At 48.8% G+C, this 140,730-nt stretch overlaps 4 protein-coding genes across 5 annotated transcripts; 1 reads left to right on the forward strand and 3 right to left on the reverse strand.

Annotated features, from left to right (window-relative positions):
- Positions 1 to 439: 439 nt before the first annotated feature.
- Positions 440 to 45,671, reverse strand: LMX1A (LIM homeobox transcription factor 1 alpha). Its single transcript, XM_086462852.1, has 10 exons — positions 45,311 to 45,671; positions 44,780 to 44,972; positions 44,352 to 44,467; positions 43,566 to 43,752; positions 6,602 to 6,834; positions 1,549 to 1,718; positions 1,319 to 1,396; positions 1,138 to 1,207; positions 832 to 1,002; positions 440 to 600 (listed from the first exon to the last, which is right to left on the reverse strand). The coding sequence occupies exons 3-10, from the start codon at positions 44,425 to 44,427 to the stop codon at positions 440 to 442; spliced, it is 1,146 nt and encodes a 381-aa protein (XP_086318978.1). The 5' UTR covers positions 44,428 to 44,467; positions 44,780 to 44,972; positions 45,311 to 45,671.
- A 7,244-nt stretch (positions 45,672 to 52,915) lies between these two features.
- RXRG (retinoid X receptor gamma) lies at positions 52,916 to 93,481 on the reverse strand. 2 transcript variants are annotated; one of them, XM_086462454.1, is made up of 10 exons: positions 93,385 to 93,481; positions 64,347 to 64,606; positions 61,019 to 61,163; positions 60,150 to 60,329; positions 56,742 to 56,902; positions 55,872 to 56,001; positions 55,081 to 55,213; positions 54,221 to 54,312; positions 53,872 to 53,977; positions 52,916 to 53,063 (listed from the first exon to the last, which is right to left on the reverse strand). In XM_086462454.1, exons 1-10 carry the CDS (start codon positions 93,479 to 93,481, stop codon positions 52,916 to 52,918), a joined length of 1,452 nt encoding a protein of 483 aa, XP_086318580.1. The 2 variants fall into 2 exon arrangements, with proteins under 2 accessions (XP_086318580.1, XP_009948275.1); XM_009949973.2 differs by lacking the exon at positions 93,385 to 93,481 and adding an exon at positions 74,410 to 74,458.
- Positions 93,482 to 107,199: 13,718 nt separating this feature from the next.
- SELE (selectin E) lies at positions 107,200 to 114,122 on the reverse strand. The gene is made up of 12 exons (XM_086462455.1): positions 114,064 to 114,122; positions 113,251 to 113,637; positions 112,354 to 112,461; positions 111,546 to 111,731; positions 110,711 to 110,896; positions 110,418 to 110,603; positions 109,663 to 109,848; positions 109,370 to 109,555; positions 108,915 to 109,100; positions 107,856 to 107,963; positions 107,368 to 107,389; positions 107,200 to 107,257 (listed from the first exon to the last, which is right to left on the reverse strand). Exons 1-12 carry the CDS (start codon positions 114,098 to 114,100, stop codon positions 107,200 to 107,202), a joined length of 1,836 nt encoding a protein of 611 aa, XP_086318581.1. The 5' UTR covers positions 114,101 to 114,122.
- A 20,018-nt stretch (positions 114,123 to 134,140) lies between these two features.
- On the forward strand, positions 134,141 to 137,684 carry LOC104341936 (14 kDa phosphohistidine phosphatase). The gene is made up of 3 exons (XM_086463245.1): positions 134,141 to 134,270; positions 135,049 to 135,173; positions 137,553 to 137,684. Exons 1-3 carry the CDS (start codon positions 134,141 to 134,143, stop codon positions 137,643 to 137,645), a joined length of 348 nt encoding a protein of 115 aa, XP_086319371.1. The 3' UTR covers positions 137,646 to 137,684.
- Positions 137,685 to 140,730: the final 3,046 nt, after the last annotated feature.

Below are 140,730 nucleotides of genomic sequence, written 5' to 3' on the forward strand. Positions count from 1 at the left end.
CATTGTCAGCTTTTCAAATTTCAAAGCCTGGCTAATGCTGCAGGCTCCCCCCATGAAGATCAGCAGTTTGCTCCTTCTGCCACTCCGACCGAAGGCGGTGTGGAGGGGATATGGCACCAGGATGCTCCCATGGGAAGGGTTTCCCCCTCCCCCTGCTTGTCCCCCTGCCAAAACAAGAAATTTGGTTCCCTGTTTGAAATTTGAAAATCCACCAGCCAGCTGCAAAAACCACTCCTGTCCCTAATCCTAGGCTCCTAAGAGAAACATGAAACTATGCAACCCATAACTTAACTCGCTCCTTGGGAATCCCAAGCTACAATATATTGTTTGACAGCATCCCAGCAGTGTCGCCTCCCCCTCCCTCCCAACCCCGGGGGCTCTGCAGCCCCTCCTGGGGCAGCATGGCGGCAGCTGCCCCGTGCTGGGGACCATGCCGTGCTCAGGAGGTGAAGTAGGAATTCTGCATGGAGTAGAGGTGGTCGATGGGGTTCCCCACTCGTGCCTGGAGTGGTCCCGCGTCCGCCGTGGCGAGGAAGCAGTCACCCAAGTTGCTCAGTGAGGTATCGTCACTGTCCATGTCGTGGAAGAGGGGCTCAGCACCTTGGGAAGCAGGGAGGGAGCAGAAAGGCTTCAGAGCCTGCTTCCTCCTCCGGCACCTTGACAGTGCCCAATACCCTCAGCTTTTGTAGCGTAAGGACTTAGGGGGGAGGGGACCGCCATCTTCCCAGAAATCGCTGCATCCCCAACGCATGCCCCTGCTACACAGCCCCCCACCACAGCCCAGCATCTCTTTGAAAGAGAGAAGGCAAGAGGCAAACCCCAGAGACTTACCATAGGGGTGCATGTGGTCTCCAGGCATTTGTGGTGGGGTGAGCCCTTGCCGGAAGTGGTCGGAGCCGTAGACGCTTTGCTCCATGCCCAGCAGCTGCTGGGGTGGAGGCAGAGTGGTGTAGGGGTTCAGCATCCCCTCCAGCCCTGTGCTACCAGCACTGTTCGCCTGGGCTGGAAGATAAGAGCAAGCTGTCGGCACAGTCAGGCTGCTGCTTTTTGGTGACCCCAGCTCCCTTGGGAAGCCTGGAGAAGGCTGGAAAACTGGGAGACCCTGAGCACGGGAAGAGCTGGGTGTGAGGGGGGTACCTGAGCTCAGGCGCTGTGTGTTTTGCTGATCCTGCTGCTGCTGCTGCTGCCTCCTGGCGAGCTTCTTCATCTGGCCAAGAAGAAGGGGAAAAAAGGGGAAAAAAATCATTATGCAGCCAAAGCGAGGAGGTAGGGGAGCCTAGGCACTGGACGTTGGTGGAAGACTACCCCTTCTACCCACCTTTGCTCGCTGGTTCTGGAACCAGACCTGCACCACGCGAACACTCAGCCCCGTCTCAGCTGCCAGCGTCTCCCGCACCTTGGAGAGAAGAATGACAGTGGCATCTCAGCCCGCTCAGCTTTTCAGGCGGACTTTAGGAGGGAACAAAGCAGCTGTGGCAAGTCCTTGCCCAGCATCCAGGACATCCCTGGGGGCCGGAGGTCACTACGCATGGTCCCTTCTCCTCATACCTTCCTGCAGGGCTTGGAGGAGACCTCAAAGGATGCCTTGAACGCCCTTCGCTGCTGCGTGGTCAGGATCGTCCGGGGTCTCTTGGGCCGCTTGTGATCCTTCCCATCCTCAGCGCCCTTCCCTGAGCCTTGGCCCATTTTGCAGATGCTGTCCTCATCATCACTTTTGCCTAAGGGGTATAAGAAAAAGCAGGTCCTTTACAGACAATGGACAGTGCACATTGTTTTCCAGCATGTCCAAAAATAATCTGGGGCACTTAAAACAAGCTGGTCTTGGTGGGGATCTTCTTGTGAATGTGTGTGAGAAGCCGAGGTTTGGGGCTGGCTGCCCCATGGCAGCTTAGAGAGGGGGAGAGCTGGTGTGGCTCATAGTTTGGGGTCACTCAGCCAGCAGATGTGCTTTTTGGTTCTTCTTTTCCCAACAGTCTGAGCAGCTGCAATGTAAAACCCTGGGACACCTGATTTTCCCTCCATCAGACCCAAATCACTGCTTGCCCCACAGGGATTTCATGCCAGGCCACAGCTGGAGACACATCTGGACAAAGACACACAGGTTTCATCCATGCCAGGGCACAGCAGCCATCAAGCACCACTGTGTCCCTGGGGCACAGCCCAGCTGGTGACCAGGCATCTGGTCTCTGCCCAGACAGCCCAGGCTGGGAGAGGTCAGGGTGCAGGGTGGGCAGAGGTGCTCAGAGAAGGTAACATGTTAGCCAAGACCTTACAAACCCCTCCTGATTTGCCCTACCATGGAGGTCAACTCCATTTAAAGCACAGACTTTTAACCACAAATATAAGGGGCATCTTTTTGCCAATATTTCCCCCCTTCCGTGGAGTTTTAAATCTCCTTGGTCAGAAGCCCAGGCTGCTTCAGGCTTCACCCCTCAGGTACTTGCTGCAATGTGCTGCTCCTGGGCGCTGTGTTCCCAGGCACTGGTGTGTATCTCCCTGCTGCTCTCCGCCACTCAGGGCCACAGGGCCTTCAGGCAAGAGCTGCTCCGGGAAAGCAGGCAGTGCTGCCCTGCCTCTTTCCAGCCCTCCTCATTTACTGCATCACCACCGTGTCGATGACCTTGCTTGCTCAGCTGGTGTGGGAGGGCTGTAATGCAGGTTTGACAGCACAGGTCCTTCCCTCTCATGAGCCGTAAATCACAGCCTTTTCCAGAAAGCTCCTCCACTGCCTGTTTGGGAATTGGTAATGGAGCCAAGGTGCTGGTTTGATGCAGACGCAGGTTGCAAGGCTGTGCCTGGCCCAAGTCTCATCCCAGGGCTGCTATGTCTCTGGGAGACGGGGAAGCACCAGGGGGTTGTGAGCCTGTCTCAGAGTAATTCATGGCGAAAGCAGGTCAGGTCAAACCCCATGGCAAGAGCTAATCACGGATCACGCACATCAGAAAAGCGTAAACCTAACAGCAGTCTAGTTGGGAATCGGGAAAGACAGGAGCAGATCCCCAGGGAGAGGGGAGGCAATGATCCCAGCAGAGGAGCAAGGGTGTTCTCAGGTACCAGTTACCTCTTCCCTCCACACTGCTGGGCTCTCTCCTGGGCTCACCAGCTGATACAGAGACCTTCCCTCTGGTGAAGGCTGGAAGGGCTGGGACAAAGAGAGATCTTCATGCTGGCAGTCCCCAAACAGCCTGGAGCTGGGTACTGGCCCCTGGGAGCCAGAGCCTTGCCGCTGCTGCGAGCTCCCTGCTCGCTCCTGGCACATCCACGGCATGCTCACGGCAGCAGTGGCAATGGGAAAGACAAACTGCTGTTTTCTTGCATGTCCCAACACGAGGGACATAGTAACACAGTAAGTCTGAGAGCCCCAGAGCTGGGGACCCCAGGGTGTGGAGTCTCTGATGGCTAAGGGTGATGAGCAGCAGCTGCTGCTGCCTCCTTCTCAGTGCCTGCACAAGCAGGGTCTCTGCTCTGTCATGCTGCTTGCTTTACTGAAACCTGAAAGAGTTTAGTTCTGATGGAAGGGTAGAGAATTTTACAAATATTGGGAGGAGGAATGTCAACAAATGGAGACATTTCAGTGTCTGAACCCATTTGGTGAACGCCCCAATCCCCTCCAGTCTGAGAGGGGCACTGGCCAGCATAGGGGAGACAGAGGCTCATGGACTCCATGAAGCAAATGATGCTCAAAACCCATGCCAAGAGGGAAAATCCACTCAGATAAGCCCCCCCGAGACCTTCCCCCCCAACACCTGCTCCCCAAATCCCTCCCAGTGTCAAAGGGAAAGAAGGAAAAGCGAAGCTGGATTTGGCGGGGTATTACTTTTAATTAACTCTCCCTTTCAAGCCTTTCCCCACTGAGGAGGGGGGAGAAATTAATGAGTGTCTGGGGCTGCCCCTGACGTCACCTGGGAAGGGGCTGGGGCGATGGATATTGTGCGGCGTGCCCTTGGTCCGACCCGCTGAGCCCGCATCCCGCCGCCGGGGCCAGGACATTCCTCACTCGGGAGGATTTAGGGAGAGGAGAAACGTTAGGACGCTTTTAATTGAAAAGCGGGGTCCTCTTTCAGAGGGGCTTGTTTACTTAGGCTGGGCAGTGGAGGCTCGGGGGAGGCAGTAATTGAAGCGAGGGTTTGGGAGATTACAGACAACATATGGCTCGCTTTTTATCTGCGCTTTCTCATAAAGTGGCCTTTGGTGCACGGCAGCCGGGGGGAGGAAGGGCAGGGGGCTTCAAAGCAGTGAGGGGGGGGACAGGGGAGAGTCTGGACAAGCACATTGCATGATGCTGGTGAAGGGCTCCAGGACCGGTGCCGGAGAGGGGACATCCCTCTGCATCCCCACGGGGAAGGCAGCAGGAGGGGGCAGATGCACCAAGCTAAGCATCCACGTGGGATGTGCACCTGGGCTGGCTCCCACCATGCCACCGTCCCCAGAGCCACACAACATCCCGAGACAAACTGTTGGTGGCCACCAGAACCAGGCAGGGATTGTGGTGGGGCTAAGCTATGGGGTCTGCAAGGAGACAGGGAGGGCCAGGACCCCCCAGGCCAGGGGCTGCCAGGGGACACTGGGGGATTTGGGTTGGGTTTCCGACCAGCCAAGGGGTTGTCGTGCCCTTTTGACTCCCACACTGGCCCTTCACATCCCTTGGGTCTCCGCTGGAGTTTCCACCGAAATAAGTATTTCCCCTGGAGTTTTTTTGCCTGTTGAAACTCTTGGTTTGGCCAGAGCCCCTGGCAGCAGGGCTGGACCAAGGTCTGATGAGTCGCTGGGGAGGAAAAGCTCCCCAGCCTTTCCCAAACTGCCCTTTTCTCCCACTAGGAATAAACCCAAACTGTTGCAGCCAATTCATTTATTTTCCTGCATGATGTCTCCTCATTGGTTCCTATTTTAACTAAAAGAGTTTGCACATCCCAGAAGTAAAAAATAGTAATTCTTCAATCAATTAAGGACTTTCCCAGGGCTAAGGCAAGAGCCAGCGCCAGCGTGCCAGATCCTGCTGCTTTCCTGCTCTCCAGCTCCTCCAGCCCTGGACCATCACTCATCGGCTCCCTTCAGCCACCTCCTCCCATGGCCTCGCTCTTTATTTTTTAAATATCACTGTTATTTCGGGGGACGATTCCTTCTTTCAACCAAGCGGGGTGCAGAACTTGGACAGAGCCAGCCACAGGCAGCACTGCAAAGATGCTGAGGATATCTGTTCTCGCTGAAGAGGAGCATGATATTGAAGAGAAACACAGGTTTTGGACAACTTTTGCTCCATCCCCACCAAAACTACCCCTGTCCCCCCGACACCTTCTCCCAGCTGCAGTATCGCCTGCACCTGGTGGTGAGCACCAGGCCTTGCTCTGTCTTTGACTTGCGCTCCTAAATGGGCTCGTGATGTTGATCTCTATTCTTTTTAAACGCAGTGCTTTGCTCTAGCAGGGAAAAGACGGGCTCCCCTCAGCTTGCCGGCAGTCCTTTCCAGAGCATGGCATTTCAAAGGTAAAGCCTTCCCTCCACAAAGCAGATTTTCCCCCGACGACAGTTTTTAAGAGGAGCCGAGCGACCCAGGCACACAGCGTGGGGCTGTGCAGCCTCGCGAGGAGTGGGGCTCTGTGGGGATGGCAGTAACACGAGGATTCCTGCTAGCAGATCATTTTCACCCTCCTGGCCCCCGTTGCTGGGCTTTCTTACTAAATTTGTCTTCCTGGGAAACATTCAGATTTGATTTGTGTTGACTGTAGATACGTATTTTAATGTTGATGGGATGCTCTGGGCAACCCAACCCAGCAGTGACACCCTGGCTGGAGCAGGATGCCAGCCCCCTGCCCACCTCCAGCCAGAGCGCCACCCATCCTGCAGCCCCCCTTGGCTCCGTCACATCCCTGCAGTGTCACCACGCTGGGTCTGCAGTCTAGCTCCAGCCATCGACTGCCTGGGAAGCTGCTGGGAACACAAGATTTTCAGGCTCCCTGCTACCAGCTCATGTTTTATCCCCGTGCCTCAGTTTCCCCTTGGTATTAAAAAGTGTGTCCACAGCAGAAGCAGCTCATTTCTTGCACTCAGCCTTTCCAGAGTCCCAGGCAGGGACAGTGAGACACAGGGGAGGGACACAGAAGGTTTAGCCCAAGGTAGCCAATGGGATGCTTGGGACCCTGATTTTGTTTAGGAAGAAAAGGAAGAAAACTCTTATTTACAGTGTATTTATACCAGGGGCAGCTCCTCTATTTTCCCAGATGAGGAGGTGGAAGATGCCAGCTTCAGCCAGCACAGCTCTCCCTCCCACACCTGGGGAGGCTGTACGCCCCTCAGGATGGGGTGGGTGCCCTGCACAGGCCAGGAGCACAAACCCTTACAGAAACAAGCCTAATGAGATGGGATGGTCCCCAGAGCATCCTCCAGCCCCTCCACAGACAAAGTCTCTGCTCATGCCCTTGCCACTGAGGTGGGAGAAACTCTGGCTGGAGAATGCAACGGTGCTTATAGAGCTTTTCCCTTCGGACCACAGGGCAGAGGTTCAGGGCAGCAAGCCCAAACCTCGCCTCCAGACCCCGCCATGCTCGCAGGGGCCTCGGAGCGGGACCAGCCAGGGAGACGCTGGGCACACGCGGCCCCTTACCAGAATCCGACAGAGCCGGGCTCACCAAGCTCAGCAGCTCCCGCTCCTTCTCGTAGTCGCTCTTACAAAGGAGCTGCCCTTCCTTCAGCACAAACTCGTCGCCCTTCTGCAGACGCCGCTCGCAGACGCAGCAGCAGAAGCAGCGCAGGTGGTAGACGCTCTTCTGGGCGCGCATCACCAGCTCGCTGGGCGCGATGGCCTCCAGGCACCCGGCGCACTTCACTGCGAAGAGCCTGGGGGAGCAAGAGGAGATTCCTGCTAGGATGCCCGGCATCACCACGGCTGCACCCAGCCAGTGGCATGGTGTTGGAGACAAGGGATGGGGCACTTCAGCATGGGGGTAGGCATCAGAACAGGATCACTGTGTCACCCCGTTGGTGCTTTGGCTGCGTTAAAGGCCTGGGCACAATGGTGCTGGAATCCTGCAGTGACTTGGCACGTGCTGCAAGCTTGCCCTTTGTCAATGGAGGATGCTGCCTTTGGGTCAACATTAGCACTTTGGGTTGACCTATTACCAGGTGCTTACCATGAAAGTGGTCAAAGGACAAAGACCCCAATATCTGGACACTCCAGGTGTAAAGCAAACAGGTGTCAAATCCAACAGTGCAGCTACCACCACCAAAAGACATGGGACATACCACATCTACATGAGTTTTGTCAAGCCAGCCCTACCTGTCCATCTGCCTGCCACTCACATCTAGATGTAAGGAGATTCTGGAGAGGGCAATGGGGCCAGCAAGCTCATCTGTGGCTCTCAACAGGCACATACAGAAAGCATTCACACTGTTGGTCATCCACAGACCACCCCCTCCTTCTGGTCTGGGTCACTGGAACAGCCCCACTCTTGCTTGCAAACACATCAGGAATGTCTAATAAATCATAAAATTCTCCATGGCAGCAAGTTTTGGGTTAAGGCCAGTGACAGACTGAAGATTTGATGTGTCAAAAGGAAAAGAAAAAGCTCAGGCGTTCCTTGACGTTGATGTGACTGTTTGAGGCATCCCTAATCGTGCAGTTCCCAGGTTTCAACACACTTGGTTTATACTTAAAAGCCAATAATAATGACAGCAATAACACTTTAGGTTGAAACAGAGCTTTTCTTTCTCCAACTTTAAATATCCTTACCAAGAAGCTCAATAGCATGATCAATGATGTACAGTTTACAGAAAACTGAGGCGAGCAGAGCAGAGGTGGCAGCATCAGTGTTGGCTTGAGAGGACTTGGAGGCACCTGGAGCTGAACCCTGGGCTGGATGTTTTAAGTGAATGGGATGTTTCCCCCAGTAGAGATGCTTGAAGGTACCAAACCAGAACCTCTTCACCTCCCCCAGATATCTGTGTTTTTGGCTTGGGCCCCATAAAGAAAAAAACCCACTGTTTACCCAGCCTCATGCTAAATATCTGTGGGAACTGGACATTATTATTCCCCTGTCTTGATGACTTTGGCCCAGAAAGAGAAGACAGAAGTCAGCACACATCCTGCAGAGGTTATCTCCGAGTATCGCCCATGTCCCAGCCCAGGGATGCCCCAGGGACCCGCACGGACAGCACTGCATCCAGTCTTCCACCAACCCCAAATAGCTCCCACCTCCGTGGTCCCTGCCCTATGTGTCATCCCCGGGGAAGACCTGCGGGGGTGGGGGGCTGTGTGGCTGGGGAGGGGAAGGGCAGCTCTGCAGCCACTAACGGGCTTTCAATCCTCTCTCTTTTTTTGGTTGTTACAAAAAACCACATAGGGAATGGAAAGTGCTGAGTCAGCCCCATCCCAACAAGGAGAGGACCAGATGTATGCAAAACCCTCACAGCAAAACCATCAGAAAATGGGGATAACTTTAAAAAGTTTTTGTGACGAGCTCGAAAGCCCGTAAAACAAGGAGACAGGGGGCAGAGCAAGGCACGTGTGTGTCTTTGTGCCCCATAGGTAGCTCCTACGGTGAAGGCACCCCTAACACCAGAGGTGCCGCTGAACAAAAGCTCCCCAGCAGCAAAGGGGCATGCATCTTGCTGCAGCCCACGCGCAGCCTCTGCTCCCATGAAATCACAGGCAGGCTTCACTTCACCTTTTCATTTCACCGCTTTAGTTGCCCAATAGCCGATAAACAAGACGGTCAGCTGTGCAAACCGCCGGAGGAGTTCAGGCAGGCTCTGCCGCGCAGGCAGCGAGCCCAGGAGAGTCGGCAGCAGCTGGTGGCATCTGTGCCCGTCTCATCAGTGATCAGCGCTTGGCTGCGTGAAGCCAGCAAGCCCGGGCAAGGCAGCGCATCCCACCGGTGCGAGGAGGGCAGAAAGGTGCAGGAGCAGATGATAACGGGCAGGGTCAGCCGCAGAGCATCACCTCCCGGTGCCCCACGCCATGGCTGGTGAGCACCAAGCTCCAGAGGCAAACAGCTGCCGGCCAGATGTGCGCACAGCTGGCAGGGTGCCCGGGCACACTGCCACCTGCCAGCAGCGCCCGCCAACCTTTGGGGCTGGGTGTCAAGGGCTCGAAGGGTTGGGAATAGGGCCCCCAAATGTACCCTGCTTTATTGGCGTTGGCCCCTTCCCACCTTGGGGTCCTCTCCTGGTCACTTCATGCCAGCGCCTGGGCTATGCCCGCTCCCTCCCAGGTTTTCCCAAAACGGTGGCAGTGAGCACAGGGATGGGGTGCACAGGGATGTATGTTCCTTGGAAAGCATCCCTTCTGAAGGGTCATTTTTGTCTTGTTCCAGCTCTGGGAAACGCAGGCTTGTGTTAATATTTATGTGGTCATTTCGTCTTTAATTATGACTCTTTTATGTCAGGGCAATTTGTATTCATCTGGTAACACATTCTCATCCTGTTTAAATGAAATTTAAGCCCTACCTGTTGGGATTACTAACTGCTCTCAGTAATAAAATACTGATAAGCTATTATGTTACTGCTATCTTATCTTCACAAACGAACGTGCCCAAAATCTGTATTTCCACAGCACTGATTAGAGAGCCATAAACCTTTGCCAGTTAGGCACAGCAGCACCAGCCGAGCGATGGATGTTTCTAAGCCCAAAGTATGTTGCAAAACAGGAAGCTGTGAGATTTAGGTAAATGGCTGCCTAATATTAGACACTTAAAAGCCATACTTAAGTCGCTGAATAAGTGACTTCATTTCCAAACTGCTGAGTCCCTAACAGCTCCTGCTGAGGGATACTAAATGGACTAGGCATCTTTCGCTGCCCAGCCCATCCCTAGACAATGTGAGATGCAGAGAAATGCCCATAAAACCTCTTCCACAGTATGAAACTATAAAGAGCACCTTATAAACTCACAATAAACCCAGATCTTAGGCACTAAAAGGTCACAGGCATAAAAACTGTGGTCTGTCACAGGAAGTAATGGGGAGAGAGCAAAGAGCATCACTGGTGTCCCAGACCCCTACAGCCCTGGACAGAACCAGCTCCTCTGCAGGGACTGGGGAGGAAGAGCATGCAGGAATAACTCCCTACACAGATAACCCTGCACACGCATAACCCTCTGCATGGATAATCCCATGCATGGATAATCCCACTTGGGAATAACACCACATAGCATAACTCCAGCATGGATAACCCCTGTGTGGATAACCCAACTGAAACACCCCTGGTCAGCCTGAGATGGGGCTGAAGGAAAATTTTCTTCCACCACCAGATCCAGCAATTAATTTAATATTTTTGCCTGAGCAAGACACACCAGCCTGGATCTAAAGATGTTTTCCTCCACCTCTGGGATCTTCAGCTCTGTGTTCAACTCCCTCCTGCTGCAAGCAGCAGGCTGCAAAGCAAATGCCATCTTTTCTCCCCTCTCTACCTCTTTCTGCCTCCGTGCAGCTGCAAAGGGGACTTTGAGATTACATTCTCTACAGGAGGCTGCACAGAAGAGAAGAAGGATGGGCTCCGCCCAGAGACTTCAACAGGTTTTAAACCAAGAACAAATTACCAACCCCTAAATTGCAATGGGAGCGCCTTCATTTCTGCTATCCTAGGGATTCTGCAGGCTTTAGTTCTTAGGAGATTTTTTTTTCCCTCCATAGCCTGGGGTTCAAAAGCTAAATCAGGCCGGACTGGCAGCCTTTGGATTTGTTTAACCATGTATGAAGCTGGCAGGCGCAGGGCAGGACACTGGATGGGGTCACCCGCTCAGCACCGTGATGCTCGGTGGAAACCCAGCCTGCCACGGGTGGCTCAGTAAGAGCCTCATCGAAGTGCTGACAGTGAATATTTGTAAATAAAAACAAACCCACTCATCTTAGCAAGAACTGGAACAAAAATATGGTGATACAAGCAATTTTTATCACACGACCTTTTGTTTCTGATCTTAAAAATGTTCCTGTATTGATCAATTCACATTCAAGTTTGGTTTTTTTTACTTTAGGTCCCATTTGAAATGACAATCTGCAGTTTTGAAACAGAAAGGTGGTGGTGGGTTTCAAGAAAAATCTTGAAACAAAACATTTTGCCATTTCCAAAACCACAACATTTCTGCTGGAAGACCTGCGAGCGAGCTAGACAGTGTTACAGACATCCCCCCTTCCCCTGGGACATGGTCCCACTTCCACGTAATTCCTCTTCCTTGAGAAAGCCATCCTGGACCTCTGCTTTGGGGTTTCCCATCCATACAGCATCACTGAAACCTAGAAATTTCAACACATGGCCGGAGCCACCTCTGGGGTGGTGCATCCCATCCCCAGGGCACCGATGGAGGGGGAGCGGTGCGGGCAGCCCCAGTTTCCCATCAGAACCACCACCCCCTCTTTCTGCTTTTATTTTGAGGTGACAGGCTGAAAGGGGCTGTGATTGACGGGCGCTTCCCGGCTGCTGTCTGTCTGTGTGCGCCGCATACAAATGCGTCCCTTCGGAGCCTCCCCGGGGGGGTGGCGGGTCAGGGACGCCGATATTAAATACTGACAGACAAATCTCAAACGCTGCACAGAGGCTTGGTTCAAATGCTTGCACGGTGGTGGGTAAGGCAAGGCAGTTCTGCCCGGTGGAGGGATGCTTTCCTCCCTGCCCATGCCAGCCTGGCCCAGGGATGCAGTGAGAGGGGCAGGGGCAGCCTCTGAGTGACCCCACGGGCTCCTGGCCGAGGGCTGGGCTGGATGCTGTTGGCTTCAGTCCCTATGAAGCCATGCAGGCAGCTGCCCTGATCACCTCCTTGCCTCAGCAAACACGTTTGCAGGGATGCTGGGTTTTCCAGTGCCCCAGCGCAAAGACCTGACCAATTTATCTCCTGCTCTTACCATGGCCTAGGAGGAGACTGAGCAGACCCCAACTGACTGGTTGCAGGTGCAGGGAGCTCCAGCCCAGCCATGCTCACAGCCATCCCCAACTGATGGCTCCCTGGAGACCAAAGCCTTGACACCCCCTGAAGCTGTGACCTTGGCATGGGGACGAGCCGGCGGCCATGCATGGCACGAGGGGCACAGAAGGAGGCTGGCAGCGGGCACTGGTGGTGAGCCACAAGGCTCCACAGGGAGCGAGGACGCCGGATTGAGTTGTCTTGGCACCAGGTCCTCTTCTCACTCACTGTCACACATTGGAAGGGAGAATGGCAGCACCAGGTCCTCCATGGGTGGCAAGGGAAAAATGCCAGTCACTGTCAACCCTGTACCCATGGCTTGGGAATGAGTCACTCTCCTAATGCTGCTGGGCTCACGTCACCCTGTCCCCCTCTCTAGCCCTTGTGGGGCACGGACTGTTGCCAGGAAGGAAGGGTTATGGATGCACCCCCTGTGCGTGGTGCCTGTGAGGGCATTCCCTGGCCACTGCCATGGGGGGACCATGTGGACCCTTAGCCCTAGCGGGAGGGGTGTCAAGGCTGTGAGAGCAACTAGGAAAAGGGCTGAGTCCACTTCAGTGCTGCGGCAAGCAGGCTGCCATGTCCTGGGGATGGGGAGAGAGATTCAGAGGGCAAGCTGGCACCAGTGATCCCAGGGACCTCCAAAACCACCTTGGGTCTCCAGGCTCCCAGGCTGACGGAGGAAAGCACCCACAGCTGCCCTCGCCTTCCCTCCTTGCATACCCCAAGCCCTCAGAGAGCTCTCTGGTGGGACGGAGGAGGGATGTATTCCCTGGGGCTGTTCTCCTGACCCTTCCTCATCTCCCCGCTCCCTCCCCCTGAGGCGGACAAGTGTTCGCTTTACTGCCTGGCAACGGGGCCGGGGCTAAGCTTGCTAAAATATGAGTGTTTTTTGGCTGGAGTACCAGAAGGCTGCAGTCCTACAGAGAGAAAAAAATTGAGCACTCCATGCCATGGCTCCAGAAAGGGGGAGAATTAGGTTTCACACCGAGCAGGCTGGACCATGGCATTCTTTAGTTAATGCTTAACAAACGCCCAAACAAAAGCGGCCAACTTCGCTGCATGTTTGTAAAATGTATTCTCAGCAGATTTGGGTTTATTGGAGAATTCGCTCGCTTTGCAGCAAGTGGCGTTTTCCTTTTTTTTTTTTTTTTTCTCTTTAATTTCCCTTCTCCTCCCTCCCTGCCCACCCCCCCACCCCCCGCTCAAGCCCTTCTCATTCCTGCTGCCTGAATGCATCTTCTAACACTTCGATGGGACATGGCAACCAGGCTGAAACGGGCTTATTTCATCCCAGGGGCTGATGCAAGCTTGTCTGCGCAGCCCTGGGATGCAAGCTCTCTCCAGGGTCCAGCCAAACCACTGCTGGCAACCAGGGATGGGGAGTCCAAAATGCCAACCCTTGACCTCTTGCAAATCTACCCCTGAGATGTTGGCTGGTGGCTGTGTTGTCTGAGAAGCTGAGGAAGGCAAAAGGAAGGGAGGTGAAGCCTGAGAGTCCCGCTTTTCACCTTGCTTCACCTAACCCAGCTCTCAGGGTCCAAACCCAGTGGTTATTCCCCATCCAGCGTCCTGCTCTGCTGCACATCCCAGCCCTGCACACCTCCTGGCCTTGGAGAGCCTGTCACAGCAGTGGATGACAACATGCACAGCTTGCTTTCAAATGCAGAGCTGCTGTTGGGGATGGCCAGGGTACAGGGGAGGGGGACAGCCCTGTCCAGGGAACCCTGAGGATTTGGAGGGGTTAAACTGGGGGGTCCATGCATAGGCATCTTGCATACCTAAATAAGCTCCTGCCCTGATGCTCACTGGCACCTAAGCAAGTCCCACGTTCCCTCCCGATACCTGGTGCTGTGGCAGAGGACACCAGTGGCGAGGGACGTGCTGGGGAGGTGGTGGCGAAGAGGAAAGGGGGCCAGCAGAGGAGGAGGATGTTGGCACTGGGCTGTTTAACCCTCCTTCTGCTACACGTGAACCATCCAAGCCTTCCCAGGAAAGGGCACATTAAGGTGCCCTGCCTCCTGGATGAGGTCCAAAACATCCCCCGGACACTCCAGAGACCGTGTGGGACATGCAGGGGCACTGCTAGAATGATAGGGTTAAACAAACAGACAAACGAAGCCTTCCAAGCAAACAGCCACTGCCAAAATACACTAGCAACCCTCAAGCCTTCTCTACACCAAAATAAAAGGTCAGGCAAGTGCACGGCTTCTAAGGCTGCTTTATGTTGCTCCATTTCTGATCAAGGACATACTAATAAGACTTTCACCAACAAGGTCCTATAGGAGCTGATGGCTCTATGTCTCCTCCAGGCCCTCGGGGAGTCTGACAAAAATCCTCTACTGACTTTAGGAGCAGCCAGAAAGTGACCTCCTCAGCAAGGCCAGAAGAACAAGACCAAAATGCTGATTTTCCTCCCCATTTCCCTAAAGGCTGCTTCTTTTTGTGCTCCCCCCTCTCCATAACAGTGCGTAGCATGGGGCAGGGAGCTGGCCCCATCACAGCACCAATCCAGCATCTGGTTTTGGAGGCAGGAAGGACACAGGTAGGAGGGGAAGAGGCACACACAACTCTGCGTCCAAGCCTAAATGCCATCCCAATGGAGAGGACCCCAGGATCGATCCCATACAGCCCATGGCACGGCAGTTCTGCATCCCAGCCAATGCATCTCCCACCAAGCTGAATTTCGAGCAGCGACTCCCTCCCCCCTCCGTGCCCCCAAGAAAACAAGGATAATTGAAAAACCACAATATCACTAGTCAAATTTAATATTGAGAGTGAGTGAGCGGGAGCCAGAGGTCAGAATTAATTACACCCCACCATATTTCAGCACGCTGCCGCAGCTCCGTGTCCTTTCCTTGGGGAGCAGTGCTTCCACAGAGAGGTCGACAGACATTATTAGAAAGGACTGATTTAAACGTACCCCCAGGAGCTTTTCAGCTTGTCTCTTCAGAGCCTTTGTTTGTACTGAGATTAATGGGGAGGCAAATGATGGAAAAGCAAAGTCACCAGGAGCGAGAGGATGTGCCATCACCGCCACCACCCCGATTTGGCCGGTTTCATAAGCAGGGAAGGAATAACTAGGAGAGAAGGAAATGCTGTTCGTGTCATTCATTTTGCAGATAAAAATAAGATGATCTTGAAACCTAGCTTTTTTGCTTTCCAAGAAACAGATATCCTGGCTAAAAAATCCTGCAGGCTGGTTTTCCTGCCCCTTGGGGATTTTACACACCCACTGTTTTTTTGACATGCTGTACTGCCGTGGGGGTAGTATTCATTCTGTTCCAGCTTAAGGTACCCCCTCTTGCAAGTCATTATATTTGCTTCTGAATTCTTTGCAAACCTCCAGTGATGGAAAATGAATACAGAAACAAAACCAAAAATTAAAACCTTTCTATTTTCCATTCTGAATTTCAAAAGGAGGGTTGCAAAAAACAAAAGAAAGGAAAAGAAAGAGTGTTCAGATCAAGCGGAGAAGTTGTGCAATCTCCTTCCTCAGGGGTAGCCAGCACTTCACTAGCCCCAGCCCTGAGCAACCTGATCCAGTGTCCAAGCCAGCTCCACTCCCAGAAGAGGAAAGGCTGAGGACCTCCAGTGATGCCATAAATTTACCTCCACCTTGCACCAACAGGTTCAAAAAGGGATCAGGAAAATCCAGGCGACTGAGTCCAACCCCAGCCTGGTCCCACAGGTCCAACTTTGTGCTCAGGACAACTCAAATCCCCAACTGCCCAGGGCAGCACAAGCTCCCTTGGCTTTTGAGGGGTTTTCCTGGAGCATCACCATTGAGGGCAGTGCGGGTGGACATGCATTGGGTCCAGCCCTGATGCTGGGGCTCCTGGCTCCTCTCAAGTCTCCTAGGCTACAATCAAGGCTTGCATTTTCCTTTATTAAACAGAAAAACCATGTTCCCCCCAGGGTTCTCCGAGCATCCAGGGCTGAGGCCACAGGAGCCACCATTTCCCAGGCATTTAAAATTCACGGGGTGGTCGTACCGACGTGCCAACGCGGCAAACTCTCGTTAGGAGGCAGCCAATATCCTGTCGAGCTTCCCCGCGCTCTGGTGGCTATAAAAATCGCTCAGCTGTATAAAAGCTAAACAGAGTAAACTAACTCGGACATAGGGACCAGCTGCTTCAGACTGGCTCGGCAAACAGAGGTCCGCAGGAGCACACCGGGCACTGCCGGTGGGGAGATACCAGTCTCCCGGCTGGGTTATTTCTTGCCTTATCTTTTATTTCCATGTGCCCCAGCTCACCCTCACGCGGGGTTTGCCATAAATATCATCTGCGTGTGTTGTCAAGTTGTTGGGATGGGGTGGGGCTTTTTTCAATAGCATTTCCACAATGGGAAGCAGCTGTTGTGGTTAACAGGCTGCTCTGGAGCAAAAGCTGCACTGCACATCGAGATATCTCAAAAGAGGCATCCTTCATTCATAGCTCCGTGCACTAGAGAGCACTATAACATGTGTTTCGATGAAGTTTGTTAACTACTCAGCTAAACAAGAGCACTGGAAATGCCAGAGGAATATGCTCTGGAATGAATGGAAATATTAATCTAAAAAGACATTAAATTTAAGCCATCTTTTTTTTGCCCCCCCTCCACTGAGCTCATGTTGCAACTCTCTTCTAGCATGTGCTTGGGGTCCGTTTTGCGACTTCAGCAGCACCCGAGACAGGACTGCGATAACAGATGAGGACACACGGCGGGGTTTCTCATGACATCAGTGGTCCGGGGACACATCAGCAGAGGCAGCCCAGCAGCGGGCAGCCAGGATGGGCAGTTTACAGACCATGATCCCGGCAAGCGACCTGCTCCAAAATGACATCCCACGTATGAAGAAGCAGAGCTGCTCTGTCTTTTGTGGGTCTGAGCATCAGCTCCCTGGAAGTATTGAGCATCCTAGAGGAGCTCAGTCTCGTAATACGGAGGGATAAAACCTCAGGAAAATCTGATTATCAAGTGTTTAAAACTCACTTGCTTCTCTAGAACTTTTTCCTCTTCAGTCTGGTTAAGTTTGGGAGGGAAGTCTACATTTTTAGCCAACACTCTTGGAAATTCAGTATTACACCAATGCTAATCCAAACCTATTTTTGATTTCTGTGTAGTAGCTACATTTCAAGGTGGCTTTGGTAGCCATGAATGCCCCCCAAAAAGGCTCTAATTGATGACAGTAAATGAGAAGCAGTCTCACATCCTGATGTCAGAGAGGTCAGTATCCGTCACTGAAAGCTGCTAAGGCGGCTCCAAACCGGCTTAAAGCAGCTCAGTGCCAGGGCTGGTTGAGAGTTTTCCCATAAAATCATTTCCCTTCCTTCTACTTGCTCTGTTTTATACATAGAGAAATATACATTCACACACACACACACACACGTACATAGATTATGTTTTTTTATGAAAAAACTTTGTTTTCCAGTTTTTTCTATTCAGACACAAGCCCAAGGGGGCCTCTTTGCTTCAAGTCACTTGGGTACCAAAGGGCCGTGCCCAGGGATGCTGAGCAATCTGCAAAAGAGGGACCCCAGCACTCTGCTCTTGCTTGGAAAAAGCCCTGTCTGGACCCCATTTCACCACTCCCTACCCAAAATATTTCTCTGGAGCTTTTTGATCTGAAAAATATCTCTCTTTTTTTTTTTTTTTTCCTTAACCTTTTTTCATTTTCACACCAAGGCGTGCTGAGGCTGAGCACTGATGTGCTGGAATTTCCTTCCAGATGTGAACCATCGGTGCTATGCCCCACGTACCCCTTGCACCCCACAGCACCCACAGTGCTCCCTGCTGTGCACGGGAGGAGACTGAGTGGCAGTGTGGGAATAAAGAGCAGAGACCCCTGCAAGGGTGGACAAGGGTGCAGGGACAGTCCTGTCCCCAGTGCCACCACCGGACTAACGTCGCAGTCATGGCTGCAGGGGAGCAGGGCCAGTGCCCAGCTTGCCGGGCTACCTGAGACAGGTCCCAGCGCTGCCAAGGTGCCAGGATCAGCTTTTGATGGATTAGATGGTAAAAGCAAACACACTTTCTCTAGGAAACAGGTTCCTGCTGCTCATCTGCTCAGGGTTATCGTAGCGTCAAGGGCAGCAGCCCTTCCCAGCAGCCTCCGGCAGCCATTGAGGCAGGATATTACTTTGTTGCTTATTCATTTTATTGCTTCTCCTTTCTAAATATTTGCTTGGCAGGGAAAGGATTCCCTTTACACAGTATCTGTTTTTACAGGTCAATTGAATTTCTGGCGCTCTCAATCCCTCTTCCCCTCCAATTGCATTTGCAAAACAAATATTGATTGTACCAATTAGCTGCGAACCCCTTGTGGAAGATGGCTCAACGCCTTCAGCTGGGAGAAGTCTCTCCTGGCCCCAAAACATGTGCTAGTAGACAGAGTCAGTGGGTTGAGAGACTACAGAGCAGCAATGTCAGGACAGGGCTCTGCAAACCCCCCAGCAGGACCCTCTGGAAGACAACAGCAAAAATGACGTTGCTAATCCTTCCAGCTAGAGTGCAACATCTTTGAAGGGTATCAAATGGAAGCTGGGGTGTGTCTCCACACCTGAGACAAGTGTAAGCTGCCCTGTGCCTATTGTTCACTCTGGAACCTAACGATTACAACCAAGTAAGACCACAAATGTCACCCAACAGCAATAACAAATGTGTCCAGGCAGTAGGTTGGATCCATTAACCCCTCAAAGCCACCCATCCCCAGAACTCTCATTTCTTTCACTGAAACACTAAATGCACCAGCTCGTTGGGGCAGGGGTGGGGTAAGAAAGACACCCTCCTCCCACTACACAGGTGTTGTGGAGTTCTTTCTAGCTCTGCTCTTTTGCCTGGTGTGTGATAAGCAAGCGGCTTTGGACAGCAGCATGGGTGCACTTCTCCTGCCTGCCCCAGCAACATTTGCTCTCTGGAAAAGCTGGAAGATGCCTTTTTTTACAGAATCATAGAATCATTAAGGTTGGAAAAGACCTTTAAGAGCATCAAGTTCAACCGTCAACCCAACACCACCATGCCCACTAAGCCATGTCCCAAAGTGCCACATCAATACAATTTTTGAACACCTCCAGGGATGGTGACTCCACCACTTCCCTGGGCAGCCTGTTCCAATGTTCGACCACTCTTTCAGTAAAGAAATTTTTCCTAATGTCCAACCTAAACCTCCCCTGGTGCAACCTGAGGCCATTTTTTCTTGTCCTATCACTAGTTACTTGGGAGAAGAGACCAATCCCCACCTCACTACAACCTCCTCTCAGGTAGAGAGCGATCAAGTAAAGGAGTACACACTGGGGTGCTTGGCCACAGAACAAAGGACCACAATGACATCTTCTTGCAAAATCACATCCTTTAAATTAAAAAAAAAAAAAAAAAAAGAAAAAGTTTTTCCCCCCCAAATGTCTTTAGGGTTTGCCTGTGCAGTGCTGGGCTCTTCTGAGCTGGCTCACCAAAAGCAACAGGCACGTCCAAACCCAGCACCACGTCACACTTTTTCACAGTGATTTCATTGCTCTGGGTTTTATTTGTGGTTTCCATGGGAGGTTCTGTCAAAATCCTCGCTGCCACAGGGAGAAAGGAAAGACGTCTCGGTGGAAAGATCAGTCAGCATTAAAAACGTGCTGTGTTTTGCTCTGATGCAGTCTAAATAACTTTAAAAGAACAAATGAGATCACTGACTCACACAGCAGAGCAAGTCACAGTGGGGATCCTTCACCCTGCACATGGAGAGCTGTGCCAGCCTTTGGTGACTCTTATCTGCCCCCAGCTGCTGTTGGGACAAGGGTCCCTGGCACCAGCTGGGATGGCAATGCCAGCTCTGGTGTCACTCTGGCAGGAGCTGTGACACAGCCCCGCAGCTCGCAACCCACCAGACTGCCACTGGCAAAGCATTCGGAGCACACTGTTAAATGTGTCCTGCCCATGTCAAAAGTCACAGCCCAGGGCAAAGGCGCAGGGGGGCAGCAAGAGGGAGGGCTGCTGCATTAGCCACCGAGGCAGGAGGCCCTGTCCGCAGCCTGCTGGGGCCAGGAGGTGGACTACCCTGCTGCAGGAGACGGACTACCCTGCTGCAGGAGACATGCTGGGCACGGCTAGCAGCCAGGCTGTCAGAGAGAGGACTCCCAGGCTGCCGGGGATGCCCAGCCTGGGAAAAGCCTCTCTTTCCATCTCGCAACCTCAAAATGATGCTGCAAGTTCCAAAAAGCAGAGATAGTCCACGGCCCCCCTCAGTATCCTCCGCAGCGTAGAAAAGGCAGATTGCCCAGCCCAGCCCAGGAGTGCAGGATTGGCCCAGCATCCAGGAAAAAAGTTTTTCCCCAAAAATGTGTGGTATTATTTTTCCCCCCACTTTTCTCTAAATCACAGCCAGAGGAATTCAGGTTCCCCCTGCAGTGCTGGCCTAAAATGAGACAAGAAAATGCAGCAACCGCCCTCCCATAGCCAGACCCAGAGTGCAATAGCTGAGCTAAAGCCAGGACAGAGATGTCTATATATAAGATGTTGACATATAAGCTGTCGATATATAAGCCAGTCCCATCCAATGACAGCATGCATACATCCAGCGTCCCGGGGTGGAGGGCGGGAAGCAGATGCCTGGTTAGAGAAAGGAGGGACCAGCCACGAACCACTCACTCTCGCCTGCAGCTTGGACAAGCACAGGGCTGTTTGGCTCAGTGTTTTGGGTTCAGGCCCATCTCTCCAGTTTAAAGCAGTTGAACCAAGCCCAAAGGCTCATTAAGTCGGTCTGCCTGGAGCTGGTTCTGCCGCCAGGACATTTCATCCCAACGTGAAGTCCATGTTTCTCTTTGCAGCTACGAGGGATTTGGGGTGAGCAAGAGGAGGCAGCCCCCATGGCCAGGGCAGCACTGCCAGCTCCTGGCATTTCACCTGAAATGGGTGACAGTGGGTGCGCTGGAGGCCCATTGCCCATAGCCCGGGATTGAGTGAGAATCCCATCTTTTTACTACTTCCCTATTATCTCCTCCCATTTTAAACTGATCTCCCTGGGCTGCATCAGGAATGGGAGCTCTCAGGCCGGCAAGTCCTGCAAGCTGGGAAACAAGCAGGCAAAAAGCCCAGTATTTATCCTCAATTCATGTCAAATGACATGATGGGAAAACCAAGGTCAGCAGCATTAATTTATTTTGCCAGCCTGTCTCCTGGACGTGCAGGGCAGAGGCAGCCTGAATCCCCCTCCCTCACATCAAGCAACACATGTGTCCATTCCCTCCCAGTGACATCCCTAAGAAGACGTCACCGTGCCACCTCCCAGCCTTGCTGAACCCTCTAAAGGTCAGCACTGAAGGCATGTCCACCACATATGGTTATTAGTTCTCCATGGGTCCATCCATCCCTCCACTACAGCTGGGTGAACAATTCACAGCGCATAAATTTATCTAGCAGATCTCAGCCCACGTGCTGTTTGCTAACAGTCTGTAGAGAGGCTATATTTTATCCCTTTGGGCTTCTTGGCCAGCATTCAAGCTCCTGACCCTGATTTATTCGCAATCGGTCAAGAGCCACATTTCATCTCCATAGGCCACGTCTGCACAGAGCTATTTGAAGCACGTGGCTTGACGTCCTGCAGCAGTGCTGGGGCACCTCACCGTAAGCCAGCCCTGGTTCTTTGCGGCACCTCCAAGAGGTAACCGGTGGGGGGTGTGTTCAAAAATAGGCTCTGCGGGGGCAAACTTTGCCTGATGAGAGCAGCGTGGCTGGAACAAACCACACCTCTTCTGCGCACGAAGCCGATGAGAGCACCAGATGCCGGCCAAGGCTGGCTCGCCGCCTGTCCTCCTCCCATCTCACCACCTCTTTGCCTACCTCTCTGCCTATTTATAGTCATGGAAGACCTTTGCACAACACCCAAGCAGCCAGAGGGTTGAGTGTATAGGCGGGATGGCAAATGCCGCTCTTAAACTTTCCAAAGTTCTTTTCCTTCTGCCTCCCAAGGGGGCTGCCAAGGAGAGCCAGGCACACACACACCCTGCCTTTGAGACAGACCTTGGGACCAGCCAGAAAATGCCTCTCAGAGCTACACCTATCACCAACCTGGCCCTCCGGAATTCACAAACCACTCTATGCTGCATCTCAGCAAATCTTTAGTAAGGGAGCCATCACACTCACACAGACGTGAGCATCCCTCTGTGAAGCCAAACCAGATAAAATAATCAAGATGGAGAGGTACAGAGTAATCTGCAGAATTCAGAGAAAGAGAGTGATGTGAAGGATCAGGGTTAGTATCAGCCCTATCTGACATCTTCATTAGCAATTGCAATTAGGGACTAATTAGCATGTTAATAACATTAGCAGGAGATAATAAACTGGAGAGGATGGAACAGAGCAAAACAATCTGAAGGGGACCCTGGAGAGATTAAAAAAAAAAACAAAAAAAAACCCAAAGGAAATTCAGTTTGGAGAAATGCTGCTTCTGCAATCTGAGGGAAAAACATCCGGAGCAGATGCTGCAGCGAGAGGAGGAAGGCAGGAGCAGGGAAGCGGAAAGCAGCTCAGTGCAGGAGCAGCATGTTGGGTAGGTGAAGGAAGCCAGCCCACTGGCTCTCCTGCAAGCCAGGTCAGCAAGCAACCTGCAAGGTTTCACCAAGAGAGCTGAAGAAGGACCAGCACCGCATGTGGGCAATCTGCAGGGAATCCAGCTGGGTTGGGGTAGTGCCTTGTAGGAAAATAATATCCCAAGTAGAACTGTTAAATGCAACTTGACTTCATCTGGAGCCGTTTCCCCCTGCCTGGGCTCAGGAAGCCCCCTCGCACCAACACCTCCCCTCCAAGCAGTGGCTGTGTGCCTGGTTCCCAGGCAGATTGGCCACATATGGGAAGGGAAGAGGTGGCAGAGGGCTGCCACCTTCACCCCAGCTGGGCAAGGCGAGGGGACAGCAGCTGGTATGCAGAGCTAACGGCTGTGTTCATGCTACTACAGGAGACCTCCACTCTCCAGCTGCACACTGAAGTAATTCCTCCTCCTCTGCAGAGCCTCACACTGACTCCTTCGCTCACTGCACACCGTGTATCGACCAGCTTAAAGTGCTGGATGCCCTTGCCCTCTGGCCACAGTGAAGCCCCCCCGTGTCTCCTCCATTACATGAGCCCCTGGACCGCTTGGTGAAAGCTGCATCATCATTGTCTTATGGGACAGGGGACAAAGGGTGGACCCTGTGGGTGGGACACCTTGGCGGTCCTAGTCCTGGTATCATTGCTAGACTACATTTAATGATAAGATGTATAGAATTGTTTTCTTGTAAGAAAATCCTATAATAACTCAAATGGCCAAAATGGGGTGACCTGAGTACCTTTCTTACAAGGATCCTAATGGACCTGCACCACCTGGTGCAAACCAGGTAGCTGCAAAACTAGGCAGGATGCAAGCACTCATGGGGGGAGGATGGTGGGGTTGCAGCTGGTCTCACACTGCTCTGGGAGCCCCAAGTGAGACAGACAAAATGGCATGAAACTCCCCTTCAGCAGCAATCCTAGCCCTACAATTACAGTGGCAGGAGGGACTCTGCCCATCCCTGTGATGTACAGGGTGAACAAGAGAGCTTGGAAAATCTCGCCTGAGCTCTGCTTCACCAACAGCTCTTTCTGCCAAATAAAAAACATCACCCGGCAGGATTGCAAGGAAAAGGCTGGACTCATTAAAACCATCCTTAATCCTGAGACACAACTGCTCCTTAGCCTCTCAGCTGGAGCCCTACACCCCCAAACCCTGGTGCTCCCCAGCTGGGCATCCTTGGGAGTCTCTGTCTCTTCTCCCAGTGCTTGATAATTCAGGTAGACCAAGCAGGACCTGAGTCACTGCCACTTGTCCCCACCACCTGGGGACAAGGAAAGTCACACCAGCCACGTCACCATGTCTCCTCCAAACAGCTGCTGTCACCCCTGACGTCTGAGTGCTCTAGTCCTTCCCTGGACCATTTGGAGGGTTTAAAGGTGCAACCAATTCAAGGGAAACCCAGATTTCTGACCCACCAGGACTGGTGCTACAGCGTGCAGGAGCTCTGGAGGCTCTGGGCTGTGCAGCCACCCGGCATTGGGAAGGGGCAGGAATTTCATCGCCCAAAGGGCGATTAAAGCGGTTCCTGATGCATGAGTATCTGGAGGCAGGCAGGGAGGAGAGGAGATGCTTTCCTGTGATTTGTGGGCTGTTCTTGGGCTGTCCTTGCTGCCAGGTCTTGGGCAATTTGATGACTTTGTTGCAAACTGGAAGAACAGGAGACATATGCGAAGGAGGAAACTTGCATTCCTCTCGCCTAAGAAATCCCTTCTCACTTTCCCCCAAATCGCACATACACCCAACCTCAGCCTCTCCGGGCTGGCTTGGACACCGGCTCCCCTCCCACACCCAGATGACCTACTTGTCCAGAAATGGCCAGGGCCCATAGCCGGGGCGTTATCCTCTCCTCCTTTCCTTCCCTGCCCGTGTCCTGTCTGCACAGCCCTGCCAGTAGCCAGGGCAGGCAGAGGGACACTTCACCCTTCGCTGCTGAATGAAGAGGTGGAAAACACCAGATTAAAACAGCCTCTCCCAGCAACATCAGTGTGAAGGGGACCACAAGCCTCCAAAACTCACCCCAGCCCCTCCACAAGCCTCCACACCCCCTCATCCATGGACATCCTGGTGGTTTGCAAACATGGATGTTGTATTTCTCTGTCCATATTTCCCAGAAAAATTCACAGGTGCTCCCTGCCTTTGGGACCAGTGGTGCCTGAAGCCAGACAGGGATATGACCTACCAGAAAGGGGTGGTGGAAACGGCAATGGATGTGGCACACCAGGCCAACATGCCCTGATTTCTACAGCATCTCCCCTCCCTCAGGTGCCGCCTCTGTCCCTGCAAGTCCTCTGCGGGATGCAGAGGTGAGAAAGGACTCACACAAAGCTGAAACACAGTGGTAATGTCACCTCAGGCCACGAGGCCACGTATTCACAGGCAGAATGCCAAAGTCTGCCCGAAAGCCTGAGCCTACTTGAGTCCACTGTGAAAGCCTGTGGGGAAGGTATGTATCATGAGGAAAACCATCTGAGCATGAACAGAGTCCAAATCAAAGCAACACAGAGCCCCTGGTTAGGAAACCAACAGCTGAGAGATTCTCCCTGCTTACTTTCACAGCGTGTTACCACTGAAGCCTAATGATGTCACCTGCTAACCTGCTGAACACCTTCTGAGCTGATATCTCTCAGGGCTGTTCAGGCAAAGAGTGATCTGCATGTCACCAGCATGGAAAGGTGCCTCCAAATCACCTTCTCAGGGGGAGAAAGCAGGGCACTCATTTCCTGGCAGTACAAAACAGCCTCTCCATCCTCATGGCCATCACAAGGTACTTCCCACCTCTACCTACATATCGCCAGAAAGCATCTATCAGGCTGAGTAAAACTCACCTCCAAAAGAAAACCCTGTCCCCCAGCGTTGGCCATGCCACTCTGAGGAGTTTCTCACTGGTGAAAAGGTGAAGCCGAGACCTCTCATGAAAACTGTGGGGAGAAACCCGGCAGCGCTGGGTTAAGCAAGACCCTGCAATCTGGCCACGGGGCGTTTGCCTGTGCAATCTTGGCTTTGCAACGGGTTTGCAGGTCCATTAAACAAAGTGAGACAGAAAATTGGACGCCAGCGCCTGCTCCACGGAGCGAGAGCCGCCCTGCTCCAGGCCCATCTCACCGGGGCCTCCCGAATTTCTTTTCCCCCCTTTCTATTCTAAGGAGAATAAAGACAAACACCAAGCTCAGGCCCAGATCAAACACAACCTCACACATATTCAAGGGAAACGACCAGCACTGGAGTGGTAGGAACGAAGCACAGTCCTTGCATGGACCTTTCCGCCCCCATTTCCACACCCAGCTGGATTCAGGGCTTCTCATCTGGGGTGGGACCCTTCTGGGTAAGAGGAGAAAAGGCTCCAGGGTGGATCCCGCCATTTCCTGTTCCAGGAAGGCCAGAGCCCCTTTGAACTCCATCCTTCTGCTGGAGAGAGTGAAATCTGGAGATGCAAAAACACACACCCCAACGCTAATCTAGATTTACACCTTCCCCAGTGTCAAGCACTTTCACCCTGAAAACGCCACCGACCCACGCATATGCCTGGCTGCCCCACAACAGACAAGCCAGAGTGATCTGCTATGCCGATGTTAACAAGGAGGCCAAATATCAGCCACTAGATTTGATCTTTCAAGCACCACAGCCTTGCCCCAGGCAGCCAGCAAGACTATTATTATTAGAGCTCGAGGCAGCCCGGCTGCTGACTGCTTTCCCTGCAAGCACTGCCCCATGAAAGGATGCACAATTCCCACCGCGGTACCCCTCATTGCATAGATATTGGATTTGGGAAATACTTTTTTGCTGCAGGCAAAATGTTGGGTTTTTTTCCCACGCCTGCCCTTTCAAATAAGTGGTTTAACACTGTTTGCCGAGCTCCCCGGCTATTTGCAGCAAGCACCATCTCCAAACCTCTGGGGGAAACCCAACAAGTGCCCCAGATGGTAAAAGCAGGTCTGTCACCAAAAGCCACCGGCATCCCTAAAGCTCACCCATCTCCATCCCTCCAGTGTGGGGGGAACCTGAGGAAGAGCAAACCAGCGGAGATAGCAAGCAAATGAAAGGTGCTGCTGGAGAGGGGGAGGCAGCAAATAGCCCCACGTGCCAGCATCTCCCTGTGAAATAGCTCAGCGGCTCTGACCACGGGCTAGGGAGCTGGCAAGGAAGGACTGGGGCCCCCTAGAAACCTGCAAACAGCTTTAGGACAGCTCATGGCAGGAGCAAAGAGATGGACGTATGCATCAGGGCAGATTGTGAAAGGAAGACAGGATGTCGCCTCCCTTGCTACAGCAGCCAGAAGTCCCCATGAAGCAACTCCCTGAGCTGCAGTAAGCGCAGCAGAGGCATAGGACCACCCGAGACACCCACACCAAAGGCTTCAAGGTGTCCCAGTGCTGCTGCAATGGGTGCTGGATGCAATGGGCATCCCTGACCCAGCGCAAACAGCCCCATCCTGGGCTGTTCCTCCAGGAAACACTGGCTTTACAATGCACCTTTGGATGTAACAGGACCCTGTTTTGCTCCCTAAGGTCGCTCGTTATTGCAGCATGTAAAATAAACCCTTCGATAATCTCATTTTCCAGGTTGTAAACTCACTCATCGGTCACTGGGATAAAGATGCATGGGGGCCTCGCCTCACCACGCTAGGTTTCTAATGATCTCAAGATCCTCAACAGGGAATCGTGCCCAGTTTCTGCAAACTATTATCTAATCTAATTCCCTCCATCCTATTACTTAAGGATTTACAAGACACAACCTCCCCTGAAATGGTTTCTGGTAAATTCTTTGAAAGCTCTTCTGGTCCTCACATCATCGTCAGGGTCAGCCACGCATTAATGGCAAAGCATTTATGAGCCGGGTAACTTCTTCCCTGGCAAGGAAGTTTGTTTATGCTTTTTAAATTCAGGAAGCAATTAATAGTTGCCACAAAAACAACTTCTCTTGGGTGAGGGCCATAAAGCCCTGGCTTGCCTTGGGGAATTCGGATACTTCCATCTCAGCAGACATCTTCCACGAGCGTGGTGCTTGCAAGGTAAACCCTAATGCTGAATAACTGATGCCAGGAAATCACGCACTCGCTAACCTAGAGAGCTGTGACTCCAGCTTCCCAAGACAGCTCAAGGTGACTGTTTCAGGGAACAGCACTGCCAACCATCAAGAAGTCAAACAAACGCAAGACCTGAGCATCTTCCAGCTTCTCCTAGAGTCAGAGAGCTAGAAGTGCTCCTTACGGAAAGGCAGGGGAGAACTTCTTTGACTCCCCTGCTGACTCTGGGACCTGGAGCTTTAAAAACCAAAAAGCCACAGATAATGCTGTGGATGAAGCCAGGATCCCAGCAGAATCTGTAGATCCGACAAGGCATCCTGTAGAAAGGTAGAAAACCCCAACCCCTAGAGTCCAGCATCCTCTGTTCACACCATAAACCACAATCCCTGGAGCCCAGCATCCTCCGCTCGCACTGAACAACTGCAGTACCTGGAAAGCAGAGGCAGAAGCATCCACCCCACAGTGCTTCCTCCTTCCTGACCAGCATAGACATCTCTTGGGGAGAGAGGATCCACTCGCTGCCTCCCACTAAAAACATTGGCCGGCTGCAGAGCTCCCCAGATTTTAGGAGACAAGCTCCCTTTCCACTCTGGCCCCCTTTCAGCCATCACAAAGCAATGATTTCCAGGCTTACCCCTCTGCGCTAGACTTCAACCAGCTGCAGACAGGCCCGTGCATATCCTCTTCCTAATCCTTCACGCACAATCCCTAGACAGTCCCTGGCTTTTATTATTTTCTGGCAGGAAAGAACACCACGTTAACCCCCGTGTGCAGGCTGCAGCCTGAGCATCTCTCAGCACATCCCAAGTTGGGTTCAAATCATAAATTAAATGTTTGTGTAACATGAGAACTGGTGAAGGCCAATTGCCCATTAATATTTTAAACCCACGCTAATTCTTCTTTAACGACCTGTCCAAAAAGTCCCTTCTAATTGCTTGATACAGTGATGAGCCTAAAACACTTATTTATTGATAAAGACCGTGGGAGACTTCCCATGGGGATGGCCGTGCTTTCCTGTGAGAGGCTGAAAGCCAAGGGACAGAGCAGGCAGCAGCATCACTGTGCCAGTTGTTCATTAAGACAAGGACCCTGAGCTCCTCACCTCTGCCAGCAAACTCTTCTCTGCACAGATGTTCCCCTGGTTCAGGGATACAAGATGAGGTCCTTACTGGGAGGTATTTTAAGGCACTGAGAGTGAGGGAATGTTGTCCGTATGTATGCTAGAAGGTCCTGTCCTTAGCACGATGCTGTAAAACTCTCAGGGGATGGAGCTGCACCTGATGCACAGGCTCTGGCTAAGGGCAGCAGTTTCCAGATGTGTTAGTGGCACATAAGAAACCCTCACAGCACTGCTGTGGCAGACACAGGCAGAGCTTGCATCCCAGAGCGATGCTGATCCCAGCAGCACACCTTGAAAGGGGAGATCCCAAGATGTGGGCTGCAGCCTCACCACTAGGAGCAAACCAGCTTCCACCTCCAAGCCTGAGCTCCCAAGGCTTTACCCCAGGAGGGAGCAGAGCCCTGTGAGATGGCACAGCAGCCCGGCGAGGCTGCAGCCAGGAGCTGCCCCTCCGGCCCCAAGCTGACCTTGAAACACAGGGCGGGTGGCTGCCATTGCTGGCATCATATGATCCGTTACAAAACACGATGGGCTCTACTTAGAGGTTACACGCTGCAGGACAAATTTAACACCCGAGAGTGTTCCCGATCCCACTGGAAGAATTCCTGGCAGGGGCTCAGTAATCGCCCACTACTGTAAGTGGCCAAGTGCCATCACACCAGTTTGGCTCCAGGCACACGAGGACCTCGTTCCTTATTTCTGACAGGAGAGACAGGTCAGCTGGTGGATGATACCACGCAAGATGATGAACCCCCCAGCGGCAGGTGAGCCTTGGAGCAGAGAGTAAAGGGAATCTGGAAAAGATGCTGTTTCCAAAAGCCTTTGCTTGTTTGAGAAAGGTATTTAAGGGCTGCAATTAAAAAGTTGAATTGAAAGCAGCCTGACTAGGCAGCCCGGAGGTCCATGAAGAGATCCCTGGGGAGAATGATGCCCTGGTGGACATCAGAAGAACAAGCAGATGGAGTGGAAGCATCCACAAAGGATTCCCAGTCCACAGAGGCCAATGTCTGGGGACTTCCCTGCCCAGCCACGAGAACAAAAGGCTCAACACCAGGAGAAATTGTCCCTGCTGCCATCCTACTGGCTGTACACAAGCACTTCCAGAGCCACAGTAACTATTTTCAGAGGCGGAGCAGGCGGATGTTACTCTGAAGCAGAGTCCAGGAAAGGCGCAGAGCAGGCAGGGTGGGAGAGCCTCTCCCAGCACCAGATTTGGTCCCAGCTCAGCAGTGAGCCAGACCCTGCTGCTCCCTCCTCCTCCCCTCCTTCCCTTTCATTTCGGCCGGCCCCAGCCCTGCGTTTCTGGAGCAGCAAGAGTCAGCTCTGCCGCTGCTGCTGAGGGGCCCCGAGCCAGCTCTGGCTATAACCTCAGGATGAAAACATCGACTCTGAAACACAGCAACGGGAAAAACAGACAGGCGGACACGTGTGCACACATGAGGACTCCTGTAATCAGGAGAGCTCCCACATTAGCAGCAAAGTTTGCAATAACAGGCAATTTGGGGTAACTGCTCTGATCCGCAGCCTCTGATTTCAGGGAAAGGGGATGCTGTGCCTGGTTAGGGTGGGCTCACAGTGAGTTGGATGGGCAGTGTTTCCTTCCAGCCTCTGTGAGCACAAACCTGGGACCTGCTGCTCCCAGTCTGGTTTGCCCTCCAGCCTACGCTGAGAGCTCAGCACTGTCCCGGCCATGGTGCTTACGGGAGGAAAGGACTGTCACTGTGACAGGCAGGTGGGGATGCTCAGAGCAGGACCGTGCTGGGTCAGGCTGTGGGTGCCCCCAGCACCTGATGCTAAGAAAAGACCAGGTTGGGAGAGCTGCGGAGGCAATGGAGCCATGTCAGACAAGCAACAAGATGACAGAAAACGTCGTCAGGCCAGCAGCTATTTTTATCTGCAAGGACCAACACTTAATACTCTCCTATCTCCCACAAAATGTCACTTGAGCTCCAGCAGAAAGTTTACACCCCTTGCAGACAAGGGCTGAAACCTGAGCATGTAATCCCTGCTCCAGTCAAAAGTTTTCTGTGGGATTCGCAGTGTCTGGGCAGGGGAAGATGAGGAAAAAAAAAACACAACAAACCTTTCCCCTGAGTAGTGATGTCTGGGGCAGAGAAGAAACAGGACAGGCAGCTCTCCTCCTGGCACCATGTCCCTCTGCAGGGTCACCTGCCACATCTGGAGGGCACAAGGGACTTTCTAAGCCTTGGAGCTACATTGTGGCCTCTCACAAGCTCAAACAGACTTTAGCTACCCTAAGAAGGTCTTCAGAAGAGGGGGGAATGGGGAAAGCGAGGCATTCACCACCCCACTTGCTAAATGCCATAGCCCCCAGGGAGATAAAGGGCCTAGAGGAGCAGGGTGGGTTGGGCAGAACCCACAGGGGGGTTTTGCAGTGGCTCGGGGCAGGACACCCCATCGAGATGTCACTGCCACCCCTCTTGGCAATTTCTCCCTCTCCATCGAGCATGTCTAATTACTTCAAACACCATCTCCCCACTGCCTCCCTCTCTGCTCCCACCCCCTTCCTTCTCGCCGTGAAGCCCAGACACACCTGGGGCGTAAGGAATGGATGTTTCCCTCGCTTAATAAAGCCAAGGTAGAGCAACGCCGTTATTAACAGCAGCCTGCTCCCCCTCCTTGCCGACAGTGGGAATATTGCACCAGTAACCCCAAGGGAGCATCCCGGCGCTGCCCCGACAGCAGATGCAATAACATGGGCCCTCCGGGCCCCAGCGCTGCCCTTTCATATTGCAGTGAGTGTAAACGCCAGTAGGGTCCTCTCCCCGGTCCCCCCTTACATCACAAGCAGCGTTTAGTATCAGTGATGGACAGATGGATGGAAACCCCCTACCTGGTCAGCTGCAGGATAGCTCAGATTTAGGACAGCATCCTCTGGAGGCCTCTTCCCAGGTAGAGGCAAAGAAGTAGGGAGCAAAGAGCTCTGGACTGAGACTGAGCCATGGTAAAATGCGCTGCAACACAGAGATGTTCCGTGTGCTCAGATAATTAGGGATCCTCATTAAAGGCTTGCATAGAAATTTACAGAAGGTTAATTTTCCTAAGGATAAAAGGTATGAGCTCATGTGTGCCTTGGAGCTGCCCTCAACTGCCCCCTGGGTGGCTTTTTTTCACATCACACTGTCTTTTTATAAAATCAAAAAGACTGGCCAAATCTGGTCAGGATGGAGGTGCAGGCGAGGATAGGACCTAGTGGAGGACAGGGCTGGGCGAGCCCCGCTGGGCTCTGCAGCCCCCAGAATTGTGGTGGGATGGTGATAAAAGGGGCAGGGTGAGGGTTTCCCAGCAGGATGCAGAGCAACTTGGCACAAGCAAATAATGGATGTTGATGGGCAAAACCAGATTTCTAGACCCAGAAATCTTCTCTTACAGCCAGGAGCAGGGTAAAAACCCCGGGGAATATACCACAGAGGCAAAACCCGCATTCCTGAGATGGCCAAGAAGTGATCACATCTATCTCCCTCCATCTCCCATTTCTAAGATCCATTTCTGACACATCACCAGCCAAGAAACTTCAGTTGATTGGACATGGTTAAAGCAAACACATACACGCAAAAAAAAAAAAAAAAAAAAAAATCTTATAGCTAAAACTTGAATGGTCTCCACAAACATCTTGGATATTTTCAAGGACACTAAGGAAATACACATTTTTCCCCCCTTTTTGTGGACTAGAAAAAAATGCCCCAAGGGAAAAAGTAATTTAGAACTACTTAGGAAACAAAAGCATAAAAAGCCTATAATTATTTCTCTGCCAAGGGCTTGTCAGTTTGAAAATCCCCGCTCTTGAACCACTAATCCTTATGGAAAAAAAAAATGCAACTTCGGCAAGATGCATTGTCAGTTGCCTTTTGCTGCACTTTTCCAGCTTGAAGGCACTAAAGAGGAAGATGTAGATTTGGGGTTCGTTTCATTAGCACCTTTTACCCACAACGTGCCCGATGCGCATCCCCGGCCAACCAAGGAGACCTGCAAAGCATCACCCTGAGGTGAGGCCAGTGACTGCTCTGTGTGAGAACGGTGCTCTGCAGGCATCAGACCAGTGAGGGAAGAACCAAGGCTGATATTTGGAGGCAGAAGCACCTGAAACAGGCAATAATAAATCAGTTCGAGGTGGGGGTATATTTACTTTAAAAGCCAAGGATTCAAGAAGTTCTTGGGATATTTGTTATATGGTTGGAAATAGAATAAAGGCATTATTGGCAGGGAAATTGCACTTTCTTTGGAGGATGGGGATGGACCATCCCAGCAGATGAGGGTGCATTTGGGCTTTCTGCTTTTGCAGCCAGCTTCATCACTTCATGTCACACTGCCTGGATAAGGATGGGTGGCATCAGTGCCTCGAACTTGGTTGGCCATGGAGCAACAGTCCCATGAAACTAGTTGAGTCCCCATACATACTCCAGCATCAAAGTATTGACCACGTTTCTTCCATCTTCACTCCAGCCATAAAGAGCTACAGTTTCACCATGAGGCAAGAGGAGCAGAAAGGTGAAGCACTGGGAGCAGGCAGGAGACCAGCACGCTTGGCCAGAGGTCATGCCCGCTGCAAACCCTTACCATGAAACTAAAAATGGGATCCAGCAGAGACTGACAATGCAGCACATCTGGAATGAGAGAGAGCACTTCTCCCCCAGCCCTGCACTGGCCAACTGCTCAGGGTCTCTGCTCCATGTCTCAACCATCCAAAAAAAAGGTGCAAAGGTGAGTTTGGTACTGCAGAGGAAAGTCCTGTAAAGACCCTGCCAAGGGCGCAGACACTTTGGCTCTTGTGAGGACCCAGTTGCAGACTGCCAGCACGGGCATGTCGGCAACTCTTCCCAGCATGGCACATCTCTGGCGGGTGCAGAGAGAAGTGTGTTACACCAGACAGAGGGGGTGAGCCACCCATCCACCAGCACTGCCCAGGTTTGGAGCTGCAGAGCAAAGGGCATCCATCACACGTGCATCTTGCACAGCAGGGGCCAGAAAATCTCACACAGCAGGGGCCAGAAAATCTCACGGGCAGCTTTCCCCCTGTCAAAGTACAAATGCTTCACTTGGACCTACCTTCGCCATTCAGGCCCCTTCACCCATCTCTGACGTCTTCTCCCATTACTTTCTCCTAATCTATCTCCATAACAGCACCTCCCATCAACGTGGGTTTTTTAATGTCCTCAAGGTAATGCATTCAGGAAGCCCCTCCTCCTTTCTGGTTAACCCTCCTTCCTAGGGCCAGAGCTGAAACAAGCTCAGACTCAAAAGCCCAACCTACAAGACTTTAAGCTTCATTAAACTTTTAAGCCAGTCCGTTGAGGTTGCTCTTTCAGCCTTTCATAATTACAGATGCAGAAGGAAGGAGCAACATTCACCTGAGCAGGCATCAAGAAGATTCAAACACTTAATGGCTTTCCTAACCAAGCTCCCACGTCCACATTGCTGTTTAAAAGGATCTGCTCGATACCACTCCAGCGCCCTGCCCGGCAGTGGAGATGCTGAGATATACATAATTCAGTATTTCAGTTCCTCATCACCAACCCAGCTGGCCACCCATTTCGCACAAGTGAGACTCAAGACACAGGAGCCTGAGCCATCCCACTGCACCAGAAATGGCAGGCACCCAAGCCAAGAGGATGGCTGGTTCACGGACACAGTTCATGCGAGTAAGGTGCTCTCAGCTCTCCCTGCAGCCAAGACCTGGAGTTCAGCATCTCCACTGGGCAATTAAGACCTTGGCTTGGCTGAACTGTGTGCTCCAGAGGAGCCCCTCCCTCCCTTTCAACCCTTGCAGGAGCCTACAGAAAGTGGTCTGCAAGCAGAGAGGAGACTGTTGCCCCATCCTCAACACCCAGTGCAGGGCTGGGGTCCTGTACACCCAACACACACATGCAGCACAGCTGCTGTTCCCTCCTCTCCTGTTGCCTGGATGGCCCTCTGTAAGACCAGAAACAGAAATGATGGTCCAGAAGCATGTTGTAGGGCAGTCCCAATCCAGACTCAACACAGAAGTCATTGGGCAAGATTTTTGGGGTTGTGCCTTGACAAATGTTTGCCTCCACCATAAGCACCTGTGAATTTATTCATCCAACAGCATCAGAATCACCCCTGCGGAGGCCATTATGAACATACACCATTTCCCATGTTGCATTTCCCTCCTCCTGTTTAGATACATTACTGCAGAGGTTAGCCACATTTTGCATAGCTAAAATGTTGTTTTCCAGGAACAAAGACTTAACAGAACCGGCAAATGCTGAGCAGAAATTTTGACGCTGAAAGCATCCGTATGTTTTTACAACAGAGAGAGTTGGAGGGAAGAAATTACAACACCGACTCTTTCAAACAAAAAAAACCCTGCTACAGCTGAGAACTGCCTTCAGGTCCCTTAACTTATTTCTCTGTCCTTTCCAATTTTTTCCTGCTAAATGCTTCCCTGAGCTTTCAATAGCAAAGAAAAAATTCCTGCCTCCCTCTTCCTCCTCAGCCACCTTCGGCAATACTACACAGTGAAAAATCTACTTATATTGTGGCCTCACTGGCCCCAGGCAGGGAAGAAAGAGCCCTCCGTACACACAGGCTCCAGGTTCATCCAAGGAGCTTTGCAGCATAAAATCAGAGGAGAGGATGCACATCCCGAAGAGATGAATCACATCCAAATGGTGGATTCTCCGGGAATCACCCTTGCCTCTTACTGTGTTTTTAAGACTCCACTTTGCTCCCTTGCAGGGCAGGAGACCTTGCCCAGAGGGATTTTGGGGTCTTGCTGCCCCACCGCAACGGTGGTTATCATTCTGGAGGAACAGACGTACCAGGGAGGGGGATTTTGCACCGTGGCGGCGGGGGCAGAGGACAATGGGCCGAACAGCGATGGTTGCGTGAAAAGGGATTTGTTCCGCTGTCAAGGACAGAAAGCTCTCCCTAAGAGCAGCATTAGGAAACGAAGCCCACAAGGGAAGGAGAGGGGCGTGGTGCGGCGAGAGACAATGGATGGACGATGGCGACAAGGGGACAGCTGGGAAGGATCAATGCTGAACCCTGATGGGCTTGAAAAGCAAAGTACTGGCCGAGGAAGCCTCCTCCAGCGTGCTCTGCCCTTCAAGGCATTTGCCCTGAGGAAAAGCGGAGCTCCAGTGACCCTTGGACAAGAGGAAGCACCACTGCCTGCTGGGATGTGCTGGAATATGGAGGAGAGCAGTTCTCCTACCAGTTCGTGCCTTCTCCTATCGATTCATGCCTTCATCCTACTGATTCATGCTTGGAAGAAGCTGGTATCTCTGCAACATAAGCTCTCGCTCACCTTTGGTCAAAGGCAGCCATGACAAAAATTAGGCAAATCTGGAGATGAGAATTCATGTCCAGTGTTCAAACTCACCCAGCAAAATGCTCAAAGCACTTACAATGATGAATGAGGGCTTTTTTAGCTAGATTCATATTTCCAGCTCCATTTCATGGGTGAAGGAGTCAAGTGTAAGCTCTTTCTCCTGCGTGCAACCATGGCCCATCATACTCAGATGAGGCACCAATGCAGGAGACCTGAACCCGAAACAGGATCATGTTCATGGGCATGGGAAATGCTCTACTGAAAACAGGTAGCTGCATGCAAGAATGCAGTGCAATATGAGAAAATAATTTTTTTGCATAGAACACAACATGATTTCACCCCTGTACCAAGAAACACACACACCACCCTCCTGAAAGCTCAGACCTTTGTGGAAGAAAACACCATTTTCAGATAACCAGCCTACAAAATGTAGAGAACCTGAAGGATCCCTGACAAGCTGAAGAAATTGGTCTTTTGTTAATAAAAGGCCAGCAAAACAGATAAGCAAGAAGACAGAGCCATCTGACAGAAAACTCCCCAGATAAACATAGACCGGTGCCACCAGGCCCACACTGTGCCCCTGCTGCCAGCGTAGCCCTGGCATGGCACTACTCAGCAGTCAGTCTGCTCCATGCCTTTCGCAAAAGCTTTGGGATCTGGCTGTCTGTAAATATTTGGGGTAGGAAGCCAGGGATTACAGAACCCCTCTCCTGGGCAACCAAGGGTTGATGATCTTAAAAAAAAAAAAAAAAAACCCCTCAAACAAAAAAACCCACCACAATAACAAAAAAAAAAAAAAAAACAAAACCAAAACACCAAAACCCACAAACCTCAAATAAAGCTGCAATGAGATGCCTGTTGGTTTCACAGAGATGCACATGACAACTCAGGTGCGTCCATTACACCTGAGGACCAATAGCCCCAGGAGAAGATACGTGGGGACCAGCTGGCTTCCTTCTGCCCAGGCAGGATTCCTTCCAGGTTAAAAGTATTGAGGAACAAAACTGAAGTTACAGGCTAGTGTAACGGTGGCTATGGGCTTTCACACACATCTGTGTAGTGTCTGTCATTCAGGGAGTGCTGTTAGTCCCTCCCACCTCTTCCTTCTGAAATCTCTTACAAATACACAGAAATTAAAATTTTTCATGAAAACACATTTATGGAGAAAAAACTATATTCTTTTTGGTCAACCCCAGTATTTCACCCTAATAAAATCTAAGTATTTTCTCCCTGTTTCAAAGCTATTCTTTACTCCTACTACAGAGGAGATGCTTTATCAAATTGCAGGCAGTGGTACACAGTCCCCCAGGCCAGGCCCCCTGTCCCCACTTCATGTTTGTATCTGCGGAGGGCATGAGCCAGAGACAAGACAGAGCACAAAGGGACAAAGAGCATCTTGAGAAGAAAAATACCCAGGACACCTCTCTCATTTTCACCTCCCTCTGCCTTGGCCACAGCCTCCTCTTCCTCGGACATTCTCTAACATTGGGGCATGCTGAGTAACCGCCTTGGCTGCACACTGCAGGGTTTACCAGAAGCGGGGAACCATGAATCCGGACCCAAACCCGATTCAAACCACTGGGTTTTTCCCCTCCTCAGTCAGAAGCAGGACTTGCACCCTTGCAAGCAGAAGAGGAGACCAACCTTCATCCCTAAAGTCCCTTTCTCCCCCTCCAAGGCAGAGGGTGCTCCAGGGTCCCCCCAGCTGCACCCTGGTACGAGTGTGCAGTATCAGAGTCAGAAATCGCTGTGGGTTTGGGTATGACGAGGCCACCCCACCGCTGCCAGTGGGCATGGGGGCAGCCAGCAGAGCTCAGCCTCCCCGGCAGCACATGCAGCCACAGCAAATCCTGTCCGTGCACTGGCCAGCCTTCAGCACAGCTAACACCTGAAACCACCACCCTCTCTGAAACCAGCTGGGTGGGGGTGACCACAGCATGGGGTTTAGACCCTGCTGGAAAGCTCCCTGAGGAAGGACCAACCAAGAAACCAAATTATGGGCTCTCTTAAATCCACAGCTCGGCAAATCCCTCCCCTGTGCCTGGCGGCTGCGAGCAGGTGAAGAACCGGCGAGGCGAGGGCTGGCGAGCTGGGGCAGGAGAGGACCCCAGCTGTCTCTCCAGCTGGTGGAGACAAAATTCTCATCAAACTGAAACAAACCCCCCTTTCTTCCCCCAGCTGATTTCTTTTCGGTGCTTTCATTGGTATTGCAAAAATCTGAAACTCCAAGCGCCCTATCAGGGGCTGATCAGGGAGCACCATGCCATGGGGGGAGAGAGAAAGGAAAAGGGGAAAAAAAAGAATAAATCATTGCAGGTCTGAAATAAGATGGTAGAAACCATGGAGGATCCCAAGGATGCTCAGGTCCCAGCTCTGCTGGCACCAACCCACAGCCTTCAAGGTTCCACTGCCATAAGCAGGAGAAAGGGTGACCCCAAAGCCACGCCACCCGCACCACAGAGGGACAGATGACGAGTATATTCAGCTGCCTCGCTCCCAAGCTGCCAAACGTCACTCTCTTCCAGGCCTTGCTATGAAACGTTAATTGTAAGACACAAATCTAATTAAGGGCAGGGGAAAGGGGCAAGATGCCAAATCTCTTCTCTGCTCCCTTTGGAAAGGGGGAGCCCCCCGAGCAGCACACAGGAGGACAGGGGGTGGTGGAGATGGTGACAAGGCATATTTTGCTTGCCTCACTTTTCGAGCTTAGATTCCGCAGCAGCCTCCATAACACCCCTCTCATCACCGCATCCTGCTGCTTCCTTGCTCCCACCCCCGCAACCAGAATAACAAGGCGACTTAATAACAAAAAACAAAGGACCAGTGCCTGATCCCTGCTTATCTGGTCGGGACAAGGCCAAACTTGGCTGCCCCAGAGCCACGCTCATCCCAGCCCACAAAGAGTTGGCACATTTCCTCCAGGAGCTGTGGGAAAGGGGGGCAAAGACAAAGAGTGGTGCTAGGGTTCTGGGTGGGGATGGAGAGTAGACGAAAAGAATGAGAAGCACTAGAAGAGGAGGTTGAAGGATGAGAGAAGAGAGACCGCAAGAGGGACATCATGCTGCAGAGCTGCCACATGCTCTGCTACACCACCCAGGCCAGCCTGACTGTCCCCAGTCCCTGGTCAGCTGGAGAAGCCCAAGTCAGCACCGTCATCTCCATAGGATGCTCTACAAGAAGGGAAAAGGACCTCTGGAGGGCACACCACGCATTAGCTGGGCCAACCCACAATTCTGTGGAGGGACCATTCTCTCCAATCAGCCACAAGAACAGAGTCCCATTTCTCCAGGCCGGAGAAGGCAAAGGACTGCATATCCCTCGCACAAACCCCCCAGACCAGAGGAAGTCTCCAGCCAGTTGGACCAGGCTGCCCTAAAAGGTTCAGCATCAACGTCACCTTATTCATTCAATCCGTTTGGGATTATCCCCCTTGCAACCCTTGCGGACCAGGGAAGCAGCACCACGGTTTGCAGCTAATTGCACAATTACATTCATTACCCATGTTAAGCAAAATAAACGTCCGCCATACTTCAAACCACTTCCCTCTCTCTCCTCTACAGTGGCAGCTGCCAGACAAGCCTCCAGCGGGTGAGAGGAAGCTGCGCTGTCCCAACCTGGGCAGATCACACCTTACCCCTGGGCAGAGCCGGCCACAGTCTGCTGGGACCATGCTGCCAGGGATTCAGGCTCATCCCCCAACACCACGGGTTTCTTTGCACGTATTTTCTTTTGTGTGCATTCAGAGGTTGGAAGGATTTTTTTTTTTTCCCTTCGCAGCCGGATGCACCTCCTCATTTTAATTCATGGAGGAGGTGGTGGAGGCACTCACGCAACCCCATGACTCCAGGAGCAGGGGATTTCGGAGCCAAGCAGGGGGAGCTTTGCAATGACGGTGCAGAAGCTGGCAACAGCACAGAGCCATCAAGCCGTGTGAAGACAGGGCAAGCATCACACAACTGCCTCCTTCGGCCAGGGAGCCCGGCACGGCGGTGGCGGCTCGGGGGCTGCTGCGGCCGCCCCTCCGCTGCCGGCGCCCACATGCCAGGCCTGCTCCGAGATGTGCTGACCATCTGCTCCTGCCAGCCGGGGCTGGGGCCGGGGCTCTGTGCCGTGGCTGGGGACGTGCCAAGCCGTCCCGCCGTCGCCACGCTCCCCAGCTGCGCCCCCCGTCATGACCGCACCGCTGTCAGTGCTCCCGGCCCCCAGAACCGGACGGCGGGGTTTCTGCATGCCGCCGGCATCGCCCACAGCAGGCCTTTGGGATGGAGACATCCCCACTGCTCCAGGTCCTCCCTACGGCTCTGGCTCTGCTTGGCCCTTGCAAACCCACCGTGAAACACCGCTGGGCAAGTGGGGCTCGGCTGTTCCCATCCTCATGTGGATTTTAAGTTTCTGGAGCAGACCCACTCTTCCCATCGCTTCCAGCGCCCCTTCCAATTTATGGCCAGGTTTGACACTGCCCCCCCGCCCTCCCCAAATCTGCCACCCCAAAAGCCCATCCCCCTGGTCACCAACACAGGGGCCCCGCAGCTGGGGCATGTCCCCAGGGCTGCTCTGCAGTCGGGGAGCTGGCCAGGGCGAAGCCTGAACCTTGTCATAGTTGAGACTTATCAGGTTTGGACAAGCGCCGGGGGCTGCTGCGGGATTCAGGATGTTCTGTAACGAACGTCCTCTGCCCCAAATAGATGCCGTCCCAGGGGCACGGGTTCAAGCAGTCCCTCCCCAGGAGCCCTCCTCGCCAGCACCGGGGAAACTGGTCCAAGAGTGACCCCCAGCCCCCTGAGTCCCTGGCCGACATCACTGTCTGAACTGCCCGTGGGTCCTAAACCGCAGTCCTGGGCACCCCAAAGAGATATTGAGGCCTGGCTCAGCATCCCCAGTCCTTAATCCATCCCTCTGCAGGTCCTCTCCCAAGGTCTTCCTCTTTATGAAAGACAAAGAAATGTAAAACATGTGTTTTAATAAATGATTCCTCAATTTCTAGAGTCCAGCAAGTCAGATGCTCGCTTAAAACCATCCGTAACACTTTCCATGGGTGTATTTATAACTAAAGGCATAACTCTGCTGTCTCACGCTCTGTCATTAACCCTCTGCAGCCTTGTTATAAACAGAGCTCAAACAGAGAGCGAAAATGTGTGTCAGAAAATACTGCATCTACTTATTTCTGGTAAAACATCCCAACAGTCACCATCTGGAAGAGAAATCCCTTATTTCAATTAAAGAACAAAATAAAACAAAACAAAAAAACAAAGCCACCAACACCACAATACTGGCAGGTACGATACCGACCGCTTCTCTGACACCCCCAGCACCAGGGTTTCACACACAGACGCCCCAGCCCTCCCACCCGGCGAGTGCTGCTGTGCCGACGGAGAGGCCCCTGGAGCCCGGCTCCACCGGCACAACCACCGGCGCACAGGGAGGCCCAGCCGCTTTACACCACCGTGCTGTGCAAGGAGTGTCAGTCACCCGCGATAATTAACCAGCTATCGGCTCGAAATAATTAGCTCAGTCCAAGAGCAGCGTCTCTTCCCCTGCCTGTTTCGCACTGAAAGCCCTGCTATCGGCATCGGCACCGCGGTGGAAGCAGGCACAGTGCTCCTGCACCCAGGATAAAATGCTCAGCCCAAAGACAGGACGGGCAGTTTGGGCAAAGAAAGAGGGTTTTTTTATTAAATACAGAGTCATATGTAAAGCTTGGCAGAGCCCAAAGGCAGCAGCACTTTGGGACTCTGCTCCACATCCTTGCCATCTCCAGGTAAGGAGCCGCAGCACCAGCATGGCTGAGAGCCCCGACAGGGGAACAGAGAGAGCAGGGACATGGACCTGCAGCACCATACCAAAAAAAACCCCAAAAAACCTATAAATAAATAAAATTCAAGGGGACAACAACGTGATAACAAGGGGCAGGTGGGCGCAGGAGGGGAAGAAGCCGGCAGCAGTTCAAGGCTAAAACCATCACACCTCAGGGAAACCGCCTGCCGCAGAGCCTGCTCCCTGGCTCAAGCCAGAGACACCAACCCAAATGCAGCTGGGGAATAACCAGGATAAATGCTGCCACTGCCAGAGGCTAGGAAATATTTGTGACTTTTTTTTTTTTTTTTTTTTTTTGCAATCATCCTTGTCTATCCCAACAGTGACATAGGCACAGCAAGAAGCCAGCTGCGGCACCGACTTCTTTCACGGCCAAGAGACATAGGAGGAGGGTTTCAGGTTGGAGCCGGCTTCCAGAGCTCAGAAGCTGCAGTCAAGCACGCAGAGAGTAAAACTCATATGTGCTGCAAGCTGGAAAGGCATTTCTGTGGTAACATTCACCCCAATTTCCCCTTAATGCTCCAAACAGAGGCACTGATAAAGCAGAAAATGCAAATTAAATTGTGTTGGAAACTTATGGGAACTGGTAGCCAAATTTCTATGGACAAACAAGCCAGGTACCAAATCTTGACAATTTTTTGCCTAAAAAAAAAAAAAGGAACCCGTAATGCAGCTCTCTCCTTTCCACTCTCACGGCAGCTAATTCTTCCGCTCTTTCGTAAACATTTGAAAACAAGGTCACGCGCACAAATTCTGCTTTCAATTTGCTTTGTATCCATAGTGATTAAACTCAGACCCACAATACGGGACTAAAAGAAAAAAAAAAAAACAACAACTTTAAAAAGGCCTGGAGCAGGGCTAGCCCCCAGCATGCTCGCCAACCCACCGAAGGCCAGGGACAAGAGCATCGACGATGACCGTTTTCTCGTTAACGGCGACCTGGGAATTAAATCACAGGTCTCCAGCAGCCGTGGTATCGCCATAGCGAGGGATCCGGCCCCCCATCTACAACCTCCTCAAGAACAAGCAGCCCGGAGGCAACACAAATTTAACAGCTCCAAAACCCAGCCAGGGAGTGGGATCTGTCAGGGACAGCAAGAGTGGGATGAGCAGGAAAAAACGAAAGCAGCTGCAGGAGAGGCAAGACTCAACAGCCTTCTCCCCATTCCCACTGGAAAGGTTTTTCTTTAAAAAAATAAAAATAATTTTCAAATTGTCTTTTCCGCCCCAGCCCCACACTTTCCAAAGGGGAAGCATCAGGGCTAGAAGCTTTAACCACCTACATCCAAATTGCCTGCTCCATCACAGCCCCAGGCAGAGGCAAAGCCTCCAGGGTGTGATAGCAAACACTCCAAATTCAGCAAGGCCTTCCCTGGTCCCTGCCGAGTGCCTCAGTTTCCCCATCTGATCATGGGTAGCAAGAGCATTGCCCTGCCTGTGGGGATATTAGGAAAATAGCCCCATCCAGGATCAGGTCAGGCAGGATATAATGTTCCTCCTGCAGATGCTCAGGAGGAAAATAAAGCCAGAGGAGACGGGAAAACACTTGGCCTCATCCTTCCACAGCCCCAGGGTTACTGGGGGTCTCACAGGCTCCCAACAAAAGGCTCCTAAATTCCCAAAGCACAAACGGAGCACAACAAAACACCTCTAAAAGGGGACAAGCAGGGTGCAACAAGGCTGCGGTGGAGAAGCACAACTCGCCACGCAGCACTGTAAGGCTGACGCCTCTTGGGACACACGGGGCAGGGGAAGTGAGGAGTATGGGGGGACGCCTAGCCCCCTGCTCTTTCGGCAGGGCGCTGGGAGCGGAGCGAAAGGGGCTCACCGCGGGGCAAGGGGACACTTACTTCTCGTAGTCCAGCTTGCAGTAGAGCTTCTTGTCGCGGTAGAAGCAGGTGGTCTGCAGGGGCTCCTTGCAGGACGCGCACTGGACGCACTGCTCATGCCACAGGCTGTCGTTCAGGCGCAGCAGGAACCGGTCCGAAATAACTCGCTGGCACCCTTCGCACACCGACTTGGGGGTCGCGGCTCTGCCTGCGGGGAAGGACCCGGGGACACGGGTGGATGGAGGGAGAGGTGCACGGAGAGACGGACCGGGCGAGGGATGGATGGATGGGGGATCCCGCTGCTGTCGCTTCCCCCGCGCAGGTTGGTGGGTCGGGGGGGCCGAGGGGTGTGCAGGGCGCTGCTCCAGGATCTAGAGGGGATCTGTGCCTTAGGGGAGCTCCGAGGAGGGGACACTGCCCCCAATTTCGTTCCTCTTGTAAAGGCGGCGGCGGAGCCGCAACTCAGAGAGAGAGAGTGATTGTTTGAAACCGATATTAAAACGAAGAAAAAATAAATAAATTATTTCTTGTTCGATACGAAGGAAAGGCCTTCGTTGCACCGGGATGGGGGGGGGGAGGGCACACACAATTTAATGCAATCGCGGAACGAAACGGGAGCGGGGAAGGCGGGCGCCGGGGGCACTCCCCGGGCAAAGGGAGCGGCGCGGCGCCGGGCAGGGCTGCGGGCAGGAACGAGCCGGGAGCAAAGCTGCCCCCGGGGGCCCCCGGACCCCCCTGTGCCCATCGCTCGGGGTCTGCCCGGCCGTGCCCCACCCTGGAGGGAGGGTGTGGTGTACCTCGACTTACCCAGCAGGGAAGAGAAAGGGGCCGCGGGGTCCAGAGCGCTCTGCAAACTCTCCTCCATCTTCAGCCCGTCCAGCATGGTGGGGAGCCGCGCCGGGCGAGGGGGCCGCGCCGCCCGCCTGCCAACACAGCCCGGACACGCCGCGCTCAGCCCGGCCGCCGGCCCCGCCGCCCGCCGCCCGGGGCTTCCCCGCCCCGGCTGCCCGCCCGCTCCCGGGGCGCCTTGCTCCCCTCCTCCCTCCCTCCCTGCCGCCAAGCGGGAGAGACCCCGCCGGACCCCCCGCTCCGCCTTCACAGCCGCTGCCCCGGGCGGGCTCGCAGCGTCCCACCAGCCCCGCGGCCCCGACGTGGGGGGTGGCCGGCCCCGGGGCTCCACGCGGCAGCAGGACGGGAGGATGCGGGGCTGCCGTCGGCGGGGCTCGGCCGCTTACCTGGGGCGGCCCGGGCGGTGCCTTCCTGCGGGGAGCTTGCGGGAGAGGGGTCCGCAGCCACCGCTCCGAGGGGGTCCTGCGGCGGGTCCTGCCTCCCCGGGCTGGCCTCCCCCGGCCTCCCCGCCGCCGGAGCTGCCCGGGGTGGGGAGCGAGCCGCGGCGCCCTGGACGGCTCCGGAGCGGAGCTCACCAACCTGCGGGGAAGCGCCCGTCCGACTGCTGCCAAGGCACATTTCCTGGAGCTGATACCTCCCTGCCCGACCCCCACCCCCTGCCCTCCTCTCTCCACCCCACTCGAAATTAGTTTCCTCCCCGCTCTCCTGCCTGGCTGCAGGCACCGGCCCCGCCACGCCTCGAGGGGCCGGCAGCCCTTCCCGGCTCCGGGGGGCACGGCCGAGTTAGCCCCGCGGGGCGCCGGGGCAGCCCCGGCTCCGCTCCGTTCCTTGGCTTTTTTTTTTCTTCTTTTCTTAGAAAGCAAGCCAAGAAGAAGAAAAGGAAAGGAAAAAAAAAAAGCTGGAGGGTGGTTCCCCGCCACCGCGGCTCTCCCGGTAGTGAAACAGGCTGGAAATCAGCTCCCCCTCCCAGAGAAACTCAGGCCGGGAGTTTTTGGGGAAAGCCGGTCCCGGCCCGGGGAGGCAGCGGCCGGGAGGGGCTGCGGTGACCGGCGGGGCTGCCAGGCTCCCCCGCGCTGCGCATCGCTCCGGGCGCCTCGCTCCCGCCGCTCCAGGGTATTTAAGTAAAATGAATGGTGGAGGGGGTGACCCCAAAAAACCCCAACAACAAAAAACAAAGCCGGAGAGCTGCCCCGGAGGGCTCGTCGCCTGTGATCGCTGGCGCCGAGCAGGGCCCGGTCCGCTATGGGCGCTGGTACCGCGGAGCCGCAGGGGAAGGCGGCCCCGGGGAAGCTCCGGCTCCGCCAAATCGCATCGGTTTCGGGGAGGGGAAACCCGCGGAGGAAAGATCCCGCCCGGCCGGGGAAGCTGAAAGTTGGAGCCTTCCCGCAGCCCCAGCGATTTCCCGTCCCGCCCGGCTCCCCCCTTCTCTCCTGCCTGGAGGAGGTCGCTATTTTTCGGGGAGTTTCACGGGCTCCGCAGGCCCGGAGCCACCCGCAGCGGGGCCGGGGCCGCGTACCTGCCGCTGCCGAAGCAGCCTGGGCAGCGGGGCCGCGGCTTCCCCCGGCACGGGGAACGGCTGGGTGCCCCCTCTCCGGCTGGCGGGGGTGAAACGGCTGCAGAGCTGCGAGGGACCCGCGACAGGCCCGCTGAGGATGTGAGGTTTTTTAGGGGCCTCACCTCCTGTGTTCACCGGTGACCTTGGCACCAGGGGCAGGAGCGCTCCCAGCCTATCCGTGGGGCATCCTCGTCACCGAGTGTTCCCCACGCCCAGATGACGTGGGTGATGCAGGGACCAAGGTCATGTCCTTTGGGAGCTCATAGGAAGGATAGAGGCCACAGGTTAGCACGGGTGGATCACCACCCTGCCAAAATCCTGTGGGAGAGGGAAACAAGAGCCCTGGGACAGCCCCACTGTATCCCACTATACCTACACTGGGAGCTGAGGCATGAAAGCACTGGTACCATCATACATAGGTCAGCATGAAACAGCTCTGATCCTTCACATCCAGGAAGGCTGACCTGCAGCTGCAGCAGGGAGGCACTGGGCTCTGATGTCTCTGTCTTTGTCTCTCCTGAAGGTCTCTGAGCAGCTCGAGCCAAGTTTCTGGGTAGCCAGATCTATCAGAGCCACATTGCCAAGACACCAGCCCAGCAAGGACTGCAGCATGACCAGGGGCTCCCGGCACTGCAGGCTGTTCTTCCTCCCTGTGCAAACCAGCACAGCCCTCCCATCCCATCCCACCCCACCCCACCCCAGCTGCAGAGCTGCTCAGGGCAGTAGGTTTTCCCTGCACAGCCAGGGGTCATGGGGGTGGGAATGCCATCTTTCATCACTGCTAAAAACTATGGCCCTGTGCAGGGCACCTTGCTCACATACTCAGACCGCTCACCTAATTTGGTCTGTTCAGAAGCGCAGGAACAGCTGGGAGGCAAGTCATTCCCCCCTAGATGTTGTCACCCTGTGGTATTCCCTCTCCTCCTCCTCCTATTCAGACGAGGAGAGGTCTGGAGACTGCCTTACCTTGCACCTCTCATACACAACTCCCAGGTCAGTCTATGAAGGAACAGGCTTCAGGGATGGGCCTGGTGCATAACACCGAGGGGGCTGCAGCAGAGTGTTGCTGCCTGTGATTTACACACATCTGCCAGCTCCCACACAGATTACAGGTACAGGAGCACACCGAGTCTCGTACAAAGGATGGTCACCAGGTGAAATAGCAAAATATGCAAGAAATACACTCGAAACCCCTTCACTCCCAAAGCACACCTTCACCTTGGGCAATGGCCCTACAAAAGGTGGGGGGAGTATTTCAGCCAACTTACTCTGAGGTATGGGGTTTCCAGGATTAGCTCACCCAGGGCTGAACTAAGTGCAGCAGCCTACAGCATCAGCAGCTGAAGAGAATTAAACCAGAGAAGAAGCAGGACTAGGCTTTCTCCTTCTAGCTGTAGGGTCTGCAGGCAGCCAGGTGATTAAAAAAAAAAAAAAAAAAAAAAAAAAAAAAGTATGGTCTTAGAAAAACAGCATTAAACAGAAGCTGCCTACCAAACTAACAAGCCCACAGCATTGGAAGAGGGGCCACCTATCTCCCCCAGTCATCTCTCCGCTGGGGTTTCCCAGCTCTTATGTTTTGTGCCGAGGAGCCTGCATGGACCAGCAGGTCCCCACCATTCACTGCTGGAAGGAGATCAACAGCACTCAGCTCCAAGGGTGGGTAGGCACAGTCACAGCAGCAGACATGGCTCCAGACAGCAGAGTGCCAGATCCCTCCTCCAATACCACCTCAACTCTGCCCAGCAAAGCAGATGCAGAACCATGCAGGAGCAGGGAGGGTTGGACCCAGAAGCAGGCACACAGGAGACCAAGGAAGCGGGTAGCTATGGTTGTGCTTCCCTACACACACTCCAGCCACCTCCCTTGGGACAGGAGTCACTGGGCCAGCTAGCCAGCATCATCAGGGTGCCTTTAATACCTGAAGCCAACTTGACTCGGAACACAAAGCCCTGCCCACCACCCAGAGACATCTCTCTACAACACTTATCCCTGTTAAAAACAAACCACCCTCTCCTTCTGCCACCCTCACAGCCCTTTATAGGCATCAGCTGCTGCACACCCAGCTGGGCTGGCCAGCCCTGGTAGAGAGGCAAGCCAGAAACCAGCCCACAACCACAATGCTGTGAAATATCCCTGGGGTGATAATATCCTCTCCCTTTACCACTGAAATCCCCCCAAACCGAACCTGCCTTGGGTCGACCTAATTGCACAGAGGGCATAGGAGAGAGATAAAAGGTGTATGGAGTGGCAGCCACTGGCGTTGAGTAGGTATAGGTTGGTCCTTGTGCACTAATGCTGACAAACGCCTGGGGATTTTTCAGGGCTTCTCTGTCTTTGTATCATGCTTTCCACCACAATGTACCTCGCTATGAAATAAAAGCTCTCGTCCCCTGAAAAAGGATACACACACTGCTTTTCGACTGCTACCATCAGCACTGGGGAGCCCCACGTGCCTCCTAATCAGTGCAATTCCTCCTCTTCCTCCACCTCTCCGTGCCTTCTGGTGCTCCAGGAGGTACTAAGTCAGCACAGCCTGCCCAGCTTCCCACCTGAGCCTTTGATGGGACAGCAGGGAGCTGGGAGGGACACAGAGGGGATGAGCAGAGAAACCAGGCAGCAATGAGAGCATCTCAGGGGAGCTCAGGTGCCGTGGTGAAGGCAGTCCAGGGCTCAGCTCAGGCAAGAGGTCCTCGAGGAAAGGCTAGTGGTGGTGGCACTCAGTTCAGAGTCACACCATCGGTATCTGAAAGTCATCTCGGGTCTATAGGACGTGCCCTTGAATCACTAAATTCAGCAGGGAGCCCAGAGCTGAACTGAATGCAAACCAGCTCAAACCTTTATAGTTCAGTATTTTTTTATTCCCAATCCAGAACTGCTGTTGTCGAACTTCGGTAGAAACTGAAGCAGCTGCCACAAAACCCAAACGAAGACAAGGCAGGAAAACATACCGGCTTGATTTCTGAGTGAGAAAGAAATCCAGCTTAGCACAAGCAATGGAGTTTAAGGGCTTTTTCATTTTCTAAGGTTCTCATCGTAACTGGCTAAACCCACTGTTTTTTTGAAGTCCCCTCCATGTAGCACTACAGAGCGAGCAGCTCAGAACTAATAAATGCTTTGAAACGTTTGGCCTGTGCACTAAAACAAAGCTTGTCGGGGGGGGGGGGAGGGGGAGGGCGGGGGGACGACGACGGACGGGACGGACCTGCTGCGAACTCAGAAAGCTCATGAGATGTGATACATGGTGGGAAGGAGAATATGTCACTTTGCTTGCACCAGTCAATCCCAGAAACTGGTTTATTTGTTATTCCCAGAGCAAGGGAAAAACTGTCAGAGCTTAATCTCAGGCTATGAGGGTTTTCATGGCAAAACCAATGACCGGATTTTCAGACGAAGTGGTGGCAAGATCCAGCAACTAGAATCTGGCAAAAGCAAAATTCAGAGGACATAGGAGTCAGGTTTCAGTAGGAAGGGTAGGGAGCTGAACCCTGTTATGCTCTCCTTGTTATGCCTGAAAAGTGACTGATGCCTAGATTTTGAAGGCACAATCATGTCACGTCTGCAAGGAAAAATTACCACACTGGAAGGGACTTAAACCTTCATATTTCTTGATTTTTGAATTCTTCAGTGCTATTTTTGAATTCTTTGTGCAGCTATAACTCCACACCAGTTGGGGCTGAATGTCTGTACAAGGATAGAAGTTTTCTTTGGCTTAGCCATGATTGTGATTTCTACTATTTTATGAAAATAAGATTTTTTTCAGGGCTGCGGAGTGGGTAAGATCCAGGCATGCAAAGCTGCTGTTCTTCTGCAGGAATTCATCCTGAAGGAAAGCTACACCAGTGAGTTATTAGTAACTGCTGTGGGATTTGCTCCTCAGGGTAGCTGTAGAGACTCGCCCTTATGCTTTGCAAGGCTAGGGGAAGCACTGCTTTCAGGCAGCATTTTGACACAGTAGTATAGAGGCCCACAACACGAATGAGGAATCCAAGGCTTAGGAACAAATCCAGGAGATTACATCAAACCTGAAGTCCTCAGTGATTGCAGATAGAGCTTAGCTGCTCAGTGACTTCTTTCCTCTGCATAGGACAGCTGTCTGCTAGTGACACTTTCAGGTGAGCAAGGAGTCTCTTATTTACAGAAGCCATACTCTGTCTCATGGTCTCACTGTCCCACCAGACACAGGATGGGGGAGTTTGCGGTGGGGTGTGTGTTAAGCAGATGATCAAACACAAAATATTGTCAAAAAAGCAGTAGTCATCTAGAGAAAGAGGACAAGCCCTGCTCAAGGTGCAACCTAGAGACCTTGTGGCCCAGAGCCCAGAGACCAACTTTCCAGGGTCTTGAGTTAGACTGCTAAGTGTAGGGGTGTCCAGGAGCCAGAAATAGCCACTCTGAGGCTTCCTGTCACAGTCTTGGTTATCATATCCCGTCACTTCCAACTTCAAAACGTGACTTTGTATTGCAGGCAGCAGTCGGGATTTGCTCGCAGACAGTGAACAGAGATCAGCATCAAGACAGCTGAGGTGAATCACGCACGGGACTTAGCAAGCTCTACTTGCAGCAACTGCAGCAGCACATGCAGGGCCATCTGGCCTATGTGCTATATCCCGCTCTTCTACCCAGTTCATTTTACTCTGTTGCCCATGTGTTGAGCTGTTCTGCCAATGTGGAATAGCATGGACTCTGAATCCCTCATCATGGACTCCAATTAAGCAACCAAGAGGCATCACGCTGTCTACATTAAACCCTTATCAGTTTGACATCAGGGTTGAGCGTGGCCCAAAGCCCTTTTGGATGTCTTGGCCACATTAAACCCCAACCTTGCAGCTCTGTGTAAACACTTATGATCACAGCTGCAACAACTGTGTGCTGAGGACCGCTTGTGAGCTCCCGAAAGAGACAGCACTGTTAGTGTGGGAGCATCCTGTCCTCTCCAGCTGGCTCAGCCTGCTGTGCTACAGCAGCTCACCCCAGAGCCAAAGCACACTTGAGTTACTGCTGAGTGCTGCAGGGCTCCAAAATAGCACTCAGACACCATCTTAGCAAGAGGTCTGCTGCAGGTATGAGGATGCTCGGTTTTCCTCTATATATTTCAACAAAAAGCATTAATATGAGATTGTCTGTCTTCAGAGGGTAGCATCAGTTCCTGCAGCCCTTCTCTTGCTAAGCCTGCTAGTGCCAGCCAAGCTCCTTGATTTAAACCATCAAACCTGAGAGCAGGGAGACCAAGAGAAACTCAGGGCTTTATAATCAGAAAAGAAACCCAGCCCAGCTAGCTGCAGACCAGCGCTTAGAAGCGCACAGCTCTTAGAAGGGGGAAGCCTGTAGCAGCCCAGGCTGTAGGTAACCTTTTGCTTTGTCTAAGCAGTAGCACAGCATGGGTACCATGCATGGGTGCCATCCCAGCACAGTCTGCTGGGTTGGTCTCAAACTCTAGCAAAGGTTTTACAATGAGCAGGTTGAATATTTTGTCTTTAAACACTTCCCTTTTAATGGAAAATTATCTTTTCAATTAAAATATCCCATTGGCCAGCGCTTTTCACCTCTTTTGAAATTCTCTGTTTTTTTTTTCTAGTGTCACCAGAAACAAAAAAGAGTATTAGAGTTTTCATAATTTTGGGGGGTTTATTTCTTTTCCCTGCTCTTTTGATTCTCCTTCCTTCTCACAGTGAAATATTGGAGAATGAATCATGTCCCCAGGTGGGAGTTTTAACAAAATGTTTCATTTTTATCCTTCTTTCTTTCCTGTTGTCACTACTCCTTTCGCTCGAACTTCCCCAAGTCACCGAGCGGCAGCGTTGCAATCTGTCACACGGACAGACGCAGCACGGCTGCATCTCACCGCACTGTCTGCTGAGAGGGTCAGAAGGGGCAGATCACTTAACACTACACCTGTTTTATGAATAATAATACAGACAGTTTTGCTGGGTTCCTGGGAGGACATTTTCCCACCAGGATAAGCTCTGCATATTGAACAAATTAATGTCTTTAACTCGTTTGACTCTGGTTAGCTCAGTTGCGAGGGGAAGCTCCAGCAGCACCATTTGAGCAGGGGAGGACCAGGCAGACCTTTGAGGTAGGTTTGTTAGCATGTCTTGTGCCTTCCCTCTCTGGCAGTTTCACTTATGGAGGTATGAGATTGCAAATTTGGGGCTGAAGACCTTGTTTCCAGTGCAAAAATGGGGCGGGGGGGAAGCCTGAGAAAAGGATCCATGAAGCCTCAGAAAAATGAAAGTTACCCATGAGCATGCCAGGTTTGGGTCACCCCAAAATACTCCATCTGGACCAAAATTAAGCACTCCAGGTCTTCCCTCAGTGGTTAGACTAGCTCAGAAAACAAAAAGGCACATTAAAAAGTTACTTTTTAAATTGCTTCAAAAATTCAAAGAATTCAAATTGTCCAAGAGCATCTTTTTAAGGTGGTGGAATGAAATATTCTGACTCAAAGCAGCAAGTTTCTCCAGGTCTCTCCTGAGCAACAATACCTGCCCTCTCTTGGCCAGAGGACTGTGCTCATCCGCACAAGCAGCAATATCTTGAGTGACTTGCCTGCCCTGATTTGGGCTGCCCAAGAGCCTCAGGAGGGTCACTCAGCCCCATCCCAAGCCACACCTGTGACCACAGCAAAATAGGATACTGCTCTGCCAGCTCCAATCAGTGCCTCTCTCATATTATTTTATTTGTTTTGTTGGCTTTTATTGAGAGTGAAAAAATAATTTAAAGCAATTATCTGTACAGGGGGACAGGGGAACGGTTAGCTGGCCAGAGGATCTGTGACCCCCCCCCATGGCCAGGCCAGGGAGGGTTAGAGGGGGTGATTTACAGCTGTACAAAAACACGACAATCCCACCGAGAAGGAGCAGAGGGTGGAGGACATCTCTTGAGATCTTGCAGGCTCAGAGCAGAGGGGTTGGAGGCTGTGCAGGGGCATGGGGGGCCAAGGTCTGGCCAGAGAGGGGCCAGACCCTCAAGTGACCTGCAGGGGTGTCTCCAGCATCTCCATGAGGAAGGTGTCGATGGGGGTGTCCCCAATCAACTTGAAGAAGAAGAGGTGCTCCAGGCACTTCAGCCCAATGGACCGCAGCGCTGGCAGGCGCAGAAGGAGTTTGGCAAACCTGGAAGAGAGTAGAGTCAGAGGCACGCAGGAGGCACTGGCTGCCCTCTCCCATGTGTTTCCAAGCCTGCACCAGAGGCTCAGGAGAGCAGAACCCAAATTCTCCTAAAAAAAAAAAAAAAATGCCTCGGGGAGTTCTCCGTCTTAGATTCCCCTATGCTTTCAAAATAAGCATTCCTCTTCACATGTGTGGAGGGAATTCAAAACAGAAAATACATCCACATTCTCTCTTCGAGACTTGAACTAGCTTGAACTAGTGACTTACATCTCCATGGTGCCATTTAAATCCTTCTTGAATCTGCCTTCAAAAATCCCCCGCCTCCCGAGAGGGTGCGCAACCCCGCAGCGGTGCCTCTGCCGGCCCCTGCCTCCTGCTTGGAGGCGCAGCTGCAGGGGGTGCAGCAGGCAGCCTGCCTCCCCCCTTCCCCCGTCCCGCTCGCAGCGCTCTGCGGTCGCATCTAGAGCCAAAAATCGCCGAAGATGCTGCGGGCGCATCGCTTGGCTGGAGGCGACGGCGACGGATCCAGCTGCTGGCGTTTCGAGAGCTCGGCCAGCAGAGGGTAGGATTGGATTGAAAAGCAAGACAATTGCATCGCACCGGCACCCTAAAGGCTCTGGCCAAGGGTTAGGGCACTGAGAGGACAGGCCAGCCGGCGGGAGGTGGGCTGCTTAGGCAGTTTTGGCTGGTGTCCTGTCCTTGCTTTGACGGTGGCTCAGGCAGAGCCAGCAGACACCCCTGCCTCAGCCTCCTCTTTGCAGGGTGGGTATTGTGCTGCCCTGAGCAGCCTGCCCTGCCTGGGCACACTCACCGCCCTGGCTGCTCGGGGTACTTCTGCTTCGTGTAGGCTTCCAACGTGGCGTAGACCTTCTCCCTCAGTGATTCCACTTCTGAGGGGCTGGACAAACCCTTGGCATCTGGACAAGGGAAAGAATAGAGACAGGGAAGAAATCACTGCAGAGGTGAACTTTCCACCGCCAGCAGAGTGACTGCATGCATGGGTAGGAGAGGACTCTGGCTCTCTCTTTAATCACACACCCAGGGACTGGGACAAATCTGTCTGCAGTCCTGATGCTCACAGCCACAGCCCTCTGCCTGTGAACTGCCATGGCCCAGAGGGAATTCGTGCCACCTGGGACCACTCCAGGCCTCAGACCTACCTGGGTTAAAGAGAACAATGGCTCGCAGGCACCCCAGCTCCGACTTATCCATCTGCATGTCTTTCATTTTGGACACCAGCTCTGTCAAAACTCTGCATGTGGGGGACATGGGTGGGCAGATGATCAAAGACAGGTACAGACAGCAAGTCTGGAGGCTGAAAAGCATGTGGGACAGGTGCTGGGAATACCCCCAGTTCCTTTCTGCAGGAAGAGGCAGCTTTGAGCCATGCCACACACTGGTCTTTCACATCTGCATCAGCAGCATCCAGGGACCCGAGCATCAAATTAGCTCCCATTCTCACTTTGCTCGGCACGCTGTCTCCATGCTCTGTTTGGACTACGGAGAACAATTTGCTCTCACTTGAGGAAAACCACACAGGATTTTCTCCACATTTCACTGTGCAAAACATGGGCACTGCCCTTACATGTGCCAGTTGTGTAAGAGTGGCAATGCAGTGTCCTGCCAGGCAGGGAGAAGGCATAGCACAGGCAGTACGTGTGCAGTCATTATATGAGCAAGTTGGGGTTTAAGGCTTTGCCAACTAAAGCTCTTGCTGATCAGTATTAACTCTAGATCCAGTTACAGCAAACTCTTGAGACAAGGCAGAGAAGCATTCCTCCCCCTGCACACCCAACCAAAGATGTTGCTTCTGCAGCTGCAAATCCCTTTCCAAGGTGTTTTCACCCCATTCTTGGTTTCTAAGCCAGTCAAGTGTCCCCTCCTCATTCTAAGCTAGTTCTGCCCCAAATCACTATGGATTTGCTCTAGTTCTTACTAAGGACATGTTTCCCACTCAGAGGAGAAAGACAGAGCCAGCCTGGCCACCGTTGCTAGGGGATGACAGAAACAGGACACGTACCTGTCGAAGATGGAGCCCACACCAGCACTGTGAGCACTGCTGCGGTGCACGTGCAAGCCCGTGGCCAGAAGGATGCCATCTTGCACCGACACAGAGCGATGGGAGAAAGAGGCAATGAGCAGCTCATTCCAGCCTGCAAGAGGAGGCGTGCAGGACACAAGAGGTAGTTCAGCAAAAAAAATCTGTCCCACATGGAGCAGGAGAGTTTGTTTCTCCCTGCTGGCTTCAGACTCAGCTCATAGGAGAGATGGGACCCCAGGTACCAACCACACTCTTGCCAACAATGCAAGCAGTGGAAAACTCTGACCAGCAGCGGCAAACTCTGACCAGCAGCAAGGAAGGTGCAGAAAAAGACTTAAATGGGAAGGGGAAAAAAAAACCCCAACACCACACACAGGAAAAAATGATGGTTTTTCCTCCTAAAAAACACATTCCTTTCATCAGCAACCTCTTTACATTACTTTGCACATTACCCTCTAATGTGCCCCACAAGTAGTAAGTTCTGTAATTATAGGAATTGCATTAACAAGATACACTTAATCACCCTCCCCCAGCCCTCCTACATGTTTGCATAAGAAGGGGAACAAACAGCAGATTCCACTGCCCCATCTACAGCCTCTGCCAGCCACCCATCATGGCTCAGGATAGGCTGCTCGCCCTGTGACAGCAGGGACAGATCAGCTCAGGATTTCACATTCACCGTCCCCAGCCTGGGTGGCACGGCACACCACCCAGAGCAGGGGCAGGGGGTACCAGGAATAGCCCCAGAGGCCACAGGTGGGGGACATCACCTGCTCGGAGGAGAATGACTTGATCTTCCAGTGTCAGGTCGGAGAAGTGGGGGATTCGCTTGGCCCACTCGACGAGTGTGAAGAGCTGCTTGTCGGCCGCGTGGCATATGTTGGTGACAGGGTCATTTGTCTAATTAAGAGCGATATCAAAAGGAAAAGAGCAGAGGAAAAGAGGAGCATTTGTCAATGTAAAGTCTTTGATAATCACTGTCTGCACTGCGCACAGTATCGATCAAGTTAACAATACTCAGAGCCACAAGTAAAATGATCAAATGGCCAATAATCTCAGCTGTGTACTGTTGGGAAGAGAAGATATTTATTACTACTATCTCATCTACAACCAGCCAAATCAACTGGTTGCTAGACTTTTCTGCTTGCTTGCTGTTCTTTGCAAAGTAAGTCCTGCACAGCAGGCTGCAGTCCTGCTCCTCAGGGCATGTCTCAAAGCCATCAGCAGCCTCTGAATGGGCACGAACAGCAGTTTTATCCAAACTGGCAAAACCACAGCAGTAAGCCTGCTACATACATCTCCATTCCAGTCTTGGTCACTGGGGCAGACAAGCAGTCTCCAGGGCTGTGCAACTGTGGAAGCCAGCACAGGGCCAGACTCCCTGGCATCCAGCTATTGCCCTGTCTACTCGTTGAAACCAAAGGGAACTGGAAAAAAATGCTAGGAAAATAACATATAGGCTGTTTTCTAGTTGTCATTCAGAGTAGCTTCAAAAGAAATATTGTTCCTGATTTTCAGGTTGTGCAGAGCAACAATCCCTTGCAAAATGCTAGCTGTTCACATGCTTCGTGTGTTTGTCTTTTCAAATTGCACCTGGAAGGCTCTCATCTCAAGCTGCAAGTGATGTTAGTGCCCCTTACTGAGCTCTCTGTGTTCATGTCACTGTACGCCTCCGTCTTGGGTTCCACTGCCAGCTCTGCTTCCAGGATCCTCTCCACAGGCATGTCCTCACTGCCACTGCTGGTGGACTCGGCCTCGTTCTCGCTCCGCTCCCTGCTCCTCTGCCTCTCCTCCTGCACAGCTGCAGGACAGAAACATGGCTCTTCACATCCACAGCAACACTTACCTGCTCTCAGTGGGTCCCCTTTCCTCTGGGAGGAGGGATAAGAAACTCCCTCGGGAGGGGGAGAACAGAAAATAAATAGCTATTTCAGATGTATGTCCATTAAAATGGCTGCCCACACCACCCACCAACATCTTTAGGGTTGCTGTAGACCAGTGGCCTCCAAATTTGACAAAAGGTTGTGATTTCCAAGGTATGAGCTCCAGAATGGAGGAAAGACTGGACTCGGCTGTCACTAGATGCTGGAGGAGGCAGGAGGGACCCAGCACCCAGACACTGAGGTTTGCTGTGCTCACAGGGTGCTTCGAACAGCCCCAGAGTGGCCAGAGCACCCAGCAGCAACTGTACGCTTTGCCTATCTCATTCCTGAGTAAAAGCTTACCCAGCCTGGCCCAGCGCTGGTGTCACCTGTCCCTCCACCACCTCGCTTCCCAACCCTCCCCACTAGAAAGCAGTTTCTAGCACCTCTGAATGACCCAGTGCCTTCACTCTCTTCTCCTGTCTCTGTATATTTTCCAAAATACCTACTGACTGGAGGAACAGAATCACTGAAATTCTCTCTCCGTCTCAGCTATTAACTCCCAGGGCTGCTGTGTGTGTGGAGGACAGGTCAGTGTAGGATGTGTATGCCAAGCCTTGTGCTTAACGGAAGTCCTGGGTGCACCTTTCTGTTGGAAAAATCCCAAAGGGAAATAAGAAAATCCTGCTAAAAAAAAGTGACCAGGACGTGTCACACCGATTTAGCTCATTGCTGGGGAGAAATATCCCAAAACTGCAGCCCTGCTCGCATCAGTCCTCTGTGTGAGCATACAGCACCAGACAGGGACCCAAAGTGCCCCCTGACCCCTATGGGACAGGTAGGCAACTGGCCTGGTCCCAAAGAACAGCCTGTACTGAGATGTAGACATTTATACACCTGAAATAAAAGGTTCAGTGGAGAAGAAGCTGGCTGCAAAGCTGGCCCTTGCCATGCAGACATTGGTGCTTTGCTATTCAACAGCTTAATGGCTTCCCCATTTGTTAGCTGAGCACCAGGCAGTCAGAATCCAGAGGAGCAGGAAAACCACCGAGGCCAAGGAATAAAAAAAGCCTTTAAGAGGAGAGGGGATGTGCATAAACACCAGGGGACACCAAGGAAGGGACAAGCTCAGCAAGTCCACAGCTCAGAGCAAGCCTGTGGGAGAATTTGATCCCCATTTTATCAGTTAGGTAAGTGCTACTGGAAGAAGGGCGTAACAAGCTTTTAGGTCCCATACTTGGATCAGGAGATTTCTTTCCCATTTGTCTTTATAGTTCTGCTGTTTGCAGTGGTGTCAGCAATTAAGCCCTTGCATCAGCCTTACCTTACCCTGGCTTATGTTAGGGTGCTTTCAGGGGAAAGACCAAACCACAGGAGGTTCCTCAGCACTGAGACTCATGGCTGCTTTGCAATGCTCAGCACTTCCATGCGTTTCTCCCAGCTGGGACGATGTGCTTCCTGGCACTGCCCAGCTGCTGGGGAGCCAGCACCATCCAAGGAGATGGCTCAGTGGGGCACCCAGTCTTGTGCTGACAGGGGAGGGCAACACAAGAAACACATATGTGCCAGCCAGCTGAGGGAAGCATTTGTCCTCTTTAGGATAATGGACAGGAAGAAGCCAGGAAAGTGTTTGTAAAGTCACTGAAATCTTAGTGGAAGAAAGAGTTGCCAAGGAAATACCAGTCCCATCACTCAGCCCCCAAACTCATCTAAGATTGTTCAAGCTGCAATCTGTCCCCAGTTTCTGCATCTCTCAGAAAGCCCCTGAGATTATTGCAGCCAACGCCCCACAGGATCCACCAAGATCCTGGGGTTTAAATTTTCATGCTCTGCAAAGGGAAGTTGCATTGACACCCTGGTCCTCTGAACCACTTTGCACCCAGCTGGAAGGGAGAGCTGCGCCTGGGATTAGGTTTTTGATTCAAGCCTGGCGTTTTGCAGTCCCCCGCTGACCTAAGCAGTCGAGGCAGCACAGTAGTGATGATGCTACAGGGAACAGGACGAGGCTCAGCCGGTGCCCCGTGTTACAGCTACTTCCCCAGGGTCTGCCCTGCACGGTCTAAACTCCTGCACAGGGAGCAGCTTGTGTGTTTTGCAGAGGGACAGCACTGCCTCCAAAAATGGAGGCATTGCCTGTTGGCATTCAACCTGGAGGCAGAACAGTTATTTTGTCTTGGAAAAAGGCAGCCTAAACGTTGTTCTAGTTGTCACTAGCTGACCTTGCATCTGTCAATACAATTTGAGAGACAATCTAACTCAGCAGTCCTTGCTCCACCAAGGAGGGAGCAGCTAGCTGCAGGGGGCAGAGGTGGACAGATAAACATCCATGCCGCTGGGCTTGTCCTGCCCTGTAGCAGAGGCTCACTTGGTGGTAGCTTTTACAAAGACCTTTGTACTCTCCAGGGTTGTGTGGGAGAGAGGCAGAGCTGCAGGACCCACCCCAGACACGTCACCCTCAGCAGCTTTTGGAGGCTTCCTTCAAATCAGTGCAAAATCCTTCGAAGTCCAATTGCCTCAGGTCAGATCCTTGCTCCAAATCAACACCTTAGGTGATTTGGGCCAGAAACAGAGTCCTTTGGGGGCTGCAGTGAGTGCATGTGAGGTATGGAAGAGGCTGTATGAACTGCTTCCATACAGCTCTCTCCTGCAGCACAAAACCACCACGGGATGTGACCTGTATCAGAACTCCTAAGATGAGGTTAAGAGTGGAAATGACAGAGAACTGTAAAATAAGATACAGAAATAAAGCGTTCAGTCTTATCTTCCAGTGCAAGAATTAGGTGGTGACAAATGAAGCCAGCAAGCTGAAAACAAAAAAGGTTGTTTTTCACACAGGAGACAAGCAGGCTGCAGGACTCCTCACTGCCAGATGCGGTCCACAGCAGAGGTTTGCGAGGATCCAAGGGGTCCAGGCCATTATGGCAAGCTTGGGTCAAAATCAGTTAATAGGTTCAATAGTCACCAGTACGAGCATTTAGGTGGGGTGGGATGGGAAGAAAAATACAGTGTAATAGCTTCCCCATCAGCCTCATTTCCTTTACAAAACAAGTTAAAAAAGTGCCCTGAAGCTGTCAGTGTGGGTTTTTTGAATGGTCCAGCCTTGGAGGGCCACCAAGAGCCAGATTTACCCTAATGAATGTAAGGAAAGTTCCCATAAGCCCATTCCTTCCACCAGCCTGCACATACCTTCCCTCTTCATCCCCATCGCGAGGCACTTCTGATAGCGGCAGTACTGGCAGCGGTTGCGTTGGCGCTTGTCTATGAGGCAGTCCTTGTTGTCACGGCAGGTGTAGATCAGGTCCTTCCGGATCGTCCGCTTGAAAAAGCCTTTGCAGCCCTCACAGCTGTACACCCCATAGTGCTTCCCTGGGGAGGCAAGGGGAGGACATCAATGGGCAGGCAGCCATCTGCCTTCCCTCCAGCATGGAGGAGCTCAAACCACTACCAAAGGTGAAAAAAATGGCTGTATCACCTTAGCAGGCCTGACTTGGCTTTAGTGGCTCTTTGCAGGAATAGTGACCAGCAGCAGTCAAACTATAGGACCACTGCTTTCCTGCGATAAGGAGGAACCGAATCCCAGGGGAAGGATGTGGACCCTCATCTTAGCTGCAGTGTAAGTACAGAAAAGCCCTAGGTAGCAAATGGGGTGCACTGATATGGAGTGGGTCTGCAAGGCACAACCAGGCTGTAGGTATCTGGGGTAGGAGAGAAAAACCCAGACACAGCCAAAGCCCAGCTGACACAAAGCACAGGTAAATGAGAACACAGCAATTTTGATATATTTGCCTTTGATAAACAGGGGCAAAATATAAAATGAGATTATACACTTAAGGGAGAAAAGCATGGGGTTTAGGCTTGCTCTCTTTTGGGTACAGCACAACTAATTTGCAAAACAGACAGCTTGCCCTTGGGTAAGCCAGAACCAGATACGAATCCTGCAATGCCAGTATGGCCCCAGCAAGCTCCACAGTGTTCACTCCTGCACAAGTCTTGCTTCAGAGCATCAGGGGAGTTTTCACTGCACAAAGACTTCCCCAAGAAAAAAATCCTCCTACCTGAGGATCTGTCCCCACAGATGGCACAGATGTGTTTGGCTAAGGATCCTGGGCTTGTAGATGGATAATTCATGTTCCCGATCCCCGGGAGACTCGGCAAGGGCTTGATGTCCTCCAAGCTGCTGACATTGTTCAGGACGTTGAGCTGCAGAAGCAGAAGCCACAAGACAGGTTAGGGGTTGAGACTCATACCTCAATAAAACCACCCCCAAATTGAGCTGACCCCTCCCTTGCTGCTCCTGCTGGGCTCGTCCCACAAGCTTATCCACAGCAACTCCATGGGGCTGCCATGGGCAGACAGACATCCTCTGGTGAATCCAGCTGGAGGGGTTTAAGCAGATGCCTGGTAGCAGATACTGCCTCTCACCCTGCCCTGATGCTGTAACCAAAGCCAGGACTAAGATAAGCCGGAAAAGGGCAGGCAGCAACTCTCAACTGCTCAGCTACAGGCTCCAAGCGACAAGGCTGGTGGGATCCTGCCTGCTTCATTAGAGGATGCTGATCACCATTTCTTTGCGGCCTCAAGCGCTAGCAGCTTAGTAAGGACAAACTTTGCAGCCAGGCAATTTATTGCAATTAAACCTGCACTGCTGCAAGGCTAGCGAAGCTGTAATGTTGGGGTTTTTTTAAAAAAAACCAAGCGTTAAGTGGATTAGCTTCCCTGCCTTGTGATATGCAAATCTGCATAAACGTGAAAACATGGCCTTCCTGGTCACTTCCTGGGACTTAAGTTCCCAAACACTATCACAGGCTGGAGAACAGAGTAGATCTAGAGTTGTCAGATAAAAAAAAAAGGCAATAGGCTGAGCATCTAAAAATCAGCTGCAGTGAGATGCAGGCAAACGGTCCAGAGCCCCCAGCTGAGATCCCCGGGAGTTGCTCGTAGCTGCTGCAAGTTAAAGGTTACAAACCGACATCGATTACAGACCAAAGCCTGATGTTGCCCAGGGCTTCATTTTATTGCTATTTGCTTTCGAGCTGTTGTCGGCAGGGCAGAGAGGATTAAGGGCCATTGAGCAAGTCTTGACAAAAGCTGCCCGGGCAGAGCAATGTCTCTCCAAAACCACTATCAAATCATCTTTCTCATTGCCATGCTTTGAGGGCTGGGGATGGTTTCTTCATCGTTGAGCTTGTTTTTAACAGTCACCCCCATTTTATCAGCTAAGGTTCTTCTTCCAAGCAAGAGGGCAGAAGCAGGGACAGAAAACAAGGCTTTGGATGAAAATCCAGCTATAGCTTTCGTTACAGTCTCCATAACATCTAAACCACTAGATTTCATGCATGCTGTTGTAAGTTCTCATTTGCTCCAAGAAATTGCTCACTTCCCATTAAAAAGTATAATAATTTCCACGGGGAATTTTAGCAAAGAACAAGAAGCATTCATCCCATTGGGATTTTTGGACCTGTCATTAGAAAAATAAAGAGGTGAAGCCTGTTTTCATCTTCCCTCACCACTGTCCCTTCATTCTCAAAGCTTCAAAGGTCCGATGACATTGAAAATACAAATTATCCAGCAAAAAATACATCAGGAGCCATGTTGTTTTTCACCACTGGAAAATAAAAGCATATTGGGAAAAATTGCCCAGAGGAACAGAAGTTTGCTCTCCTGACAGAGACTCAGCCCAGGCACTGGCAGCTGTAAATCCTAATGCTTCAAAATCCTAACGTCACCCAAAGAAAGGAGAAATCAACCCCTTCCTCTCCACAAGTGCCCAGCCACCTTTTTTACCCCGAAAACAGCTTCTTGGAAAGATGCTGAGCCAGGAGGAATTTTTTATGGTTTAAAATGTTACTCAGAGCTCAAGTACCACCTTTCCTTTTTCTCTCTGGCTGCACTTTGAGACAATAACAGAGAGAGAGGGGATGGGGATCAGTGCAGTTTTAGCCATCAGTGTCCTCGGAGCTTGACTCCTGCAGGTTAAATGCAATCATGTATGATATCTGGGACAACTGCTTGAACCCAAATCCATTAGCTGCCTCCCTGCCGAATCCCCAGGGCCCAGCTGTCTCCTTGCATTAGAGGCAATACAAATGAAATCCGCTCCTCAGAGCTGGGAACTTGGCATGGTGCCTAGATGGGGGAAACTGCTTCCCAGAGCATCCCCAACCCCAAACGAAAGGCTTCCATACAGCCAATGCTGCCACCAGCTCCACCACCACGAAGTACCTGCCCTGGATGCCACAGGCACAAATATTGTCAGGTCAATGGGGAACAGTCAGGTGGTGCTAGGGGAGGAAGGATGCCCAGCACGCCCATTGCAGACAGCCCAGACCCACACAGGAGTTGAGGATGCTGGTGAAAGGTAAGCCAAACCTGCCAAATCACCCTTGTACTCTCTCAGAGCTCTTCAGGGACCTCCCCACACCATCTTCTCCCAGCCTTGGCAGCAGGCACTAGAAAGAGCTTCAGACAGACCACAGAGTAGCAGCGGGCTATGGGGCAGAGAGGGCTCAGGGACCACCTCTTCACTGCTTCTTCAGCAGGAGCCATGAGGCTCTTGAGCAGTCGTTGCCTTCAGGTCCCACTAATAAACCGCAAAGTCTTGTTAACAAAAGGCAGAATTTCCACTTAGATCTGGACTCCCAGAACATTTCAGCACACTGTCAAAATTCCACACTGCCACCTTAGTCCCAGCAATGTCGGAGATGGTGCCAGGTTCTTGGGGCAGCATGTCCCTGTTCCTGCCCCACAGGCCACCCCGGGGTCTCCCAGCCCATCCATGGCTCTGGGCAGGCACTGACCCTGACACCTGGGTCTTCCCGCTGTCTGGACGGGAAACCTCAGCACCTAAGCAAGCTCAGGCAGTAAGGACGGGAGTGCTTCATTTTTCTTCAGGCAAAGTTTATATGCAACACAGAGTATGGGGCTGGCATTTAGCATTAACAATTGTCTCTCTCTAGAAAGTCTGTCTCCTTTTCAAATAATGAAACAAATCACATACCCTTTTGCAGGAAGAAAGGCAGTGCTTCACATGCTGCAGCCCTTGGCTATCCCAATTATTTCCACATACAGTAATTATACACACTGCAATAGATGCAGTGGAGGGGAACTGGACTGCACCCATGATGAGAACAGGCCTGGGAATTAGCTCTCTCCCCTTACCATGCAGGGTATTTTGAAATATATACAAGTATCTTCTCTGTGACTGTGCCAGGGAGATTGATGCAGAAAGATTCACGCACTGGAAATTGTTCTTTGCAGCTGATCTCCCTAAGTGGCCAAAACATACTAGACTCTCCACCAGCCAAGCCACCCCCTCAAGATTTTGGACTTTACCCAGTCTGAACACCATGAATTGTAACAAAGCAAGTGTGTGCATCTGCCTACCTGCGGACTGGCGTGTGTCACAAAATTCATGCCCGGAGCTGAGGACAGAGCGACAGGGTGTGAACCGATGGAGGACGCGATGACTCTGTATGGTGAGCCCAGCGCATTCATTGGAGACCCGATTGCGTTCATGGGGGATGGTGGTGCCCGGGAGGCGTTCGCAGGGGCCTCGAGGTAGTTGTGGTGCCCGTCCACCGAATTTCCCGTGGAAAGGCTTGATGACGGGCTCACAGATGTGGAGCTGGCATGAACAGGGGAATCTAGAGGGAAAAGCAGAAAGTTTAAACACTCTATGAGCAAGACTGGCTGTACAGTGATCAGCTGCTCAGCCATGGTCGTGTCAGCTTAGATGCCAGCCAAAGCTCAAAGCCAACTGGCAAACATGCCTCATGCTATAAAGCGAGAGAGCAAAATGGTTATGGTACAGGAAATAGAGTTACATCAGCAACAAAATGTATTATGAAGGTAACACTTAATAATCAAATCTTCCTTCACAGCTTCGGTGCCTCAGTAGACTTGGAAGAGGGTACCGCTGCCTGCCAGCCTCAGGCCTGAGGGCCTGTTTCTTTTCCCCAAGCTGGCTCTAGAGACAGCACATGTGTGAAACCATGAAATCCCTGCTGACCAGGCTTGAAACCTTAAATGATCCCTGTATCATATGAAGCACCTTTGCTCCCTGCAATGGTTCAGGCATCATGCTCCACAGGCTCCTCTTCCCATGGTTCAGCTCTTCCCCTTCCCACCCAACTTACCTCTCCATTGCACTATTTTTCATATGTTCCTCCAGCTCCCAAAACTTGATGCCAGCATCTTCAGGAGGAGCTGGAGCAACACAAGACAGAAACTGCCCAAGACCTGTTAGCAATGCAGATGACAGGACAAGGCACACACAAAATATTTTGTCCATTACTTTTCTGCACTTATTGTGAGACAGAGCAGAGACTGTGGCTACACAGATGTTCCTGGGCAGATAGTCTCATAGCCACCTGGAAAGAGGGTTTCCTCCTTCCACACTAAAGAGCTCCAGTGCACATTGCCACACCAAGCCTCACAGTAGCCCCATGAGATCAATCTGCCCCAGAACCCCACTGGGGAAGAAGTGTCATAGAAAAGCAATATAACCTTGATCATTGCAACTTCAAGGCAGTCTCTGAGGCTGAACATCTCACCCAAGGCCTAAACACTGTTTTCTATAAGACCAGTCTCAAATATTCAGAAGGTATCTGGGCATCAAACGACCACTAGTCCCGGTGGGTTACATATCTAGGTGTATTTTAAGGATTTATATGACCTTTTCTCTCTCCACTAGAATTTACCGACCCCAGTTAACATTAACTGTCATTAACAGTTCAATGAACCATTGTTTCTCTGGTGGTTTTTCAACACAGGAGATCATTCCCTGGAGTAGCAAGGCAAAGATGTTGTGTGGGAAGGTCACACAGTTGGTTTTCCATGGCTGGCACAGAGGATGCTTGTTTCCATTGCATTTGTAAGTAAGGCAGCGCTTTGGTGTTTTGTTTGTTTGGTTTTTTCCTCCTTTTAACATTATTGCAAAGTTATTTACGTGACAGTGTTTGTTATTTTACCTGAAGTAACAATCAAATCTGATTCAAAGGGAAGATGCACAATAAAGACGGGAAAAGGTCAGCTTGCTGAATAACATTAAAGACATTTGTCAGAGTCAAGGAGGACTCGATCCGCCGTTATCAACCCACTTCAGACTTAATTCTGCAGAGGGAGGGGGATAAAAGGTCTTTGTCAATTCTTGCTTTGGCTTTTTGGATCAATTCTCCCAGTGGGAAAGCGATGTGCAGCAAGAGGAAGCCAGCTCAATGACAACAGCAGAAGCCTTGGAGGCAGTGAGGCGGTCTGGAGGCAGAGCCAGGGCTGCTGCCTGCTGCTGGAGAGTCACCTCACGTCCCCCTGCCACCATCATGGAGACACGCAGCCTGTTTGCTGTTAGTAGACAGCAAAACCCCTACCTTGTAATGGCTTCCATGCACAAAAGCCTTTCACCCCAGAGAAAGCTGCCAGGAGAGCCTTTAGCAGTGGTAAGGAGATGTGCTGTTTGCCTGGTCCCTGCTTAACTTAAGCGCTCAGCTCACAGAGGCACCTCAGTTGCTTCCTGAGACTTAAAAGGACCATTCTGACTTGTACCATTATCAGCTTCAGAGAAAAGCGAATGCATTTTTCATCACCTGTGAGTCATCTGGTACCATAGCATGCAGTCCTCCTCAGCATCTGTTGCACAGACTTATAAAGAAGTTGGTTTTATGCCTCTTTAAACAACTAGGTAAACAACATTTCCTTTGAGGATTCTCCAGCTTAGAAAAATATGCCACTGAAGGGGAGATTGGGCAGAAATCTATCACACTAGAACAGCTAAGGAGAAGAACTATCTTCATTCCTTTCCATTAACACAGAAAAGGGCATATTTTGCAATGTCACGCGGAAGATTTAAACCAATAAGACTCCAAGGAGAGTTATTTAACTGTTTGCATTTAAACCAGACCTTACAGAAACTGTCATCACTAAATTTCTCCCTTAGAAAGGCTCCAAGTTTCATAAGGATCCAGAGCAAGGCTTTCACCCAAGAAGACTGCTGGCCAGGGCAAGCAGTGCTTGTGTCCATGCCGAGGTGTGACTGTTCAAGGGCTATGGCCAGGGGAATCCCCTAGCCCTCAGGATGGGATCAAAGGTTGAAACCAGGAAGCCTGGAAGCTTGTGCCTACCTCTCTTACCCCAGCAATGAGACACAGACAAAGCATGAATGCACGAAGAAGTGTTTGCTGATGGAGATGGATGAATAAGTGAAAATATCTACTGGAGAGCACAGAGGTGTAAAGCTAGGCTCTTCCAGGGCCTGATGACACAAACCAGAGTTAACATGCTTGTTTCCACAGTGCCTGGCCACACCATCCTGTCAAGGCTGTGACAAACACGTTGGTCAAAACCATCAGTGTTAACTTTCCATTTACTAACAAAAAATTTTATCCATCTCTTACAAACTGTGATACAAACCCCATTTGGAAAAGCAGAAACAAACAAACAAAAAAAATCAAAGGAAAGCACTCCTGCAAGGTGGTCCAAACTTCCACTTCCAGCCCCTTCCTGGGATAAGGTTGCCAAGTCAGTTCCCGAGGGAGCAGAAATGCACCCTCCCACACCTGAGGATATACTCCTCTCAGCTTCTCATTTTCAGGCTGGAGTGCTCTGAGAGGGATATAAGATGTTACTGCTACCAGGTTATCAGCTTGTGCGAGGAACAATTCACATGGCTGGCAGAAGACGTGCAGGAAGAGCCATGCCAAAGCATCCTTGACACTGGGGTTACTTATTCCCTGAGCTGAGTACCCTTGAAGTTATTTCAGTCCAGAGGAGCCAGGGTGGCTTGGACAATGTAAACAGCAGACATTGCAAGTTTGATTCATTTTGGTTGAAAATGATTACCTGAAGTGAGCTGGTATGGTCCATGTCGCACACCTCCCAAAGGAAAGCAACTGCAAAGGCCTTGGGCTCACCAGGATGGCATGGTTTCCTTGAGGTATTTTCTCCCATCACTTGTGTGACAAACAGAAATATCAGCATGGCAGCAGAGCAGGACCAGCAAGGAGCTGCTCTGCAGCAGGGAAGCAGCTCTGGGGCGGAGCAGGGGAGACTGGGCAGACAGGACTCCATCCTGCTTGCCAGCTACAGCCGTCCACTTCTGCCTCTCCTGCAGCATTCGGCACAGGTGACATTTACACAGGCCAAAGTGGACCCAGAGTCTGTCCATCAGGTAATGCGAGGTGACAAGCGATGCCAGGGATTCAGCCAGCTGCGTCGGGGCCCCGCAGAGCAGAGGGCAGCCCTGCGTTGGGAGGTGAGGGCTTTGTGGCTGGCACAGCCCCTGCCCACAAGCACCAAATGCGGCTCCCAGACTGGCCAGGTCCCCCACATCCACCGGGGAAGACTGGCTGAGACCCTGCATCAAGCATCAGGGCTTGCTACTGCTTTTTACCACCTACTCCATATTCAAGACCAGCTTATTTCTGATCCACAAAAACTGTTTATGTGATTCTCCCCTGTCTCCCTCCACAACATTAGTGCTTGGACAGGTAGTTGCCTGAAGAGAGGCTCAGGGAAGCCTAGTACTGTATTTATTTCTCTCCTGGAGGAGCAAGGGAAGAAAGGATGGGAGGGAACTGTCTTGTGTGGATTCTCTGATGTCTCTACTGCAAACATGAAGTGTCCAGAGAACCAACTGCCTCAATCAAGCCTTCAGAAGCTCTCTTGTACAGAAACGCACACTCTCCAGCCTTCTCTTTGTAGGAAGCAATGTTTAAAAGAAGAAACTTGCTTCTGGGTGCTTTGCTGTTTCAAACTGCCTCTGCAAACATATCACATCTCCTGCTGCAGAGAGCAGCCGTGGGTTGGAAGCGTGTGCACAGACACAACATCCATCCTGTTGTTTCAGCATTCAGAATGAGGATCGTATCTAATGTCAGCACAGACAACTCTGCTGACATTAGAAAAAATAACAAGGGAAGACCCTAAGAACCACTCAGTTCTCTGCATTTTGAAAACAGTGCCCTTGAGGACATAAGCAACAGCATTTACATCCACCCACCAGTCACTGAAGCCAAGCAAGGACATCAAGTTTTAATAGTCCACTTCCACCTGTGTTTCACCTCCACCTCAGCAAAATCTTAGTCCAGGGAAACTTGCATGAATAGCCTCATAAAATCAGGAATAGAAGAACACCATCTACATCACAGCAGATGCATAGGTGTCCAACAGATGCACCCGTAGAGCACAAAACTCCAGGTCCACCACACTAATGCTAAACAGCTAGGTCTGGGCTAACACAGCTAAACTGGTCCAGGACCAACACTAGCTTCATAAAGCCAGCTTAGATACCTCTGTGCTGTGAGTACTTGACAGGTAAAGCTGGGGCAGGCATGAAGGCAAAAACTACCTGCAAGAATGCATGAGTGACCCCAAATGCCTCAGCACAGGCAGTAGGAAAAGCATCCAGGCTGCAACCACTAAAGCTGTCTTGATTTTTCACCCAAATAGTGTCAGGAAGCACCAATCTCAGCAATTACATTTCAGCATAAAGTGGAATAAGCATGCACAGAGACCAGAGACATCCAAGCCCTACATACACTGCCTATTCAACCAACATGGGTTGCAAGTTTGTTTTGGTTAATGCCCCTTCAGCTTTAACACCTAGCAAAGCCTTGAGAGGAAAGGTATCAGTGTTTAACACCGGGATCTTTCTTCAACTAAGGCCTAAAGCAATCCCGCCTTCCGATACCTGCAGCGCTCTGGCAAGCCTAGAGATGATGATACTTTCAACCTTCACAGTTTTGTTTTCAATGTCAGAGAGAATCTGGAGCTCTTCAGATAATGAAAACCACACTTCTGAGTGTGTGCTTCTGAGGCGTCAGGTAACACGGAAAGGGTTAATTTCATTGGCATGAACAATTAAAGGTGCAAGTTACCCTGCCTGATGCACGACTAGCAAAACTTTGCAGATACTTCACCCTCTGCAGATCAGTGGGAAGAGACATGCAGAGAAGGGCTGATTTCAGCAGAGGAGCACAGGCATGTGTGGGAGGTACAGCCTAGCAGGCAGCTCGTCCTTGGGGATGACCTTCAAGGGGAAATACCTGTGAGAAACACTCCTAAAACTGGTTGCAGTTATGTAGCAGGGAACTCATGTTAACTGGAATCAAACAAAGTTTTGCTGCTACGACCGCAGAAGTAGTTTTTCTTTAATACATGGAAGGGAAACTGGAAAACTACTCCCTTTCTAGTGATATTTTTAACTGTCCAAGCAGATTTCCACTGACAGTACAGACTGCCATTCTAATATCCTAAAGAAAGGTTATTGTTTTTGCCATGCTTTTAAGGTCCAGTAACCTTTGTCCTTCCATCTTCTGTTCAACTCCGAGACAATAAATAATGCAGCCTTCCCCTGACAGCTAACATCACAGAGGAGCAAAAATTTTTGGAGGTGTGCTGGCACATATACAAGCATGGGCTTCAGCAACAGAGATCTGCACAGGGCAGGAGAAAGTTTCCCTCAGTGTTCCAGGTGGTGAGAAGAGCTGCTCCCTCTCCTCTCAGGTAATGCTTTTGCGCCATCCTTGCAAAGAGGGGCAACCCAAAACCTGTCCCACAAAAAGCTGTGGGCTGGAAGCACACAAGACTTTCACCTGCCCTGGTACTGGCTCAGTGTCAGATGCTATTTTGAGATCTGGGTCTGATTTGACTGAAATTGAACAGTGGTTCAATAGCTTAATATGTCCAAGGACATTTGGACAAGACACACCTGAAGTATAACCACAGGAAGCCAAGCTAAGGAGTGAAGGAAGGATCAAAATCCACAGAACCTACACGGGCTTTGCCATGACTTTGACAGGAACCATGCATTACAAGGCAACTCTATGACTATGGTGATCTTGCCAACCAAAGCCTCCTTTAGCAACTGCTTATCAGGTGACTCAAATAAGGACTGCAAGCCAAATTTGCTCATCCTCACAAGGCATCACATCCCCTTGGTGACTAAAGTAACATGCAAGAGTTGGATAAAGTTTCTCATCTCCAAATAAATAAAAGTTGTTGAATTTGAGGCCTGAAAGGTTTTTCATGACAGTCTGATCAGACTTCCCACCTGGCCAGTGGGATCTCCAGCACAACATCCATCAGGATAAAACATGCACAAATTCCTACAGTGGTCTTTAAATGCCTGGAGAGGCTACAGGTCCCCATCAGAAAGGATACCACTGGCTGCAGGGTCTGTGGCTGCCCCAGGAAGTTGAAGACAAGCATCTCCTGTTTTAAAAATAAAAATTAAAAAAAAAAATATCTGCAACTCCTGCAGCTAGGCAAGTGTCCGGTCATCGGATTTTCCTCACACCTTTGCTGGGTCAAAGAGCCCTCTTCCATCTTCACATACGCAGTTACAGGTATGGATGTGACAAGCTGTGACACCCACCTGGGACCATCACTGGTCAAAAAGGTGTCCACCAGCAGGCCCACTCCAGTCACAACCTGGGTTTTCCTCTCCCTATCCCCCAAATGACCTGGCCTAACCCCGCTTTGCTTGGGAGAGCTGACAAGATTGCAGCCGGAGGTGGTGTGGCCACAGGCCAAGTTACATGAGTACTAATAAAAGAGACTTTGTGGAGGAGCCAAGTTAGTTCTTGTCCCCAACCAACTGTGCCAGAGTGCTCAGAGAGAGGACAGCCAGCATAGCATCTTTCCTTGCCCTGGGAGCTGGGCTCCAGATTAAATGAATCCCTGTGGACAATAAAAATCCATTTTGAAGCCCTTTCCTTGCTCCTACAGCCCAGGTTGTGAAGGCAGATATATCTGCCTTAGTGCACATCTCCTGCTTTAGGTGTCTAAGGGTGACTCATCTGAACACTCTCCCTGCTACTCTACAAACTCATCTGTAACACACTATAGTGTCAGACTATCCTTTTCTCATCACAAATCACATGCTTATTTGTGGATGTACATTCTCAGACAAATTTGATAGTGCTATTCATACATTTAAGGTCAAAATGACAGTTATACACACCATCAAAAACATATACCTTCTTTCTAACTTGAATGCAGATGATATTAAATTAAAGCATATGCAACAGTTACTTGAATATAAAAAAAGAGAAAGAAAATACTTGTGGGTTTGGGTTTTTTTTGCCATTATGCTCAAAACAAAGCCCAGAATTTCAGAGCTGAAGGAAATCTGAATACAACAACATCTAGACATGCCAAACAGCAGCAGCCACATCACCTAAACTCTGCCCTCCGGTAACACAGTGCAAGAACAATGAACGCAACAAGCTGACAGCCTAGTGTGGACCCTGCCCTTTTCCACTGTCCTGATGTCCCCTTTAACAGTGCCAGTGTAGGCAGGACCAACAATAATTTCATAGCTATTTTAAAGGAGTGGGGAGCAGCAAAGACCATGAACATATTGTGGGCCTGATGGAGATGCAGGTTGACTGCACGGGCTTTGTGGTGAGGACCCCAAGGCAACGAGAAGATGCCACACACCCTCTCCATCGATGGTCACCATGATCTATCCTGCTTCATCCCTCTCAAAGCCTGACTGTCCTCTCGCACAGCCCATGGGCCCTAAAGTTGTCTGGCCAGAGCAGCAATTGCTTTCTCAACCAGCCAGAAATCCCTCTCTGCAGACCCAACAACCTGAGCAGAGGCAAGACCCACACCACCTGTAGGCCCCCAGCCCCACCAAGCTGCCTTAGGGGCGTGGAAGCCCTCTGGCTTTGAGGGGGGTGTAGATGTGAGTGGTAACCTGCAGGTCTATAGCATCCAGGGAGCATAGGGCAGCCCAGAGCGACTGTTTTAAAGCAGCCCAAACAAAACCTGGCCAACGCTTTTGCATCTCTGTCAGCGGCTCACCTGCAGAAAACACCTTTTTCTAAACCAAGTTAGAAGCAGGTTAAAACATCAGTTAAACATACTTTTAAATGAAAGTTAAAGTCCCAATATACTGAACTGTTGGTGGGCTGAGGAATAGTCCTTTCGCCTTTATTGGTGGAGCAGAAACACCTCTGCTCCTATTACCAATTTTCCTTCCTAGAAATATCGCAAAGGCTTTGCTAAGTGCTACGACCCCTGCCTTTACAGGGATCTGTGCCTAGTTTCTATGAAGATCAGTTTGAATGCCACTTTTCTTTTCTTCTTTGTGTATTTGTAATATTCAAATTAAACACAACACTTCCATTATTTCACTCTTATTGCAGCAATAGGAGAGAGTTTGGCTTGTCTTGTTCCTTAAAAACACCACTGAGCAATAGATTCTTCCAACAAGTCATCTCTTTTCTGCAGAAACTGCCTAAAAAGGTATTTTGGAAAGTCAAGCACTTGTGAAACTTGGGGATGACTTGATGCAATACCAATGACTATTCTGGAGTTGGAGAATAACCAGAGGTGAGCATCTGGTGCAAGAAGGAAGAAAAAAAAAATATACAAGTAGAGGGAACATCCCATGTGCAATTCAATGTCTGCACGAATCTCCTCTCTAGCAGAGAAATAAAAGGTTGATGTATACAGCCTGGGGGCCTCCAGGGTGAGTCCTGGAGGCATTTACTCACCCTGAGGGGCTGGGAACAACTTGAGGAGTTTTCCAGAGATACTAAAACTTTGCACATCCATAAACAATAATGCACTTTAATTTCCCTGCAGCAGCATCAATATTTTGTCAACAGCTGATACGCAGGTGCTCCCAGCTCCTCTCAGCCAAGCACTCCAGCCTGCCCGCTCCCTGCCTTGGTTGGGGAGCACCCTACAGCTCCTCAATCCATTCCCCTTACACATCCCCCATGTTAGGGCAAGAGGAATAACTTCAGATAAAAATAATGAGCGAGTCCCAGTAATTGCAAAGTCTGTTTCCCCAAGAGCAGTTCTGGTTTCTGCAACTGGGGCTCACTCACGGCTGGCATGCACAGGGGTACCGTGGCTCGCAGCCGCACAGACACAGCCCTTCGCAGACCGCTGTCTCGCTGTGCAGCCTCATTTGGCTAATCTGACACAACTTCACACGATTATGGTGGTATCTGTTTCACAAGGGCAGGAGACAGCCACTGGGCAAGGAAAGAGCCCTCTTTAGACTTTCTTGGGGGCTGTTTTATGTTTTAAATGCAATTTTTGCCTCCAACAACTTAATAAAAACACAATTGGAAAGATACTTACTTGGTTTGATCCCATTCTTTCAAGGAACAGATTCAGTCCATCACACACAAACACACACTTGCACCTCTCAAATGCCACATACCAAACTTCAGAGCAAAGAGTCATGGTTTAACTCAAGCCTGCATAATTTCAGGCAGCTTGATTTGGCTGTGCTGAAGTTCACGGCACATATAATCACAGGATAGCTTGAATCATAAGCACACAGGCACCGTAGGTTACAGACACATAGGAGCTAGGTTAGACACGTTTTAAAATTCCCTTTATACCACCCACCCCCACTCCTACTACGGGATCAGTTCCTCCACCTAACCCAGAAGGCACAGATTGCAAATGCAAGTAAAATACTTACTGCCAAAGCCCGCAGGAAACTTAATGAAGTGAGGATAATTCCCATACATGTTTAATCTTCAGTTCATCTCTTGCCTTTCTAAACACAACTGCCTCCTCTAACTTCAAAGCTGCCCGGAGTGCAGCGCAGCTCGCCGGGGTCGGGACATGTCTCTGCAGGAGCAGGGGCTCTCGGAGGGTGCCGGGGCAGCTGCCTCCTCCCGTGGCCTCATCCTCGCTTCACGCTGGCAGCAGCTGCTTGCCGGGATGAGACATGCTCTTGTTCGCCACCGCTCAGGGCTGGCTCCCGTGCTCAGCTGTCTCAGCTCCCTGCGAATTCACGGCAGATTGGCCGGGTAGCATAATCGCCCGGATAAGATGCCGATCAATGCATGACGGCTCTGGTATAGATCAGAAATTGGGGGGTGGAGGTTAAGTTGTTTAGGGGAGGAGCATTGTGGGGAAGGAGGGGGGTGCTTTGCTTTTCCACCAGTGAAGACTCGATGCAGTTTATTAGTTCTACTAGCCCCAGCCATGTGGAGGTGTTTTCCAGGCATGTGAAGGACCAACCCCTGCCCAGAGGGGCTGGTGCCCAGCTGATGGGCTGGCTGACAGACAGGGCAGGAGCACATGTGCAGCCATCCCAGCGCTTTGGGGCTAGGGCTGTGTGGGGCAGGGAGCTCCATACTCCCATCCCACACCAAGCTGCACCCCTGGCATCAAGTCATGATCCCTGCGGTGCTGGACTGTGGTCACCCCTAGGAAACACAGCTAGTGGAGCTGGAAGCTCAACTTCCCTCCCCAATTCCATCCAAAGGAGTCCAAAAACCACCCAAACCACTCCAAAAAAGCATCATTATCCAGTTGCTAAAGCTGTATGGGACGAGAAGAGGTGGGGACACAGGACGGAGCCAAGGGGGCTCAATCTGTGCCCCATGCAGTCAGCAAAGCACTCACAGCCATGGCAAGAGAATGCAGTAGGCTTCATACAGTCCCATACATACATCCACAACTTCATTTAATGCCCACCCACCCTGACAAAGAAGTACCGCAGAAAACGGGTAGAAATGAGCAGAAACTAGCAACTATTTGACAGATCGAGGCAAAGCCACATGCAGTCTCCAGCACTGCCTCCTTCAGTGGCTCTGGAGGAGAGGCAGTCCCCATTCCCTGCCCAGGAAGCTCCCTACCCAACTGCTGCAATTCTGGGGAGAGGCAAGGACGCAGGCAATTTCACAGCCCACTGTTTCTGGTTTCTGATCTGGGTGACCTTGGACGAAGTCACCTTGAAGGAATGGAGGAAGGAGGAATTTTGCCTGAGGTTGTAAAGCGAGCAGAGACCAAGGTCTACGCTGTCTTACGTGTGTGCTGAAGAAGGTGGGCTGCAGCCCTGCCACTGGCACCAGCCACACGGCAGAGAAAGGGGGCATAGGGCTAGCAAGGGGCTCTGCCTTCTCAGGGAGATCATGAGCCACCCCTGTGTGCAGGATGGAGAGCATGCCATGCAAGCAGCAAGACAAAAAGAGGGAAGAACAGCAGATTAGGATGTTTGGCACTCTTCAAAGGCCTGAGGACTCTTGGCCCCCTCCAGGTCACCCCAAGGGTCCATGCTGCCCTTTGGCACTAAGCATGCTACAAGTGGAAGGCATGCAATAAGCTAGCACAGAGCTGTTCACAGCATCCAGCCACAGCTCAGGCGGATGCTGACTGAGGTGCTGTCAGCCCCAAGGTATTGCGTGTGCAGGAGAAGGAAAGGTTACCCTTGTTAGCCCTGCTTCTTCCTTTGCTCTCAGACATTGCCATACCCACTTCTCTCTAGCCAGAGAGTTTAAGCAAGGGAAGGGCTTTTCCCCTCCCTCATATTAATAACTTTTAAATTCTTTTTAAAAGGTGATTTGGCTTCCTCCCATTTCTGCTCTGCATGTGTGTGCAAGGACCTGGTAAGGAGCAATACCAGGAGGATACCATGATATGGACGCACAGCACTTTATGGTTGCAGGTATTTCAGATCAACTCCAGGACTCAGAGTTGACCTGGGAATGGGAACCTAACATTTGGGAGTGCCTCCCCAGGTTGCAGAACAAATGGATAACCAAACTGCTGTCAGGGGCAAGGAGTTTTGCAGGCAATAGTATCAGCATACTGCATAGCCCATTAGCTGTAGTCCAAGTATATATGAGCTGGTTTTTCTCAAAGTTAAAAAAAAAAAAGGGATCAGTATTCAGAGTAGGTTCTACTGAGGCAAAACCCCAACTAACTGCAGTCTTGCGAGGGGAACAGAAAGAGAAGAAATTGCTCTTGTATTTTCTATCTGGCCACCTTTCACATTTCATTTGTTTTATTGCACAAACATAAATGGCACTGCAGAACTGTTTCAGAGGAGGAGAGGCAGCCAAGCGGCGTGCTTACACGTCCCGCTCACAGGCCACAAGCTCCAGGGAAGGTAGACCAGACAGTTTGATAACCAGCACAAGACCATGACAGAGCAGCATCCAACTGTGTGGTGCTATGTCCTGTCCCTCTCCCTGTTCACTGAGCTTGTGTCCTCCCCTGCCACCACCCCAACACACAATGAGGACATCCCCAGCAAACGTCCTCAGGGCTAGTCCTCCTCCATGTGTTTACAGCAATATCCATGTTCAGGAGCTATAGGCACAGCTCCTGTTTCAGTGGGTGCTGCCCCACACTCACCTGGCCATGCTCTCACTCACCCACGGGTCCCTCCAAAACAGTCTCTACCCTGCACTAATCTAAGTGGCATCAGGTCACTGGCAACAACAGGGATTTCTAACCTGTAGGCAAAGTTTGCTATTTCAGGATAACACTGCCTTTGCCTCTGGTGCTATCCTTTAACAGCCACACTGGGGATCCTTGTAGGGGCAGGGATGCCCCAAGGCCCAGCAGGCAGAGACCCAGAGTACTGCAGGAGCCAGCTGCAAGGTGGTATGTTTCAATCTTTGGATAGAAAACTGGATTTCTCAGCAGGGCGAGATTTTTTTCCTCTGTGACAAGACTGAAAGAAACATTTTTCAATCAAAAACCTCAACAAACAATCTGCTTCCAGAAGTGATTTTCACACACACACCCTCAACAAGATCCAACACTTCCACAGAGGAGAGGACTTTGTGCAGCCCCACATACAGCCTGCCAGAAGGATATTTCTCTGATCCACTGTCAGGGGAAAGCTCTGGCATGACAGGAAACTTGCCTGTCCAGCACGCACCCAGAGACCTTTCCCATCACCGCTCAGAGATGCACCAGGGCCATCTACCCCCAGTCCCCAAGTGCCCACCAGCACTCAGAATTGAGCCACTGTTTCGAGACAACGCCACTCTTGCACAACAGTTTTACTTCCACCTGCTTGAGTCACACCTCGCTACGATCCCAGCCTGGCTTGTCCCTTGCCCTCAGGATGGACAAGAGGGCTGTGCCCTCCCTGAGCAGCCACGGGTCAGAGTGGGAGCAGAGCCAGCTGCATGGCCAGTTCAGCCCCAGCAGCACTGGGATAGGGAGGTGTGAGCAATGAAGGGGCTTTGTGTTTTAAGCACCCACCGTGCCGAGATTTAGTATTACCATTAATTCTTACTGATCACATGGGATCTCAGCAGCTTTAATTCCACGCTAATGAAGTTTTAGTGGGGAATTATTTTTATTGATCTGTCCAGAGCAAAGAGCCTGATTTTAGTCCAGCTCTGCCAGCACACCCTTCCCCATCCCTCTTTTCTTTTTTTTTCAGCTTAGAAGAAAGGGGAGAGGAAAGAAGACAAAACAGCTCTGAGCTCCTTAAAAAGGTTGGCAGTCCCAAGCAGTAAGTGGATTACTTTATTGATTTTTAGCAGATCTGGGTTAGTGAGTACTTAGCGCTGCAGAACACATGCACACACTGAGCAACTCCAAGGAAACTCCTCCATGCCCTTTCCTCAGGGAAAGCAAGTGTCAGGCAATTCATTTAGGGGACCACCACAGGTTTTGGGGTATGGAGAAGCTCCAACCCCTGTACCCAAATCAGTCTGTGACAGAGTCCAGGAATCAGCCCAGTCTCTCTTAAGAAGTACTTCAGGACTGTACAGAGGCAGCTCCTCAATTTCTACTAGAAATAGCACAAGTCACTGCTTTAAATTATTGAATGCTTTTTATTTCCCCCCCTTGTTATGTAAAAGGAGAATACATTATGACTGCCACTGTTACGTTAGGAAGGAAAATCATTGCCGTGTCACACCCAGATGGGACTCAGTGCTACCGACTGCCATCCAGCAACCACACCTTGGGGCCATCAGTCAGAGCAGGGCTCCCAACAAAGCAGTGCTGATTCAAGCCAACTGAGGTGCTAATGTTGTGTTGGGGTCCCTGACTTGCTCACCTCCCAATTAGCTTTCCAAGGCCATTGTGCTGCAGCCAGTATTTCAGCAGTGTGTTGGAATAGCATCTCAAAGACCTCCCAGTACTACTCCACCAAGCCTTTTGAGATGCTGGTCCCTGGAGCCAGACCTTAAACATGTGAAGGCCTAAAGCGGAATAATCTTATCCCACCCTGTCCCAGAACCAGGAAAGCTAGAGAGTAAGTATAGTCCCTTTTCCTTGCACATTGGATTGAACCAGGAAAATCCCAAACATGGCCAAGAATCCCATCAGTCCCCCATCCCATCTCTGTTTAAAGGCAGAGGCAATTATGATCGTGCATGTGGCAACAGCATATGCAAGTAAAAAGGTTGCAGTCCTCATAACCCTACAGTTGCACATGCATCTTCCTCCTGACACATTGCTTCAGAGCTACAGAGTCCCAAAGAAAACCCACCGGCTGCAGGGTGCTGGCGCTAGAGCTGGGGCTCCGTTCACATGGCTAGTGAGGTACAACAGGGGCTACCTGGCTGAGTGTTCCAGGAGCCAAAATGCCCATTCCCCTCCCTGCTTGCCTCTGAGGGAGAACACGCAGACACAAAGTGACATGCTCAGGGCCAAAGAGGAAGTCGGTGGCAGAGCAGGGACTTGAGACTGGGCTAGTCCAGGCTGATGGACTGACCCAACCTCATCTATCTGCTGTACTGGTTGGCATTGGCCTGGGACAGGCAAAAGTCACCAAAAGCAAGGTGCCCCCTTTGATTCCCTGGAGATGGAGAAGGGAGATACTGCATCAGCCCTTCCCCACCCAGCCCTGCCCTTTCTCACCACTGTCTCTCATAAAGCAATAACCACAAACACCAAGCTAATGAAATTAGCCCCAGAGCCCCACCAGGCTAATGCAATTACCAGCAGCAGCATATTCAAACAGCAGCACCACAAACACACCTGCAGAAGCACAGCCTGCCCTGTTCTTCTCCCCAGGCCTTCCCCTTCTCTCCCTAAGCCCCACAGCTGCCACCCAATGTGGGTCCCCTCCCCAGGGTCTGGAGCGCATGGGCCACCATGCCCAGCACCAGGCTGCTCCAGGGAGGGCAGTGCCTACCTTGCAGAAGGCACCGTCCCATGCAGACAAGAGCAGCCTCTGAGGGCAGATAATTCCCAGCCTGTTTAAACCTTGGGAGACCTTCAATTACCAGCACCATAATGAGGCCCTCAACACTAATCAGCGGTGTCACTGAATCCTCTTATGCCTGCCTAAGCACCTCCAGCAGCTTTGCTAGTTGCAGAGCCCAGCTGCCCACTCCTCCAGCGAATTACCTCCCGAGGCAGGCACCAGTGGTGGCACGAGCACATTTTGACACAGATGCAGGTGAGATGCTCCCAGGCACCAGTGCCTGATGACAGAGTAACAGAGATACCTGAGGAAGGCCTGTTCCCAGCCCAGAGGGCACCTGGGACAAAGCCCACACTGGAGACGCAGTGGAGTGGACAAACACGCAAAATTACTAGAGGACATATTTTAATGCTAATGCTCCCTGTTTGAGATGCAAAGGGCGGGTTTACATCTGTCCATTTCTGACTATGAAGTGCAATCTATACTGTCATGCCAAACTCATTCTCTGGGATGCTCCAAGTAACTTTTCAGACCCTAACTGAGGATAGCAGGTGACCCCATCCCGCTCCGATCCTCTGCACTGGCACTCATTCACAGGGCGACAGGCAGCTCCCTCCACACATCCGTTCTGACTCACGCTTTCTGCTCCAACAATGCACTTTTTAATATCATGCGAGGAGCAAAAACAACAGGTCCACTATAATGCTGAGATATCCTGAGGCAGAAAATCCATTTGGAGCCCAGCTAGAGAGAGTCAAGTCAATTAGACACTTTCTGGGGCGTCAAGCTGCCAACAATCCCGGCCTTTGTAACAGTGAAGAATCGCTGCTTATGTGCTTCCCCACGACTCCCCCTTGCCACAGCAGAAAGGTCAGCAGCGGTAGCGTCATGGAAAAGCAAGCAGTAAAGTATTCCTGGGAAGGTGGATCCAAAAAAATAGCCATTTGGACCCTTTGGAAAATATTGGTTTTTGTCAAAAGCATCCATTGCTTTGGGTTGGGTTTGCAAAGGGATAAGGCAAGCCCATAATACAGGAAATTTGTGCTATTCTACATAGAGGTTTGGGCATGCATTGTATCGAGAAGCAATGTTCGGGTCCACAGAGTGCTAGCACAGGGTTTGGGAGCTCATGGTTCCCTGCCTGCTTTCAGACAAGTCACTTCCCCTTTTTAGCTTTGCTGGAATAAAGATCATAGAGACAAAAAAGGAACCGCCATACTGCAACTGGGAGTCACACAACCCTCTGCACTTCAAGGTAAGTACCTGACTTCTCTTGTCCGTGGTGCAAGGCAGCAAACTGGGCCATAAAACCATTCACTCCTCATCCAATTTGGAATCCTGGAGCCAGGATTTCTACAGGCAAGTGCTAAATTTGACTAGAGCTTTTTTAATTTTGTTTAGGTTTTTAAGAAGTCCTTTGGATACATTTGGTCACATTTTCAAGCTTTGTTCTGCAACCATGAGGGCTAAAAATTTACCTTTTAGAATAAAATTGGAATTTTGAGGTCAGCACTTCAAACTACCGAATACTGCAAAACATACAATATAATTGTGATAGATGCTAGTTCTTCTGGCATTCTCCCAAAGTGTTATTTCACAGCAACCCCCTCCCTGCACCGGAGGTTTCTGGTTTTTGATTTATTCAAAATCCAAAGGCAGGTCTCTGATCAAAAGGCCCTCATGTCCAGAGGAGATGTTGGTGTGAAATGAACACTCAGCTCTTAATGAAGTCCCCTTTAATGTGTCATTTGGTGTTCAGCAAGTGGCTTTCAAAGGGCAGGTGAAGAAAAGGTTTACTTGATACCTCCTCGATACCGCTGTGCAAGCAAACTGTCCAGTCAGAGTGCCAGAGGATGGACCTACGGGTTGTCATTTAAATGCAAGGCCCTCTTTGACCCTGCCATACAGACGATGTGAAGCTGGGATTTCTGCGAAATGCCTGCAAATAGCTAGGTTACCTTCCTTCAAAGAAAACTACACCCTGAAGACCAAGATTTCCTCATCTCCTGAAAAAAATTCTCAGAGAAACTTTAGAAGACAGCCCATGCATTTGCCTGCAATTTTGCCATTTTCCCACAACAATCGTTTCTCAGAGGAAATATTTTAACAGAAGATGGTTCCTTGACCGGGTTAATTCTGCATTATTGCTTGTAGGGACAGGAACTCTAGAACAAAACCCAAAGACCTCAGTAACAAGACCCCTATGGATTTCAGGGCTTCTCTGACTATTCAGAAACAAACTACTTAAGTGAAATTCAATGCCCCCACCTATCTCTGCAGAACTCCTGGAAAACTTTCAAAAAGCCTTTTTTTTTTCCTGGACCTTGCTCCATTCTTCATTCTGTTTTGCTGGGAAAACTGAATTTCTGTGAGCAGACTATGTTGCCCTCCTTGGCAAGAGCCTGAGCTGGGTGGCATACAGCTGACAGGGGACAACCCAGGCATACAAAGCATCTGCTGGACCTTGCATGTGTTGATGGCCACCAGAGCTCAGCACAAGTTGGTGAAGGACTTGTTACAGCACTGCCCTACACAAGGCCACAAAGGGCTCCCACCTGCACCCCCCACGGCAGATGCCACAGCCTCCTGTGCAGCTGGGGGCTTTCCTGGATGCTCTCACTCTGTGCATCCTCACGTTCATGCTTTTATATTTCCTCCTGCTTCAGCAAGTGCAAAACTCTAGAGACAACCTGTCAATCTCCATCACATCTGGCTGCCTCAGATAGTCTGTTTATACCAGACAGGCAAATGTGGATACCTTGAAGTTCAAAGTAACAGGGGTTATTTCTGCTTTGAGTATTTCCTTTCTCAGGGGAGGAAGGCTTGGAGGCATCCAAGAGGAACATCAGGGACTAGCACCAATGCCTTCAATGCTGAGGGCACAGTAGCCATCACCAGTCACAACCCAGTCCCCAAGGTTCCAGACACAGCAGCCAGGCTCCAAAAGCCCAGAAAGTTGGTATCTATCACAAGATACCTCATCCCAGGCCCCTCTGTATCCTGCCATGGGAAAGGGAAGACCAGCATGTAACATTGGATTTCTAATCCATGCTGTCTCCAAGCTAGCAAGGCCACAGTGTCAAGTTTGCTCACACTGAGTTTCTCCACTGAGCACTGCCTGGATCAAGTGCAAGCATCTGACTCTGCACTATCACATTGACGGCATAGAGAGGGCTATGGCTTTCGCTGAATCACTCCTGTCTCTCCTGCGCTTTTATTCTAGATGAATACAATCTGATCTCTGGCAGCCAATGTATCTGATCTGGGATAAAGCCTGCCTTATCAACTTGGCCCATTATTATAATTTAAAATGTTCTGAAGAAGGAGAAGATGTTTATACCAAATTAGCACTTTGTGTCACATGGCCACAGTTTTTTACGTGGACCAAGGGCCCAAAAGCCACATCTACCATATTGCCAAGGCACAGCTTCCGTCAGCGCTTCTCAGCCAGCTGTCTTCGTAGTTTAGTCCTTGCTCCAGTCAACGAGGCATTTTGTATAAGCCACGGTGGGATCATGGGGCTGCTTCCCCTTTCACAAGATGCTCACAGCTCCTCAGGAGCCAGGCAGCTCACCTGAATCCCACCTCCACTTTGCTTCTGCAGATGCCACTGGCTCATTAACCCTTTTTCAGTATATTTCAGCCTGTCTATTGGGTCCCTTGAGAGCAGGGAAGGGAATCAAATACAGCTAAACCCCAAGTGTGTCTGCATGAAAGAGGAAAAGGCAGGTTTCCCAGTGCTTTGCTGTCTCCTCTAATGCACAAAGATCTCATATGGTTCTGTAATGACATGACCTTCCTGGGGATGGCTCTCCTGAGCTCCATTGAATATCAAGCAAGTCTTGAAGAAAGTTTCTATTGCTCCAAATACTCTGATCCAGTAACCCTGGCCTAGCACTATTAGCACAGCAACCCTGCACACTGCAAGCCCCCAGCTCACACTTATAATGCCTCTGAGTCACCAGGAGAAAAAAAAACACCACCGCCCCAAGCAATCAACCAGAATGCATCTTTCCCAGAGATATACCCTGTTTGATGCTGTGCTGCAGAGACATGCCTATGTAGCCTTTCCACAAATACTGGATCCAGAGACACAGCCTAAGCATGGCAATTGGAGGAAATGAAGCACAAGTACAACCAAATCTTTCTGCCCAAGCACACAGGGCACAAAATGCATTTAAGATGAGCTGAAACCCAAAGACACCCTTCATTAATGGGAGTAGAAAAAGACAGGAGAAGAGGGATGCAGATATCTCACCTTAGCCCTCACTGCCTGTGACTCAGATCCACTTCTTGCTGGTCTGTGTCTGTCCCCTAAGCCACACAGATTTCCACTTTACAGAAAAGCAACAGGTTGTAACAGGTTTGCGTGGCAAGGTTTTGGTAGTGGGGGGTTACAGGGGTGGCTTCTGTGAGAAGCTGCTAGAAGTTTGCCCTATGTCCGAAAGAGCCAATGCCAGCCGGCTTTAAGACAGAACCACTGCTGGCCAAGGCCGAGCCAATCAGTGGTGGTGGTAGCGCCTCTGTGATAACGTGTTCAAGAAAGGGAAAAAGTGAGAGAAACATTCTGCAGACACCAAGGTCAGTGAAGGAGGGGGAGGAGATGCTCCAGGCACCAGAGCAGCAATTCCCCTGCAGCTTGTGGTGAAGACCATGGTGAGGCAGGCTGTCCCTCTGCAGCCCATGGGCAGTGGAGCAGATGACTTGCCTACACCCCGTGGAGGGACCCCACGCCAGAGTAGGTGGATACCTGAAGGAAGCTGTGACCCCGTGGGAAGCCTGCACCGGAGCAGGCTCCTGGCAGGACCTGTGGCCTGTGGAGAGAGAGAAGCCCACGCTGGAGCAGGTTTGCTGCTAGTGGCCCCATGGTGGGGGACCACACTGGAGCAGTTGGTTCCTGAAGGACTGCACCCCATGAAGGAGACCCACGTTGGAGCAGTTTGTGAACTGTAGCCAGTGGGAAGGACTCACACTGGAGAAGTCATGGAGGACTGTCTCCTGTGACAGGGGACCCCACATTGGAACAGAGGAAGCATGTGAGGAGTCCTCCCCTGAGGAGAAAGGAGTAGCAGAAACCACAGTGTGATGAACTGACCGCAACCCCCATTCCCTGTCCCCCTGCGCCACTCGGGGGGGGGAGGAGGGAAAGAAATCTGGAATAAAGTTACACCCAGAAAAGAAGGGAGGGGTGGGGGGAAAGTGTTTTAGGATTTGGTTTTATTTCTCATTACTCTTCTCTGAATTGATTGGTAATAAATTACAATTTTTCCCCAAGTTGGGACTATTTCGCCTGTGATGGTAAATGCTGATTGATCTCCCTGTCCTTATGTCGACCCATGAGACCGTTGGTGTATTTTTTTCTCCCCTATCCAGCTTGGGGCTGGGCGGGGTGGGGGGGGGGTGATAGAGCAGCTTTGGTGGGCACCTGGCATCCAGCCAGGGCCAACCCACTACACAGGTTAATTTCACAATCATCTCTCTGTAGATCCAACAGCATCAGTTCAAGACTCTGCCAGCCTGGTCTGTTTGATATTCAGGGGACTGAACCATGTCTTTGCCTTGCCTGGACAGATACATGCATCTCTCATCTGTTCTAGTGGCTGTCCTTCCCCTGGGTCTCACCTTCCAGTGGCAGCCAAAGGGAGACAAACACAACATGAAACTCAGCCAAAATGTTCTCCCATGAGATGTGTTCCTCTCAAAATATACCTGCAGAAACTGTTTAAAACCCTTTGCCTCCCTGTGTGGCTGAGGGGCATGTAAAGAGCCAGCTACAGTGAGCATCTTTTTCCTCATCAATGCCCTCCATTGCCTTTCAAACATAGTCTCCCTTCAAAAGCCACATGTTCCCTCGTACCAAATGGAAAATCCACTGGTATTTAAAGCCACAGGAGCACGAGAAAATTCCTGTGCCCCAAAGAAAGGAACAGCCCTGGATCAAGACAAGCACAGACTACACCACACAGAGCCAAGACAGCGCAGCAGCAAGGAGCAAGCACATGAAGAATTTACAGGGATGTGGAATGACATTTGCTGGCACTGTCAAATATCTGCTCCTTGCCCCCCAACCTCTTCCCAGTAGAAAGAAAGAAGTGAGCACCTGCCCACAGCCACATGTTTTGGCCCTGTCCTTTCAAGGCTCTGAGCAGAAGGAGCAGCCTCTGCACAGCAGAAGCAGAGAAAGGACCTGGGATGATGCAGGCACAGCAGCACATGCTCAAGTACTGGCACTGCACTGACGTGCACTGACTTAAGTCAGCTCATTAAAGCAGGTCCTGAAGATCCTAGAGCAGCTTCTCCAACACAGAGCTGTCTCCTCTGCTAGGCAGACACACCCCAGTTGCAAAATCGGGAGCACAGTCCCTTTTCAGGTATTAAGATTTCCAGACCAGCAGCACAGCCCCAAAGGCTAATCTATAGCAGTAAATCCATCAGCCCCAGGGCACGGTCCTGGGATCTGTCCTGCTGGTTGTAAACACAGTCATCGGCATTTTCCTCAGATAGTTCCCAAACACAGTTTGGGAGTCAGCACAGGCCAAGGGTTGTTCCAACAGTGAACTTTGGACATGTAAAAAAAGTCAAGTCATACCCACACAATTCAGTCTTCCCTGGCTAATTTCATTAACGAGGCTTTTAAATCATAGCTATCAACTAAATCCTGCACCCCTGGCGCCTAAGATGCAAGGCAGCAAAGACCCCATGCTTCACTCATGCCAGAAATTCTGCAAGATGCGTCCTTCAGTGCCCCAAATACTTTTCTGAATCCCCCTGGACACCTGTGTCAGGTGGGAAGATTTCCAGGAAGGCTGCTCCCCCAAAACACAGGCTACTTCAAGATCCTACAAGCAGAGCAGACTCAGGAGACATGTTTACATGACATGTTTTGGCATACATAACCTCTAACCTAGGATTACACAGCAGCAAGGGAAGATGAGTATTGATGAACCCTTGGTCAGGTGAAACAGAAGAGCTAAAAATGTTGAGGGCCTCAGCTGACACCAATGGACACAGCTCACTGACAAACAAAACCCACCCGATTTGCAACACCCAAGAGCTGCCCCAGTGCCTCCTTCTGGCTGGAAACCAAGCTATCAGTGTAGGCTGGATTCCAGGACCCTAAGCAAGCAGGGAAAAAAGCAGCATCTCTGTCAGGGCTCTCTACCTCTCCAGGTCCTCTAGGAAGATGCACATTTCTGTGCATTCCCATCACCTCCCCCATCATCTGCAAGCCTCCTTGGAGAAGACCCTTGCTCATGTCTCTGCTGAGCACCTTGCACAGCCATGCCCTCAAAGCAGCCATGTTCCTGGCCTTTGTAACAAGTCAGCACTAAGAAAAAGGTCATTTACGTCCATCACCATGTATGTGGCAGTGAACAGGGCCAGGGCTGCCAGAGAACTGACAGGCAAGGGCCAGCCAGTGCTCTGCAGGGATGTGTGTGCACATGTAACTACATATTTTGGGGGCAGCGAGTCCTGGATCTGAGCAGTTATCACTGATGGAAGATGTCAAAACAGTTCAGGGCAGAGGCTGCTGGGAGGTACCTGCTGGAAGATGGACACTCAAGCACACTCTGTTCCCACCTCCCCTGTAGGCATCCACCATTTGCAAGACAGACCTTTAGCCTGGCTCCGTCTGACTGCTTCTTACACCCACAGGATGCCCTCACCCAGCCCACACAGCTCTGGCCTGCCCCAAGTCCGAGTCCCAACCTACATACAGGGGGTAAAAAAAAAAAAAATTAAAAAATTTAAAAAAATCACAGACCCAGGTTCAAACCCCAGCATCACTTTTTAGCTTGATGAGGAAGGCAGCAAGGATGCAAGGATGCTTGATGCGAGATGTGATGTGATCACTCCCTGCCATCCCAGGCTCTAAAGGGCACTTGGCTCCCCAGCCACCTGCCCCATCCCCAGCTGAGCAAGCACAGCCGCCCCGGGGGCACCCGCAGCCCTGTGCGTGCAGCCAGAGACGACGGCTCCCTGGCCAGTGCATCAGCCCTCCCCACGGGCTGACTCTCTGCACGAGCTATCTGTCAGGGACAGGGATCATCGCCCAGCACAGAAACAGGGCTGAGCTCTTCCCAGCTCCCTCCGCACCCTGGGTCAGCAGGGCTCAGACCCATGCACGTGATGCGGAGGCAAGGCTGGCCAGGGTTGCTGAGTGGGACAGGCAGTTTCGCATCTCGAGTGCCCAAGGTGCTGGTGCAACTGTGGAGGAGTCCATGCTGCCCAGGTGGTGACCTGCCAGGGGACAGGTCTGCAAATGCACTCTCTTCTCCCTCGGCAGGACTCAGTGCCCCGTTTCCCCACCCAGAGCATTTGGAGTGGGAAGTATTCACCTGCTCCAGGGTCAGTCTTTGCTTCTGTGGCCATATATCCCCAAGAAAACCCATCCTAAAGGATGTGTCAGGCCCAACCTGCCTGCAAGCTGCCATCCCCCAAATACAACCCCATTGTCTGGCTTAAAAGCCTGCCCCAAGCGCCCTGCTGTCCCCTCCTTGCCTCATGTATGCCTTTAACAGTTTGCTGGATTACCCATTGCAACTAAAATAACAAAGCTACAAAAGAAGAGGGCAAACAAACGCGATATTCTGCAGCAATTAGGGCTAAACAGGGGAAAGGGGAGCGGGGAATGAATGGACAATGAGGAGGGCAGGGACGTGGCAGTCCAGGCCCCAGCAGGCTGGGCACGAACTGTCCTCGGGAGGCCGGGTCCGAGCCAGGGAGCAGCGAGCTGTACGTAAGGAAATGCAGGGAGATGAAAAGGGTTATTTAAACAAGCACCGGGCAGTCCCCACAAGGCCTCCCTGTGTGCTGGACTTCATCACAGTGTCCAGGGAAGAGAGTCTCCTGCTTTCCCCCCTCCCCGAGTCCTTTCAGGTGGCGGGGGGACGCTGGCAAGCGGCGGTGGGGTCCGCTTAGAAAGGAAGGAATCCATTAATCTCCCTGGTAATTACTGCCACATATGGATTTGCACAATTACACTCCATTAATTGGTTATTACAGACAAGCCAGACTGATTGGGCAGAACGGCTGGGCTTTAACCCCTTCGCTGCCCCCAGGGCCGGCCAGACACCAAGGCAGCCTTCCTACCAAAACACTGCTGTATCCTCCTGTAGCCTTGCTGGCTCCTGTGCCAAGGACCAGCAGGCCCCCAGCACCCAGCCCGAGGCATCTTTACTCTCATGCCTTCTTTTCAGCTGGGGATCCCAAGGGGACAGACCCAAGGGGAAGGAGTGAGCTTGCACCTCAAAACAGCCAAACTCCCCAGCTGGTTTCATCTGCTCTGGGTTTTCAGCAGACGTACCATGTACTCCCCAGGGTGCTGAGGGACTGCAAACTCAGATCTTGTTTGTTTTTAGAAGGAGTCCTAGATTCCTTGTGCACTTCGACTTTGTGCCCTCAAGCCCAGCAGGGTTGGTGCCAATGAGAGGAGAATCCACCCCCAAATCTCTCTCAGTTTCTGAATGCAGCTTCTCTGATTAGATTTGCAATGTAATTCTCTTCTCAAAGCACTGAAAACAGAGGCTTTACTCTAGTAACAAGTATATATATATATGTATATAACCACAGTAATATAAGCTATGCCAAAAAAGTACAGATAAAGCCCTTGTAAAACTCCAGAGGGCATAGGACTTCTGCCAGTTGGGTGTGGAGGCAGCCTGGCCTTCCCACACTGCAGCCACCGCCTCTGACACCCCTCACAGGTAGCAGGCCATCCAAGACATGGCCCCAAAACATCTTGTTCAGGATCCAACAATGTTTCTAGAGAAAGCTCAGAAGAAGCAGGCCAAGGTGAAAGCAATTTCTGCCAGAATTGTGTCAAAAGCTTCCCGTTAAAAAGCCGTAACAAGAAAGCAAACAAGAGCATTGCAGAAAACCCACAGGGCAGCAGGGCCCATTTGAGGAGAGCGCTGTGCTCAGCAGCCACTGACATCAAGGACAGAGCAGGCTTTAGCATCCTGGCACATCAGATGCTTCTTGGCTTTCTCAGGCTCATGCCTCTGTGATGCTCCTCCACAGGAGAGGGTACAGAGAAACCTGCTCCAGACAGCTCATGTCACACAGATAGAGAAGACCTTACACATTGTTGCTTGCAGGTCACAGCAATGCACCACTGCACCCCACAGTGCCTCCCCATCCTAGTGCATTCAGTTTTGCTCTCATTTATTGCATTATTGCAGTTTTCTGGAGACTTCCTCTCTGCCCTCATTATCACACATGTGGATGAGCCTTGAGACAGCACTCTGCTGCCCTGTCACCTCCCTTTCCCAAGGGCAGCCCAGCACCCCTCCCCAGAGAGCCAGCACCTGCTTGGCAGTAGGATATTGCTCAGCACAAGCAAGGGACTTACAGTAAGAGTGGAGCAGAGCTAGGCATCACGCAAGGCACATGGTGAGGGCTTTCAGCTCAGCTTCTGAATCACCCCAGCAGGCTGCTGCAGTAGGAGCAAGGAGAGAAACCAAGCAGGATCACAGGAAGAGAAGAAAAATCTGGCTCCAAACCACCCTCTACCCTCATCCTCTGGGTAAAAAAGGCCTTAGGCAGCCCACCTTGGGTTTTCAGCTTAAGCGGATCAACAGGAGACTCAAAACACCTGTAACAAACACCCACCTACCCTTTGTTCTACTGCTACCACTGCAATAATGACTGCTACAACACTCTAGGTCTAGCCTAGGAGAAATCCCCTTCTCTGCAGCTAATTAAAGGGCTTTTACTGTCCCCTTTCTGCTGCAAGGAGTAGGCCCGGCAATAAAAGTCTCCCTAGAAGGTCACTGGAGTTACATGAAAGTTGTGCTAGGATTTGTTCATGTTGTTTCAGTCACCTGTGATTTCCCAACTCCCTGACTTCAACCAGAAATTTCTTTCTCTGAGCTCCAAGCTCACTGTCTGAAGGGGACTATCTCATCCACTGTAAAGGCAGCTCCGAGCTCCCTGCAAGTGTTTTCAGGCATGTGTGAGTTTGTCTTTGAGGAAGAGAAAGGCAGGCTGGTCCTGCACCCATGAAAGGTTGCTGATCCCTCCCACAATCCAATTGCCTCTGCAAAGTTCGGAATGAATCTTCAGACCTGTCAAAGGGAAGATCAGGCAGAACCTGCAACCATGCTTAAAAAGGTCATCTGGGAAAAGTCAGGGTGGGGAGGATGCTCACTTTATTGACAGATGCAGAGTGGAAGGGGCTAACCTGTGAGTACCTGCAAGCTGGTTTTGGCAGCACACGCTAGACTTCAACTCTGGGCTGCAGCTTGTGACAAATTCTTTGTGGATCACTTCTAGGCAACAGAGTCCGGGGACTAAGCCTGAAACTGCAGCTGGGGCTGAGCACCAGGCAGAGCTCTTGTGCAGGCTTCCTTCATCCTGAGGGATGAGGGCAGGTCAGTGGGATGGATGTCTTTCTGGCTCTCGTGACCCAGATCAGCTTTTTAGATCTCTGAGACTAAAACATCCTTTTCTCTCTGTTCTTTGCTTACACACACACCTATTTGTCCAGGTTTCTGTAGGAAATGGAGCTGTCAGCACCCAGGCATTTGCTGGCAGTTTCTCTTGTATAAAGTGAATCACCCTAGTAAAAAGCAAGGGAATCTTCCAAAACTGATGGAATTTAACCACGGAAAACTCCCTTCACCCTGGGAGCACTTTAAAGTTCAGATATGTTGAGGTTTTGGAGTACTTGTAAAAAAAAAATAAATAGAATTTTAAAATATTACAATGATTCCTCAATGCCCCTCGTAGTTACAGCAGGGGTTCTGCCCACACAAAAATGTTCCAGGAGTGTCTTACAGCCTTGCATCGCTTCCCCGTTTGCATGGCACTACAGACACCCCTCTAGAACTGCACAGGGTTCAAGCGTGGAGCTGTATGTCAGCGCTATCAGCAGGCACAAGCCCTAGTGGCTTTTCCAAAATGCTTTAAAGTTCCTGCCTAGCTCACAGTTCTCCCTTTTGACAAAGTCTCCTTCCCCTTAACCTGGCTCAGGGGAAGTATGTAAGCCCACAGGCTCTTTGTGTGCCTCAAAAGTAGTCTGAGCCCAGATCATAGGAGGGATTTGCCAGCCCCTTGCCATGCTCAGAGCTGGTACCAGCTCAGTAAGTCCCAGACACCAGCAAGTATGCCTTTGGGGCAGGCATTAGTAATGGTGGGTGATAACAATGGGCCCTGCTGTGCCCCACAGGCTGCCAACACACGCTAAGGATATGGTCTGTGCAGCGGAGGGAAGGGAGGCAGAGAGAAGGGGAAACCAACTTCACTGCAAGCCCAAGCCAGAGCCAGCAAATGCCTACCCGCTGCCTGCTACCTTGTCGTCTCAGCACGCTGCCTGCTTGTTTGCGCTCAGTTAACGTCTCCTGGCCTTTTGGGAAGAATCCCTGCCCTTTCTGCAGTCCCTCCAGCCCTCTGATCTGCCAAAGACAGGTGGTTTTTGACTTCCATCGTTCAGCCCCTGGTGCAAAGGTTACTTTGCAGCCAACCAGATCAATTCCAGCGTTGTGCCATTGGTTTACCTGATATACAGGAATCAGACAAATAGTGTATCTGCTGATGCTAACTAAACTTGATATTGATACAGATATGTGACATATTTACTAAGAAAGCAGCAAGAGAAGTTGTTGTTTTAAATCTTATGTGACTTGGAAATGTATAAAAGCAAGTAAATGTATTCCTTTTGGTCAGAATATTGTTGTACATATTTTGCAAAGAGCTCATATGCAGTAGAGGTAGTGAAACACATTGGGTCAGGTCAAAATACAAACCAGGTTCAAAGGGATCTGAAATTAATTAGATCATTATGGCATTTTCCCAGTGGAATTCTCTCTCTCTCTCTCTCTCTCTCTGTACATAGACACACACATATTTAATACATTTGACAAAATTAATATTTAACCAGGGAGAGCTTCAGTTTTTTGAGAAACAGCACTTTTTAAAAAGTATTATTCTCATGAAAAATACTTTACTAGCTTTACATGTAACTTCCACCTGTGCTTTATTAACCTTTATGAGCTAATTCCCAGAACTCCTTTAGAACAAGCGATTGCAGACCTCACCCACAAATACAGTGTTCCCTCCCGCACCCTGGATGCCTTTCTTTCCCTCTGTTGCAGGAGGAAAGCATAGACTCACAGAAAAAAAAGGTCTGGCAAGCTCATCTCACCCATCTTCCTGCTCCAAAGCAGACCAGAGATCTGTGGGGACAGAGCTGCCACCTCCTTCCCCAGCCCATCTGTCCCATCACATCGCCACTCTTGTTAAATAGCTTTTCCCAGTGTCTAAACTGAGCCTTCCCTCCTGCAATGGAGAGCACTGTACAGTGCTATGAGGGTTTCTTTCCAAAAACCTGCACCTGAATTAAGCTCCCATAAAGGCTCTGTTCAGTTGGCACCTATTGCTGGGGCAGCAGCATGCCCAGGAGGCCGGGCAAACACCACGGCCCTCGGCAATAGCCACAGTGGTGTCCTGCCACCCCTCCACACAGCTGCCCAACCCACAGCTGAGCTCGCCCTGCTGCTCAGCACAGCCGATTCACGCGGGGTCAGGGCGAGGACTTACAGAAGTGAGGGAAGGAGCCCGTCTCCAGGGAATAAGGAGCCTGCGTGAGCGGCTGCATTTCCAGCCTGCGTCCTGTCTCTTCAGCAGACTCAACCATGAAGGGAGGTTTGGGATCAGCTCTCTCAGCTGGGCTGGGCTGTTTGAGAAAGAAAGGAGTGTTTACATATTACAGAGCAGCATCCTCACGATCTGTCCTAAGTTACAAATTTACCTCCCAGACCTTGACCAGGGCTGAGGTTTCCTGTGTTTGCTCTTTGGGCTCCTGTCTCTTTGGAAAGCGGGAGGTGTTGCAATGCTGGGGGGAGGGCTGGCTCCACAGGCTGCCTGGGGAAGGCCCTGCAATGCAAAGGAGTTGGTCCAAAGTGGCTCTGCTGAGAAAGTGTCTCCTGGAGATGATTTCTTTTCTAATCCCAGATCCTAAAGGAACGAAACCAAGCAAACAACTACGATCCTGTCTCAGCATCTGTCTCAGTTCTGTTTTCTTCCATTTCTTTGCCAGTTGATCTTTTTTTCTCTCATCTGCAAGCCTACCCACTCTATCTGATAACAAACTTTGCCATCGAGAAGGTGGTAGTGTTAGCCACATCTCCGCTGGACTCCAGTGGAGACCAAGCATTGTTGGCTTCTGTCTCATTGAAGTTGTCTGAGGACTGCAGGGATAGGTGACAAGGGAGCAATGTCCTGTATGCATTCCTGGGCAGCGTCACTAGCTGCTTGCAGGTGACCTGGACAGACCCTTGTCTCCAGAAGGCTTTCAGAAGACAATTGGCTTGTGCTGTGACTAGTTTTTCTTGTGCTAAGTTAGAGCCCCTGGCTTTGTCCCTGAGCTTGCCTATCTCTGCTGCACTCTCAAACTGTGCGCGGGCGTCTGCCTGCATCTTCCCTCCGTGTTTGGATTTTGCCAGTCCTGATGGTGAAGAGCTACAAGCAAACAACATTCCTCTCCCCTGTCTGCACTGATAATCTTGGGATCTCATCTCCTCTGCGTGCTCCTTCAGGGCTGTGTCAACATCACAAGGGTTGTGGAGGCAGGATTGCTCTGACTTCGCTGCCCCATCCCGTACACTGTGTGCTGCCCAGCACAACTGCCCAAAGAATATTCCTCTGGGATGTGAGTCAGACCTGCTAGGGGGTTTTAGCCACCTCCCTGTCCTAGATTTCTCCACATTTACAGCAGCAAAACATGCAGGTCCCAGAGTACAGTGTGATCTCAAGGCTTCTCCTTCCAGGGACTTTCAGAAATTGGAGCCTCTGCATTGGTGTAAGCCTCTCAGATCAGCAGACAGAGCACTGCTAAAGCCAAAGTGGGCCACACAGCCCCTTCTACATTCGTGCCAACCACTGGGATATCTCCTGCAGGAGAAACAACTGCAGGGAGTCCAGGCAGATAGAGCTAGCAAGGGTTTTGAATTGCTGGTTTGACTTTGCTTGCACTTTCAGGAAATTCTTAATCTGAAATTGCAACAAATTCCCCAACTTCAAGTTCTCATGGAGCTGAAACCCTGCAGGGTAGCCTGGATTGGAGCCAGGAGGTGAGAAAAGAAACGGAAATATAAGATACCTTGTGGCGTCAGCTCTGAGCCTCTTCAGGAGCCATAGTAATCCAGTGTGCTCTGTCTGTTGTCTCCTCCCTGCAAGCATTGCCTCTCTTACATCTTTATGCTGCTGTGGGTAACATGGATCCAAACACCTCTTTTTTCTTTTTTTTTTTTTCCCAGCCAGGAAGGGCTTCCCAGCATTCAGATCGCTAGTCAGGGACTCCAGATCCTCTCAAACCTGCCACTGACCTTTCAGATCCATTCAGGTTTGCCTCCCCAGTTCACAGAGACAGCAAGATTTCTGTGCCCTGAGCTGTGGTGCTTGGATCCCTCTTGCTGTCCCTTTCCCTTTCTCAGACCTAACATATCACAGCAGATGCCAGAGCACGGAGCCACTCCAGAAACGAATCTGCAGTGTTAGGTGGCACGGCTTTAATTACATGACAGGAGCCAGAAGAAGGGCTGTGAAACACTGCTATTTCAAAATGTTAAACCTCCACTCACATTGCTGCGAGCAGAAGTAGCAGGACATGAACCCTGCAAGCGCACAGAGCCGAATCAATGCTCTGTTGATACAGCCTGGCAAAGTAAGCTAACGATGGACAGGACTGCAGGTTTTCATATGTGAGGGAAGGATTTTACAGTGATACCGGAGGAATTATTTCAGCCCCACTGTGACAATACCCACCCGCTTCCTTATTATATTTTATTGATCTTGCCCTAAATACATGTGGCTGGAGGAAATGATGCATAAATTACTAACGAGTTAATTTCTTGCTCCAACACAGACTCACAACAGCCCTTTGAAGGGGAACCAGGAAAGACAATGTGTGAAAGGATAAAGGCAATGAGAGAAGCTTGGATGTAATAATCCCATGTGAATGATTATTGCTGCAACTAATGTAATCTAATAATGAAGAATTTACGCCAGATGTCCCCCAGAATATGCCAGGCAGACTCAGGATTCAGCAGTGGATCCATTTCTAAGGAAACCTTGTTAGGAGGAAGAAAAATGCTGTTGTCTGTTCGTCAAATGAGGGGCTGTAGACCTTTACAGTTGGAGTTGCAACAAAAGCATGCCTTGCAAAGCTTCCTGGGAGCATGTTCATTAGGCCTGATTTCCAATTCGTTTTCAGGTAAAGTATAAGATGTCGGGTTTGGCCTATAAAGCCCCTAGTAGTCTAGGAGCAGCCCATTTCAGAAGCTGCCCCTTATCCCAAGCCAGAGCTGCCACCACGATTTCCCCTCTGTCTCCCTGGGGCAGAGAGGGAGCTTCTGGGCTGGCAGTCTCCAGGACGGGTGAATGATAAGTGGAGAATCACCTCATTTTATTTATTTTGAACTTGCATCCTTCAGCTCCCATGAGGATATCCTAGACCAGAGCTCCCTCTTTCTTCTGGGGCATGACACACTCCATACACCCCTTCTTTCTCACAAGCTGGAGCATATGGGGGCACCACATAGCAGGGAAAAGGAAAACAGAGAGCTCTGCACAGAGGAGTACCATGGGTGTACCCAGGCTGCTGCAAAATGAGAGCAGCTTCACCTTGGTTCATGCCATTTAGAAACCCATTTTGCACGAGGTAGTCTGAGCACAGGCCTGGTGGAATGCTGCTGGCCATCCAGGTCTTCACAAAGACCTGAATTACACCAAATTTGTTGCCCAAAGAGCAGACCTGTGTTGGGATGATTTGTTATTTCAGATCCAGCAACAAATGAATGCTCTTCTAGCCCAGGTATGAGGACAGCACTATGAATGAGCACCAATCTCCATGGCACGTTAGGCAATCAGCTATACCAGAGACCTGACATCAACACTTCTTAATTCAAATACCCACGTAAGCTAAGTGTAAAAACAGCATAAATCATGCTTTTCACTCTCCCTCTTTGCCTCTGCTGCTTATTCGTCACCTCTTTGAAGGTATTCTGTACAGCCATTCCAAACACCTATTCTGGTCGCACTTTGGGGCTTGAACTGTTGTTTGTAATTCCTCCTTATTAACCACTGTTATTTACGTAACTGTGATGGGAAGAAGGGGGAAGGGAGGCTTTAGCGAGATCCAGATCCACTAAAACACAAACTACTACATTCAACTTGAAAGATTTGTTTAAACCCCATTAACTTAATTGGGATTTAACATCTTGCTCATTCATTGTTTTTGCAGAAGACCCAGAGATCTCCACAGTGAACTTGTGCGACTCCAGTACTGAGTCATGGGGACTGTACGAACATGGTTTGGATTGTGTCAAAATTGCAGCCGCAGTGCTTCTCCCGTGATCTCCTTAGTTTGATAGCGTAGCCTGCTTGCCTATGTTGAAATCTATTTCACGGGGATTCTTTGATCTGAGCCTGTGTGCTTCTGTTCTGCTCTAACAGGCCCACAGCTGCTCCAAAGGACTTTGCAAACAATAATACAAACATAGCTGCACTTAGGACTTGCAAACCCTGATTTTAGCCAGTTTGTATGTCAGACGTCACCATGCCTAGAAACGACTTACAAACAGGACCAAAGATCAGGCCTAATTTTAGTAAGCCTTTGGGCTCTGCATCCTCTGACTGTGCTTGCTTTGATGAAACATGATCATAGGATGAAAGAAAGCAAAAACCCAGCTGGCACCTGCTGGGAGGGCAGGGAGAGAGAATCTGGCAGACAGGAGGTTCCTACAGAGATTGCCAACACTACTACACGTCTGTTTTGCTTTTTGGGCAGCATGGTGAATCCAAAGGTGATAAACATTTGGCTTGGCTGGCCAGACAAGATGTGCCCACATCAGATACTGCACTCTCCCTCCTCACTCACTAGCATCTCTGCACCTCTCAAGGCAACGCCTTCTGCTGCGCTTCGAGTCTCGAGCCCCTGAGCTTCCAAGGGGATCCAGGCTCTGCTGGAGTGAAACACATATGTGGGAATAGCTGCTCCCTTACAAAGAGCAGGCTGGCCGGCTGGGCTGCTCTGTATCAGACATCTGGACAACCGATTTCAAATCTCAGTTTGCAGCACAACACAAGGATTGTTGTTAGAGGACACCTTTGAACCTCAGGAAACTTTGAGGTATCTGTAGTATTTTTAGGACAACAGCTTTATTTACAGTTCAGTGCTATGAAAAGACAAATGTTTAACTAAACTGGGAGTGACTTTGTTCTCCAAATACTTTCAGTGAGGAAGAGTGACTCTGAAGTGAAAAAAACTTGCTGTTGTCTGAGCATCAAAAGAGATTAGTAAAGATTCTTGACTACCCTTTCTCTTGGTCTGAAGTCCTGAAGAAATGATATAGCCTACTTGTGCTCTTTAACCAAAGAGCATTTAGAGTGTTCTCTTTTCACCAGTCAGGATGCAATTTCTTTCTATAAATATTTGGTGGTTTTACTGTGCCATCAAACATGCAGGTGAGCTGGCTCAATACGTTTATCAGCCAACCACCTGCGGCCTGAATGACTCATTGCCCTTGCAGCAGCAATCAGCAAGTAGCATCCTCTGATGGAGGACAGGCAGACAAGTCAAACCACCACACTGTAACATCCCTTGTTAGCTTTCAAAACCCATTCCTCAGCCCCATGCTCTCTCCAGAGAAGCCTACAGCGCCTCTTCAGAGGAGAAGGCTGCACATCTAGGCATGAGGACCTGTACCCTGGGCCCACCAGCTGGAATTTATGGAGGTGGTCTGGCCTGCTGGGCCCCTTCTGGGAAGGAAGAGGCTGCTGATAGCATTACCGTGTCTGCACTCTATCACAGGGACCTGTGCTTGCCTGCACCGGAAGCAACGTGCTAGGCAAACATGCAGACCTTCATGGAAGATATACAGCAATTAGGTTAATTAAGAGCTGGGGAGGCCCCATATGTTTTCTGATCTGTTGTTTTTTAGGTTCTCTATTGCACCTGTTCCCACAGCATCCAAACACCCCAAAGGCTTAGATTTTCCTGCTCCAGACATGGGAACAGAAGGATGGCTGTCCCAGATCAGAGCAAAGGCCTGTTTGGTCTCGTATCCGGCAGCGGATAGAGAAGACAGGATGATAAAAACAGGACATGTTGTTATTCCCCTGGTACAGGTCTTCTGCTTTTCCTGGGAAGGTCCCAAAGCTGTTCTCAAAGGAGTTCAGTATCGTTCTGTCACCATCCCTGAACATATTTAAAAGATGTGTAGACGTGGTTATTAGGGACGTGGTTTAGTGGTGGACTTGGCAGTGCTAGGTTTATGGTTGGACTCAAAGGTCTTTTCCGATGTGATTCTATGATTCTATGACTCTGTTTTAGACACAAGATAGAGGTTGTTGGCAGTGCTGCGAAACTAAACCAAGCGCTCATTTTTCCAGACCACAGCCTCAGTATTAGAAGAGCTAATAGCCCTAGCTTGGGATTTCTGAAATAGCCAAAGAGATTCAGACACCAAATCAACCCCACTGTCTGGGACCTGTACACCCAGATCCCTGGGGTTGCTTGGAGCACCCCTGCAGACATGGGGTGCCACTGCACTGGGAGCCACTCAGGTTCTTCTCAGAGAGCCCCTGCTTTTTGTGCGGGGTGCATCGCATCAACTTCCAGCTGCAGTATCCCTCACAGCCTGGAACAGGGGTTTGGAGTAGATGACTTCTCAGGGCTCCTCAAAGCCTATTTCCCAGAATCCTCTAACAAGTTATTTCCTCAGGTGCAAGCTCAGGGAGAAACCTGCTCTTCAGAGTTATCTTTGCTTATTGCTAAGTCTGGGGGAGTCCACATTCCCAAAACTCCTCCAAGACAGATGGTTCATCCTTGCACAGTGCATTTCTCTGAGGCAGAATTACTTTCTGGAGCTACACTTCAATGCTGACATGACAGCAGAGTGTCTGTCTGCTGTTTGCAACCATGTCCATTTCCCCTGCTTATGCAGGAACATGAATAAAGTGCTTTAAAAGTCCATGGAGGCTCCATCACTGATTCTGTCACCAGAAGGCTGACCTGCAAGACCTGCTCCTGCTTAATAGACAGGGAAGGATGTTGCAAAGGGTCATTCACCATTTAAGAGGATGAAAACCAAAATCTGCTCTGTGTGTATGTGCAAGGAAACAGGAAGTAAAAGTGACAAAACAAAAGCAGTGACTGACCCACGGTGTGTGTGCATGGGTGAGTGTGCGTGTGTGCATGCTATTAGTTTTGTCTGGCAGCATTTGAAACACTTTTGTCATCACCTAAAGCAACCGCTTCTGAATTTAATGCAGCCAAACTGAATGAATTATGGTCTGGAGAGAAGGGTGATCTTTGTCTGACTTCTTTTCAGCACTTACATGAGTTCAATGAGCCAGATGCTTGTTTGTAATTACGGTTACTTTACAAGAAACTTTTAATGTCCAGTATGTTTTTTAAATCCAGATTTTAAACTCAATTTTAGGAAAGGCGTGGATTTTTTAATGTCCTGAGTGCTCTCCTCCTGGCACATCAGCTGGGATTTTATACCAGAAGTGAAACCATCCACTCAGGCAGGGCAAATTGAACAGGGCACTGAATATTCATGAAGAAAGAGCTAATAGAGGAAAAAGAAAATGAACCGGATCGATTTGTACTGACCTCAGCAGGAACATCCAGCTGCCCCAGTTCAAAAGAGCGGAGTGACAAATGCATACAGGGGAATGGCTGGCCTGTCTTTAGTGCAAACAAACCACCACGCTGAGCAAACTCTCCATGTCTGAGTAGTGTGTGCAAAATTCACTGTGGCTTTGCCAATTGCCCAAACAATATAAACTACCACTCTTCCTTACAAGGGCACATGGCTGTCCCCCAAACCCTGTACCCACCAAAAAAGCCAGGGAGAAGATCACTAGTGGCAGGTGAGAAGGGTCTTGCAAAACAGAGATGGAGCCATTCTTCCCTCCAAGGAAGGAGGAGGAGCAGTGGAGAATGTGGGCTGTCTCCCTGCTCCCTCCTGCATGACTCCATGACGGCTGCTTCGTCACTGTCAAGTTCTTCAGCCAAATCGTCTGCCTTTAGTTGCAAGAGGTTACTGACACAGGTGAGGTTTTCTTCACAAGTGCCTTTGACAGAGTTGAAGAACCTCTGCTACATCTGGTTGTTCGCAGCGGTTTTGTTGATCAAAAGTGGTTGCCTGTGAAGTAGCAAAGATGATCTCTGTTCTCCGAAAATGACCCAGCAGTTCCTAAGTCACCTGCAGAGCTTTCCTCTGCTGCCTTCAAATGCCATCCAGATCAGACTCCAGTCTGGGAACAGCCCTGACACAGAGAACCAACTGAGGCAAGGGAGGAGGAGGAAACACAGTGAGGACTGGAGAGGGCCCTTTCTCTCTGTCTTAGAGTAGGGCTTTCTAGGGCTACCCATGCTGTCTTTCTGCCCAAACCATATCATTTCCCCATGGGATGTCTTGTTATTAATTTGAAGCCAGCATTTCACCATATCTGATTTTTATGTTATCTGGATTGTTTGTGCTGACATGAGATAAGGTGAAGCAGGAACATCGCTGTTCTGCGCAGTGTGGGCTGCTCTGTATTTTCCTCTAGGTTTAGGCCAGTCTGGGCTTGATTTCCCAAGATCCCAAAGCGAATACATCCTTCCTGATTGCAGCCCCTCCTTTCCCAGAAATCATCCTGTGGAATAAGCCCTGAATGAAGTGTTTCCTTCTCCCCTTTAACCCTTTTCCTTCCACCCAAGCGCTCTGTGACCCAAAGCCTGCTCCAGAAGGCGTGGATTCAGTGCGATTCACTCTTGCTGCCCACCCAGAGGCTGTCAAAAGCCCAAAATGACAGCACTGGAGTGCCAGAAGCAAGCAAGTCACCTGCAATTTCACACCTGCCATTGCTGCTCTCATGGCAGCTGGCGAGGCGAGAAGTTGATGAAGGTCCCACTTGGCCCAGGCTGAAAGTCAAAGCAACTGTTGGGCTTTACAGGGAATGTCCTTCCCTGAAGTAGGAAGGCAGGTAGAAAACCTGCTGGCAGCTGCCCGGGGGCATCTGCTGCCTTGCTGAGGAAGCGTTTGTGCTTTTTGCGCGCTGTCCTGTTCTTGGCAGTAGCTTTCCTGAGCTGGAAAAAACATCGGACATCATCAGCTGTGGAAACACTTTCTGGGCTGTGGATTCCTTTCTCACCACTGGAGCCTCAGCTGAACTGTGTTGGCCAAGTCTGCATCTCTTCTAGATGAGATTTAATAGTGCCAGCTGAGTAGCGATAACCATCCAGCAGGTTTTGACTCCACTGGTCAAATCTAACCTGTGATTTTGTTTGTTTCTCCCTAAAGGTATGCATGAGAGAGGACATAAACCAGGCTAGGGAGCTCCATAGTACAACTGTACAAACGCTATGAGAGACTGGGCTCTGATGCCTGCTCTTCTGCCCTCCACCAAGCTTCTGCTGCCTACTACCAACCGGAGGATTCCCTGCCTGTCCACAGGCAAGCCCATGCTCTATTTCTCATTTGATGTGAGTTATGGCTCCCAGGGAGCAGCAATCTTTCTGTTCCTGACCAAGAGCTCACCACGGCAACTTGCTCCTCTAGGTCTATGGGCTGCAGACCCCTCACCAAATACCCACCACCAGCCACATGTTAGCAGCATGCTCAAGCCAAGAGGAGGGAGCCAGCCCCCTGCAAGAACCAGAGGAATCCAAACAGGAGCAAGACTCGGCACAGAAACCAGACTCACAGAGGCTCGAGTGTGTTACATTGCACAGACATTGTATGTTGCAGACTGGCCTCCTGGCCCTAATATCCTCTGACAGCTCCCAGAGCAGGAGCTGAGCAGGTTAGTGATTTGATCACGACACCAGCTCCTGCGGGAGCTGCTGCTTCAGAGTCCCTGCTGCCAGTCCTCAGCAAAGCACGCAAGGAGCTGAAAAGATGTGCAGTCTCCAGAGCCTGTAGCAGCGACTTATCTTTGTGAGTGAAGAACTGCTGGCAAATGCTGGGGCCAATCCAACCCTTGAAAACCGGAGCTCTGGAAGGCAACTTCATCCAGGCCCTGGTAAATGACTGTTTGTTTGATGGCTAATTGCTTACAAAAACAGAAAGCACAAACCCAATCCGGGCAGGACTTATACTGTCCATATCACCAAGGGCCACAGAAACACTCACCCCAAATCAAACACTACTCGTCTGTTTGAGACTTAGGTGAAATTTTCTTTCTGTCAGACTACAGATGCAAAAAGCTAAAGCCACCCGGGCAGCTCAGTTCATCAGGAATGTGTTAAGCTACACCACAAAAACCATTCCCTTGCCAAGCAGCAAACACGCAGAGCTGTGAAAGGACATGCGTGCCTCCCAGTTAATGTCACCTTCACAGCTTCCATAGGTCATGGCGCAAGCAGACATCCGCTCCGAAATAAGATGCCAGGCAAAACACGCATCCCATTTTGAACAATGCCACAGGCCCAGGGAGAGCTGGGGAATTTAAGGGAAATGGAACAACAGGAAATAAGGAAAGTCCCTCCAGCAAAGACCCTGTGGCCCTTCGGTGGTCGCACAGCACTGCATCATACAGAGGAGTGATACAATGGAGTTACTAAACGACTGCCTGGCAGCAAGCATCAAGCATTCCCATGGCCGTTCTTGCCGGAATGGGAACTATGCAGGTAGCAAACAACAGAAAAACTGTGTTCACAGGCACTACAACAGAGACACATTCACTGCAAATAAAATTAATTCCTGAAGATCCTGAAGGCCTGGACACACCATGTCATCATAACTGGTAATGCGTATCCTGAAACAGGAAAAAACAGTGCCAGGAGAGGACCAAGAATCAAGCAACCTGGACAAGCATGGGCTAGGGTTTTGCCTACGGACTAACATTAATGATGAGGGTAGATGTAGTCTGTAAGTCACTGCATGGAAGGGCATCCCCTTCAGGGAGGCTTTGTCTGGCCTAGGGGATATATGGGAGAGACAGAGGACTAATCCCACCCAAATGTGGTCTCACTCCTGCTGCCTCTAGAAGTCACAAGGCATGAAGGCTTGGAGAAAGAGAGGGGATAATTTTATATTCTCTTTTCTGGCAATAAAGTCCCTGTAAGATCCCAGGGAAAGCTGCTAGAAGCACCAGCTCTGGTCAGAAAGGAAGCTGGGCTGCCCTGACTGCAGCAGGGTAGGAGCCATGCTGGCCTGAACAGCTCTCTCCAGAGGATGCTACAGCACCGTGCATGTAGAGGACAACAACAAGGACAGGCTGGGGGACCCATGTGGTGGTTTAGCTCTCAAAACAGCTCCTGCAGGGATTCAGAGCAGGGCGTTTGGGGCTAATCTCTACGTCCCCTCAGGGAACCTGAAGGATTACTGCTCTACATCTGCTCACATGGTTGGGCCCCACCTTGTCAAGGCGGGGGAAGCGCTGACAGCCGCTCTCAGTTCTTTAATCGGTTTGGGATAAACAGAAATGGGCCCTGTTTACTGTGGTGCAGCACCTCTTAATCGACTCCCTTGCTCACAGGCCTGATGGCTTCTCTTGAGCCTTGCCTAGGGCAGGAACACATTTCATCAAGGGCTGGCTCCTGGCAGCAGCTACAGAGAGCCACAGGGCAGCTTCGTTGGCTATGTCAGGGGTTGGGGAAGGCTAGTCACAGGAGTGTCTGGCCATCACTGATACCTAGCCAGCACTAGCCCACGGCAGAGTCTTTGGCTACAGCCCAAGCTAAGGTGGGAGTGGAGGTCCCTAGAGAGCAGTCACCGCTAATCCCCAGAGCTGTCCTTTCACCTGTTAGCCCGTGGTCTCCTGTGCTCAGCTAACTTCCCAGCAGAAAGGGCTGCAAAAGTCTTGCATGGGCTGAGGGGTTTGTGCTGTTAACTGTGCACCAAGATCACCTACTTGGTTCTCCTTCTGCTCTCCTCTCCCTCCTGAGCATGCCTCTCACAAAGCTCGCTGCTAGTCAAGGCACCTGCGTTGTGGGACATGTCACTGAGCCTTCCTCCTTCCTTTCAGGACTGGGGATGCTGGCTTGGAGTCCAGCTCTGGCTGTGCTAGCTCCCAGGCAGTCAGTGCCATCTGCTGGCTGCTCTTTCCTCGACTGCTAGGAAAAGGGAAAGATAAATAAGGGACAGCTTTGCTCTTTAGTCAGTCTTCCCCCACCCCTCATGTTCCGCTGCTGAAGCCATATCCACAGGTCTGACCTAAATCATTTAAATGATGTACGTTTCCAAAAAGGGAGCATTACATTAAAAACATTTTATTAAATAGTAACAAATAGGACAATACATATCAGATTTTAAGTCAGAGATTTTTAATTTACGATTATAACTTAAATATAAATTAAGAAAGACTTTCTCATTCAAAGTCCTTTAACAGCTTAATAAATCATACTGGCAATATATATACACACAAATCTCAGGCTTCCATTTTATTTGTAAATAATATGCAGACATGAAATCCTTACAAACACCTCTGAATTATTTTAAAATTACCTGGGCCCAGACCAATGGCCACAAACCTACTCAGGTACAAGTATTTCACAATCTATTTACAGTTAACAGCACAAAAATATCCACAGTAAAAACTGCACCATTAAATATTTATGTATACACCTGTATTACAGTGCATAATCCCACAGGGATGAGATAATTTCAGATCTACTTGCTGCATTCAGAAATCAGAGTATCTAGTTTATACAAATTCCTAGTGCTATTACAAAAAAAAAATTTTTAAAAAAAGAAAATTAAAGTCTCTAAGCTTTCTGGGACATGCAGCAGAAATCCAAGTAATTGCCCATATCACTACAGGCATTTTTATTGCCTGAAACATACTCTTAAAATCAGATGACTTCAACAACAAACCAGATCAACGGTTTCAAAGCTATTCAATGAATATTTTTTTCATCACGATTTTCCGTTTCTGCAAGTGTAACTGCTCAAGCAGCACAGTCTGGTCCAGGCATCCAGTGCTAGTCGTTCCACAGTCCGAACCCTAGGTTTCCTGAAGCAATGTCTGAGGCATCAAATCTCATAAAAATAAATAATTTAATAGAATGGCACAGCAGCAGGTTCAGCTCGAGCTGGGTGCCTCTGGAGAGGGACTCTCTTGGTTATTTCCCTGTGCTTTTTAAAGCCTCACAATCTATTACATAAGTTGTTCACGTGACAAGCGAGTGTCTTTTATCCAACAAAATTGCTTAACGGTTACTTGTCCTCTTCGATAACTGGTTTGTAATCTTTTTGTTCCATCTGCGCCTGGAACTTATCTGTCTTCTGCTGACTCCAGGTAGAATGGTCTCTTTCTTCATTTCTTTGAATCACAGTTCCTTTCCTTTGATCATAACGGTCACTCTAATTTATATTGCTAAGCATACAATCTTCATTAACCTTATTTATCCAGTCTCATTACCTTAGCTCAGTTACAATGCATCAGAGTCATGCAAAACTACTCACGGCCATTTTTCTTGTGTCTAAGAAAGAGTTCAGTCTAAGTTCATCAATCTCTAGGTTACAGCTTGTGGCCTAAGGCTTCGGCAATCTAGCTCCTTACGCTAGCAAGTTAGCCATTAATGTTAACCAAAGCATATAATTCAAACACTCAGGTTTAAGATTACTTCAGTTCCTGACAATAACCCATATGCCTCCAGAGAAGACATCTCCAGCAGTGTAGTAAGTGATGTGAAATAATGCATGTCTTCACCTCACCTAGGTACCTTTGAGTAGTCCAGAGGAGAAACCAGCCTCCTCTTTAGGCAGCAGCTTACTATTTGCTCACCATCTGGACAAGAGATGGCAAGCTCCCAGTTATGATAACTACATGACTGAATGTAGACAGTATTTTGCCAGAAGGCCAGAGTTTTACTCTCTGCTTGTCTTCAATGGAAATACCAGACAGCTTGAGTTCAAAATTTCTGAACAATACACAAGGTCAATCATCTTGTCAGCAAGAGGTAAAAACATCTGGACAGCTGCTGGTTTGCATGCAGTTTCATTCGCCGGAAATCTCTGAGACTTAAGTAAAGATGGCTTCAATTCCTGCAGAGAGAACAAAGTTCCTCTATAAATTGGAAAATTGGCATAGATTCGTATTTGCTCTCATTTCAGAAGAATTTTGTATGCAGCAGGTGCAAAAACACACAAAAGTGTTCCTAATACTACATGGGGCTGGACAGAATGCTAAGCACAATCATCCTTAAGGAGCTGAATAACCATTTCTAAAGCAATAAATCCATCAGTCATTAGGAACTTTCATGCAATGCCAAGATGCATATTAGGCACCCCAAAGCACATACTGCAATTTCAGCAATTGTATAGCAAGTAGCAGCTCTGATTGCTTGCGTGATTAAAAGGAAGAGAATTTGCTAGTGCAGCTCTCTCGTGTGCTTACCTGAAACCCCTGGAGTTAGACGTTCTGGACAGCGCTTTGGAAACTACCTTCAGTGGTCAGGCTCTGGCAGCTACTATAAAAAAAAGAAACGAAATGTACTTTAATGACAATTGGTTTATATCAAATGGATTTTAGCAAAGTGATTGTAGTGTTTTTCATGCTGCTTTTTGAGACACGACTTACCTGGAAGGAGTAAATTTCTTTGCTGCAAGAAGAATAAGAAAAAGTATTAGCATTTCAAGATGAAAGCTGCCCCTTGCAAACTTTTTCAGCTATTAAAAATCCCTCTCATTTCTGAATATCTTATAAAAAGCCATTATCTAGCAATAAATCTCACAGGCAATTATTACTGAGTTGTCATTAGCCCCATGTCAAATTGCCATTCACTTTCCCTGGCAGTAATTACCGATAAATAAAATGTTGCTTTTTTTCTTCTAATTCTTGTTTTCTAAACATTTTTCTAAACATATTTTTGATTTTTAAATGTTCATCCAAAAGTCAAACATGGTTTGTATGCAGGCTTCTTGAAAATAATTTTAGAATTTGTTTAAATATGGGAATTTTCACATTTTCAAAAAATGAGGTACTGGCATTTGGAGGCTGCTTTTTTTCTCCACTGAAAGTTTTTCAGGAAGGTAAATAAAACCAGTGGACCCAGTCCAATTGCTCACCTTTCCTTCGGAAACGTCTTGCAAGCCAAAGCAGGAATGATGCCGTGGACAACAGAGAGGCACTTGTGGCTGCTATGCCCACAGAGACATAGCTGACCTGTTCAGAAGCTGAAAGGATGAAAAAGATTCAGTGAGATCAAGAGGCATGTGTGGTCTTTGAAGCCCTCTCTACTTCTTCCTTTCCCTTGTGCTCTTCAAGAGGAACCAGAGTTGCAGCTTGTAACCCCCTAAGTTTTCTCCTCCTGAGACAGGACACAGCCTGTACACAAGGTAAAAAGCTGCGTACCAAAAATGAACCCACCCGTTGCCAAAGCAATGGCAAGGCAACAAGTTAGCTGTACCAGGGCCTAACCTCCAGCCTCACATGACAATTTTTGCTCATCTTTTATTTTTCCTGTTTCAGTTCATATTTTAATTCCCACTGTGCTTTCTTCCTCTTTGAGCAATCCTGTTGAGATCAATGAAATTATTCAAGGTTCTAAATTCTGCTCAAGGAAATAAAGTGGAGCTGAGCTTTTAGGACCTGAGGACAGCAACAGAGCTCTTACTGTTTTGAATGGGAAGGCAAGGCTGAGACTTCCGTCCTGTAAAATCACAGCCTTTGACAGAAAGCTCCACGAGGTCTTTTGTCTGAGGAGGTCACCCAACAAACTATCACACCAAATTAACAAGTCTATAAACTTTTCCACTGAGAAACAAACTTATGAATGCAGATTTCCCGACAAAGTTCTGTTTCTCTAGAAAATGTTTTTTCTTTATTCATATGGAAAAAGCTCAACATGAGAAATTTTTTAATTAAAAAATGAATAAAACAACCCAAAATCAGGTTGTGATTTTTGTCTTTGGTTAAGAACTCAACATTTTTCACCAAGACATTTTAGGAATGTTCTCCTCTTCTATTTTCCAAAAACATACTGAGAGATGTTGTTGGGCTTTTTAATTCACAGACTTCACTAGAAGTTCTAGGTCACTGGTTCGTGTTACCTCCTTGACCCTTCCACACCTCATTTGACTAGAAACACAGACCCATCTCTCTGTGGCTAGTCAGAGGTAAAATACCTTCACATGTGGGCAGACTGGCGCTCCAGTTTCCTGAATGACTGCACTGAAGAACATGAGAACCATTGAGCCTCCATCCTTCTAGACAGCTGAAGTGGCAGGCTGTATTGTATGTGAAGTTCCCAGCGCCATGTGAGCAATCCATAGAGCCTTTCTCAGGAGAGCTCAGTGGTTCACACTGTACAACTGAAACACAGAAAAAAAAATGGTTGAGAGTCATTAAGGACTTTTCCTTTTTTTGCAGTAGTAGATGTACGATGCATTTTCAAATTCATTTGACTTTGGGATGGGAGCAGTTCACAGAGCCATGAGCAGGCATTTCCAAGGCAGAGCAAGTCACAGCTGAAAACATGAGAGAAAGCACATAGTTTGGAGCCAGGACCCTATAGGAATACAGATTTCAGTGTGTTGTCCAGTGACAAGAAAACTGTATTTGCCAACCCAATAAGTCTTACCTTTGCATTTTGGCACTGGCTCTGACCACCGTCCCTGGGCCGTGCACTCAATGCTGGATGGGCCATCCAGAACGAAGCCCTCATTGCAGCGGAAATCACAACGTGAGCGATAGGTGAGATCTGCAGGAGCATGGTCACAGGTCACAAAGCCTTCTTCTGGCCAGGTCACCGCCTCACATCTCACAGCTGCAACACACAGATCACAACAGCAATCAGCACGGATGTCTCAGGAATTCGACATGCCAATGCTGACAGCCCCAAGTGCTCAGGTGAGCAGGGATAAGCAAAGGTACCTGCACAGGATGGCTGCTGCCTGTCCCAGGCCCCAGAAGACCCACACTGCAGTGTGGCTGGTCCTGTCAGGGCAAATCCTTCCTCACAGGTGAACTCGCAGGTGGTACCCCAGGTGAGCTCCACAGAGGGGTGGGAGCAGTTCACAGCACCATAAGCAGGCATTTCTAAGGCAGGACAGGTCACGGCTGAAAGGCATAAGAGACAGCACAGAGATTAGCTTGGAGTAGGTGAAGACAAACACCCTTCTTTGTGCTGACAAGAGGACATGCCTTCCCTGGAGCTGTCCTCTAAAGACCCATAGCACTTCCCTTCAGACCTAGCAGTGTCTCAGGAAGCAGGTACTTCAGCATGTTGCACAGTGCAGCCAGAACGCTTAAATGGGCACCTAAGTCATGCAACCTACCCTGAGACTGGCTCCAGATTATACTCCACAAGCGGACTGCATAAACAGACACTGGCTTCCATTTGGGGTGTAGGGAACAAAGAGTTCCTGTCAGAACACTCCACTTCAGAAGCCTGTTATCATGTGCATTGGGGACACGGTTCCTGAGTGTTGCTTGTCACCATGCACTGCTGTTTCCTCTTTAATACAACAGGATAAATGAGCCCCATCTTGAGATCTGCTTATGAAAAGTGCTATAAACACGCTGGAGATGACTGTTACTCCTTGACTACACTTGAATGAGGAAGTATCTCCAGACTATTTGAGCTTCTCTAAGATTTAATTGATGATTTCCAACCCAGTAAGTCTTACCTTTGCATTTTGGCACTGGCTCTGACCACCGTCCCTGGGCCGTGCACTCAATGCTGGATGGGCCATCCAGAACGAAGCCCTCGTTGCAGCGGAAATCACAACGTGAGCGATAGGTGAGATCTGCAGGAGCATGGTCACAGGTCACAAAGCCTTCTTCTGGCCAGGTCACAGCCTCACATCTCACAGCTGCAACACACAGATCACAACAGCAATCAGCACGGATGTCTCAGGAATTCAACATGCCAATGCTGACAGCCCCAAGTGCTCAGGTGAGCAGGGATAAGCAAAGGTACCTGCACAGGATGGCTGCTGCCTGTCCCAGGCCCCAGAAGACCCACACTGCAGTGTGGCTGGTCCTGTCAGGGCAAATCCTTCCTCACAGGTGAACTCGCAGGTGGTACCCCAGGTGAGCTCCACAGAGGGGTGGGAGCAGTTCACAGCACCATAAGCAGGCATTTCTAAGGCAGGACAGGTCACGGCTGAAAGGCATAAGAGACAGCACAGAGATTAGCTTGGAACAAACCATTAAAAAGTTGTTTTATTTCCTGAAATTTAGCAACATATCCACCAAATGGAAGCAGATTTAGAAAGCAGATCTACTATGCTGTCATTTCAGAAAGCAGATAGGAGTGGAAAGATCTCAAACTGGAAGACTGACTCTTAAGTCAAGGCTGTAAATTCATCTGCAGCTCATGACAGCAACTAGTTACAACCCAAGATTTTTCCACTTTGACTGCTGCTTGGTGATGTTTGATGTTTTTATTTGCTTCAAACAGCAGCTTATTCTAAGCAGAACACGTCAAAATATAATTCCTACAGTGAGCAGTAACTGGCCTGTTGTGAGCAGTCTCACAGCTAGATCACCTCCATTCTCTGTTCCCCACTAAGAGGTGGAAAAGTCTTTCCCTACAAGGAAATCTAGACCAGGGCCAGAACATTCATCCTGCTCATTTCATCTCTTCAGGAACAGAGACACCTGTGTGCTGCAATAGAATAACACCTTCACTACATAATTAATTACAAAGGAACAGGCCAGAACTTCAATTTGTACCTACTAATAGCAACACTGATGTTTACAGAGCTATGCATAATGTAGAAAGCTCATCTATCACTGCTTGAGAAGCTCACCTTTGCATGTTGCAAGGGGGGCAGACCAGACTCCAGAAGAGGTACAGTATACAGATTCCAATGCAGTCAGTTCAAAGCCTTCCTCACACTCAACTGTGCAGGACGAGTTGTAGCTGAAGTTCTCCAATGGATGGTTGCACTCAAGGCTCCCATGATTAGGTTTCTTTAGTGGATCACAACTCTCAACTTCAAAGAAACAAAAGACGGTACACAGTCAGTCTCATGGGCTGAGCAGGTAAATCAACAAGCCAGACAAACTGAACGCTATGGACATGGAGCTGCTGGAGCGAGTCCAGAGAAGGGCTACCAAGATGGTCAGAGGGTTGGAACACCTTTCCTATGAGGACAGGCTGAGAGAGCTGGGCTTGTTTGGTGTGGAAAAGAGAAGGCTCCGGGGAGACCTTATAGTGGCCTTCCAGTACCTGAAGGGGGCCTACAAGAAGGCTGGGGAGGGACTTTTTACAAGGGTCTGCAGTGATAGGATGAGGGGTGATGGTTGGAAGCTGGGATAGGGCAGGTTTAGACTAGACATAAGAAAGAAGTTCTTCACCCTGAGGCTGGTGAGACACTGGAACAAGTTGCCTAAGGAAGCTGTGGATGCTCCATCCCTGGCAGTGTTCAAGACCAGGCTGGGTGGAGCCTTGAGCAACCTGGCCTAGTGGAAGGTGTCCCTGCCATGGCAGGGGGTTAGAATCAGATGATTTTTGAGGCCCCTTCTAACCCAAATCATTCTGTGATTCTATGATTCTATGAACACTAGCTAGCATGAACATCACCCTGGTTGAAAAGCAGGATGGAGTAATCTTACCAAACTCGCATTCAGGCCCATAGAATCCAGGGTTACAACGGCAGGTGTAATTGTTAATAGTCTCTATGCATTCTCCACGGCCACTGCAGAGAGATGGGTTGCAAGAAGCTGGAAAAAAACCACAAGAAAAAAATACAGCAAATTATAAAATAATCAGCGATGGCCACTAATGAAACCTGGATGGCACTTTGTTTACCTTTCTGGCACTAAACAAGCACTTTGTATAGCAAAAGAAAAGCAGGGGATTTGGTACATAAGATTATCCTGTCATTTCACAGAAGGATTTCAGAAATCAACACGTTTGACAGACTAGCTCACGGTGAAGGGATTCTGCTGGCTGGAAACTCTGTGACCACTTGTTCTCAGGCAGACACTAGCAATATTTAAAATGCAAAAGGAACCCACTATGGGGTAGGTAGAAATCCTCAACATGTACATTCTTCATTAACTCACCACAGCTCTAATATGGCTGATATTTGACTTGGATTGTTGTTTTTTTTTTACCTAGCCTTAACCACCTCTACATGAAGTGTCTAACCTAACCCACTGGTTTATAGTCAGCACACAGATGCTTCCAAAAGGGCAATTCTTATCTAGCTGAGACACCCACTTGAGAGTGGGATGAAAGCCACCATCTGGAAGAGCTTGTTTCTCTCCACTGATTATAGAGAAGGTCTGGTGATATGCTTATAAAAGATGTATAATATTCTGTGAGTTAAAAGGTGAGTGAGATCAATCCAGCCCTTAGAACAAGAACCTCAGCCCTGTGAGTAAGGAGAAGTGTACAAGTGCTTACAGGGTCAGGTAGTTAGTGTGTAAGACTAGGTTAAACAACTCATCCCATCCACCATCTCATCTCCACAGAGGCACACTAGAATGGCCTTTATCACACCATACCTGTGTAGCACAAGGCGACCTTCTTTTTCTCACACTGTTCATCATTCCATTTGCCGTCATCCTTCCCTCTTTTAATATAGATTTCAACGCAGTCCTCGTTGTTCCCTTTGCCATTTGGCTCACCAGAAGCCCAGTTTTTTGCCTCTTCTGTCAGTTCTTTGTTAGTTCCAATCCAGGTCCACACCTCATTAATTTTTCTGATTCCAATCCAGTAGTAACCCGGATTGAAGGGTAAGAAGTTATTCAGATAGTTGATTTCCTCCTTATTCTGAATGGCAACCATGTTGGTATACCTCTTTTTGCACCACATCTCTGCTTCCCTATAGGTCATGTTTGTGTCTGAATAATGGTATGTCCAACAATGCACCCCCTGCAGTACTGTAAGTCCTAGAATGAAAAGATGTCAAAGTTAGTGTTTGACTTTTCCCCTCCTCTCTCTCTAGAAGAGGATATATAGATCTCTATAAATGTGCGAACTTGACAATATCTGAAACTGCATAAAACATGGTGGCAATTATTTTACAAATAATCAACTGGCAAGCTCAAAACATAGATATCAGCATCAAGTACAGTGACTCCAGCTTGTGAAACTATGTCCGATCACAGACTTCATAGCAAACTATAGAAGTCAATTATGTATTTGACAGGCAAGCAGGGAAACGTGCCACTGCAGGTAGAGTTTTCTCTGTGTGAACCTAGCCTCAAGTTAATTAGGTCGGGTTCAAAAATTCTGTTTAATTCTGAGCTCAAACAGAACAGTCACAATAATATTAACATCCAACTAGTTTTCTACACAGAGAAATACACACTTACCATAAGCAAGAAGAGATAGGAACCACAAGCAAACCATGTTTCTGAGAGTTTTCTCTTCTCTTTATCTTTTAAGCAGATGGCTATGAGAGATCAAAGGAACACATTTGTAAAGAACAAATACTGAACTTTTACAATTCAATATAAAATACTGTCTATGCAATCTTTTCCAAATACTTTTTATTCTAAAGACTTAATAAGATTTCCATTTTTAGGAAATTAATTCATTTTAAAATACTTCTTAATATCAAGATAACTTTTAAATGTAAATGGCTTTTAAAGAACACCAACACAGAATTCTATCTGTCCAGTTTTTCTTTAGCTAAGCAAAGAAACTGAATAATACACTCCATTTATACTCACAGGTTGTAGTTGCGGTGGCCAGGTGGCAAAAGTCCTCTGTGATACTTCTCAGTGACTGCTTTCCGTTGCTACGTCGCTGAATACGGACTTGAAGATTAAGATCACCTCCAAGTGTCTGGACTGTGTAATCCCCTGTCTCTGCTATGGCCTTTTATTCTCTCAACTGCCCTGTCCTCCACGAGACGGGAAATTCCGTGTGGAAAATAATTTCTTGGAAAATCCAGGGATCTGCCCTCCCACACATTAAGCCTGATATTTCCCCTTGCCAAATCAACCCTCCCACAAAGAAACACTGTGCTGACAAACTGCCAAGTGCTGCATTACATAGTTCTACTGACAGAAACACACAATTCCAGGATATCAGGAAGGAGCAAGATGGTTAGTTTGAGTTAGTTGCATGAATAAGCAGATTCAAACTTTTCACTTAGCATAATGTTTTGCAGCAGGGAGGTGCCAGTTCTTTTGGGATCTCAGAAAGGCACTGGCACTCAAAGCTGGTTAACTAGGTTTGAGTAAAAGATGGAAACTGCAACACTGGACAAGCCTTTCCTTGTAGATCACAGCACACTGTGCAGAGCTCTCATTTGTGGTAAGGTTTGCCAGCCCCAGGATTGCTACTACTCTTTTAGAGTCTTGCTCACAATACAGATTCATCAGTCACTCATAGCAGTCAAGCTTGAAATGTGGACTTAGCTTTGAAGAGTACCTTGGACCATATGCTCCAATATCCTTACCTCAATAGACTTACAATTCCTGAACAGGTGTATATAATATTTCAGATGGACAAGACAATACACTAGTCTCGTACTGAATTCATGCACATTTATTGTGTACACACTGATTAATTACACTCCTGCATAGAGCGGTCACATGGTGTCCACGGTACAGAGACATATGCCTGAGTAATCACAGGCACTTTGCTACAGTGGGTTGGTAAGTGCTCTCAGGCTGTTCAGAGTGCACCTGCGTACATGAGAAGGCAGTAAGCCTGAGGATCACCAATTCCTTGCACAATAGTCTTCTGGCTGCACCACTCCACTCCACTCCTTGATCCTCATGCATGCCTTCACACCTATGCCACTCCAGTGACAAGGTGAGTGACTTGCCACACTACGTACAGAAGTAGTTTTGGATATTCTCACTTAAGTATGCCTCTCTCCTCTGTTACAGTAGGTCTCACATGTACTGTTGAGGGCTGTAAGTAGGGAACGGGCAACACGAGTAACAGACGTTGGCTTGGTTCTCAACCCTGCACAAAGACATGACACGAGAAGCTTGTCCACACTCCAGAGCACTCCCAACCCTGGTCAATACAAAGTGGTGTTATTCCCTTGCATTGTGATCAGCCATGTCACCCCACCCTTTCCTCCACGTCCATTCAAGCACTTACTATGGAGGCTTCACCAGACAGTCCAGTTGCCAAACTGGTATTTCAGGCATAAAGTTCACGATTATGGGTGAGGTTTAACAAGGTTTGACATGCAAAGGACTCAACAAGGGTTGTCAGCGACAGCAGGACACAGAGTAGCGCCCACTTTGTACCTGTAAAGCATAGTTAGAGTTTGTACAGTGCATGTTGGAGCTCTTATTTTTGAGCCTCAGCCTGTTCTTACAGAATAAAAATCAATGGCTGCTGGAGTTCAAGCTACGATCTCAGATGGTATCAATTCCCAATTTTTTCACAAAAAAATATTTGTCAGGTAGCCATACCTTAATAGATGTCTGCCTATTAAAGGAATCCATCACAGAAAAGAGAACAGAAGAAAGAGTATATTCTAAAAGAGCCTCAGTTACTATCAAAATACGAGAGTTTACTAGAAATTGCCACAAAGTCCTAGAAAGCATGTCCAAGTCAGTTACTGAATAGAGTGAGGATTAAAAACCACATGCTGAATATTTGTAGGGAAAGGAATGCTTTCTAGCAGGTGTGAACTAGCAAAGCTAGAAGTACAAACAATCAAGAAACTCTGGAAAGTTGAGGTTAACTCTTGGCTATGGCACAGACTCATTCTGCAAGCCCGGGCCTGGGCCAGCCTTGCTTAGAACCACCAGAGTTCCACAGACTTCCAAGCATCATCAGATCAGGACCGATATTTCTTTAACCTCAGCTGCTCATCTGTAAAGCTGGAGTAAAAACATTTCCCACCTGTCAACCCTTCTCTGTCTGTGTGCTTCAGATCGTAAACCCTCCCAATAGAAGCTGGTACTTTACATGCACCTGTGCAGTACATCACACAGCAGGGCCTAATTTCACAGGGGTTCTGTAAACATTGTCCTAATACAAACTGATCATAGTGAGTTTTGATAGGGCAGCCTTATTTTTTTTTTTTTTCTAAAGTGTTGATCAGCTGTTATAACTGTATACACAGAAAAATTATAGACATCTCCAGAACAGATATAATCCCCCCTGGAGCTGGGAGGCAGAGAATCCTACACCTTTTCCTGGAGATTCACTTTTTCAAGTCATTTTATGAGCTTCCTACTGGTAAGTGCTCACCCTTGTCATGGCAGAAGCTCTGAAGTTGAGTGGAGGAAACTTTATCGGAATCCCTTTGCCAGTGGCATCTCCGGAGGAAGGAAGACAGCATATTTCACAGTTTACAATAGTCTTCCTTCACAGGGGCTGTCTGAGACCTCTTGTCTGCAGCAGATAAAAACAACCACACACAAAAAAACCCAACAACAACAAAAAAAAACCAACACCAAAGCCTAAAAGCAATATGCCTGTAAAAACTCCAGCCTAAAAAAAGACTGCCTCTTTTTGTTGGCAGTATTCCCTTATGCATCACTGACATGGGGCTCTTTTTGGTTTTTCCCCGGGAATTCTGCCATCCACCAATTGTATTTTTATCTCCTTTTAATATAATGGAAGATGAATACAAAATGCAAAATTTTCAGAAAAAAAAAAGAAAGCCTGAAAAGCATTTTCAAAAGCACACAACTGAGAGGTTAAAATCTCTTTATTAAAAGTCAAAGGCACTTAAAAACATCAGCCCTGTTGTTCAGGAAGACTGGAATTCCTGTGAGCTAAAGCTCATATTGGATCCTAAGTTACACAGGTATTTGAGAAAAAATACTTCTGATACAGTCACTTAGGTTGAACTGCAGTATTCAAGCTAGAAATGCCATCCAGCTTGCCTCTTAGCTCGTTTCCAGCTAAGTACTGATTTACTCTCTTCTCATTGTTATTTCACATTTGTACTTTTTTAAATTCCTTTGCCAACTGATTTGAGAATATAAGAGCCTCATTTCTTGTGCTGTACCGAGCTGAGTGCAGTTGTCCACTCTCCTCCTGTGCTACATGAACACATAGTTCCTTAAAATTAATCCAATTCCTCTCTGCCAGAAAAATGGGAGACTCTAAACCTAAAGTCAAATGTTTAGAAATGTTGAACACCTTTTGTTCTTATACACTCCAGACCTCCATTTCCACAAGTGAAAGCCCAGCTTTTTTACAAGTGAACGGGAATACTTCAGTGTATAGTTCCCTTACAAAAAGAGGTGCCTAACAAGGATTGTCTAGCAGCAACTAATTTTCCAGTTGGAAGGTTTACTTGATAAGCCACCAGGAGACTTAAAAGGTAAGGCTATATAAACACATTAGGAGCAAGAATAACAGAAACCAGTCAGGTCTGCTGTCTAAAGAAGGACAGCAATTGACAGAGGACAAGTCAAATGTAATTTCTTTCTGTACAGAGAAAAGTTAACAGATACTAACTGCATAATGCTATGCATTGGGAAGAGAGAGCGGGTCAGAGTACAGAAAGACTGGAGTGAAGACCAAGTTACTGTTTAAGGATCCAAAACCTCAGTAATTACCTTTGAGATTATGGGAAAAGGTGTCAGAGGGCTGAGAAAAAGCAAATATTGCTTCTCTGTATGTAGGAAAGGAAGACCAAGGTACTTAGAAGCCAGGCCTTCCACATGAGCACCTAGAAAAGATACTAGAACCTACTGAAAAATATTTAAAGAAAACAATTGAAAAATCAGCAGAAGGCTACTGAGCTGTCAAGAAGAGCTGACATTGATACGATCGATTTATTCTTGGCAGATCAATCTAGTTTGTACTTCAAGGCTGAGTGAGTAACAAGGAAACAATACTGCGCTGTAGTTTGCTATAATTTAGACTTTTAATACTGTCTCATAAGACATTTTCATAAGCAAACAAGTGACGTAGCACTTAGCTGAAATCACCATAAAATGAGTATGCAACCCATGTAACCACTACTCAAAGGGTAGTTTTTCAAAGATCCCTGTCAGTCTGAGAGGACTATACAAATGAGCCCTGCAAGGGCTTATCCTGAACTAACTTGAGCTAATTTAAGTTGGATGCCAAATTATCATCTAAAATGCTTAGAAAATGTGCAGATGACACCAGGCTTTGAGAAACTGCAAGAGTTCTAAAGGACCAATATAGGACTTAAAGATTTGGAGAAATTAGACATGCGAGCCAAAGAAAGGAGGCCAGATCAATAGAAACAAACATAATGGTCTTAATGAAAAAAAATAAAATAACAGAAAGAAACTGGGAAACTAATGGCTAGGTAAAAGAACTATAGAAAACGAACTAGGGGTTATAGCAGATCACAAATTCAATATGGGTTAATGATTTTTGTCATTTTTAAAAATAGGAAATGATGTTCTGATATCTATGAACAGGAGTGTTTTCTTTAAGACAAAATTGCAATTATTCCATCCAATCTGTCATTGCCAAATCTGGTGTATTGCACCTAAGCTTAAGTACTGCAATTTTAGAAAGCCACAGGCAGACAAAATACAATCAAATCCTGAGCAACACAGTTGATACACGATTTAGAACAAGATCCCAAGTTTTATTCTCTTTTGGAAAAGAAACTAGGACCATCTCACACAATCTTGACATCTTGCAATAACAAAAAAAAAGGAATTGTTAAGATTCACTGATTTTATTTCTTACGAACACCCTTATTATGTTTGCTTCCCTGAAAACACATATGAATGCTTGTCTGACTTGTAAGGAGATTGTAAGTGATCTAGCCTTCCAAACTATCAGCTCTCCACAGATCACAGTTCAAGTAACACATGCTTAGAAAATATGGCTTATGTGCAAACACATTAACTGTTTTATTCCCACCCCACTGTAGAAAAGGGTGATAGAGGAAAGAAATCTATGCAATCTTCTAAAATGCCAAAGGTATTTTAGAGTACTTAATAGGCATGTGATCAACAATTCTTTATGTCCACTTGGTGCATAACAAGTAGTGGTTGGACTGACTTGTAGCGACGAGGTTTTAAAGAAGATTTTTCTAAATAAGGAGGCCACAAAATGCTTAAACAGTTTTGTAGAGTCTAGCTTTCTGATGGAGATTTTTAGGTCTTGGTTTGAGAAACATTTGTCACCATCTTTATCAGTAGCTTATGAAAACAGGATGCAGTGGGAAATTATTTTCAATTATCTAAAATTCTCTGTTGAACTTGCTGAAATCACAAAAATAAGGGAAATACAGGATACAGTGGGATCGCAAGTAACTAGAATATATACATGTACCACTGCACATATAGAAAGAGACAGACATTCATTTTCCATGTCTTTTAAAAAGAATGGTTCTTTATCTACATTATAAGATTACATCTGCATTTACATATTTCTAAGTCCTCCTTTTTAAACATTTTAATGATGCTTTTATGTCAACAGACAAAAATAGAGAATTAAGGATCTCCAAGTAATCCAGTTCCATCTCTCTTCTAGGAGCTATATTTGTCATTCCTAAATTAAAGCACTTAAGTATTTAGGTCAAAATAGTTTGTATAACAGACATTTATCCCATGGCAAAGAGCTGTAAGACTACTTGAAATTCTGAAGTCAAGGAAAAAACTCCAGCTTCACTCACAGTAACACTCAGTAGAAAAGTAAGAGCTTTAGCCAGCCTTGAGGGGAAAAGGAGTTTTGGTGCCAGTAGTGAAGATGTTTCCTGTTTGGAGAGGAGCTTGAAACACTAATTCTTTAAAAATTCAGAGACAAAAGTCTAAGGCACAAGTTTTCCCCCAGGTCTAGATGGGAAGAAAAGATCATTTCCAAAAACGTACTCATCCCTCAGCCTCTGTGTCTCATTAAGTGTGAATAAGGTAGGCAATATAACGGCTACAAAGAAGCTGGAATTTCTCAGGCTGCGTAAGACAGTCTCCACTCTGTCTGGAGCGAAACCCCAGGAGCCAGAAAATCTTATCTCCACTTCTCATTTCGGGAACTCTCTGATGTGACTCATACTGCTCAATTTCCTCCAAACAGGCAAAAATACACATTCAAGAACCTAACCTGAGGCCAGGGATCACTTGAACTGGCAAGGTGTGATTCAGTGCATTGAAACATGAAACAGAACAAAGGAGCAGAGAAAACAACTCACATCTTGAGTCAAGATAAAAGCAGGGATGGTCTCAACATTGCGCATACTTGGCTGCTTGCAGTTGCAGGTGGAACTGGTCCCATGCAGAACTTGATTATTTCTAATTTTACTGTTGGAAATTATGGCAGAGAAGCTCTGGGAGCCTTGCCATACTTCATGCATATGTAAGAAAGAATAACTATATAGCTCGTGCATAGACCCAGCACTGTTGATTTTGCTGCCCAGGTCTGTTCCACAGTCCCATACTCTCGGCAGATGTGACACTGATGGGGATGCTGGCTCTGAGGATGAGAACAGTTACAGCTTTCAGCAAAGAGGAGTGAGAGGAAGTTTCAAGATTAGGAGATTAAGTAGGTGGTTGGTTCTGTAAAAGTGGTCATCATCAGAAATGGTGCTGAAAATTCTTTGTATAGCTTCTGCCTAGCTCTCTTCCCAGAAAACACTGTTTCGACTTACCAGACAGCATGTGAACTATCAGTAGCACTGGAGTGCTGACATGACCTTCCATTTTCCATTTGTTCTGTTATGAGGGAGAGACTACAAAAAAGGATGAAGAGGGCAGCAGCTTCACTTCATTACTAATACATCTGACCACCAGTTTATGAACTCCAAGCCTCAAGTCTGTTCTTTTCAGTGCTTAAGTCAGTTTCAGGTAAATAATTTTTATACATCAAAGGACATAGTATTTAACGTGTTTGAGTCCACAACTAAAACAGTGTTCAACAACAATTTTTTAATTATTAAATATCTCATAACATCAATATTCTAATTTCTCAGGTTTCTCCATAAGCTTTCAGCCCAAATTGCCCATCCCAGGAGCTGTACTACTCTAGGAAGAAACGCCTCCTAAGCAAGCTTCAGAGAAGGCCAGTACAGATATTCTAGTCCTTATTTTTTTACTGGGAAACTAGTAGTAAAGAAACTCTCCAAGTGTTATCTGCAGCAGATCATAAACTGGAGTGCTACACTTTTGAAGGAACTGGAAGTTTTGGATGATGTACCTAAAAGGCACTTTGGGTGATACTGACCTCTGTATTTAAAGCCAAGCCCCAGAGACTGTCATACCTGTCTGATGCCATTTATAAAATCAAGCAGCAGAAAGGTCCATGACCAAAGCTACCAGCATTCTGTGGAATAAGATCTTATCACTTGGTATATGAAATCTTCAAAGCAGAAGACCAAAGTGCAAGGAACAACTGCACAGGACTGAGAAGTAAAACCTGACCCATGAACAGCAAGCAAAGGCATATCATTCATACCACTCATGACTTTTCTCAGTCAGTAGACCATGAGAGAACAGAAGTTCTTCAGTTAAGTACTCTTCCAGGAGCATTCTAGCCACTCCACCACGTTTGCCACAACCATACCATCCAGAAATTATTCCAAGAAGTTTATTTTTATCATCTGGATAAGCAATTGCTTTTCAGGGCAGGCATGTTTAACGTAAGATCACTAGTGGAGCGTACTACGATTAATGCATATAGTAGTTGTTTCAAGAACAAAGAAATTCATCACTAACATTGAAAGCAATGGCGTTAAATTTCTCAATTTTATCGCTTCCCGGACAAAAACCAGCACCACAAGGCTTTCTAAAGTTCCAGTTGACTGGTGTCAAGACCATTAGGGCTCTCCTTATTTGCTGGGCCTGCAAACAACAAACTTCCCAGTGAAGATTTTGCTCTTCTGACACTTCTAGACTTCTTGACTCATCAGGAAGGGTGAGTATCACCTACCCTGAAATTGCTGCATTTTCATCTTTGAGCCTAAAAAGCAATGCACACAGCCATGTTTCTCAAATGCAGAGCACGTACCCCACCCCCACACCCTATCGATAACCTTTCATGAAAAGTTGTCAAGCACTGGAACAGGCTGCCCAGGGAAGTGGTCAAGCCACCATCTCTGCAGTCATTTAGGTGCTTAGGGAAACAGTTTAGTGGGGGACTTGGCAGTGTTAGGTTTACAGTTGGACTCTGATCTTAAGGGTCATTTCCAACATAAATGATTGATTCTATGATTCTATATTTATCCTTCCTGATGCATATTAGTTGTGGTTTCTCCTCTCATTTATCAATAAGTATTTATTCATCTTTTCTAGTCACACATGATTGCAATCAGTAGCAGAGTCTAGACCACAGAAGTAATAATCAGCTAAGATTACTTTCACAACAGGTATTGGATCAGCAGGAAGTGAAGGGATTGTCATTTATCATCTATAAAATAATATTGGGCCTGCATGCAACATTCTTATTTGAAGCAGTTAAGAGTTCAGTTTATTTGTACTTCTTCTAAGCAACAAAATACCCCCAATTAACTGGGTACATAAACTACAAAGGAGAAGTTATCCTAGCATCAAAACAGAATGAAAGATCCAGATTTATGCCTACCTGAAGATAAATAGATTAGGAGTGCAGTTGATAAGCAGATGAGGAGTGCAGTTGCTTTATGCCCTCTAGAATCAGACAGACAAAGGTTTACCTAAACGTTAAGTCAAAGGAGATCCATTCTTTCTCTATTAACAAAACCAAGAGCAAATACATTTGCTTAGATGCTTAAAGCAATGGGAAAAGAATTCAGAACAAAATTGATCGTATTGTAATTTTTCATCTCTTATTCAGGTTGCGACATCAGCTACTGAAAATACAAAATAAAAGTTAGACCACCAGTTTGCTTTTATCCTCTAAGGCAGGATTCAGTTTTCTTCCCCTGGTGTAAACAGTGTACACGCCCTTGTAAAGGCACTTCCCTCACTTACTAGGGTATGTAATTTAGTAACATGGAGTAACAAGAATACATTCCTACATATACCAAACACTACTCTCTAACCTTGGCACTCACTGAATGCCAGCATTTGGGAAAGCAGCTCTTCATTCTTTTGCTCTGCCTACGATGTCCCTTCTCTCAGAGCAGAGCTATTGCTATTGCCAAACCAGCCCACAGATACGAATATTAGTAGATCACCACAAGAAGTAAAAACAGTCCACCTTTTTCCTTCAGTCTATACCCACAATTCTGCTAGTAAGAATTCATACAATTACATCCTACATCCATTTTTTCTCCTTCATCCTGATTTTTTCCTAGGGAACTGCAATCCCAACACCACGACTAAGGTTTCCCTGTTGGGTACCTCCAGCTCTAAAACCACCATTATAAATACCCTCATATCTCTGCTCCATGAACACTAATGCATGAGTTTATCTTGAAGAAAAGCAGCTACAGCTGAAAGGCCCTTATATTCAGGATGTCATATATCCCACATAAACGAACTCTGATCAATGAAACAATCCATTCACGCTGTTCGCCTCTACAGACCACAGAGTAACAGCTGGGACTCACAGAATCCCAGAACGGCAGGGGTTGGAAGGGACCTCTGGAGATCATCTAGTCCAACCCCCCTGCCAGAGCAGGATCACCTACAGCAGGTTGCATGGGATCACGTCCAGGTTTTGAATGTCTCCAGTGAAGGAGACTCCACAACCTCCCTGGGCAGCCTGTTCCAGTGCTCTGTCACCCTTAATGTAAAGAAGTTTTTTCCTCCTTTTCAAGTGGAACTCCCTGTGCTCCAGTTTGTGCCCGTTGCCCCTTGTCCTGTCGCTGGGCACCACTGAAAAGAGCCTGGCCCCATCCTCTTGACATCTACCCTGTAGATATTTATAAGCATTGATAAGGTCTCCTCTCAGTCTTCTCTTCTCCAGGCTAAAGAGCCCCAGGTCTCTCAGCTTTTCCTTATAGGAGAGATGCTCCAGTTCCCCTCATCATCTTCATGGCCCTCCGGTGGGCTCATTCCAGTAGTTCCCTGTCCCTCTTGAACTGGGGGGCCCAGAACTGGACACAAGACTCCAGATGTGGCCTCACCAGGGCAGAGCAGAGGGGACACAGAACCTCCCTCAACCTGCTGGCCACACTTTTTAATGCACCCCTGGACACCGTTGGCCTTCTTGGCCAAAGGGCACATTGCTGGCTCATGGGTAACTCGCTGTCCACCAGAACTCCCAGGTCCTTCTCTGTGGAGCTGCTCTGCAGCAGGTCGAGCTCCAACCTGTACTGGTGCATGGGATTATTCCTCCCCAGGTGCAGGACCCTACACTTGTCCTTGTTGAACCTCATTAGGTTCCTCTCTGCCCAACTCTCCAGCCTGTCCAGGTCTCCCTGAAAGGCAGCACAGCCTTCTGGTGTATCAACCGCTCCTGCCAGTCTCGTAGCATCAACAAACTTGCCGAGGGCACACTCTTCCTTCATCCAGGTCATTGATGAATATGTTGAACAAGACTGGACACAGTATTGACCCCCTGGGGAACACTGGTAGCTACAGGCCTCCAACTAGACTCTGGCCCACTGATTGCAACCCTCTGAGCTCTGTCCTTCAGCCAGTTTTCAACTCACGTCACTGTCCACTCATCTATCCCACACTTTCTAAGCTTCCGTATGAGGATGTGATGGGAGACAGTGTCAAAAGCCTTGATAAAGTCAAGGCAGGCAACATCCACTGCTCTCCCCTCATCCACCCAGCCAGTCATGCCATCATAGAAGGCTATCAGATTGGTCAAGCATGATTTCACCTTGGTGAATTCATCTTGACTACTCCTGATAACCTTCTTTTCCTCCACATGCTTAGACATGACATCCAGAATGAACTGTTCCATCACTTTTCCAGGGATGGAGGTGAGCCTGATAGGCCTGTAGTTTTCCTTGGTCCCCTTTCTTGCCCTTTTTGAAGGCTAGAGTGACATTGACTTTCCTACAGTCCTCAGGCACCTCTCCCATTTGCCATGACCTTTCAAAGATGATGGAGAGTGACTTAGCAATAACATCTGCCAGCTCCCTCAGCACTTGTGGGTGTATCCCATCAGGGTTCACAGATTTCTGGATGTCCAGTTTGCCTTAACAGCCTCTAACTTGATCCTTCTCCACCAAGGGAAAGTCTTCCTTTCTCCAGACTATCTCTCTTACCTCCAGGTTCTGGGATTCCTGAGGGCCAGCCTTAGCAGTAAAGACTGAAGCAAAGAAGGCATTCAGTAACTGACTTCTCTGTATCCTCCATCACCAGGGCACCCACCTTTATTCAGCAGTGGGCCCACATTTTCCCTAGCCTTCCTTTTGCTACCGATACACTTGAAGAAGCCCTTCTTGTTGTCCTTGACATCCCTTGCCAGATTTAATTCCAAGTGGGCCTTAGCCTTCCTTGTTGCACCCCTGCATACTCTGACAACATTCCTATGTCCCTCCCAAGTGGCCAGTCCCTTTTTCCACATTCTGTAAACTTCCTTCCTCCATTTGAGTTTTTCTAGAAGCTCCCTGCTCATCCATGCGGGTCTTCTGCCTCCTTTGCTTGATTTCTTACTCATAGGGATGCACCGATCTGGAGCATGGAGGAAGTGATGCTTGAATATTAACCAGTTCTCCCCCTACCTTCTAGAGCCCTAGCACATGCGATTCCTCCAAGTAGGTCTTTGAAGAGGATGAAGTTAGCTTTCTTAAAGTCCAGAGTTGTAACCCTACTTATTGCCCTGCTTCTTCCATGCAGGATCCTGAACTCCATCTCGTGGTCTCTGCAGGCAAGGCTACCCCCAACTTTCACACCCCCAACCAGTCCTTCTTTGTTTGTCAGCACAAAGTCCAGCAGCACATCTCTCCTCATTGGCTCCTCCACCACCTGTGTCAAAACGTTATCATGAATGTTCTGCAGGAACCTCCTGGCCTCTGTGTGCCTAGCTATGTTGCTTTTCCAGCAAATATCGTGGTGGTTGAAGTCCCCCATGAGAACCAGGGCCTAAGAATAATCACCACCTGCACACCATTCTTCTGTCATGCCCCCAACATATGCTATAAGGCATGGACACTAAGGGCAGGGAAGGACAACTAAAGGACAGCAGAGCCCTGAAAACAAACCTAGAAGACTGGTTTCACTGACCAAGGGGATTCTAGGGGGGAGCATGTGTTCAGTAGTTCAAAAACTAGCAATCCTATGACAGGCAGGTGATATTTATAGTCATTCAGAAGGAGAGCTAGGAAAATGATACCTCCCAGTAGGAAACTCTAGACTCTAGTAGTTCAAAGAGTAGAAATATCCCATGAAGTCCCCTCCAAAGAAATACTTTTCCAGGTGCCTATTAGAAATTCGTGTTTAAGTATCAGGAAACTAAAGAAGGCGATCAGAAGTTTTCCATGTATAAAGGGATAAAGTTGGTACTAAAAACCCAAATGGATAAAAGCCATCTGTGAGTAAATGTAGACTGGAAATTAGGAGGAAGTTTCTAGTCAGCAGAGCAACAAGGTTATAAAACTGCCTTCTATGAGTAGCAGGAAAAAACCGTTCGTTTTCATGCAGATCTCGTTCAATTTCTGAAAGGCATCATAAGTGCATTATTCATGAAAGCAAGGTATAAAGGACACAGCGGAGGTCCTTTACACTCCTTCATGCTGGAGGTTGGATACTTAACCTTCAGTGCACAAACCAAGCTGCTGACTTCTGAACTGACTGTATATACAAAGATCCAAAAGATGTTAATATCAAGAGAGATAACGTTATTATCCTGCATTTGTTCTGTCTTCATTCATCTGAAGAGCTGCTAATCAACAGCTGTTGAAGAAAAATCTTTGTTTAAAGCCTATTAAAATGAGCGGGCCAAGCAGCAAAGCAGACCTGTGATCTTTGATGTCCTGACAGTCATAACTTACACCAGTGTATTTCATTTGCACCAGTGTATTAGGCATTCTTCTGCTTAACTCAAGGATGTACTCTCACTCTGGGATAAAAAAAAATTGTAAGTACAGCTGACAGTTAAGCCTCATTTTCTCTTGTGTGAGTTACAGGCGATGGAAATTACCTACTTCAAAATTATTTTCTTAATATTTTCCTGTAATACAACAATGGGCCAAATATATCCTTACATCTTGTGCTCTGCTGTCAAAGAGCTCAATAAAAGGAAAAAATTATAAAGCTGGAGTTCAAAAAGATTGTTTCCCTTTTCCTGGCTCTGATAACCTGGATTGGCCTAATGGCTTGAAAGAATCCCGCGAGGAGCTTCACTGCAGCCCAATGTATATTTAACACATTTGCATAACAGCAATATTCCTTTTCTAGTCATCTGCTGTTCAGAGTCTAAATAGCAAAACAAATACAAGGCTGTTTTGACATTAATATACTCCTGGCTCACAGGTTTTTTGCCTATTCTTAAATGAAATGTTACATTTGATCTTGAACTGCAATCCAGTTTCCTCCTTTTAAGATATCATGCAAGTTAACCAGTACAGCCTAGGCACTGAAAGCAAGCTAGAAATAGCAGACCTGAGATCTGTACAGTAAATTGATCCTGGGTTTTGGCAGGATAAGCCAGTCAGATCTGAACACTGTGTTTCTGCTGCTACCTGAACTTGTTCAGTTACAACTGGCTTTGATATCTCCATATACAGCTGCTGTACAGCCTCACCTTCTCTTCCCCATCCTTCACATCAATCCAAATTACTCAAAAATTCCCCTCAAAGCAAAGCCAAATTAGCTTTTAACCACAGATCAGAAAAATCTCATGAGCCATGCACAAGGGCTAACTCATTTGGGCATTCAACCCAGGCTTTTCCAGGGATCCTTTCTGTTATCAAGTTACTCTGAAAGGGAAGCCAGTGTGTTTCCTTTGTAACTGTCAGTTACTGCGTACTAAACTTTTCCACTTGGTGACTTTAGCTGAAGGGTATAAAACACAACATAATGCAGGAGAGTCAGCTCAGATACTCAACTTATCTGAATGGTACAGTGTGAATGAAAACGCAATTAAGTCTCAGAGCTGGACTCCTAACATTCAGCCCAGGAGAGGAGTTGAAATGCTGTACACAGTGCTTTGCATGAATTTTAAAAGTAGGTTCATGACTCTTCTGATTGCAAATTACTGTTACTGACTACACAGAATAGATCCAGAGAAACGGAGGGAGAAGCTATAAACCTTTCATCCTCAAGGATTCTCTTTTGTGAAGATCTAATGCATGAAAACATTTTAGTGGGAAGTCCATTTACACATTCACAAGCGCACACACCTAAAGTAAAAAAAAAAAACCAAAAAACAAACTAACAAATAAAACCCACCAAACCAAAATCCCTGTTTTTCACTGCCTTTCTGGTAATCTTAGCACTTGAATTTCATAGAATAGCCCATGTTGGAAGGGACCTCAAAACATCACCTGGTCCAGCCTTTCATGGGAAAGGGAGCCTAGATTAGAGTATCTAGCACCCTGTCTGATCACATCTTGTGAACCTCCAGTGATTTGCCCTGCTTTGTCCATGCACAGTTTTTTTCAGTGATATTTAAAGGGAAGGCTAGCGAGAGGCTCAACCTTTCTGCTCTTATAGCAAAGGTTTTAGGAACGCAAGTAGCAGACAGGAGTCCTATAACAGCCATCTCAGGTATACTCACAGCAAGAAGAGAAGGGAAAGAAACAGGTCATAACTGCTTTGGAAATCCTTAATAAGAGACAACACCCGCCTTGTTCTGCTAGCGCCTGTGCCTCAGGAACTCCTAGGGACCTATCACTTGACATAACTACAGTATGCCATCTGTTTTATCGCAGATCTTCTATACAGGCCCTAGCTGGACTGCCAATACACTGAAAGAAAATGCAGCTGCATTTATATTACCCACTTGTGCTTTTCTCATAACACATTTAAGCTACTGATTTGATTATTCTCAATTTTTTTTTAGTATTCCTTTAGCACATTCTTCTGCTGTTAGGTTTGATACTGGCATATAACTGGATTCTTTAAACTATATTCAGAATCTGTATTTGTTGAAAAACTAGCATTTAACATACACATGTAACAATCCATGTGCTTAAAGACACAGTTTTCAATTTTTTCAGAAGAAAACCCTAACCTGAATTATAGTTCGAGCTACTGAGTGGTATAAGACTAGGGGATATAAAGACTTCAGTTAAGTAGCTAGTTTTGATGTGTCCAGCTACTGCTTACATTTAGTAGACACTCCAGAGTTAATTTTTAAGGGCACTGCACTCACAAATGGAAACCTCCTCCAAGATTATTTGGAGACCATTTGTCCACCTCAGTAGCCAAAAAAATATGAAGCTCTGGGAAATATATTCACAAAGAATGCTCAGTATCCATACACACTTCCTGAACAAAGCAATTTTTCTTGAGCGGTGAGGACATATAACAGGGAAGAAAAATGTTTCTAGAAAGTTACCATAAAAAGATACAAATATTGCAGCTTTAATGCCACCACAAAGCCAACTAGAAATGCAGTTAAGTGTGACAACAAGAACGTATTTGTCCCCTATTAGCAGTTCCCATCATCCAAATATTTCACTTGATACACAGGAACCCATTCCCTTAGCAGGAACACTCACAGTGTCTGTTCACCACCTAGTTTCATCAAACCTGTAGGAATATAGTAACACTGGCATCTCCATCATGATCTCAAATTGAGTTGACATTTATTAACGCTTTCAACAGTTATTGAACAGAAAAAGCATAGTCACAGGACTCTTATAAAGGATGTAATAGAGAACACAAGGATATCATCTGCTTTATCCTTCTTAAGACACTCAGGAAGTACTTTCAGATGGTAAAAGTATGACACATATCAGGACATCTCATAGCTTTATGCCATGGTTTAAGCCCACCCAGCCAGCAACTAAACACCACACAGCTGCCAGCTCACTCCTACCTGCCCCCACCCACTGCCCACAGTGGGATGGGGAGGACAAAATATTACCAAAAGGCTTGAGAGTCGAGGCAAGGACAGGGAGGGCTCACTCACCAGTTATGGTCACGGGCAAAAGACAGACTCAACTTGGAAAAACAACATAAACTTAATTTAAACACCACTACCAATTTACCAATCAAATCAGAGTAGGACAATGAGAAACACAACCACATCTTAAAAACACCTTCCTCCCACCCCTCCCTTCTTTCCAGGCTCAGCTCTGCTCTTGAATTCTCTACCTCTTCCTCCTCCCCAGCAGCACAAGTGGATGGGGAATCGGGGTTTGCAGTCAATTTGTCACGAGTTGCCTCTGCTAGCCCTTCCTCTTCAGGGGGAGAATGTCTCACACTCTTCCCCCGCTCCAGTGTGGGGTCCCTCTGATGGAGGGGGGACACAGCCCTCCATGAACTTCTCCAACATGAGTCCTCCCCACAGGACTGCAGATCTTCACAAACTGCTCCTTCATGGGTCCCTTTGTCAGGGTGTTGTCCTCCCAGCAATGGGCTGCTCCAGCCCAGGTTCCTCAGAGTCAGGGCCTTCTTCAGGTGCAGTCACCTGCTCCAGCATGGTGTCCTCCACAGGCTGCAAGTGGGCATCTGCCCCACCACTGATGTCCATGGGCTACAGGGGATCAGCTTGCCATCTCACCATGGGCTTCAGGGGAACCTCTGCTCCCACACACCTCCTCCCATCCTTCCTCACTGACCTGGGTGTCCACAGGGTTGTTTCTCTCACATCCCCCTTCGGTGGGAAGGGCTCACATTGGAGAAGTTCATGGAGGACTGTGTCCCATGGGAGGGATGCCATGCTGGAGCAGGGCAAGAGTGTGAGGAGTCCTCCCCCTGAGAAGGAGGAAGGAGCAACAGAGACAACATGTGATGAACTGACTGTAACCCCCATTCCCCTGCGCCACTGAGGGGAAGGAGGAAGAAAACTTGGAAGCAGAGCTGAGCCTGGGAAGAAGGGAGGAGTGGGGGGGAAGACGTTTTTAAGATGTGGTTGTATTTCTCATTATCGGTGGTGGTGGTGTTTAAACTAAGTTGATGTTGTTTCCCCCCAGGTTGAGTCTGTCTTTTGCCTATGACCATAACTGGTGAGTGAGCCCTCCCTGTCCTTTGTCTCAACCCTTGAGCCTTTTGGTTATATTTTCTCCTCAACATCCCACCAAAGGGGGCAGGGGGAATATGCAAGCAGCTGCATGGTGCTTTGTTGCCGGCTGGGTGGGCCTAAACCACAACACAGATGAGGAAAAAATGCTGGCAACAATTACCCTTGTGACCTGGCTACAACTACTCAAGAAAAATACCCATTATCCTATCTTAATTATCATTGCATGGGTTTGCTATTACCTGATTTGAGATATTTACAATACTTTTCCTAAGAACAATGTCTTTTAGGACTCCACTGTGAAAAGTCAAGATGTCACTTGGCCAAATAAACCCCTTAATTTTTCAGAAAAAAAAAAAAGCACCAAACTCACTGCCACAGTTAGATATGAGTAAGCTCATTATAAAAGGAAAGTCCCTCCATGCAGTTTTTTTGGAGACAGGCTGTCTCTGGTTTGAGACCCCTGTTGCCCCATGCCATCCTCTTTGTACCCCTGAGGCCCACAAAGTGACACATGAACAGTTACTGCCAAGAGCAGGGGATTTCTGTCTTTGGCCTAAAAGCCAACAGGAAGCTCCTACACCTCAGTATGGCATAGAAAACTACTTTTGGATAAAGGGGGTGCTTGGGAAGACAAAAGCATTAAGGAGAACAGGACAGACGTTTGCTTTACTTATTACTAAGTCACAAACTTATCCGCTCAAACTTACATCAAGACAGATGCCTGCTCCCCTTGCTGAGAACAAATTCCTTCAAAGTTTAGCTTCTATCTGAAGCATGTCATAAGCATTTCCTTTCCCATCATTGCCCTTGCTCATCAGTGCTACTGTTGTTCGTTGCTAGTTCCTTCTATACATCATAACTAAAATAGGGCAATAAAGTTTTCTACAGCCACACAACAGTTTTCTGTACTTTAGGAAATTAAATATCCTATTACAGTTAAAAATAGAGGCAAAATTAATTCAAACAAGCAAGCTCTATAAAACCTTCTTAATGCTATAGCTCTAGCAAGAAATAGATAAAAGCATCAGATATTAGGGTAAATCAATAGACAAAACAACCAGGGAATAAGCTATATACACAAAAAAAACCCCTCAATCAAAACAAAATTAGACTTCCTAGATTACTCAAAAGAAGCTTAAAGAACTAACACTATAATAACCTTATAGGCCTTTACTACTGAACAAGACAAGCTTGAGCAACTACCTCAACTCTATAGGACTCTCTCAGCCTTATAAGCCTAAAGCACACCTCACCCAGACACAGATTTTATCACTTTCCCTACCTGTCTTGGCAAATCCAGAACAGCTGAGGCAGTAGGCCTGGTTTCTACTTAAAGTCCTTCTTACCTCTTCAGCTCTTAAGATATAGCTAGGAAGAATTTAGCTTACCTTATCAGGGTTCTGGCTAGTTTCCTCACAATGATTGTGCTACTCTATGCCCCAAAAGGTAACAAAAATAGTATCTGGAATATAAAATATTAGAAATTTTTATTAAGGCTTAGGACTGCTAGTGAAGTAGCTCAGTAAACAACTTTAGTTGTGAAGCAATAAATTGCAAAACAATTTCAAATAAACAAATTACATGTATCCTCTTAAGTGCTTTTAAGTGCTATATTTCAATGGTACGTACTTTACCGGTTTTTAATGCATTACATCTTAGTTTATATAGCACCCTGTTCATATTCAAGCAGTGGTTTTATTTGTAAAACTACTACAGATGGAGAAAGTCACATTAACAACGATTTACCTCCTGTATGTATTAATGGAATAGCTGAGTTGGAAGTGACCTATGATACATCACTTATGGAAACTCATTTGTGGGGACAATCTGCACCTTTTTAAAAAAACTCTCTAGTCTTTAAATGGTAAATATTCTTTCTTTTTGGAGTAACCACTTGATATGAGACCATGCTCTTACTTCAACACCACGAGGAAACAATTCTTTTTCCTTCAGTAAATATTACACTCAGTTTTCAGTAAGTTGGTGTGTCTTAGCCATTCTAGACACCTGTGTCTCCATGACGAATCTGTGCAGAGCTTGCTACCTCATCAAGTGGAACCCATAAAATAAGGTGAATAGGGGGTAAATGTGCATCTCCCATATAATATATGTAACGAGTAATCTATAGATTGACGGGGTACTAAGCTCTACCTGTCCACGACCCTTCCCTCCGCGGTACAAACGCCTTGCCTCGCAGCGGACCCGTGATGGCGGCGCAAGGCCCAGATCGCGGCGGGGGAGAGGCACGGACACGGGCACTCCTAAGGCCCCGACCGGCCGCTTGAGGGGGTCAGGCACGCCTCCACCGTACGCCCCCTCCCCGCTTGCGGGGAGAGGCCGCCGCGCCGGCCCCGGGCCGGGCACCCTCACGGCAAGCGGCCGAGCTGTGGCGGCGGCTGCCCCGCCCCGGCGCGCGAGCGGCGCCTTCCCGCCAAAGACGGAGGACGGCGGCGGCGGCCCCGCCTCCGCGCGGGGCAGCGGCGCGGCCCGGTCACCGGGCGGGCGGGCGGCAGCGCCATGGCGGCGGTGCGGGACGTAGAGATCGACCCCGAGGGCACGTTCAAGTACATCCTGGTGCGCCTGCAGCGGCCGGGCGGCAAGGAGCAGCGGGACATCGTCCGCGGCACCAAGGCGGCCGAGTTCCACAGTGGGTGCCGGGCGGCGGGGGGTGGGAAGCGATCGTTAGCGGGGGCTCCCCGGCAGCGGCCTTCAGGGGCGAGACGTTGGCCGCGGCCGCCGGCTCCCAAGCGAACCTGAGGCGGCGGGGGAGCCCCCGGCCTGCGGTGGCTGGTGTCGGCTCAAAAGCCCCTTTTTTTTCCCCGATATAGGCGCTTGGTGTGAATGGGAAAAGCGGGTCGTTACCTCTCTGTCAGATGCCATTTCCAAACCTGATAAACCTCATTTAGGAGAAGGAGATGTGTTTGCGAAGTAAACTGGGCCTACAGGAAAGGTGGGGAGGGACTCTTCACCAGGGAGTGCAGTGACAGGACGAGGGGTAACGGTTTCAAACTGAAAGAGGGGAGATTTAGATCAGATATTAGGGAGAAACTCTTCACTGTGAGGGTGGTGAGGCACTGGCACAGCTTGCCCAGAGAAGCTGTGGCTGCCCCCGCCCTGGCAGTGTTCAAGGCCAGGCTGGATGGGACTTTGAGCAACCTGGTCTAGTGGAAGGGGGGTTGGAGCTAGATGACCTTTAAGGTCCCTTCCAGCCCAAACCACTCTGTGATTCTAAGTAAAAAAAAAAAAACTGAAATTGAGAACTTCAGTTACAGGTTTTCTATGTCTGTCAGGAGAAACCTCCCACTCTTGCAGGTGAAAGAAGGAAACTGGAGTAAAAATGAGCGGGAAATAGCTGAAAAGAAGAGTTCTAGAGGATTTGATGCCTACTGCATATTCTAATGGATCTAACCATTCTTCTTATGCAGATCACATATTTGAAAAAGTAAATCCTGAGATGGAAAAGCTGGGATATGAGTGCAAATGCCTTGGAGGAGGGAAAATTGACCATAATAGTAAAGACAAGAAAATTAGAGTATTTGGGCTCTCTACAGTAAGTGCATCTCTTGTATTCCTTCAAATCCTTTCATCTCTGATGTTCTGGGATTTTTCTTCTGTAGTATGGTGACTTTCAGAAATTTGAATCACAGTGTAAACTTTAACTGGAAAACTTGTCTGGCTAACTTGTGAGAGAGATTAGAAAAACACTTTCTCTCTCTCTCTCTCTCTCTCTCTAATATATATATATAATTTTTTTTTTAAGGGCAGGAGACCAAAGCAAAAATAATTAGATAACTTAATGCTCATATTATTCCACGTTAAGTTATAATCAAGACTAAAAATGGAAGTTAGCATCTCTTGACTCAGAATCTTTTTGTCTTACTGCCAGAGCAGGAATAACCTGCAGGGTCCTGATCCAGCTGTATTGTGAGCTTTATTTGCCAATAAAAATGTTGGTAGATGACCAGCTAAATTGTGATTGTGGTTCTGTGTATGTGTTGAGTGAGAAGAGTAGAACCAGTGTAGGTGTGGTGAATTTCTAGTAGGTAAAGATGTAGTTTCACATAAATGCATTTTGTGGGAATAAAAGAAACTTCCAAGAATACGGAAACTAGAGCATTTTTGTTACCCGTTACTGTTCTGTGTAAGTTCGATTGCTTTATGAAAGACTCGGTAAGTGGTAATGATTTCTTGAATTTAGGGAACATGCTGCAGTCTGTTTCTGTTGTTGCTCTGTGTTGAAGCATAACTGCTTCTGTAGTAATACTGTGAGTAAAGATTCTAGGCTTCTAATGTAACAGGAAGAAAATAGTTCTATTAAGTTCATTTAATTTTTTTATAGAAAGTGATGATTACTTCAAACCTGCTCACCTTAGGTTGAGCCTTGAATGTGTTAACTGTTTTTAAATGTTAGTGCTGCTTTTGTTCCAAGATTACTCTTGCCACTCGGAATCATAAAAAAGAAAAAAAAAGAAAGAAAGAAAAAAAAGAACAACTCTTTAGGATTTGTGTGAGGTGGGCAGGCAGCGTATGATGCTTATTCTACTAAATTCTTGTGATGCAGGTCCTCGTCATAACTGCATTTTTAGATGAGGTTTGACACCTGTATTATTAATTCAGCTGCCAGTTTAGTGTTAGAGGCAGTGGTCAGCTCTTGCTCCTGTAATGCAATGACTATGGAAAAAGCCTTGTTTCTCTGCTTTTGGTACCTTGATGCTTACAGATGAGCACCGTGTAAAAGCAGAGTTTTATTTCTGACAGGCTTCTGTCAGGCAGAGACCTGGAGGTTCAGAAACCTCAGTGGCAGGTCAGCAGTTAGTGTGTTAATTAAATTGGTTTAATGCTTCTCTTTAAGATTTGTTGTCAGACTCTAAACCAGAACTGTCTTGGTGTTTTATGAAAACCGGGGGAATAGTCATTGATTTCTTTTAAAGTAGATGCTGCGCTATTATTTGCAAAGCTGGATGGGGTCTTCAAAGCCATTACCAAGGCAAGAGTGATCTGCAGGTCTGCTGCTTTACAACTCACAGTATAAACCTGCAGGATTTTTGACATATTAGCTGGTATTTTTGAAAAGTTTGCATTTTATAATGCACCATGCAGTTTCACATGAAATATTACTGGAAAAAGAAAGTAACCTGTAAAACACAGGTTTTTAATCAGTAGACTGTACTGATGCGCAGCAAAGCCTTTTTGACAGGGAAAAACTTACTTGTAGTTCTGAAATAAGAAATGAAGATAACTACAGTCATGTAAGACAATAATCAAAAAGCACCTTCTACCACAACTGTCTTAAATTTCAGTGAAAGAGTAACACTGTGATCAGTGATTTAAATGAGTGTTAAAACTCATGTGGGTTATCTGACCTTGGAGTTGCAGTGGCTGAAGAGCACAGATATTTAAAAATATGCCATTACCAGTGAAGGCAAGATTGCAAATAAATAGAACATGAAGACTGAGTTTTCTTTAGTGACTGGAATAGTACTCGGATGTTCACACATGTGGTGGCTTATTCCCTTTTCCTTCAGCTGAGTCAAATCAGTTGTTTCTATGCTTATACATTAAAGAGGGTCAATGCAATCTCTGTGGTTAAAAGAATATTCAATAAATAGCATGGCTGAGGGGTTGGGAACATTTCAGAACAAGCTTTCTGCGGGAGAAATCACAATGTGAAAAATGCATCCTCTATTACTTAATACTGCTTGGCCCCATCTCATGTATTTTCTACAGCTGGGGTTGGGGGAGTAATTGAAGAGGAGAACAGAAAAATAAAACAGGATAATGCAAGAATAACTCTTTTGGAACCTATATTTGATTTGTATGTGAACTACTTGAAGTACCAAATCATAACCAGGTAATTTGTGTTGACAAGAACCGAATGGTTCTGTGGCCTTTCTGCACATGTCTAACAAACCCTTGTTCTTTCTTGCAGGGCTATGGAAAAGCAGATCATTCGGTGACTGCAGAGATATTGAAAAAAGTGTATACAGATTATGAAATTACATGGTCAGATGACAAGAAATAAATCAGCTACTTATGAACACAACAAGCAGTTCAAAACTGGTAACTCTGGGAGCTGTACTTTGATAAATAAAATTGAATGTGTCTTCTGTGTGTGTTACCAGAAATCTGGACTAACTGGACTCTGCTGTAATTTATAATGCAGTTGGTAATCCCCAGATATATCCTATTTTTCAGATGATTTGTTTGTGCAGAATCTGCAGTTCTCAGCTTTTATCCTCTCCTTTATACCTGCCATCTAATTAAACACTCCCACGTCATCTTACCTCCAGTTTGTTTTCATCCAATCCTGTCTCACTGCTATATTCTAGGATACATCAAGATTTTGCCATCAGCTTAAACACCACAGGACCAAACCTGTTCCCTGGTCTTCTGACCACAGTTTTTTCTGTTTCCTTTATTTTCTATTGCTCATTAGGTTTTTCTTACCCACACTTACAAAAATTGGGGGGGGGGGTTGACTGTTACAGTTCACCAATGATCTAAATCTTCAATTTACTCCATGGTTTTGAAAATCCAGTATTTGTGTTCCTTACAAGTAATGATCAAGATCTTTTGTGTTCCTGTAAGAACTTTCCCTATAGCAGACTAATGGCACTGTCAAATTCTGACTTGTTTCATTCCAATTCCCCTGTACTACTTTTATTCCCTGTGAGTATAATGACGCTTTTTCCTTTTTTTTTTTTTTAATAGCAATAATTATCTTGTTAACTACCTCCCCGCCAGACTCAGTACCCCTAGGCAGTGTCTGAATTAACTTACAGCACCTGCTTTCTTCTGTTGTGGCGGGACGTTGCCCTTCATTTGTGGTGAAGTTACTTGCTACAATTCTCACTCTTTTGTGTCCTGCCAGTCTTCTCTTGAATGCTGTTGTGGATTTCAAGGCAGTACCTTTTGTGGTTATGCTTACATTGCCGACTTGCAGTCTTCAGGAGGTATTTGTATATAAATCCTGGTTCTTCCCTTTGCTGTGGTTCCTACCCCACTTATCTACCAGTATCTGGTAGTATACGGTGGCTTCTTCTTTTCAGTGTGCATGTGACTCTTCAAGTACAAACAGTATGAAATTTGAGAGGCTTTAGTCCAGTTTCTATCATACAAAAATCCTGCTGTTATTGCCTTATTACACTAATTATGCATGTTATGTCACTCTTGTGTCTCTTTGTTTTGATTGGTTGGGCAAAGAGGGATTTCCTCTTCTCATCCTCAGACGTTTCAGTCCATTCCTCATTAGAAGAGTTCCAGGTATCTCCATCCCAGTAATCACCAGGGAGCAGGATCTCTTGAACCTGGTGCTGCAGGTCTCTTCGTTGGCACCTGCTTCCCCCCCATGCAGCCAGGCCTTTCCCCTCCAGCGCCTCTATGCGCTTTTGCATCTGCTGGTTGTGCTTTTCTTTCTGCTCTTGTGCAAGAGTCGTCTGGCTGCACCACTTCAAACACCACAACAACATTGATTGCAGGTTTGATTTCTCTCAACAAGGACTTGATTTCAGAATGTGATTAAATGCCTGTGTACCTAGTAACCAAGAATAGCATATGAGTCAGTAATTTGCAAATTGGGCACTTCCTACTTTAATTTTCCTCATGGGTCTTTTCCCCTAAGCTTTAGTAAAGTAACTGTAACGGATGCCATTTAATTGGTGCCAGTATACAAAACTTTTTTTTTTTTTTTTTTTTTTAATAGCCTCATTTCCCAAAACTAGCAAATAGTCTTCAAGGGGAAGTCAACAGTTAAGGGTAGTGCCTGGTAAAACAAACAAGCTTTTTACTTTAGTTTCCTGAGATGTTTTATGACTGATTTTAATGTTTCCACAATAGTTACGGGAAAGACATAATTTAGACCGGATTTCTTATTGTGATGACTCTTCCAAAAAGCAGGGGGATGGGGCAAGGTGATGATTTGGAATGAGCTGATAAATTGAGTTACCAGCTGACCTAGCTATTAGGTAATATATACAAGTATTACGAGTGAGTGAAAGATTTTTATTCCAGGTCATGAAGAGAAGCAGGAAACTAGTCACTAGGGTGGTGATGATATGTCAGGTAGAGAAAGCCTTAATGTAGATTAGGGAAACTAGCATTATTTGATGTTGAAACACCAACAGAACGCCCAGCCTCCAAAACTAAGTGTTGAATTCTGCTTTCCCTCAGCATGTATCTGCTGAATTTTAAGAACAGAATAGAACTCATCTGAAATTATGGAAATCCCAATGCTAATATTGCTGATTTCACTGAAGAAAAACATCCTTTATTATGTCTCATCTGTAATTCTGAAATGGGAACTTAATTATACTGTGTGGGGTTTCCTGTTTTGCAGGTGTGCAATCACTGTGTCATTGTTGCTCTAGCAGTCTTTACTTCAAAGTCCTAAAAAATCTGATTCTATATTTGCCCAAAACCAGAGCTACCTTGAGCAATCCAAGAATAAAAGGAGGATGCTCAGCAAAGCAGTAGTATATTAAAAATAAGACAGTGAGTTTGATGGTGAAATATTTTCAAGAGGAAGCATTACGGTAGAAGATTTTAAGTGCCGCCTTTATTCATCAAAAAATAAATGAGATTCTTGTTTTTAACCATATTCATTGTCATACTGGTCAACATTTCTTATTACTTCAGGTACCGTTCTCTCAAACAGCACTAGACCTAGCAGGTGCAGAACAAGCTATTCAGTCACTATGCACAAGCCATGATTTGCCTTACAACTGAGGTTTGAAAAACGGCAAGTGGTAGTCACTTTGTTTCCAACTTCTCTGGTATGACAAAAAAAACCCCAACCTGTTAGCGGTACTTTATTGATCTGCCAAAGCTAACGCTTCCTTTTGTTCCTCAATCTGCAGTCAGCGGTTGCCTATCATCAGTAAGTTTCAGGAGATGATGCAGAAAAATCCCAAAGCGCAATCACAGCCATGGCACCACCAACTGCTCTTCTGTCTCTGAGAGGAAATTCAGTGGTTCCCGAAGCATCCCTTTGAAATAGTCTACTTACCATTGGTTTTGAAACAACAGTAGTTGTTAAGGTGCTTCTGCTAAGTACAGGAAATCCTCTATGACTGTCCTAATAGCAACAAAATAGTCAAAAAAATGGAATC

Source organism: Leptosomus discolor, chromosome 3, assembly GCF_034619465.1.
Source record: "Leptosomus discolor isolate bLepDis1 chromosome 3, bLepDis1.hap2, whole genome shotgun sequence".
NCBI lineage: Eukaryota > Metazoa > Chordata > Aves > Leptosomiformes > Leptosomidae > Leptosomus > Leptosomus discolor.

What these genes read in the sequence shown, in the direction of transcription:
- LMX1A (XM_086462852.1), bottom strand. Translation starts at nt 44,427, where the DNA reads ATGCTGGACGGGCTGAAGATGGAGGAGAGTTTGCAGAGCGCTCTGGAC. An exon ending in TGCAAGCTGGACTACGAGAA is followed by an intron (nt 6,835 to 43,565) that starts GTAAGTGTCCCC and finishes TTGCTCCCCCAG; the next exon opens with GCTCTTCGCAGTGAAGTGCG. An exon ending in AGACCACATGCACCCCTATG is followed by an intron (nt 601 to 831) that starts GTAAGTCTCTGG and finishes CTGCTTCCCAAG; the next exon opens with GTGCTGAGCCCCTCTTCCAC.
- RXRG (XM_086462454.1), bottom strand. Translation starts at nt 93,481, where the DNA reads ATGGTTGAGTCTGCTGAAGAGACAGGACGCAGGCTGGAAATGCAGCCG. An exon ending in GGGCTCCTTCCCTCACTTCT is followed by an intron (nt 64,607 to 93,384) that starts GTAAGTCCTCGC and finishes TTTTCCCTCTAG; the next exon opens with ATTCCCCTGTTCATGCCAGC. An exon ending in CATTGTTCTCTTTAACCCAG is followed by an intron (nt 53,978 to 54,220) that starts GTAGGTCTGAGG and finishes TCCCTTGTCCAG; the next exon opens with ATGCCAAGGGTTTGTCCAGC.
- SELE (XM_086462455.1), bottom strand. Translation starts at nt 114,100, where the DNA reads ATGGTTTGCTTGTGGTTCCTATCTCTTCTTGCTTATG. An exon ending in GCCAGTGCCAAAATGCAAAG is followed by an intron (nt 109,849 to 110,417) that starts GTAAGACTTACT and finishes TATGCCTTTCAG; the next exon opens with CCGTGACCTGTCCTGCCTTA. An exon ending in GCCAGTGCCAAAATGCAAAG is followed by an intron (nt 109,101 to 109,369) that starts GTAAGACTTATT and finishes TCTGTGTTTCAG; the next exon opens with TTGTACAGTGTGAACCACTG.
- LOC104341936 (XM_086463245.1), top strand. Translation starts at nt 134,141, where the DNA reads ATGGCGGCGGTGCGGGACGTAGAGATCGACCCCGAGGGCACGTTCAAG. An exon ending in CAAGGCGGCCGAGTTCCACA is followed by an intron (nt 134,271 to 135,048) that starts GTGGGTGCCGGG and finishes CTTCTTATGCAG; the next exon opens with ATCACATATTTGAAAAAGTA. An exon ending in GAGTATTTGGGCTCTCTACA is followed by an intron (nt 135,174 to 137,552) that starts GTAAGTGCATCT and finishes TCTTTCTTGCAG; the next exon opens with GGCTATGGAAAAGCAGATCA.